This window comes from Ischnura elegans, chromosome X, assembly GCF_921293095.1.
Source record: "Ischnura elegans chromosome X, ioIscEleg1.1, whole genome shotgun sequence".
In the NCBI taxonomy this organism is placed as follows: Eukaryota; Metazoa; Arthropoda; class Insecta; order Odonata; family Coenagrionidae; genus Ischnura; species Ischnura elegans.
In genome coordinates, this window is record NC_060259.1 from 112,054,316 (window position 1) to 112,176,211 (window position 121,896).

Here is a 121,896-nt window from a genome sequence, read left to right on the forward strand (position 1 = left end):
CTCGCGGCTCCCACAGACGGCGGTGGCGCGGCGCGGAGGCGGGTGCAGACGCCCGGACACTCACTCAAGGACGCGGCCGGGATGCGGGCGGCCAAGTGACGGAGCCGGAGAATGTAACGAGGAAGCAGAGGAGCGGGGCTTCATTTCGGGCAGAGGGGGGGAAAGTGGCGTGGGGGAGCATGGGGGGAAGGGGTGGGGAAGAGGGGGAAAGAGACTGCAATGAATCGGGTTGTTGCACGGCTGAGTGCTGGCTATAAATAGGGGGACAAGGGACGAATGCGATATCCACTGGTGGCTAAAAAACAATTTGCCACTCTTTGTCCAACTATTCAATGAGCCGGCCGGTTCCGTTGCACTGCGGAAATGATTCAGTGCATCGCAGTTGGTCGTCTCCATATTTATTTATGGAAGAATATGCAGACATAAATATTTATACTTGCGTATTATTCACCCTTAAAATATGGAGCAGTCCACCACATCGGCCTAAGTGCAAACCTTTAAATATATCCTACGAGAAGGATATCTACGTGTTCTTGTGATTGCATTGGTGACAGTGAAGGGATTACCTTATGGTTCAAGCATTTATTTATTAACTCTACATTTCATTAAAAGCTTTTATTCAGCACAGATGTAGCGCGCTCCAATCATGAGAGAATAATCTTGCGGCAATGCTTCATCAGAAGAGAGGTGAAATTGAAAATAGAGAGACATATTTTTCACTGAGAAGGAGATATTTCACGCCTAAAACTTTGTAATAACAACAGCGCGCTTGCACCTCTGCTGACGATATATTTTGTTGAAGGGCAACGGATGCCATTGAAAAATTCTAGCAAATGAAAGTTTCGTTATTAACCTTACACTTTATAATTACATTAATACGCACAGGTACCTTGTCGGATTCATATACTTTTGAAGAAGTGTGGCAACGGCATGACCAAATAAAACCAATACTCGACAGTATCACGTAGAATTTCGTAAATTCAGCTGTGCCGGCCAAGTAAACATTGGTGCTACTGAAGGCACCAGTCCAAGAAACAACTGTTTCAGGCTGCTCTGCCATCGTGCGGTTATTATACGTCAACTAGCAAGATTGAGAACTCTTTAAAGAAAATTATGATATAATTTAAGTGGGAATTGATAATGATATCTTCTTCCCAAAGAAAAAAGTCTCTTTGCCTAATTGTAACTAAATAACTACAGCACGTAATTTATCAAATATCAGAATCAAATTTTAAGAAATATTGCCTAATGCATTTTAATAATAATAGAAGTATTGTGTATTAACTAACAATAAGCTGAGGACATTTCCCAATATGATTATTTTTTCAAATACTTGGGATACCAATAAGTTCATTCAGAATCATTTACCGGCCGATTTATGGAACACACACTTTAAATGGGTATTCGAAGTCCTTTCCTATCCCATTCGATAAATTACAGAGGAAGTACGAACTCAATATGGGGAAGAGATTTGGTACAGTCTCGCAAACAAAAACCTTACCTCAAAGGAGACGAACTATTCAAAGCCGAAGCGCCAATGCCGCCCAACCACACGCCCTAACAAGAAGTGGAGAATAAAAAAAACGCAGGCAATGAGCTTGGAGCGAGGGCCTTACAAGGGCGACGGCTGATCGGCGAGGAGTTTTAACGTTTGGGGTGCCGCCGGGCAACGCCGTGCACAGCCTCCGCAAAGCAGTCGAACAAAGGTCACTCCTGTGCAAGATAGGAAAGGTACCGCGAAGAGAAAAAGGAAGGAGTCTGCACTATTTCCAAAATTTGGGCTAGATCATCCTTCATAACATTTGGACAGGCTATCTCAATGCCTTCTAATTTATGGTAGTGCAAATACGTATCATGGGAAATTACGCGTAACTGCATTTAAAGGTTTGTAAGTGCCTAAATTGGTAACCCCAGTGGATTAAATATTGCTGAACTATCGATGCAGGGTAAGGAAATAGATTGTGACTTTCACGGGCAATATTCAGGATTTTCCCCCTTGACTTATGGAAGTAAGGCAATATTGTGGCAATAATGGCGGGCAAACATGATACAACTGCTCGTTTTTATCGAAACGTGCAAATAAAAAAAACAGATATGGTCATTGCATGAGAGTCACACCTCATAATTTTGCATTTCAATCATATTTTATAGTCCAATGATTGAAATTTATACAAAATACCAACGCAATCTCGTAGAAAAACGTTGTTTTCATCGATAAAAATCCTATATAGTTTTAAGGAATGACTCACCTTAGAGAGTTGCTATGAGTGAAATTGCGTTCTCTTACAGCATACATTAAATATATTTACCACTGTTGAGGTCAAAGTGCTTCCAAAGTCGTACTACGTGGGGCTAAAATGCTGAGGTGGAAGCATTTCGCAAGATGGACGCTACTACTTATTCCAAGTGATCATTCAAAGAGTCGTTCAAGCAAAATTGGAACATGCTCTAATTCCATTTGCATGATCACGCGAATGACGGAAAATTCACTGAATTGTTCGTTTTACATCTTTCGGTGAATAATGTTCATACGTGTGATCCCTCGAACGATATTTCACATGAACAACGTGTAAAACGCCAATTGATTAAATTATGAAATATTAAGGCAGTTTTTATCGCATAAAAAGGCCTATTTATCTGAAACTCCCTTTTTCTGCTGATATAGCTTATTTGAGGGCATAAAAAGGAAATATTCCTATCGACGCCATGATCTTCATTGCGGAGCTAGTCCACTATTTCAGTTCCTCGTTACCATATTACATTTTAAATAATGCCACTAAACGTGCATACAGAAATATCTCCAATAGAGTTGTTCCATACATGTAGAAAACAACAACAGAAATTTAAAGTGAGGTGGATTTGAGAAGGTCTCAACACTCATTTTTGAAGGCGCCACTTGAACTATCCATGGTACAATTGAGCTGTCGCTGAGTTTAGAGAGACATGACCGCAAGTGAATCTGCAGCCAATCATGACGTTATTGGAAGAATGGTATATTACCGTATCATTATGCGAGCCTATATGCTCTAAAAAAAGGCCTTGATAGATAGATTGTTTTTTAGATAGTTTAGGTTCCTCTCTACATTTGTCATTTTTTGGCGAAATACTGAATCTAAGGTTTATTTACAAATTTTTGAGGCACATTGCAAAATAAGGCAAAATTTAACTTTTGTTCATAAATCGGCATCTCTTGGCACTTATTTTCCGATAACCTATCCAAAAATTAAAGTAAATTACAACTCTCGTGCTCTCATGTTGATTTCTTCGCTTATATAATTAGTTTTAATGACTCGGTCATTGAAAACCCTGCGAAGAAGACACCCATACAAGGGAATCCATACAATTTTATTTTTTGATTCAACGTTTATTTGGAGCAAATCATTGCATGAAATAAGTGACTTTGTGCGGTCGGGTGCAAAATTATATATATCAGCCAATAATGCAGTATAACTTTTACTATTCAGCAGTTATTACTTTTCCTCGTGAATTTCATCCCTGGTGCTTGCACTTAATTTGTCCACTCATACCGTGCATTCACAACGTCTTTTACATGGGATTCATCTTGGTCAATTAACCCACTATCTTAGGTGTTTGCTGTACCAATCACGTTTGAGGAAGTATCACTGTGCAAATATGAGTATAGGAAGTTATCCTAAACCAAGAAGCCTTAATCTATGCATATCTTGGGCAAGGACAGATTTATTTTGTATGAGGAGAGGTTTTTGGAGAATTTGGTGCCTCGCTCTTTAAATGTTTCAGGCCCATATTTCGATATTAAAAATTCAACTCCTCAGTAACGTGCGACAATCTGAAAATAATATTAACTCTCCGTGTACAGAAAAATGGTGCAGAGAAACCTATTTTTCTATGTGCGAATGGAAGTAATCAGCTAATTATTGGTTGGTTATTTATTCCAGCCGTTCATTGGCTTGGACATTACACCAATTATTCAAATTTTCACAATGTCACTTCCTCGGGAGCAGATTGAAAATTATGATGTTTCCAAATCGATACCCGAACGCGGGACAATGTTTTCTATTCGGTGGTTCATGCGCGAGGAGCGATACAAATTTTTGTAACAATGAGGTAGACAACATCGTGCCTAATGCTTCCTTGATGGTTAATTTGCGCAACATGTTATTATCAGTGTGGATCGTAATACCTACATTCGAAGAAATACGACTCTTTCACTGAAAATCTGGGCTCCGTTTGCAAAGATTCATTCATGTCGTACAAGGCTGTGACGAAAGAAAGTTGTTACTTTCAGATTAAGCGTAGTATAATAATGATTCAATTATGAATAACGAGAAATGCTTAATTGCACGCTCGTGGTGCTTATTGAGGCGAAAATCGATTCTTTGCGTGGACCGATACAAAGTGTCAGTTTTCAAGTTTCGATGGAACCTCTAGCTTTGAACGGTTGAACGGCAAAAAAGATGTAACGGAAATAAATATTAGTTAATCCTATGATTTTTTTCTACCGATAGGTCATGTCATAAAAGTGCAATTCATAACCATTAAGGCAAAAAGTGAAACGTTTTTGCCATAATTCCATTCACTTATTCCTCGACGATTGTCTTCATCAAGGCCTCATGACTCAATATATGGCCGTGCAGACATAGTTATGGAAAAGGGAGAGATTGTTCCTTCACGATTCTGAAACGGTTAAACGAGTGGTTTAAATTGTTTCCACCCTAACGATAGCGTCATTCCGCATGGAGCGATAGGTTCGCCGATTGCGTTTTTAAACTAAAGTATTTTTCTAACTACCCCATCAAATATTTACGCATGACGTTAAAACGTCTTTTTCGTCAGAAAAAGTCTCCGCTCTCCAAGAACAGACGAGATAGTCCAAAAATGTCTCCTACAAGAGTTATTAAAAAACGATTAATTTGATGAAATTTGACTAAAACTCAAATGTACTGCACTTTAACAAAATGTATGAATACTTAAATGCGCTCGACTTATCATTAACAGCCTCATGTAAAGTTTTTTCCCTCTTCCGGGACTGAAGTGGAGTCCTCTGGCAGGAGAGAAACGACACCCCACCCTTCACTGTCGAGGAGCAGGCTCTCCTGTTCACCCCCTCCCCCGACTCGTTAACTCCTCCACCCACGCGTGTGACCCATGACAAGTTGTAGATGGCGCATGTGGAATTACTTCAATTTTCCTTCCATGATTTTAGTCCAAAAAGTATCATCTCTGCAAATTGTATGGAAAAGAATCGCGTGAGGGCTCCAGATCAGACAAGTGCAACAGTTTTTCAAGGGAATGTGTGATTGCCGTTGGACCTTAGAATAGCGGCAGCTACTTTCTTATTTCTCCGTCAACCAATCCACAATAAGTGATGGATTTCTTAATAATCACTTCTGAGGGAGACATATTACGACAAGTATAAAAGCACTTCACCACTTATACTCCCTCTTGATTCTGGAATACTGAATCTTTCCCCGTGTGCAATTAGGCCAAATGGATAAACTCTTACTTATATTGCGCGACTAGTTTTGGCGTGCATTTTGTACACCTACCCGAAAATTGAGGCAGTACGACTCTTTAACCTTTCGGACACCCAAATATCACAACGTCGCTGCTGGAGAAAAGAAATAGCTCTATCGCAATTCAGCAGTCGATATCCTGGGAGCAGTGGTCGGTATGGTGGACTCATTTGGAGGAATGTCAATACTGGACTACAGTGGCATCGAAGTATTTTTTTCATGCGCCAATTTCTCAAAGCATCTTCCAACCTGCAGACACGCAAGGAATTTTGAGATGGCAATGCTTTATTGCATTGAAGGAAAACCGAATTCCCAAGAACGGCTGAGAGGGTTTGAGGGAAAGGGAAGGTGAGAGCGGCACGCCACAGCCCATTCTGCCCTCGGTTTTTTCAACAAACGCTCACGCTTCCCTTGATGCCCGCCTAGTGATGACGCGAGACCAAATATAAACCCGGACAATGGAAATAAATCTACATCCATAATACACGATAAAAGCCGCCTCAATTGGCGTGTGGAGGGAGGTATTAAGGAAATTGCTGCAAATCTGTGAGAAAATGCTCAAAAATATCACACTATTACAGGGAGAGAACTACCTGAGGAAAACCTAGAATTAATCGAGGCGTTTGCTGACACAGGGAAGTCACCGCGGTGTAGCGGCCAGCGCACTCGATTCCCAATCCAAATTTCGCACTTCCGAATCCTCCAGGAAATTAAATTCGAATTTTACTTTAAGAATTGAAAAGGACCAGCTCTTGGATTTTTGGGAGGTAGAATACAACATAACAATTATCGCAGGCAATGAGGACGCAATGGCCAAGATTGAAAGAGTATTTCAGAACACAATATGAACATAAATAGAAAGAAAAACCAAAATACTTGTATACACAAGGGAGAAATCTGCTTCCTACATTCGCTTCGAAGGAGAGAGATTGGAGCAATTGGAGTCTCTCAAAAAATAATTAGACGGCTTCCAGACCTGATAGTGTCACTGTACACCCAAGAAGAGCACCGTGAATTGACAACGTAATGTGACACAGGAGTTGCGTGGGAAATATTATGGAAGGAAAAATGTATGGAAAAGTTCCAAGAGGGAGGCCAAGGGACAGATCAAGGAGAGGAGGAGGAAGAAGGGCATAGAAAGGGAGATAAACGAGGGAAAGGGGAAAATGGCAAGGGCTGCAACACACCAATATCACTATAAATACGTATGCAGTGCAATGCCACAAATCTAAGCCTAGCAAGTAGTATCCAAGTCTCTAGGGTTTCCCGAACTAATTCGTATTAAATAATGCGTAGTGTTATTGCTCGCCCATGATGTTTTTCATCGCTCTTCTCTGTATTTTATTCTGCATGCGGATCACATGTGTCGGCGGTGAATCCCTTGCGCTCGCTGCATTTCCGAGCAGGACGACTGCTAAGTGACTCTTTCAATTCTTCGACCTTCCCTAAACACGCTCGACGGTCACATACATTCCGGTGGTGTAGTGGGTCAAGTACCAAGCTACGGACCGAAGGTTCTACGGGTCAAAAATTTGTGACGGATGACTAGGTGTTGCACACAAAATGTGCGCTTTTTTCTGGCCTTGAAAACTTCGTAGACCCTCGTATGAGGTATGGCGGATGTCGCCTTACAATTGAATTCTCATTTGTTGATATTTAACTCCCACCCTGTATAACCAGTTCGGCAGTTGACGGTAGAGTGAATTTTGAACACCTATTTCGCGTCGTCCATCCCCACTTCAGTCTCCCCAACCACTAGCTTCATGCACGATGCATCACGGACTCTGCTTCCTCTCCCGTTGCGAGGACAAATTTCGCGAAGTTTGATAGAACTGAGTGAAAGGAGAACATTGAGCCCCTTAGACCCTGAGTTTTCAATCTTGAAATTCTGGGCGTCCGTATATCTATTTTATCCGAAACATTGAGAAAATGATTGAGTGAACAGGAGTTTTGGGCTTACGCTAAAATTTTCTGACAAAAGTGCATTACACGATAATAGTATTTTGATTATTCTCTTATTGCCAATAAACCAAGGTTATTTCGAATAATAAGATATATTTTACCGTAAGCGTTTTCTGCTGTTTATTTAGTTGCCACTTTGATTGAAATGTTTTTTTGATTGCGCGGGGAGTTTTACGACAAAAATGCAGTTATAAAACAATAATTTTAATTTTCAAACCAATTTATCACAACTTCTTTGTCCTTTTAAGTTCAAAAGACTTACCAACCAAAATTTTGCAAATAAAAATTAGTCACACATTTCCTTTACCTAAAAGTGAAGAGAATCTATTTTTTCAATTTGATGAATGACCTTTATTTGCGACTATTTCTCTGTTTTTAGCTCTATTTCCAATTTCTTCATTCCAATATAGAGGTGCGATAGAGTTTCTCAACTAGCTCGTGAATTGTGTCGTTCAGAATCTTGCCATTGCCTTTGAAAATAATGTATTTTGCAAAAACATTTGCGTCATGCAGAGCTGAATATTTATCCTTCACTAACTTTTGAGTCATTAACTTAAATGATTGGTGCTCAAATTAAATGTGTATTGAAGATGAACTGGTAACCCAGTCTACGTAGAAAGACAATGAAAGCAAATTAGTCGAATTGTTGATGATAGAAGCTTTGCCGTAAATTATTCAGGTACAAGAAAGAAGACACGTATATGACAGTATGGCAAAGCATGTATTCTTTCGGGAAAATAATGGAATAATTCCGGGTTTGAAAAAAAAAACTAAACACCAATGATCAGATTCGATCTAGAAAAAATTCCGCTGGTATAGGAGGAAAATGACCGCGTAATCAAATACTTTCCACCCACTATCTGTGAAGTTATCGTTATCTCACCAAATTGGCTATAGATAAAAATCGTAGATAATACTTTTTCTTATTCTCACTTAATGCCAGGTTATATAAATTATTAGATAGTTAAAATTAAGCTCAAATACATTTATCATCATCAAGCTCTGGTTTTTAAGTATTTTCTTACTCAAACAAGGATAAGCAAGGATCATATGTGATTATAGATCAAGTTTTTTTTAATTATGACGCTCACAAAGGTCTACTTACACCTTTCATTTTAGCATTAGTATTACAAGAATAATCGCCTATAATAATGTCCAAATTGATTAATTGCTTCGGGGACCATAAGAAAAAATTATTGAAGATCAATTTGGGCATCGATATTTTCATGAAACTAAATCATTTCAGCTCCGTTTTTCAATACAGTGGAAGTGTTTTAAGTTATTACAATGTAATACACGGGAAAATATTACTGCAAATAGAATAGTACAGCTGAGCATTTCAATATTGATTTGAAAACAGAAGACGGATTCTTTTGAGGCTTCAGGGTGGCTTAAATATTTGAAAATTGGTGTCCTACTTCAAATTATAACCCAAATATTAGCATCGGAGTCTAATACTTTATTATTAAAAACTCTAATGGATTACTCAGGGGAGGTTAAGTATTCATCAAAATAGACTAGTTATCTACTTGAAACTTTTCCCTGAATTTCTGTAGTTAAACATTAACTCAGATGAAAATACCCAAGCATAAACAAGTATACGCCATGTTTCAGAAGTAGAGGTGAAACCCTTTTCGCATACGACTTCCGCACACGAAAATTTACCATGAAAGAAGAGGGACGAGGAAATCTTCAAATGAGCAAGCATGAAACTGTTTCTGAAGTGAAAAGGCTTATTCAATCACAAGCACTGGGTAAAATTTCAGAATATGAGAGGAAATGAGAAAAATTATCATTCCAGTGGCACTACGTTTGACCACGAATGTCCTTTCATCCCGGTTTTTTAAGCCCTCTCTCGAACCGGCCAGTCATCGGCAGATATGCCTCTCTCCCTCTCTCTCTCTCTCTCTCTCTCTCTCTCTCTCTCTCTCTCTCTCCGCTGTCACAACTTAACACTCCGGATCGATGGCCTTACGTTTTGGATTCCATGCTCAAATTACCGTGGGAACGCTGATGTGACAATGTACAAACTTTAAAATTATTGTTATAAACATATTTCAATTAAAAGTAATTTTTTAACACAAACGTATACCACAGAAGAACTTGTCGAGTTTTATATTTTGTGAGGATATAGATAGTGGACTATGGATATTTTTTAATGTCACTAAAATTTCCTGAAAATGGGTTTAATGTCACAAGAAAAATTAAGAATTTCTAAGTTCGTAAGAAACTAGTCAAATATTTCATCAAAGAAAACTTCCGCTACTTATTCTTATGCTTGAAATGAAGTTGATTAGAGATATCGTAAAACTTAAAACGTTTTTTGATATCGGTCAATCCTGCAATAAAATCTCGTAGCTGATTGTATTAGCATCGAAATGATGGGTGCACAGTGTTGCGGTTGGTTTAGCGAAGCACTCCACCCTAATCTACACCACTTTCCCATACTTTTATTTTTGCGGTATCTTTTCCTATACACCCTTAATACTTGATCATTGTGTCACGTGATATCTTTTCCGATCTTCCCGCAAACTCGTGCCCCGACAACTGCCTTCATCGTCACACGCATTGTCTCTCAGAATAATTTAAGCCGATCCAGCCTTTTATTTCTTCCCTGACTTTCCGGAAGACTCCAATTTCCTTCCACTCGTTAAGTAATTAGTTTTTACTCTACAGATCCGTTTTTTAGTCTTTATACTTTTTGGCGCCTTATTTCCGCTGCTGAATAGAGTATCAAATGGAGTCTTAAAAGGGGATTAGCGAGGGATTCCATTTTCATCGGATGAGAAACATTAGGTGGAATTAGGTGAGCATTGGAAACAATGGATTCGGTTAACACGGCGACCGTAACTACTTCAAATTAATTCCATGAATACTCTCTGCATTCTCTCTGCGTTGGCCTCTCGGAATCCTGCATCAACAGTTTCATCTGAAGACCATAAGACGCATGCAGATGCAGACACTCATTATTAGAAAACTCATTATGTGAAACTATTAAACGAAATCAAGCTACACGTGAGCGCAAAACGTCTCGAAAAGTGATATTTTATTCATCAGAGCCATTATCCAGCTTTGGAAAAGTAAAATTTTACTTTTGAAATTGAAAATAACCTCAATTTCAAGAGTTACTGAGGGGATATTTCCTTTTGATGGGAAAAAATGTTATTTTATCTACTGGTTGCTAGAAAACCCCTAAATCAAAGAACATTGCGGATATGATTGTTTGTAAACATAACGTATACCATTTTTGAGCAGAATGCTTACAATTTCGAGCATAATAAATCAAATACATTGATACAGCACATTATCACTTAATTATTAAGTAAATAACAATATGCTCTTCAAACCTGACCTACAACTTTATCGGTGGGTCTGACAATGTGTATAACTAACATCCTTAGGATAAATAATTGCGATGCCTGGCGAACGTATTTTAAGAATTCGTCTTTGAATTCATAGACTGTCAAGTTTGAAGCAATCTTATTTTGTGCCGAGTGTTACGTGTAAGAGTGAATTCTTCGAGATGCTAAAAGCGAATAAAATATTTTCCATATTTACTCCCTTTCGAGATTATTGGCACTACTAATGAAGTAATATCAATGTAAATTATCGTAAATGGAAGCCATTACGAACAAAAACCATTCTGGTCACCGTTAGTGTCAATTTCCAAAACAATGAAAGGGTTTACGAGAAGTAGTACTCCTTAGATATCGATTCACCCGGTCAAATCACAGCCCACATACAGCTTTAAACCTCCTACAATGTATTCAATTCACGCGCAGGATATGCTTCGGAAAACATGGCCACTCAAAATATAAAGGTTCCAGGCACAAACCTATCGAGTGTATTTTCTCACAAAAATTTTCGCGCGATTCATCGCCATTTTGTCGGTCACAAAAAATTCCTCCTGTTCCTTTGATCCACTGCATTACTGTGACCAGAGGTACTTGACACAGCGGATTAGCATTGAAAATAATGCCCTTGCTTCCTCGTTCAAACATTTCGGGGACGCTCGTAAGCTGTGAGCGTACTTAGGCCAAACGAGAGCGTGTAGGATAAAGCCGAGAGTTCGCAAATGGGTTCTTGGTGCACTGAGACCACGAAATGATGAATGATGATTGAATTCATCCGTGCGACATATATGCCCCGCTTCGCATCCATATGCACCAATGAAAGCATCCACACCATTCCGCCAAACTGCCGTGAAATGACCACATTTCCAAGGAGGCACTGGGAGGAGGAGCCCAGTGCGGCCCCGAGGCGGTGCGGGACATTTTGGCACACACTACGGACGGCGGAATATTCATTTCAATACACATTGGAGTGAGTGACAGTCAACGCGACAAGAGAAACCTCTTCCACCGACGCATCCTCACAGAATAAGAATAACCTAAACTAGAACTGGCAACGAAATATTTTCTGGTTGGGATACTTATTCAGGAACCAGAGAAAGTCATATTAAATGCAAGAAATTATATCCAAAACTTTGACAGATCCCAAACTACTTGCATTAAACAGTCCTAGCATTAAATGGTAAAAGGGCGAAATGGATACATTTATCCGCAAATAAATATCTTCGCCTGATGGGGACCCGAACTGGATGTTTCCAATATTCATTTAGATATTCTACCAATTACATTACCAACTTATCATTAACTAATGCGAATTTCCTCGAGGAATAAATTGACTAATCTGTTAAGTTACCTGTCCATATTGTAGCACAGTACACGCGGTTTTCTGTAAGCCGATTTCAGAGGCATTAATCCTACTTGTCACTCATGAACCATGGACATTAAACTGTTTAAAGAAGTTTCGCAGGGATGCAAAAAATAATCACTCGATTCTCAATAAAGATAACTCCAAAATCGGGTGAATTTCCGCGGTGAAACAAGATCAATGTATCATCCAGGTTTTTAAGAAAAATTATCCGAGTTAAGTAATTGATCGTTGGTGGTAAAACTGCAGTAATAGAGGAAATCCGCAGGGAAATATAATTTGGTTAAATGGAAAAGGAAAATAATCCGAGGGTAGGAGGGACTTGTGAATACTTATGCAGGTGTGACAGATTTGATGTATCTTTAGTCCAACAAGTTTTTTTTACTTTACGTGCCATGACGTTAAGAACAATATGATGTGCAGAATAAAGTATCCAGAAACATAGAAAAATGAAGCCAAAAATAATTCTTCTTTGAATTACGCTAGTTAATGAATACACATTCATAATTATATAAATGAACAAATTTGAACACCGCAAATTAGCACAAGCAGAAAATACCAGTAATTTAACGTCCATAATCACCTAACCACTGTGCTGAACAGTATGAAGCGTTTGTAAACTGACTGGTAAAATGAACAGATTCCTTGTCCACGACATTCAATGGCTTAAACCTTTGGATTTATTACAATGGCACCATCAGGATAAGCTGAGTTAATTCTGATTGTGACACCGCATTAAGACGCTAAAACACGTCAAAATTGAAAAAAATCTATTTATATTATTTATTCTAATACGATTTTTTGCCATAAAATCTATCCAGATTGAATGAACTCTATGATGTCTTAGATTGGAGTTAACTTAAGTAATAATGTAGGAGGTATTAAACGCTAAGTGACCGAGGAGATGACGTAAAGAGGTGACGTTATAATGCTGCCAAGGAATTCGATCGTGTAAGCCGTAAAAACAAGTCGGCCAATCGGTGAAGAGCGTGGGTGGCATTTGGTTTAAGTGGGGTGAGGTAACGGAGGGAGCGATGCGATTCGCCAAAGGTACTTCTGACGGCAATTGTAGCTTTCCAATGAATCCGGGTGGGTGATGAATTTCTGAAATACCTCGTGAGATGGGCACTATTTCAAAGATTATATAATTTTTAGAGTAGAATTCGTTTAAGCAATTAGATAAAAAAATTATTCGCATTATTTACTTATAGGTGAATATAAACATTTCCATGAACTTCGTCCACAATCGCATATCGTCCGCCAATTGTTTTCCATTCTGTTCAAGAACGATTTTTTCGCTACGCAATGGCACCGGGGTTCGGGGGTGGGGGGGGGGGGGTTCGGGTTCGGCTAAAATGATAAACCTTAGAACGTGTAATTGTTTCAATAGAACAGATGTTTTCATTAAAAAATATGAATAACAATGGATTATCTTCCTATACGGAAGTGAGGCATGGACAATGACCGCAGCGGAGAAAGCAAGGATAGAGGCCTTTGAAATGTGGTGCTACAGAAGAATGATGAAAATCAATTGGATCGACCGAGTTAGTAACGAGGAAGTTCTAAGAAGAGTGGTAGAGAAGAGAAGCCTCATGAAAACCTTAATAAGAAGACGGAACAACCTTATAGGCCACATCTTGAGACATGATGGCCTGATGAAGACAATTGTCGAAGGACAAGTGGAAGGCAAGAATGGAAAAGGAAGACCTCGAGCAAAATATATGGAACAAATAAAGAGAGATGTGAAAGAGAAGAAATACGTAGGAGTGAAAAGATTAACTGATAGGAGAACTGAGTGGAGAGCTGCGTCAAACCAATCCTAGGATTGTTGACCAGTGATGATGATATCTGAAAAGTGAAAGGTATTATGAGCTCCCCATTGCAGTGTGCATCAAGCGAAGGGGCAGCGGTCTCCGTTGGTCGGAGGTTTGAATGCCCGGATGATCTTATACCATAGGAAGAGGAATATCAAATGAGCACGCACTATGATAGATTATACTATCATAGTGCGTGCTCATAGAGGCGACCCCTCCCTCTTCCGGCCGGATCTCGTGATCACGGAAGTTCCGTGGGGAGCAATTCACGTGGTGGATGTGACTGTTCCCTTCGATAACCGACGAGAGGCCCTCCGAGCCGCGAGGGCGGCAAAGATCTGCAAATATGCAGAGCTCGCCGAGAGAATGCGGGTTCGTCGAGGCTACAGGGTGCCTGTGCACCTGGACGCTCTGGTCGTTGGAGCCTTGGGCAGCTGGGACCGCGACAACGAGGCTCTACTCCGTCGTCTCCGGATTCATAGGGGCCGGCTGACCAAACTCCGACGTCAGATGGTCTCAGCGGCCATAAAGTGGACGAGAGACATCTACGTAGAGCATGTCTCTGGAAAGCGGCAGTACGGTTCCGACGTCTCTGTGAACGCGGATGTACCCCTCGGTGAAGAAGAGGACAGACTAAGTATCGCGGGGGTGGACGCCGTCAGCTAGACCCCCGGAATTTGATTATGACACTCACTCACTTTGCATTTTTAATAATTTTTCGAAATTGTATCTTAATGTTTATATAATTAATTCTAGTTGTTAGCAAATAGTATGATATTGATGTTTGATAATACTGGACATAAATGCAAAGGGTTGCCTGTGCACCCCCTGCCATCACCTTGTCTGATGCTGCTCTTTCTCCTTCTTCTCTACAGGTGCTCGCATGAGAGAATTGAGGGAGCAGATGAGTGGCGAAGACGTGAAATGTGCAGTGTAAGTGAGTGATGTGTGCAAGTGCCTGTGTGAATTTAAAGTACAATGGCCTGTTTAGTTTGAATTGTATCCATATCATTAGGACGCTGCATTGCCAGTGATATTTAAGTGCATTTTGTGTCTGATTTTACTTAGAGACTCATAGACTCGTTAGGACAGACCTGCCGCCTTCAACGTGCTGCGCACGGAGGGTATGGGCACGGTTTTAGGATAGGCGAAGACCTGCCAATGCTATGTATATATTTTTAATATGTTAATAAACTAAATTAAGTGGAAAAAAGGAAAATAAGTTATCACGTGTGCATGAGTAGGAAATAGGTGGTACGATATCTCTCAGCGCCGGCCGGTACACGTTTTCTTCATTTCGGGAGGGGTGTGGGCCCTGTGGGACCGGACCCGGTAAGTACGTCACCGCCGGGTAGGCTTAAAGCTTCCGAATCAAGTCACCAAGGCGAGATAGACTCGGTCCATGGCATGCACTTCACGCACACACCAATCTTCCCGTTCATTTCAATATCCATTAATACAGTGCTTCCGAATGTTTATTTCGTGGTTTTCTCTTCAAACTTCTGTGATGTAATTTTTTCACGTCAACCTCCTTCTTTCGACGAGACGATAATGATTCGAGGGACGGCGGTGGGAGGCAAGGGGTTCGGGTGCCAGTGGATAGGGGGGAGGGGCAGGGGGGCAGGGCAGTCCCCTCGATCAAACCCTTCGATGCGGCACCGATGTGGATCACCTTCGTCCAATCCCTTCGCCCCCTACTCCTCAAAGCGAAGGTCCTATGACATCATCTCCACATCTACGCGCGCCTTGTTGGCACGAGGCGGCCGTCCGCCTCAACACCTTCGGCAACACCTTCGATTTTTCTTGATTTCAAAAAGGCATTTGATAAAGTACCCCACGGAAAGTTAATAATAAAACTGAAATCTTATGGTCTAGACGAAGATGTCATTTCCTGGATTAGAGAATTTTTGAGCGACCGCGTCCAAAGAGTAGTATTAGACGGTGCAGTCTCCAATGAGGTTAGAGTCACTTCTGGCGTTCCACAGGGTAGTGTCATTGGCCCACTCCTATTCCTTCTTTATATAAACGACATTGGCGAAGTAGTGCAGAGTAAGTTACGATTATTTGCAGACGACGCTGTAGTTTACAGAGAAATCCGTTCCAGCAAAGATATAGATGAACTAACGAATGACCTTGCTGCTATCCAAGCTTGGTGCGATGCTTGGCAGTTAGAAATAAATTTCGAAAAATGCGTCGTAGTGAATTTCTGGAAGAAGAATAACTCCCTACAGCGTAACTATATCATTCGGGGCACCCAGTTAAAGGCAGTTGAATCCGTGAAATATCTAGGGGTTAGACTCAATAATGTTCTATCGTGGAATAAACATATTCGAGAAATAACCGGTCAAGCTAATTGTAAAATGGGTTTCGTTAAAAGAATATTAGGAAAGTGCGACGACAAAGTGAGAGAAATTAGCTACTTTTCCCTCGTTAGACCACATTTGGAATACGCTGCCAGTGTTTGGGACCCTCATGAAAAAGGCTTAATAACAGAGTTAGAACGCGTGCAAAGAAGAGCTGCCAGGTATGTGAAAGGTCGTTACGATAGTCTTGTTAGTGTAACTGACCTCTTAGATAAACTCGGATGGGAATCTCTGTCGGACCGTAGATTGAAAAATAGACTAAACCTTTTAGATAAATTCAAGAGCAGTGTCTTTTCTGACGAAGTTAACCATATCTTGCGGACGCCAACGTACTACGGAAGATCAGATCATATAAATAAAATAAGAGAGATAGATTGCAGAACAGACAGATTCCGAATGTCATTTTTTCCACGATCAATAAGAGATTATAACGGCAGCAATATAACTCGTAAATAGATTGCATGACTTGTAGTGTAGCCTACTAACCTATGTAAAACTTAATGCATGTTTCTGAATTTCTAGTCTATATTCTATTTCTAACAGCATATAGTAGTATAGTTTGTTATTATACGTGACGTTTTTTGGACGGTGTGGTGTGCATGTGGGAGTCCAAATGCATGCTGCATGCTGGTGATTGATCACCCCCTGCCAAACACCCTAGAGGTGGCTCGCAGGGTATTATCGTAGAGTAAGTATTTATAGAGAGCTCACCACACGTACAAAAATCGTATACGTTTTTGGTGTAGTTCTAGAACAATTAACCAGAAGGCTATGAACAATTTTGGCAATTTTTTAAATTTGCTCGTTCCACAAATATAAAAATATATTCTGAAGCAGAAAGGGTTGCTACATTTAGTGGAGACATTAAGTATTCGATTTTGTTTATAACAATTGTTATAAAAAATATTTTCTCGAATTTCGGCTAGTTACTTGACTTTTCCGAGTTTATATTCCTAATCCATTTTTTGGCAGACTGTTATTAGTATAAAGTTGAAACTTGCAGGAAGTGTTTATAGCACATTGTTTTCCATACTGGTAAACTTTAATTTGTTTATAACTCAGTTTCAACGTTGTTATGTGTGTTTATATATCTTTCGGACGAAAAATCTGGAATTTTGCAGGGTAAAAATCAATCGCCTACTAACTTTCGTATCTTACGATATAGGTCCATATATGCTGCGCATGAAATTTGGACAAAACTGTAAATTAATTTTTGGTGAAAGAATTGTAACTTTATCTCGATTACAAGGGGAGTTATGAATTTTTAATGGCCGCACCTCGTTAGGCTTTCCTTACTGGCCTGGGTCTACGCTGAAAGCTCCCGCCTCCCAAGGAGATATTTTTGCCATCAGACAAGTTGGCGAGGTGAGGCTGTTGTTTTGACGAGGAAGAGATTTTCCGTGAGGGAAGATGTTTTCGCTTCAAGAGACATATAAATCTTATTGATGTTCATCGCTTCGTTGAACGATCAACATATCGAATGATATAACTTTCGAGTAGTGTGCTTCAGAACTTCAGTTAGGAAATACCTCACTTTGGTGAAGTGTAAATGTTATTTACAACACCAAGTGCCGGAATATTATAATAAAATAGGAATGCGAGATTGGATCCCTACACTGAAAAGCACTGCACTGTTTGCCTTTCGCCAACGGTCATAGCCTCTTCACCACAGTTGGTAACTAAAGCTTAAAAGTATTTGGTAATGAATCCTTAAGCGCGCAGCAGCAAACGAACACAAAGAGGTATGCATCAGCGGTAGCATTTTTGGGAATAGGGGTGGTTGGTGACCTTGATTTGTTTACTTCATAGCGGGATGAGTAATAGCCCATTCTGTTACCACGTCGAAAATGAAAAGGTTTCTTTCGGCTCCACCAGGTTTCTACTTCTGGTCTTAAGTATGGGGCCGGGGATCATCTAATGTATGGTTTTGTCTTTCCTTGAGACCTTAATTTGATCATTGTTGTGATAATCGTCGTCTCGTCAATAACAAGACGCATTGTCATTTGAGGAAAGTTTTGTTTTAATCGTGAGTCGGTTTACTTTTAGTTGAGGTTCTGAAAAGTAAAACAAATAGCGGCTGCTACTACGCCCGGGTTTACTCATTGCTTGAGTTCTTGCAGTCGGGATATGAATCCCTTCTGCCAGGGGCCGAAATACGAAATATCCAAAGATACATTTTACGCGGTGATCATTTACACATCAATATCAAATGGAACATTTTTAATATGTTCAGAATGTAAGTTGTTGCGGCACCAGAAAAATATGGCAATTCATAGCTTTTGATTGTTAAAAATGTCGTTAAAGAACTAAATTCTGCAGTCGCCAGCCTTGATCTGCACTCTCTTCCGGCCTATTGGACGAATCGTACACTGATGGGCTTCTGTCATGCAAGTGTACCAGCTGTACACTCGTTATATACTTACTCTATGGTAATATGTAGATGTAGATGTAGATGAATGCACTCCTGCCCGTGACCTCACACTACTGACAACAAAATCAATTGAGTATCCACGAGTAGCGTCTTTCTGACCTTATCTTATTGACATAGACAAAATAAAAGAAGCCATTATTTTTAACAGATTATCCAAAGATAGCGCAAATTAAAAGGACTTAGATGCTAGTCCACACCTCTTTTATGATACCACTCATGATAGCATGCTGCGCCGAAACCAAGGTTGGATTCAAACTAAGGGCAGATCGAAGTTGTTTTCATTGATGCGTTATTCATGAAGCAGTACCACAGCGCAACGCAAGAGACGTTGCCCAAAGTTGTAATGTATAATATGATTAAAATGACTGATTTACATGCAATCATTATCAAAGAAAGGCGATATTAAGTTTCTAAGTACTTAAGACATATTTTATAGGTTATTTCACTTACAGTCACGAATAAAAGCTTTCACGCGGTCTTAATTAAAAAATCATTTTTTATACTAGGTAATTACTACAATATATTCCTCAATTATTTTTTAAATGTTATAATTTTAATTAGTCAGGTCAATTACGTACTAGAAAGATAATTAGCGTCAAAATTCCATCGAGACCTAAAATTGGCAAACGCCACACAAATATGGAAGAAAAATGTTCACCAGTATTTTCAGCTGATATCGCTGAATGAATGCTCGCATTGTTAAAAATCTAAAGCCGCTCGACCCAAAAAAATTCCACCGAAGTTAATTTTCACCATTAGGCGTCTCAAAGGAGTCTATACCCGACAGTACTATTCCATTCATGAATTATGTAAGCAGATGGGAGAAGACAGTTTTGGCGGAAAAGTTCTGACACATAACAACACATTGAGAGAAAAACGTTTGTACGTTCCACAGATTTTTATTATTGACCGGATACAACAAATTTGGACATTTTCAAAGTGCTGACATGACGCAGTTTGTCAAAGCGTTTAAGAATAAAAATCTGTTGACTCAAAAACGATTGTTTGTTCTAATTTTACCTATTATACATTCCCACAAAACATCGCTATCTACACCTAGGTTCGTTAAGTTCTTACACATTCAGCAACGCAGAAGTACAATAGAAACAAAAATTGGTGTAAGCTACCGATCACTTAAAAAGGACGTGACCTACAAACAAATCTAGTTCGGCACCAAAGAAACAGGAAAGGTCACACTGAATTGAGATGATTGCCTCGCGCTACACTATTTTTGGTCCGACAGTGATATGCTGCTGACGGTCTCCAGGGCTGCAAATGTTGAGATAGTATGTGGGACGTTGGCAACAAATTTTTATTATTATTAGTATTCTACCGATTAAGGTAGGTTTTCATGGAGTATTCAAGAAGTGAGCTGGGAGCCTCCCTTTCCTTCCAGCACTACCTTCTTTAATTCACTGTAAGGCCTACTCTCTTTCAATCTATCTAAAAATCCTATTCTTTTCCTTCCCCTCCCTCGTTTCCCTAACATTCTACCCTCTAACCCCATTTTCAACATCCACTCACCGCTAAGCACTAACTCCATTCATACCTTCTGTCTCCTCCGTATCTCATCTAAAAGCTGCCTCTCCTCGCCAACCATATCCAGCACTTCGTCATTCCTTTTCCTCTCCGTCCATTTCACCCTCTCCATTCTTCTCCATACCCACATCTCAAATGCCTCCAATCTTCTCTCCTCTTCTTTCCTCCGTGTCCACGTTTCCGCACCGTAGAGAGCTACACTCCAAATCAAACTCTTCACTAACATTTTCTTTAAACTCTTACACAACGATCCTCTCAGAAGCTCCTTCCTGTTCATGAATGCCTCCTTCGCTAATGCGATTCTCTTCCTTATGTCCTTACTACTGTATCCGTTTTCCTCTAACGCACTGCCTAGATATTTGAATTGCTCAACCTGCTCAAGTTTTTCCCCACCCACATTTATCTTGAGTCTCACATTCCTCGCTCGTGATGCTTTACAAAACCGCATTACCTTAGTTTTCTTCTGATTAATCCTCATCTCATACTCCTCGCAACGCTCGTATAAATCATCCACTAGAGCCTGAAGCCCCCTAGCTGACCGGCTAATCAACGCCTGATCATCCGCGAATCTCACTGATTTGAACATCATTCCTCCCACTTTTATTCCAGCTTCTAACTCATCCCACGCTTCCCTTACCATCTCTTCAGCGTACACGTTAAAGAGCAGCGGCAATAGAGGACAGCCTTGCCTCACACCTCGGCCAATGCTTGCCCACCCAGATTCTCCGTCCGCTACCCTCACTTGCGCAGTCTGGGCCATTAACAGATTACGAATCAGTCGTCTATCCCTCCAATCTACACCTATTCTCTTGAGAATATCCATTAACTTTACCCAGTTCACCCTATCAAACGCTTTCTCAAAATCCACGAAACACGCATATACGTCCTGCTCATATTCTAGGTTCCTCTCCACGAGGGACCTTATTACTGCTATTGCATCACGAGTTGACTTCCCTTTTCTGAAACCAAACTGATCTTCGCCCAAATACTCGTTTCCCTTCGCCTCCATTCGTCTGTTCAATATCCTCAGCATCACTTTCGCCGCATGCGATATTAGGCTGATAGTCCTATAATCTCCGCATTCCACAGCTTTCTTCTTTTTGGGAAGCGGAATTAAAACCGTCTTCACGAAATCCTCCGGCCAACATCCCTCCTCATAGATCCTGCGCACTAGTTCGAAAAACCTTTTCTTACCTTCCTTCCCTAGATTCTTCAGAAGCTCACACGGTATATTGTCCACGCCTACTGCTTTCCTAGCCTTCATATCACGGAGTGCTCTCTCTATTTCCGAATCTAATATCTCCGGCCCAAGATTATCCTCCTCCACTGCACTTTCCTCCTCTAGAGTCAAAGTCTCTGGTCTGCTCATTCCGTCATACAGGTCCTCCACGTATTCCTTCCATCAGCAACAATAAAACAAATAAACTCAAAAAATTCATCGATCCAAAACATTGAGAAACCAAAACATTTATACATACTCCAAAGGAATTCTTTAAGAGGAGATAAACTATAACTCGATTAATGTGCGGAAAACATTTTTAATTGTCATGTAGACTATTTCAAACGACTAGTGCAACTTCAAGCAATTAATTCTACGTTAACAAATTTCAAATAATGAATATAATATTAAATATCTTCTACCACTACGTCCATCTCAGCCTTTTCTACTCGGTGATACGTTGATCTTATCTGGATACCCTGCGCCATCGTCGATTCAGAGACACTACAATACTGCTCTCATAGATAGAAATGGGTGCTCTCGCATTTGGTAATTCAGAATAATTGAATTCTTGAACTCTGAACTGCAATAATTGATGTAAGCAACAATAATTTCTGTGGCAATTTGACCACATACGCGATACGTGACTTATTTGCATGACAGTAATTTTAATGCGAAACATCCCATGCCATTTCGTACCCACACGATGAGGCGTAGACGTCTCCACCGCAAGAGAAACGTTGTGGTGCATTCGCTTGCTGACTTCTAAAAATTTTAAATTGGGATCAGCATGCCCATTGTCAATGAACAAAACTCCTCTATTTCTCTCGATTGTGGAGCACCGTGCTTTAATGCAACATGATTGGAAGTTGATTTTTATCAAACAAACAATTTCGATCATTTCCAATACATTGCAAACAAAAAGTTGTAAATTGGTAAATTGCATGTAATTTATTCCTCATTGGGAAGAATTAAATGCTTAAAATGCATGAATGAAAGAAGCTTCGCTACGCTTTCAATTGGTTTAAGGAATATTTGAAAAGGACACAAATATCTTTTGAAATTCGTCATACAAATATGATTCTCACAGCTGCTATATTTTATTTTCACTATTCGATTATTGTTTCTTCCACGAAGCCCTTCTTTCGAACCGCAAAATTCTTGTGTTTTCCTCATCCTCGCCTCTTTTAGAAAACACTTTGATGTAGCCTTGCCGAAATCATACTCATATTGAAGTTGTTGTGAAGGTTTCCACCGTGTTACGTAATGTATGGCAGCTGCTTCTAGGATTTCCAACCGTATACAAGACGGACCACTCGGATCATCACCATTTCGACCTCAAGACGCCTGCTGGAACGAAGGCGAAACTTTTGTCACCATAAAAAACGAACACGGTTGGACACCCCATAGATGCTGCCATCCATACCCATCATGTTCATTATCCATAATCTCCTTCAATTTCATCGCCCTCTTCCTCAGCTCTGATAGCAAACCAGTCATTTGAGACGTCCTTCTAACGTGTTCTGTCACTCATTCATTTGCGAAAGACTTAAGCAAATAACTTCATCGATATATTTTTCGGCCGTTGGAATTATTTTCAAGATAGCGTTGGAATTGGATGGCTTCAGAATAAATCGGAATAATGGGACGGGAAAGGGTTGCAGTGCGATCAGAAGGTATTTTCCGGCGATGATTGGTCTCCGGGCCACACGGGGGAGGGGGGAAGTGGGAGGGGGCTGCAGCGAATTGGTAAAAAGAAAGGTAAAATCAGCTGGGAGCACATGAACTCAGAACTTCTAAAAGAAACTGAGAACTTCTAAGCGCAATTGCCACTCTGGTTAGCGCAATGCTTGCAAATGGATTCACATTTCTTTGGATCTGCTAATGGGTCAACAATGGTTCGAACATCGGTAATTCTGATTTGGGGTGAAATAATTAAGCATTTTACAACCCTATTGCTGTTGAAACGGTTCGTTAAGATAGAAAACGAAAAGGGGAGTTAGACACAGGCACTTTCTCGGTGAAGGACGTTTGGAGGGAATTTTTGATAGTTTGATAAACACAGCGCGTGATCAAAGAAATGCTATTTCTTGAGCTATGCTGAAATGGGAAATGCTATATATGGCTCACCAGTGTTTCAGAGATAAATGGGAAATTGTGATGACGCTGGAGGTGGGGAGAATTGGAGGAAAAAGTGCTGTACTGATCACTGATAAAAGCATACCTATTTGTGAGATGATAATTGGGGATTGGGGTGGAAACACTTGGTCGCTCTCTAGGAGCAAGACGTTTGCTATTTACCTCCGGTGAAATATCGAGGGGAATTTTCCTCAAGTGTGCACATTGGTAGGTTTATCAAGGGCAATCGAAGTTTCTAGGACCAAACCGTTTGGGTGAGCATGAGTCTATCCTTGTGTAAATCTACATAATACACTGCGAGCTACCTCTAGAATGTTTGGCAGGGGGTGACCAATTACCAGCATGCAGCACGCAAGAGTATCCCCCTATGCACACTATACGATCATAAAAATATTACGCATAACAACATGAAAATACGTGCACATTCATGGAAACGCAAAACTTGCTAACGGTTAGAAATTTCTATCGTAAACCCATGCGAGGTTAGAGCAACGGAAAAATAAATCCATGGAATGCGATAGCCGGTGATATTTTTCGAGTGTACTCTTCGTATTTTCTCGGTTTTTGCCGGTCACTTTCATTGAGAATATTCCCAATGAAAAATTGACCAACAGCGGCCAAGAAACATCCAGTAAGAACCGAACGAATACGCGAAGTACACCCGAAAACCATCAGGAACAGCTACAATGACCCGCGTGAACTTCAACCAAGATATGAAATGAGTCGTCTTAGCGAGAGACTCGTCTCCTGATTTACTTAGCAAATTTAGCGCAAATGCTTTGCTCTACGCTCCTGTGAATATTCCCATTCTAATTCGCCTAGCATATTGGAAAAGCTGTACTACTTAACGCAACAACTCATCAAGAATCTCGCTGTACTCTATTGCTTTCAATTATAAGTCCAACTTCAAAGGGTATCACACGCTAGCGTCATATTCAAAGTGAGGCCTTACTAGAATCAGGTAGCTGATCTCTTTCACTATTCTACGGCATTTACCGAGAATTCTTTCTGCGAATTCCAGTATACAGTCAGCTTCCCCGTATGCTTTGCGTATGTGTTCACCCTACGACAAATACCGAGCAATGTAGACAACTAAGTATTATACGGACTCGGCATTTCCGTTAGCGGTGCAACATCATATTAGAGGGATATCCTTTTCTCAAAAATTCATCACCGTACATTCTTCAACGTTTATATTTAACTCCTGAGTACCGCACCTTACCTCATTTATGGTAGCCAGATCCTTACTATTGCTATTCTATCGCGATAGCCATAAATTCCTCTGTACCGAACTACAAACAAGAGAAGAATATTTTGCTCATGAACGCGGTAGTAATGTCATTAATGTAAAGAAGTAACAAAAGATGACCTATAAAATTTCATTAGGGTATACTTCACGCATCATCTTTGATTTAGAGGGCGGCCAATTGTCGCTAATTATGGACCACCTCACTTGATTGATTACCAGAGCACAAGTCACCTGGAAGAACATACCTACTGATACAAAAGGAAAAGACCAGATTAGATCCCTTGCCCTAAATAATGATAGTTGTAACGCCTCATATGTTGGGGAGATAGGAAGATATTTCATGTTTCACACGAAAGAATATTTTAAGTGCTTCATAAACAGGGACCAGACCTCTCTTTTTCCGACTCACCGCCTTGATGCCAGACATAAGTGTGATTTTTTTCCCAGAAAGTTTACCCACAGCATGCAAAGGACTCAAAATAGATTCTCTGAAACAAATAGAGAAGAAAATATTCGTGATAGACCGTAACAATCCCCCGCAACGGCATCTATTTCAACAACCCTCAACTCTTTCCTCCAAATCTCTATATTCACATGAAAACAAAAGTATCAGTAAACGTCTAATGGCCATCCTAATTTCGATCCACACATGCCCCATGCTAAATATTATTTTCTTAAATTAATGTGTATTATGAAATTGTTTTGTAGAACTTCTCCTTACATGTTATTAAACATATATTAAGATAGCATATATCTACCCAGGTCAGCAATGCCTAATAAGAACAATATCGAAATCTTCTCCAGGAAGTATTTTTGCTTCATAGACCCGTTAGGCTACGCATGGCAACACAGCATCCGACTCCTCCGCGGCACGGAAAATTCGTAAAACAATGAAACAAAAGAAATTGATAGAGCAAAGTGTATCGAAATTTATATTTTATAACTTGACGTAAATCCATCGCTATTATATATTTATAGATTATTGTGCACAAAAAATGATGCTATACCATTGAGAAAGGAGAGAGTAATGCGTACTACCAAAGCATTTGTTTGTTTGAGATGCAGTTATTTTGTACAAATGGCCGTGTATTCATTGAGGTGCAAATTTTTTTGCACTTCGGATGTTTATTTTCATTGGTTAATGTGAGAGGAGTATGAAGAAACATAATTAGCAACGTCAGTATCATACACATTCATACTAGTAGTTATAGCAGTAAGTACATCTCAATATCGGAGTAGAAACGAAAAATCTGAACAATTTTACAATGCAGAAAAGAATCGTGAAGAAAATAACGTTAAGGTAAATGTGTGAATGATACACATTTATAACGTTACAAATGCCTAAGTACGAGAAATTAGTAACCAAATTTTACAACTCCTAAAATGTTATAGTTAAGGAAAGACAACAATCTGCCTCGCTACATTTAAATTTTTCAAATATTAACAGCGTAGAGGCGCGGAGACATGGGGAATATGGTTTACTAGAGGTGGTAAATATAAAAAAAACAAAGCATTATTAACCTAATTTGTTGTACTTCTATATTGCTCATCATATCACAAATAGCCCTGCAACGCACATAACATGTCAACATTTCTGCACATTTCAGACCTGTCTTTATGATACTTTTAATCAGTATATTCCAAATCAACTGATTCAATGAAAAATTGGCTCACAATTAATTTAAAACACTATAACGTAACACTAATAAAGCATGATAGTAACTACTTCAAATACGAAACATATCCCCTTCGCAACAATTAGATATCTATGATCAAATATACGGTTGATCAAACCAATATGGAAAAAATAAATAATTATGTCGAAGCTCATGCACTCACAAATCACTTCACTCTTTACTTCATCGCCTATGCAATCCATTCACTTAGGGGTACACTAATTTCACAAATTTTGTTCACTTACACTAAAGGCACGAGTTCCCTGCACGTCGTAGTTTCCTAGCAGCTACAAATAATTTTCAATTCCTTTCAACAGTTACACTACATGCGTTGCCTGCCTGACTAGATTAATTTATTTTCGTGTTCCATTTTGGCACAAATGCGTTAAAAAAATCTAATGTAAATAGAACCGGAGTTCGATCAACCACAACAGTCCGCCATATTTAGTAGCTCCCTTCGTCAAGGTAGGAGGGCGTTTAAGAGTTGGCTATTAAGATAGTAGCATACTAAGCTTAGTAGCCATTAGTAACGATCTAAGAATACCATTTTGAAGTACGCTGCTACTTAGAACGCTACTTGGCGTTAGTAGCTTACTGAGGAAACTATGAATACGGCCGGCCCTTAGACCATTTAAGTAAGTAGACCTGCCATTCGGGCGGAACGCTGTGGCCAACATCGCACGGCGGGGAATTGAGTGGGATGAGGGAGCGTGACGTCACGGTTGGGACTGCAGACGATATTCCGTATGCGCGCTTGAGATATGTTAACGCTCATACGCTGCAAATTCGCTGAAAAGTGACGATATTGGGCACGAAAAATGATTATACACTTAATAAATATATTTTTACGATGAACTAAGGCATTTTATAGCCTTGACTGTGCGCAAAAAGCTAAATAAATCAAGATAAAGCGAGAAGCGATCGTATTAAATAAATTGATTAAGAATGTCATATGTAAACATGGGCGTACCCAGCGAAGGGCAGGGGGAGCAGCTGCCCCCCTGGAAGCAAAAATCGCAAAAGTCTTTAAGCAAAATCAGTACTGAATTGAAAGTAATCAACAAATTTTCTTCAAACCAACGAAAAATGATATGTATTAGTATAAGTTAAGTAACTGAAATAAAACTATTTTTTCAATGAAAAAATCTCATAAACTAATATAGCGCTGTAATAATGTTCTTATAATGTTGGTTTCATTCATCTTTTCCATGCTAAAATGTCACAACTTGGCTTGCCCCCCCCCTCCTAGATCATGGCTTCCCCCCCTAGACCATGGCTTTCCTCCCCCAAGACCATGGCTTCGCCCCCTCTAGGTTAAAAGAAGGGGTCCTGGAAAGTATCACGTAATTTTTTCCGCAAAAACCAGTTTATTGCGATCTCGGTAATCTTCAATAAAAATAAATAAATCGTTTTATTTGAAGCACAATTTTGAACACAATGAAGCCTAGTATTTACACTGAAAATACGCATTTTGAAAAATCCTACGTGAGATTAGAAAGAAGGCGTGGAGCATAATCACGATATCTCACATAGGATGAAGGTAGGGGTCCATAAAAAGATTAGTTTAGAAATATTACTTATTACTAGTAGATTAACCTAACGGTGACATTCCTAGAAAATGAATATTAAGACTGTCCCAACGGTCGTGTGTCATTTTTAACCCGTAATTTTAGTAACTTTGCATCGAGCAATATTCATGAAAATTGGCACACTTATATGGGGAAAAGTCCTAATTTTTGTTGAGTCTAAGCAAAATTTTACAATTTTCACCTTTTGACCTCACAATGTGGGTCCAAACCAAAAATTTTAATTTGCCTTCTGTGGTTTTAATGTAAAAAATCGAGATTGAAAAATGTCTACATTTCATTGGCCAAAGTGTCAATTATTGGGTTTTCGGGCACAAGAAACCCGAAAAAAACACTTTCATTTACGATAATTCAACCGTTGACCGAGTAAGGTCACCGTCAAGGTCATAAGGGTGGCTAAAAGAATAGCATGCCAACAAAGGTGTCGATCCATGGATTTTATAGGGCTCCCAAGTCATTGGTATTGTCCGAATACCCTTATTATTCACTAATTGACCTCCAAGGTTAATACGGAGGTCAAAGGCCATAGAGGTAAACGTCCGGCCATCGTGACACACAGGTTTCGAACCATATGTTTTGAAGGGTGCCAAAGTCGATTTTTCAGTTAATAGATCCGTATTGTTGATTTTTTGACCACCGAGGTCTCAATGGGGGTCAAAGGTCATAGACTTAAATGTCTGGCCATCATGGCAACCAGCGTGTCAAACCATAGGTATTGAAGGGTGCCAAAGTCGGTTACGCAGTTCATTCATCCGTACAACAATTTATTTTGACCTCCGAAAGTCATAATGGGGGTCGAAGTCATAGAGATTTTAGTCGGCCGCTTTGACTTTCTGACCGCTTTTGATTCAGGTATATTAAACTTCATTCGCTACTTCGATTACCAAAATTTTATCACCCTCAATAACTTCAATAGCATTTTAAAAAAAGGTGATTGATTGTGTTTAAACTCTTGCTAAATTTGAGGATTCTTTTTCAAAACTATCTTCTGGGACATTAAGCCTGATTTAGAAAGTAGGAATTCATGGTGTGGTATAATTTAAAAATTCTATCTACAGCTGACGAAAGAGATAACTAGCGCGTTTTACAGTAACCAAGTATTTTCTTATACATGCGACTTCCGCAGTTTCACAAAATTCTTTCAGCATTTGAAGACGCACAGTGTAATGTAGAAATATGTTTTAATGACAATATTTTCCACACCTGTGGGCAACAAAACAGCAGCTGTTTGAACGGCGTTGTGTATCATGTGCGCTGCAAAACCGATTTGATAACTTGTGATGTACAGGCCTTAGATCTGAAGGAATGACTATGAAAAATGGCTTGGAAAGACATTCTTCTGCTGATGCAAGTATCTTTTCTTCGTTTTTATTATAAATTTCTGTATTTTGGAGGAAGATGCAGGAGTATTTAAATATCTTTTATGCTCTTGCGTCTCCAAGTGCTGCGAAATATCATTCCTACTGCCGTGAAAAATAGAAAATTACCCGTTACATTTCACACATTAGACAAAGTAATCTCTCCTGCATTTTTTTTAATAAAATGAGATTCACTTCTTAAATGATCTTTGAATTTGCATCCTCTTTTGTTACGCATTATGACAAAAATCTAAAAAATAAAATCATGTCATAAATAGTTTTAAAAAATTTCATTGAAAACTCGGCAAGTACATACTTACAAAATTACAAGAATATATTTATTAAGTTATTCAATGAATTAAATATAATTGATTGTTTTTAAACAAATTTATCTCTAAAATTATTTTAATCCAATCCTCTCTTTCTTTCATATTATAAATATGTTAAAAGGTATTATTTATTCCCAGAATTTTCCGTAGCGTACGTAAATCGTAGGTGTCACTTGCAAAGCCGGCGCTAGACCTTTTTCCACCATCGCAAAATATAAATAACACGAGAGCTGTCTGCAAGGTAAAAAATTATGCATTTATGAAATAACTAAATTACTTACCTAAATAATATGAATTCTGATTGGTTGACATCCCTTTTTAGTAGCGCTAGCGCGCAGTTCAATTTGCATCGCATAATTGACCGTTTAAAAATTACTATATGCGAAGGCGTTGCCGCGTTACTTCGTGGACGACCGGCAAATTCTTTACACCATGACCCTTTTCCTCTCCAAAATTCCCCCCGTTTACAACTTTTGTGCAAGATTTCATGTTTTTATAACGATGTTCCGAATGATGCTAGATCGCTAACGAGATAAGAAAAAAATCTGCGGAAGTTTACAAAGGGCTTTGTCTTCATTTTACTGCCACAATATTTTTTCCTCGCTGCCAATACCGAAAAATGCCACTGTTCTTTATTTGTAAGTTCACCAATCCAACCATGGCTGAGAGAATACTTGTCGTACATAAAGCAATAAATATTAGTACTTTTAATTGAAAAATCGCGAAGAAAATGGTCAGAATACCGCAGTGATACAGTGAATCCCCATTCGTAGCCATGCGCTACGACGATGAGCGTCCCAACCGTGACGTCACATCACTTTAAAAGTGGGCGGGGAAGGAAGGGAGCGGAGGGGAGATGTTGGCCACACGGCGAGATATGGGTAGGGGTGGGGAATGGCGGGTCTAGTTCTTATATGGTCTAAGGGCCGGCCACATCTATGAAAAATATTTGGCCGGAAAAATATTTCTTAATGCGCCGTTTAATTGAGTATGAATAAATTATGAAATTGTCACGGTTATGGTAAAGATTAGTTTTTAGTAAGAAATTCACATTGATGAGTGAATGGATCAGTCCGTTTCTTGATTACGTAAGAGAATGATGCCCGTGAGTGCTTGATGTACCGTCACAAACACTCCTTGTGAGAGGAAGTTGGTGCACATGTTTACCGACACACGAATAAACCGCAAGCATTTGATATCATGAGCAGAGAGGTAAACAGGTGAAGTTAACGAGTTCAAATGAAAGCAGTGCGATTAAACTAGTTAAAGTGAACATAGATACTTTCACGACTAATAGAAAAATTAGACTGGGGTCAGAGGGGACTCATAGAGACTGCACGCCAGCCTTACATTTATTGCCTTGCATTGTAATAGAAAGGGGAGAGTTGCCTGTATTGCACCGTCTCTAAATTTATACCACCTCGGTAAAACCGAAGGACTTGGAATCTTGAGACTTCTAACGTGCGCAGCTTCAACTAGGTCATACTTGATGCCGAAATACTTAGTGCGTTCGCGAATGGTCTGTGTGTGAAAGAATAAAATATTTTGTAGTTTTTAAGCAATTTCTTCTCCATGTGGCTAAGGGAATAGCAATAATAAGGTAAATGGAAATAAACTGTAGTACGTATTACATTAGTATGAAAATATAAACCTCGGTTTTCGTTAAGATACGACTCTTTATCTCTTATGGCTAGTTTGGAAGGAATTAACGAAGACAAAATGTCGGAGTTGCGTATAATGTACCTCTAGCAGTTTCCTATATTGTACCGATACAATAGGGAAATTGCATACTTTTTATAGACAGTATACTGATATACTACAGTGAACACTTAGGACCGCAATATACGTTTTTCCGCTTAAAATTCAGTTGATACACTAGAAAATGACTCCCAAAAGTTTCCCGAGTTTCGCGGGCTAAAAAATACCGCCCCCACTAATCTTACGCCGTGACGTCATAATTCAGTAGGAGTCCAAGATCCAAGCCCAGTAACGTCGTAGCTGCAGGTTTGGAAGAGCCACGTTGCGTTTAAAGGAGAATATGGCTGAGAAAAGGAAAAATTACAAGTGGTGCATTGTTCCTCTGTGCAATAACACCCCAGAAAAACTTTCGTCTGCATTCCCACGGACGAAATTAGGAGAAAGACTCGATGCACGCCGTCTGTCGGGATGAGCGTTACGGAAAAATAAGAGTACAATAAACGGAATGATAAACCCGTGTGCTATGTGAGAGAAGACAACTTTAATGTAAATAGTATTTCCATATTTCATCGACTGAATAACTTGGAACTGAGATTTATCTATGATTCGGCCGCCGTAGAATAAAAATTCAACTTCTCAACAAAAATCGAGATACTTGTTTCTCGATGGGTACGATGGACTCGAATTATTTATGGCACTTGTTCAATTTCAGTTACGGAAGGATATAGAAAATTCCATGATGTTTAAAATCAAGGGAGGAAATATGAAAATAAAGAGCAACGTTGATCCTCATGCATTCGAGTGCTAGCCAAGAAGACAGCGTTTTCTTCTACTGGCGGCGTCAAAATGATGTGCCGCTTTACTTTGCAAATTTATATCCTGGCTTTACTGAATGCTATAATAATGAACCACACGTCATTTTAAAGGAAATTTTATCCTAAATTCGTATTTGTTTAATTACAAAAAATTCAAAAATGTAGACACACCAGGGCAATAAATGATTGTGCGCACCGTAAAATTAGCCGTTTCGTCAACTTCATGAACTTTGTTACTCAACCTAAGGAAAACTACTACGTCTACAGCATTCATCTTCCACAGTAATTTACACTCATCAGTGCGGATTAATAAAATTGCTTTTGGGTATTTTTAGAGCGCATATTTTGTTATAAATTAAGGAAAATATTTAAACATTATCTTGTCCCATAGTTTACCCCGAAAGATAAAATAAAACTGATAGAAACACTTTCAATTTATTTGTAATTTTTCTATGATCCCTAATCTATAAAAATATTGATATTTGTGAATGTTAATCAGCTATTTAATGCTATGTTGCCAAACGGGGCCGCGCCGGGTAAACAAACAGCTGCTGTGAGAATGCATAGGAGACGCATCATAAAGGAAGTTGTAGATGGAAAAATAATGGAATCTTGAGGTGGTCACAAAAAATGAATAGCAGCATTCTTTGATTTAATTCTACGCCGTTGCTTGCTTTTCAGAAAAAGTTGAGTCACAAGAGGAATTTTCCGCGGCCCTTGATTTGGAAACTGTGGAGATAAGAAGAAGACATGTGTGGATCGAATTTGCAGTTCCCTCATATGTTGCTCTTTCCCCAGTGAAAACCAAATAGAAATTGGATTGGGATGATATTTTCACCACGGGTTCCAGTGATAGTGAGAGTGCAGGTGATGACGGTCATCGTCGAAGGTCATCCCTCTAGGATTTCCGATACGGTATTTTTAAGTGACAACCGATCGCAATGACGATGAGCTCGTCTTTAGAGTAGGTTTAAGATATATCGTGAGAAAAGCTCCCAAAATGCATTAAAGACTCTGTTTGTAAAATATTCACGTTTTAATGTTACTTTAGGAAATCCTTAATTACAACAGTAACTTATTAGCACCTGAAGACGTTGTGTTTATTATATTGATCGAGGTGCGATTGACCGATTCTTTCTGCAGAATAGGAAGTGGCTTCCGGGTTTTTGAGTCACAAGCTGGTAGATTGTGTTGGAAATTCGTGCATATTATCGCTACTAAATTGAAGCAATTAATAGACTGGCTCGCTCAGATTCCAGTCTTAAAGAGCTTCCGGTCGCCTTCCAGGCAAGGTATTTTTAAGTTGAAAGTATCATTGACAGCTTCGAGGTGGAAAATAAGTTCACCATAAGACTCTCTACCGGACTGCCAAAAGAATACACATTTCACATGAGTATACGCTTTCGAAAATATTACACGCAAGTCTCACTTTGTTATGAACTATAAAACATATCAGATGCACATCAACAACCTTTCCATTTCTCAGCATCGACTTTCGGTGCCGACGAAGTCTACAGTTTAACTAAAATACCCTGGTATCATGATGGAATCAGTAACAGGAAGCTTGCTACAATTAACCTAAGAGTAACCATATTCCTTCATCTTAACGCAATCTATCGCTTTCAATGGAGGAGAAATAGATCAAATAATAGCCCTGAAGTCACAATGAACAACTCCGATACGTCTGCACCTCAAGAAATGAATCATAACTACGCCGTCGCTTGTATTCGAGTATGCAACCTCTACTATGGCCGTGCCTCCTCGTACTGAATAATGACGTCACTTTTCTTCCAGCCAATCATCGGGGGTTTTCGATTCTCACTTGTATTTGAAAATTCTCGTGAACTTTGATGTATTAAATATCGCAAACCATGTCATAAAATAGTAAAAAAAACTTTCACCGTGGTATACAAACATATATTTTTATATAATTTTGGGGCTCTTGATTATATCTGAAATATATGCAAGTTCCCTATTGAGGACACCGTCGTACTATTAAATGATGATATAGCTGTTTTTTGTAAAGATATTTTTAGTTGATGTGCTATCGTTAATGTTATTAATTATTGATGAGTTATTTATCGTGAGTATCTAATTTGAGCCACAGTTTTAGCACCAAAAGAAAATATGGAAAGTGGATCTTAGAGGAACTACATTTAGCCGTAGCAGCATATTTACTGCATCTCCAATTCCAAAAATAAAAGCATGAATAGTTTATACTAGAACTCCAAGACCTGGACAGGGAGCCTGTGGGTTGAGGAGTAGTCCATATAAGGAAAAACTCAGAATATCGAAGGAAGAGAAGACCAAACATCCAAAATTACCTTAAAAAGGAATTGTATTGGTGACACTGCAGTGAAATCAACAAAGAAACCAAGGGATGGAGCTGCGATAGAATGGTATCGCGAACTTTGCGTGGAAAATAAAATGAAAGATATGATAAGGTGTATGTAATGCAATATATGGATTCATGCTAAAAGTGTGGATGTGTGAAAAAGAGTGAAAAAGTTTTTCTATAATGTCTATAAAACTCATGTATTGACTAGGAAGTTACAGTACAATGCTTATATTAATAACATTGAAATAAACTGCGATGGATTTATTCAGTTTTGGGCAAATAATTGGTAAGAGTAAAAGTGTAGTCCAATTTAGGAAACCACCATTACAAATTAGGAGACCAGTTTCCTACATTGTACCACTTACAGATATTTATAAATTCAGAAATATTTTGCTTTTAACGGTGTGACTTGAAAAATTTTACTATCAAATTCTATGTATTACATCACACTGAACAAGATGAAATAACACCAATCACCGTGTACCTTATTATTTTAGGTACATGACATAAAATGTAAAAAGTGGTACAATACAGGCAACTCTCCCCTGTGTCTTCAATGATCAGAGTATTCAATTTCAGACATGGCCCACTACATCCGACAGAAACACAAAAATAAGTGAGAAGTAAAAAAATGACTCTTCCGAAAATTCTCCTTACTTTCCCAGGCTTACTAAAATCATTTTTAAACGTTCTCTACATCATCCCCTCTCTCAATGCATACCTGTCCTTGCAATCTAGTGTCACTCGGAGTGTGAGCAGCACCATAATGAGCGCAACATGTGCATCGTTAGAATGTGACGTGGGTGACCACCCCAACCAGTATCATAAAGCTGTTGAAACGCTCTGGCCTAGTAAATGCAATTTTAATTTATTACTTATCATACAAGCAAACTTTGAGTCATATATCATTCGTTTTGTTTCTATTTATTTAAATAATAATTTTTCCAGTATATTGCAAGTTTTGCCATTGTCCATAGTTCTTGACGAACCCACTATACCAACTTTAATTGGGATGCGCTAAACTATCACAAAGAGACTGCCTACTTCCTATATTGCTGAGAAGTGCTCAAGCAGTAAAAAAGCAGATCCCTTCAGGAGACAAGTCTACTTGCTCTCAAAAGTCAGATATGACGTCAAAAGTGAAGGTTGCATGCCATTTTTTCCTCAATAAGGACTAGAATTAGTGGCGAGAAGGAGTGAGGGGGTGAGAGGGTGACGGGGGCGGGGTGAGAAGGACGATCGCTTCCTCAGTGGGCACCTTGAACACCGAGACCACTCTGGCAAGACTCGGAGCGGATTTCCCTTGTAGGGGAGTGGCGGAGAGTGCCCCACGCCGAAAAATCATAAGGCGGGATGGAGTCATTGGGGGCGGGGTGGGGTGGCGCAGGGGGGCTGTGGGAAGGGATCCACGAGGTAGAATCCGTCGCTGGCAGCCGGAACACGGAGATCTGCGAGGCAAGAGATTTATGGGTTTCCTCCATTCGGAGCCGTTTCATAACCGCCCGCTGCCGCCCACTGGCAGCCAAAGGCCCCACCGCGCCCCTCCCTCCGCCCGCGCCTCCCCTCCATCCATACTCCGCGCCTCCGCCAAGTCTCACTCTGCGCCTGGACCGCGAGCTGCCACTTGGGTGCAGAGACAAAAGTTGGCGCCGCACCCGTTGACACGCACAGTCGGCCGCGCTCCGAGCTAGCAGTCGGTCCCTCCACGCCATGTTCTGACACTTCTAGTGGGCGCAGCTTCTCGTTCACCGCAGCAAGTGAAGAGCGCAGAGCGAGGCGAGAGAGAGAGACGACCAGCGCGACAGCTGCGGACCAGGATCACACGCATCAGGTGAGAGTGAGATGAGTGAGAGAGACAGTGAGTCTTCGAGGAAGATCGCGCCGACCGAGTCGCGCGTTTCATTCGATCGTTCGCCTTTTGGCGGGAAAAGCAGGACGGCGCGGCGGGAAAATTTGAACATAATTCGTGGTGCTCCCAGAGAACGGATAGATGCTTCGCCGAAAGGATTCAAACCAACTTCGAGTCACTGCTGTCTCTAGAATTTTTGCTACATGTGCTTCTGCATCGGAAGTCTGATCGATAACTAACAGGCTATCTTCTGGATAGATATGAGCTCCAAAGGCAACCGGGAATAAGCTGGATGATCGCTCATTCAGAGTGCTAGCCAAAGATGCTAGACACCGACATGCGAGGGTATATTAGGTTACATATGATAGGAAATCCGCGGACTGGCTAGCGGTGGTCTCTTTTAGGGTCAACCGCAAGTGCAGGCCAAGTGCGAAACTTTTCATAGAGGATAAATCGCTCATCTTGACCTGGGATGGAACAAGGATCCTCCGTTTACGCACCGAGTGCTTTGACCGATGCTGATAACCGTGTGCTTCAAATATAGGAAATCCACAAATGAAGAGGATGCTAAATTGATTAAAACACGGCAAAATATCGGGGAATCCTTATTCGAGCACGGGTCAAAGGGAATGATTTTGCCTCAGTGAAATATTTTGTACAAAAACGTTTTCACAACACAACGATTCCTTCCAATTGATTTGCTTGGCCTTCAGCACATATCGGTGCATTATATGAAATAAGGGTGACATATGCATTTGTTTTGAATTTTTAGACACGATAAGAGAGCGATCATATTCTTCTCTGTGCATGCCGCTTAACTCGTCGCAGGAATGTTACATGGTTGCAAATAGCCTCATCATCACGTGGAACGAGGCTATTAGCGTGGATGAATTACATATCAGTGCAGGCCGCGGCCCCCTCGTGTGGCCGCGAGGGGATCGCGCTCAACAGTTGTCCTCGCAAGCACTTCGGAATTTCCACGCTCGAAGGCAACAGGGCTGAACAATTGGGTCTGGCCGATGCGAATGTGCTTAATGCGGGGGGAGGAAGGGGAGATGCGGCGAGGGAAGTATCGGGGTCGCAGGGCGTAAAACGAATGATTGGTTGAATGAAAGGAAGGGCTCATGGGATGACATCCACGCCACCCCTCCCCCCCCCCATTCCAACACATCCCACCCACACTGGCGCACTGAACGTATCCCCGAGCCACGCACCACCTCCACTCACCACAATTATCGAACTTATCCCAGTCGCGATACCAGTAGCACACGCACCAATTCAAGCGCATCGTTTGTTTTCCCGGAGCACCGTAAGAAAACCTTGGGCCATCTTTTAATCGAAACTTAGGATAATACTTGGTGTAACTACTGCATGAAGTGACCTCAGAGAATTAAAAATAAAGGATATCGCAGAAATACATGTTGCGCAGTATTCACTAGCTTGGTCAAATTCGCATTAAAAACGACGCAGATTCTGGGATATGAAACCGCATTGGGTTCATCGTCGCCCTACGGCCGCCCTTCACTCTAAACGTGTCGACGCGAAGGGTTGACACATTTCCGCGACGCCGACTGCTGATAACGACGGTGACAAGGAACGACCCAAGTTGCCCGTCCTCTTAACCAAGGGGCGGGGGCGGAGAGGCAAATTGGAGGCGCGCCGAGGAGCGACCCTCCCCGCGAAATAATTTCCAGCGAATCATCTTCCGTCTTCCAGTGAGCCAATGTTTCGCGTGAAACTAGTGCAAAAGCCAGAGCGCACATTTCTCGCGGAACGGAGGACGTGGACCTCGCTCGAGAAACGCTCGAGTTAATGTCCCTCGCTTCCTCTCCCCACCAACATGCCGCAAACTTGGCAATAGGCATTGGAGGATTCCAAAATAAAGAGGAATTAATATTTACATTTGATTCAATGTATCCCGAAAAGTCGTAAGCGATCGAGAGAACTCCCTTACTCTAAAAAGACGACAATTCCGAAAATTCATGCCTAGATCGTCATACGAGAAATTTCGAGCGTTTATTGCTAACCCAGCAAGGGAAAGCACATTCGACGTAGACTCCCCAAAAAAATCAAAAAAATCGTAGCGATTTACCTGTATTTGGTTAAAAATATACCTTTTCAATGTACTTTATGCCAGTGTTATCACTGCTGTAACAACACTTTTTGTAATGACCGTAACATTAATCGCTATTCATACGCACATCAGCCAGGATAGGGCTTATAAAAATAAATGACAAAGATATTATATCACTGTTCGCGATGATTCAATAATAGGTGCAGCCGAAATATGAATGATAAAATTCCCCACGGGAAGGAGCAAAGTGTGACCGAGACACATCTCGCATCGAGCGATGCTTTCCTTATTTCGGAATAGCTGCCATTTGACGCCATTTATGGAAAGAATTGAACGAGGTGATTTCAATAGCCACACGAGAGGAGTTCCCTCAGAAAAACGACAACATTGCCGCATCCATTGCAGTCCGCGCCCTGGCCTCCGCGCTCCGCCCGAAGGAATGCACCGAGACGAGAAAGAGCGGCATTGTTTTGTTTGGAGAGGAGCGGAGTGGCGAGCGGCAATGCCACTGAGGCTTCTAAACACACGCACCATGTTCTAAACAGCCCCCACCCACCTGCGCCCGCTATTTCCGGATGGCCGCGCCCACTCCGCACGTGTGACTTCTCCAACGTCTTCCAGGTTGATGGTGTCGATGCACTCAGCGCCCGCACCGCGAATCGCTCCCTCGCATATAAGAATAGGATGCTATGTGCTAGGGCAGCGGAATCCTTGTCATTCTATGCCGCTCACACCATAATTTCATTTCTTCTCACCCACGTCTGTTCTAGTAGACGGTGGCAGTTAATTCGATGACAGTTTCTTCTTTTTCTATGAAAAAAGAAGAAATCGAAGCGAAATTCCGTTGTGGGTTTACCGACGCGTTTAAAATTGACACAAATCCGTAATGCATTGAAATATTATTAAAATAAATGTGAACCTTCACTGCCTCGGTCCCTATAGCACATCTCTTCTGAGAGTGCAACTCTATATTCACGCCGAGGAGTCATCTCCCGAATTGTGCGCTCCGCCATGGCCGCCGACTTGCTCTGGATAACAGAGTTGGAAGTGGCGCCGGCACTCTCTTGCTCTGGTCTCCATTGCTCTCCGATTCACACCAAGGCATAAGTACTTTGCCTTCTCATCACGAATTAGAATATCTCCCTCCCCCTAGTCGCTGCTACAGTCCAAGGCTGTTTCTTAGTTTAGACCTCAAGTTTTGCGAGAATCCTCGTTATCTTCCCAGATGTTGCTACAGCTTCTGGAAATCTATTGAGGATTCTTGTCCAGCAAAAAACTCCGAAAATCTATCTGCCACCATATTAACAACAGAACTAGATGGTGCGAGCAAAGCATTCGAGCAGATAATCCATAATTACCACTATATTCATCGAGCAATTGTGATCATACTTCAACCCGGTATCACGAACAATGATTCAATGCCAGCAAAACTAGTAATTTTATCCTGAGTGAGGCGTGAAATTTGATGGAAATAGTAGCCAATCAGGTCCAACCCTAGTGAAGAGTTTTATTGATTCCGTACCACAAACAGAGTCGACCCCATAAATCCGAATACATTGTGAAAGTCTTCAGACGAATATTGAGCCGATATGTACCACCGTAGACGCTTTAACCCGGCGAGGTATCAGCGAACAATTCGACGGAACCATATGTCAGAGAAACCTAGGATCATTCTTTATCCCGGGATTGCACCAAAATATCACGCGTCGCCCGCGCGGCGCGTGGAATACAGCGCGGCCCGACGACGATGTCAGAATGGTCATCGACGAATGATCACGGGAAAGAAAAGTAATCAAGTTGAATAAAATAAAGCAGGACTCAAGTAGCACCTGATAATCATTGGCTTACAGGATGCAATTGCAGCGTGCCCCTTGACGGCGTTTTGTTACTTCAGTACGAGTTGTTTCACACCTTGCGGCATCCTCTAGCAAAAGGTGCAGGTAAAGCGCGTCGCACTAAAACGGAAAATGCTGAATAGCAAATCGAAGCAAATAGGGACTTCTATTACGTGCGGGCCGTTAATTGGCTCTCCGAAGGCAGGCCGAAAAGGCGAAATCGGGACTAACAATACCAACGACCCTATATCTAAACTAACTTTGTCCCCAAAAATGCGGAACTTTCCATGAAAAAATTCAGTGGTTCTACTCACACCGTCAGTGACGTAACTATGGGGAGTATGAGGGGATAAATCCCCCCCCCCCCAAAAGCCTAAGAAAATTTTATAGTGTACATACTAATGTTTTCCCTGCTGTGATGATTTACGGCAGACTTACTAGTGAAACGCAAACTTTAAGTGCCAAAATGATTTAAAATGTATCTCCTGTCATGTCAGTTTTCAAAACATTCCTGTTGCCTGGGGAGGTGGGGGTAGGGTGGCCCCCTAGACCCCTCCATCCCCCCCAACCATATTCCTTGTTACGCCACTGGACACCGTAGAACCTCTTGTTCGGGAATCCAATGGAACTCTTGTCACATTTTCCATCTCGATATCGCCCGATCACATGATGCCAAGATTGTTACGGGAGAATAGTCGGGACATCCTCAGTGCTAAGAATGTCGGTAAGTTATTCCAAAGATACGTCTAAGCACAAACATACATTAACCGCATTAGAAACCAAAGACAAATTCACAAGAAACATCTTGTGGGAAAGCCTAGCATTAGCAAAGGCTGTATCCAGTAGTGGATCCAGGATTGAGACAAGGGGGGCTAAGTATGGGGTAAACTCCCAGCAGTAGTGGGGGTCCGAACAAAAATTGCCATTCTATCTAGTGTAAATTGGATATCCAAGTGGGGGCTATAGCCCTCTTAGCCCCTCCATAGATCCGCCACTGGCTGTATCCGTTTATCTCAATAAAAGAAAAAGTAACAGCCATGAAATATCCTGAGAGACCAAAGGAAAAATAATCGGAATCAGCTTAAATTATATTGCCATTTGCTACAACAACTCCCTATTTAAAGAACTATTTCAGTGGCTGTTCAAAATTATATAAGCTTCGGGTATGGAAGAGCATGCTAGTATCAATTCATGAACAGAGATTGCTAATGACATTAGTTGTCGACGCACCCGTAACTCCCAAACAGAGATTCATAAGTAAACGCCGAAATGTCACCACTTAGACGAGTAATATCCAAGAATATGCTTTATATCAGACATATACATATTTATAGGTGAGCAGATCACATTAAAGCTCCTTGCCTCGGACAACTGACTCTCGAAAACAATCGCGGAATATAATCGTCATCAATTGTCTCACACAATTAAACATTGGATGTTTGGCTCAAATCGCCGGCCTCGGTGGCGGCGGGGTAACGTCCTCGCCTGCCAAACAAGGGGTCGCGGGTTCGAGTCCCGCCTGGGTAGGTTTCCCCTGCCCAGGGCATGGTTGTTCGTGTGCGTTTAACTATTAAATTTGTTGAATACCCCGATGTAAAATGGCCAACATGAGCTGTATTCGGTGGTTTGGGAATAAAATAAAATAAAATTATTCCTAGCCCAATTAAATGAAATTGACTTATCCTGGACAAGGAGTTCGATGAATTCGCACAAACGTCTCAAATATAAACCATTGCGTGACGGAAAAAACATTCTACATTGATCAACTCAGAAGAAATGGAGTCGTACCTTTCGGGTAAATTACCCAACAGAGTTTCCCCAATCATAAATAATGAAATGAATCAAAAAATAGAAAATAATTGTTTGTTTTCACACGATAATAGAATATAAAGAAATGAATGCAAAAATGTCAATGATTAAACTCTCTGTATTTATGATTTCCTAAACGAACATGATCCCAATTACGGATCGGTTTTGTGAAGTAGCCAGTGTGTTTACTTCCCACCCAGTGGGTCCAGATTCAAATGGAGACTTCGAAGAAAGGCCGATGTCTGCTTGAGTGCTAAGTGGAGCTTTAGCACAGCGATCCGTCCGTCGGATAGCACGGAGTCACCTCTTGTCAAGAGTGGGCTAACACCGACGCCGGGTTACTCTCCACGCCACCCTCCCCTTCCATCACGGCGCAACTGACCTCAGCTATCGGTTGCCTCCTCTAAATACTATACCATACAATTTCCCAATCATACTGTGATCACGTACTTGAGCTAGATCTCACAAATTAACAACTTAGGATTTCGCTTTATATTTCACCACATTAGGATTAAACATTGCTAAAATATCAATTTTACAAAATTTGTTGCAATGTGGGTTGCAGATACAAATTTTACTTCAAAAACATCAGCCAACAACGGAAATATCTGAAGGCCACATTGGTTTCTAAGCCCTCAAGAAATATTACTTCGTACAATTCCAATTTTGTTTTGGGAAAACTTCCAAGAAAGAGGCAAATAATTATATAGACTAAAGAAAATGCCGAGCGATAGTCGAAGATAACTCATTCTTACACTCATTCATTTATTATTTACAGTTAACTTGACGCAAAAGTCTCTTTATCAATTAGCTTTAACACGCCCAACACGTTTCTCTGGATCACATTGTAGAGGGAGAAGAGCTTTCTTCAACTTCATCTTGCATCTTAAATTATTTAATAAGTTTAAATTAACAGAAAGGTCGTTAATAATATCAAAATATGATGCACCTCTAAAAAATAAGGGCGAACATATGAGTCCTTAACAACGATTACGTTCAATATGTTCAATAAAACGTTCAGATGTCCCAAACACACTATCAATTAGACATTTTATATAGAATTTAATATATTTTAGAAAGAGGAAAGCAATTTCAGCTATAGCAGCTTAGTATATTAATTAATCATCACCAATAATGCGACATCCTCTTAATGCTCTAAGATGTTTTCACCCCTCAATTTAGCACCAGGTGACGACGCTATTATGCTAACATGAGGTGAAGAACATTAGTCTTGCCTTACAGAGAGCCGATTTTTAAATTTAATAATTTTCGGCTAAATTGTTTATAAATATCATATGACGTAATTTTCGGTTTTTTAAATCAACTGATAAATTTTTATTGCAATGCAAATTAAAATGCAATTCTCCAATAGCAAGGTGATACGCCTCTCTGAAACTGCAAAAGTAAATATTGGTACGACATGTTTCTTGAAACATGTCGTACCAAGAAAATAAATCCTTGCCGCGTGGGTGAAAACGAAGTCGTTTTGTCATTTGTGAACTTAACCCTTTTCCAGAAACTTCAAAGGTACCATTGAAGGAGTTCTTGTGATATGCTGTGTTAGTGGAGGGGCCCAAAAGCCATTCAGCAACGCGCGGAAAAATATGCTAGTTTCTTAAGTATTTGGAAACTGTTTGACATGACTTCCGTCCGAATTCGAGGCAAAATTGAATTCAATTGCATTCCGTATGTTTATTAAGTATCGATACGCCTGAGATTCCTTATCAGGTACTCAACTGATCAATCTGAAAGTTCCACTAAATATGGAGGTTACATGCCCGGCCAATCTGGAATGCCTTAGATGTGCGGAATATAACATTGAAACGACATCAGTGATACGAACTTCGATGATTTACCTAGTAATAATTCAATGCGCTCATTTATCACCATTATCGATGCATTACATACTCGATAGCCAAATGGCTTCCAGAGAAAACTGTCTGAACCTACCAACGATGCCGTACCGCACAATCGGTACTAGAGCTTCTTGTTAGCTACTTTTGGTGTAAAGCCATTAAATGTTACAACAAACACAGAGAGGGAAGCAGCATGGCCACCCGATCTGAACTATTCGGTTCCGTCAGAAAACTTGGCCAAACACTTTTTCACTGGCTCATATTTGCGAATCACCTTCCTCCACCGCTCGTTAAGATGCAATTCTGGAAGCCACAATCACAGGAGAGACATACATTCGCGGTAGCCATCCGTGGGTGGTTACTTGGATCCTGAATTCTCCGCAAGGTTTTTTGCTTCAAACGATAGGCGAACAATTGCACATCCCATGAAGCATCGAAGCAAGTGCAACCTGTTATCAGCAGAGATTATAGTATCGTTGATGCTAAGGTCCTATCTTTACGAGTTCAGGAGCTTTCTCCAATGGACGAATAACAATGGCATTGCTGGATGTGATACAGGATACAGCGTAAGTCGCGAGGCGTCGCTAACGTGTCTCAACGGGTAAGAAGAGCAGAGGGGGAGAGGGGACGACTATTGGTTCTGATATGGGGGAAGGGGGGCTTTTTGAACAGGACGCGGCTCGTTAGAAGGGAAAAGCCCTCGCCGCGCCACGCCTCTGCGGCCGACACTCCCGCATCCAGCGCACGGCACCCTCGCGGGCGCCGCAAATGCCTCCGAAACAACCGAATATTCATGCTCCCGCCACATCCTCGGGCGGGCCAAGCGCATTCATTTGTCCTCATTGGGAGCGGCCGTGTCATTTGCCATCTCCATCCCGACCGCCAAATGCAACGCCAACAAAGAACCTTCCATCTCGCTCCAGAATCTCGGTTCCAATACCAATCATTTTCTTCCAGAGAAGTAACGATCAATTGTCGAGAGCACTAAACTTCCAAAACTCGCCGACGGTGCCGCTCGCGAAATGTTTCTCTTGGCATTGTTTCCATCGATGTAACGAAAAAAACGCAAAATTCTCGTGTTATGAAATAATGAAAGCATAAATCTCCACTCGCTGAAATTTGATCTACTACATTTGAACTCACTCCAATCCATAAATTACATACGCATGCACGTATAGTGTAATTGAATCATTTCAATGATGATGAACTCTTCTCGGGAAATAAGCCGGGTCAGGATGGACGTTTCGATAGTGCCAGTTTGCCCTGAGGACGATGGCAGAGAAGGATATCGAAACGTTGGCAGCAATGTCCATCCTAACCTGGCTGATTTTCCGAGAAGAGTTCGCCCCTTAAAAAACTTAAAACAGCCGAGAACGTAATCTTAAAAAGAACCATCGGAGCCGCGTGGTTCATGAGCAACACACAAATAAGGCCCGATCCTTCGAGAACTAAAGGCCAGCATACACAAATTCGCTAAATCCTTTGCAAAAACCGAATATAACCTGCTGACATGTCTTTGGGACTACGACACTGCACCTTACCTGAAAAATAAAACTCCTAAATCTGCCTTTAACCCGTCCCACATCCCTTTCCCTCAATTTTCACTCCTGGAATCGCGCCATGACTCACTAATATTCTTCCCATAGAAATAATAAGTTGCTGCAACACCCGCGAGACAGCTGGCAAGCTGGTTATTGGGACTCCACAAGATTAAATAAATTCGTTGCGTATACTATATTCATGCGAGCGTGCGTTACAGATAAGAAACAAATAGAATGAGCAATGTATCTGTTTATGTTCCACATAATTAGCAAATTCTCAGCAGCTCAGATGCTCACGCACGCACTCGTCTTGACTCGTTTTCAAGTGCACTAGCCAGCAATCAAAGCCATTGCGCTCCAAGCCATGGTTTCTCACGAGCCGACTCGGGACATAGTTGACCAGTGGCAGAGAGAGCGCTTCGGAAGGAGGATTAGCACAGACGGAGAGAAACAACGACGGAGAAAGAAATAAGACTGAGGATTATCCGAAAGCTGCCTTGGCAACTTCATCATTTTTGTTTGCCGCTCTTATGACAGAAGGAAAGCAAAGAAAATTTTTCAAAAATAAGTTTTCATTAAACAGACCTAGATTTCGACTGGTAGCCATAGAGATGACGTAATCACATACTACTTGATCAGAGCCAAAACCTCAGTTGAAGTAATAAAAAATGCATTGGAGGTATACCAGCAAGTTGTATTTTTCACCAACGATAAATACTTCAGTAATTACTGCTCGAAGCTTTAGACTTAATTTCTTTATTTACGCAAATATGGGAGGGCTAAGCGAGCGTAATAGAGCAAGAACGAGTAAAATTATTTTTAAGATGGAAAGGAAATGCTCGGATAACATGTGTTCTTTTAAAAAATAGGACGAAAGAAAAGGAATCCTATCTCACCAACAAACGATACATGTAAAATCACACAGTAGCGGAGACGATAATTTTTCAAATGCCGTGCATCATAACTCATAGCAGCCTGACTGGTTCGAGAAAATATAACAACAATTATTAAATAAATGAATTAATTTTTCAAATTTTTTGTTCAATTTGGAATGAAAAAATATTAAAATAATTAACTTGTCTTGTGGATTAGGAAAATATGTTTTTAATATGCTTCCCCAATCCTAGCGGAAAGAGAATTGCATTGAATATAATAAATTAAACGTTGCATTAGCTTTTCATAGAATTCGATATTTAACCCATAATTTCTATACTGCACACCATCCCTTCAGCGTTTATCTTGACATCGAGTGCTTTCAGCAAGCAACCACAAAATGAATTAATGATGATTCTTACATGATGAATACAATAATGATTCACTAGCATGAATTATCCTTCCAATATAGACATTAATTATGATTAGATCGAGATTTGATTCTTACGAAAATACAAGTAAATAATGAGCAACCAGCTGGGCTGAAAGCTTTTCCTTTCCAAGCTATTTAAAACAAACCAATAACATTTGTGTAAGTGATAAAACTCATTTTATAATAATTATTTGGTATTAAAATGTGTAAATGACGTCCTCAAAGAAGCGCTCCACGTTGAGATTCAATGACGCACCAGCTACTCAGATTCGTCCGAGAAGTCACAGCATGTAGTATCAATGGCACGCACTGATTATCCACGAGAAAGCCTCGAGTAGGTCTCGACTCCTGCAAACGTGGCACAGTTTGGAAAATGTCTCAAGTGGTCCAGACTGATGCCTCGGGAGCAGCTGAAAGGTTTGACTCAAGGCACGCGGCCGCGACCGCTACGACCGGAAGGCCAAGAGGAGCACGGGAGGACAGGTGTAATCCCATTCTGACGTGCCAAGGAATGCCAAAATACCTCCACACTTTTTCCGAGGGCACCCACGCAACAAGTTAGGGCTCAGAAAATAGATCGCCACGAAATCGCACGCGCCCCTCCTGCGCCAACCCCTTTCCACAGTTATCTCCACATCTTCTGGGTTCCACTACGTCTTCACTTGCAAAGCAACCACACTTTCGCTCATCTGCAACCAAAGTCATCACGTCCACTCATCTCAATGCTTTTGATCGCCTTCTACAGTACATTTTGGCCCCCATTCGCAAGCAGAGTATATCGTTGTCTCAAATCTTGCTCAGAAGACTCGTCAAGGAGTTATGAAGAGAGTATTTATCCTCACGGTTCCTTGCTCGGCAATCGGCGAACACAACCCAGAGGAGATGGAGATATCAATAAAACGCCGCGAAAACTAAATATTCAAATTTTAATGCGTTTTTGGCCATGAGTCGTGCCATTTCACGACCGCTGCCCGTAGGGAATCCAAGCACCCAAGAAGCGAATCGCTCAGGCGAAGGCAAGGCGCGGTGAGGATCTTCCCCCAATTTTCTTGGGGGTCTCAGGAACCCCTCGAGTATCGCTCAGACCCCGGACGCGTTTAAAGTCATTTAGCGGTGCTTGTCGGTGGGCTGGAGGAGTGGCGGAGGGCATGTGGTTCGGACACCAATTCACTGAGACCGAACGACAGAGTCGGGGGCGGGGGTGGATTCTTCTTTGAATGGCAAGCGATCAAATTGCCCCCGAGCGGCGGAAGTGGCGCTCTTAAGGCTCTTTGGAGGACCCACATCCTCCTCCCCCGCTGCGATTCAGACACTCTGACCCGTAAAGCCATTTGCCTCGTCGTTTGCCTTTGCACACGCTCCCTCGGAGAGCCCAGCCATTTACTCCAAGGGAGAGCCGTGGCGCGAACCTCCTGCGACAGGCTGCCGGGATACGCGCAGGAAATCAAGCGGTAATCCAACAATGCATGGAGTTGACCGAATGCATGGAATTGACTATAGTCGCCGTCAGTATTTCGGCGAAAATAATGGGCCTGCATATGATAGGATTTTTTTTTCATCTTTCGATCGGTCAAAAAATTAAGAGCAATTACTATTTAAAAAAAGGAACAATGCGAGCCAAACATTACAATCTTTAAATTTATTTTTAATTATTATCATTATTAATTTTACCGAAAAAAGTTGACTCATTCATTAAAATGAATTTGTGAGCATCTCATATGGAGCTACGGGGGTTGAATTTTCATAGTTTAACGCTCGCCTGATGAGTCAAGGCTATTTGGAAATGTTTTCTACTAAGCATTATTTATTTAGAAAGAGCCCTGAAATGCGTTTTGATTTGTTTATAGGAATCAATGTGAGGAACGGAAAATTACTGGATAAAACTTTAAATAAGCAATTATTATATGAAACATCAAATCTTAGACACTGGAAGTACGTGACAATTAAGAAAGAATACTAAGGAAATAACCTATTTACATGTCCATGAAAAACGACGACGCACGTATCATTTTCCTATGACTAAATCAAAAAAAGCCTTGATGATGGGGTGGTTGCATGAAATGGCTTGCTAACAGAGAAATTGCCGCTTTTACAGAAGAGAATGTTCCAAGTACCAAGGCCTGACAAGAATTTGACTAAATAACGCTGACGCTCACCACCGATAAAAATGTAAAATCTTCCCTAAGCAATACACAAGTTTATCCCCAATAATTCAGCAATTTCAGACTATTTAAATTCAATATAAGAACATGAAGTATCTTACAGATATATATTATTTAATGCATATAAAAGCAAAGAGCAAATGGTATTCTAGTACTACGAACTAAAGGTCCGCAGGTCCCACTAAATAAGCAGCCACTGATGTACTAGTAAATAATTCATACTGCATGTATTGCATCCAAATATATGTGCAAGAACCTTCTTCAAATTCACTATTTTCGATACACAACCTTCATGACCGCGCGAGTACTGACAAAGTGTTCCCAGATCGAGTAAACTGAATTTCCGACGGAGGAAATCGATGCCGGACGTCGACTGCCAGTGAGCTGAAATCGCGCATCATCATGCACGAGAGGGCAGTGCAGTTTGAGAAATGAGGGCGGCGCGTGGCATGGAATGGCACGCCACGCGCCAACCTTGATGAGAGGCGCGTGATCAATTCACGGCGAGGCGGGTGTGAAGAGGCGCGGCAGCCCACCCGCGCCAACCCTGCACTCAGGACCGTTTAAGGACCCGTAAGAAGCAGGCGCAGACCCTAAAGTCAATTTCAGTCGGAAAAGGTATCGCGGGTGTCTTCATTGACTTGTGATCGGTGATCGACGGGGACGAGAGTAGGAGTTAGCAGCGCGTGCCTTGTCTCTTCCATTGCCACCCACCGAGCAGCAGTTTTCCCACAGCACATGTTTGCCATGTTAGCCGTGATTCCGGTCTCAGTAATACATATGTTTTCCCACCTCAGTTGGGACCCGGATGTTCCTGTCATCCGATATTTTCACTTACGTCACTTCACTTCAACTAATTATTCTAGGAATGTGAGAAAGCTTTTGGCGACTTGAGCAATTGAAAGATGCCCGCCGACCCAGAGGGCACTACTTGGTCCTCCGTCTCAGTACTCTTGCCCAATATTTCTCATTCAATCACTTGACCACCTACATACACAGCGTAAAATTCACTAGAGGAACTACCTGGGAAAGTTTTCAAATAAAGAGAAGAATGTTGGAATCTATGCTCTGAAAGCATATTCAGAACGCGCCACATTAGTTCCGCATTTTCAAAATTGTTAGCACTATTGTCCACCATGAATTTTGATAGAGAAATGGGAAATTTATCCGCCATGAACCATGAATTTCAATTGAAAATTAATGGAACCCTACCACGACCACTCGCCACGTACTCCGGCACAAAGCTTGAACGCACAACAAATTTAAACGCCGATTTGAACTTTTTAGCGTCGTTTCTTCCTTTACCCGTGGCTCAGGTGTGTTAGGCTGGCATCTGTGTGAATCTGAAAACTAAGTTTCTCCAATCCGCCAATTTTACTATTTAAATGAAGTTCTCTGTCACACATTCCGCACGTCAAGCATAAGCCAAACCATAATTTTGAGGCCCCAAAATCACGAAAAAAATGCGTCTTATAATCCGATAAATATGATATATTATCGATCTGTGGTGTGCAGAGTGTATAAGTTCATCGGGTTAACTTGGGTAGTTTGCTGCTGTGGCAACATTAAGTAGCTGGAGTTGGAGTGTTAGCAGAGCAAAAATAATCTAGGGACCTTAGGAACTGCTCCCGCTCGCCTTGCCCCTCAGCAATAATGACAATGTCTCCTCTCCTCCGTCTCCATCACTGCTACTGCCCCAACGCCAACGAGACGCGCGTGTCTCACGATTTCTCTTCCCAGATTTGTCGATATTACTCAGAGGAAGGAGTGACCAATTCGCATCCCTTCCTCCAATTCTTCAAAGCGATTCAGCCGCTCGAGACAATTATCCTTGCTGACCAATGGGTAAATCCCGGTCCCTATACCGTATCGTAGTATCTTCTTTCCGAAAAATTTTTCCACTCTTTAACAGTATTTCTGTTGATATGTAGAGTGATTAATTATTATCGCTGTGAGCATTGCATCAAATGAAAAGTAAAGGTTCATTTTCCATCATACAAAGCCACGTGCCTTGGTGTAGAAAATTATTCATTCTCAGTTATCAGGGGATCGGGCTGTTCTCCGCGTCTTCGGCGAGACGTCTATGGCTCTTATTTTCGGTGATTTACAAGAAAACCCCCCTTCGTGAAAACGGATTAAAATCCCTGGAAATTTCGCGCAAGAAACGCAGGCCTTAAAAATGGAAAGCCAATAATAGCGTGAGTATCACGCCAAAATGGTCCCTAAGATCCCTGGAACATCCCGCAAAAGGATAAAGATATCAATAGCGATTGCCAGTAGGGATAATTATGTCTTTTAGAGAAAACTCTAGCTAAGACGACACCGCCTCCTTCAATAGAAGACAAAGGATGACGTATTTCAAATCACTCTTTCGAACGTCATTACCTAAAGCAATCTATCATTTGATTCTATTGCAGTCAGAGTGAATGAACACTAGCTACCGCGACCACAAAGTATGACTCTTTTTCTACCTTGAAAGGAAAATCGAATGGATAAGTCCGAAGACAGGATATCCGAATGCCAATTAAAGTTGGCAGGGGAATCTCTTCGAAACAGGTTTTTCGATCATCTTTGGCATATCGAAAAATCTGTTTTAGAGATACTTTCCGACTAACTTAAATGGCATTTGGAATTCCAGTCTCTTGTCTCACTTTGGTATCTCAACTTAGCTATTCCGAAAAATCAAATTATGGAAGCTCTGAAACTAGGGCCTCAAACTAAAGTCACCATAACTACTCACCGATACCTTTTCCTAGTTTCAATCATACTCGCGGGGAATAATAGCTCCATTAATGTATCTTTATGCTATGAAATTCCTAGGCGCCACAAATAGTTATGCCGTATGGTAATTTCAGGATTCTTTGATTGCCTAATTGCTAATAAACATGGACGGCTATAACTTGCGAGCCGTATTCACACTCCTCGAGCGCCTTTCATTTCCAAGTAGCACAAGTAGTGGCCAATTCGCTTGCAAGAAGTACCTGAATGTATTAATTCGGTAATCTGCCCAATCGTAGAAAATATGATGACCATCACTTGGGTTTTTACAGATTCAATTATCTCACCAATTTTTCTAGCATAACCAAGCTTTGTTCGTAATTAGATAATGGAGAGACCATTACGACAAATCGCCGTTAGTGACTCGCAATTCTATGATTCTCCATTTTGCTAAGACACCGCTAATTTTTAGTGTATCTATCCCAGAGAATAAATGTCACCGGTGAATTACTGAACATTACCGCAAATACAACAGTTCAAGTTGAAAATTACGCGTCCTTTAGTCAGTACTAATTCGAGCGTGATGAATCTTGGGCGCTCCCAGAATAAAACAAGGGGGAGCAAAACTAGCCGCGGTTGTTCAAGTTGTAACCTTTTTGCACAGAAAAGGTTAATTAAACCCAAAATTTAAGGAAATTGTGACAGCAATTTATTAGTTTTCATAATTATTAGTTTGAAAAAATAATGATTTTTATTTTAGTCCAATGTCATACACTAATATCATTTTTCTTCAAAAGGAAAATTTGTTCATATTTTTATTTAGAACTAAATTAATTTTCGCTCCTAAGGGGCGGCAGTTGCTCCCCCCTGCCCCCGCTGGGTACGCCCATGTGATGAATTTGAATTTTATGTAACCTCAATTTACGTAGCTGCAGACCCCTCCAGCGTCACTTCAAACTTAAAAAAGCTACTAATTCCTCCATTCTCCTTTGAGCCAATTATTTCCGCTAGCATCTTCAAGCCCATAGATTATCACGTACTCGCCGTCCTAATTGTCGGAAGATTTGAAATGCTCGTAAAAGCGTGCGTGCGTGCGCGTGTCCCAATTGGCTCTCGTGGTGGCCGCGCGCGTCAGCCAATGAATTAGTAGGGTGCATACAGCTCCTCCAATCACTTTCAACTTCCGCGTGACGCATTCACGGAAACTTGCACTCGTGACAACGACTCACACACCCCATGAGGCTCTTCACATTCCTTATTGTCGTTTTCGAGCGCGTAATCATATCAACACAGCTTCGTCCACGGAAAATATCTCAATCCTCCGCGGTAGACAACTCTGGCGTGAGTTTACAGACGACTCTGATGGTGATGTGCACTGTCAGCCCACAATCATTTATGTTCTTCGATTTAGCTTGCGTATATATGGGGTTCCCACCCTTTCTAAGTACCAAAATGTACTAATTTTCACACCTTTTTATGAAAACTTCATAAATTATACTGACTTTTCGAGTATACGTCTACCACTTCACACAAAGTACCCCGTAATGGAATATAAGGTGGGGATCTCCAAGGCTGTTATAATTTTGAGGCTGGTTTGAGGTAAGGTGATTCTCAGCGTAAATCTGTTCTTTCGAGAAATATCTACTCCATTACCGCTCCATGGAGTTTCATGTGACACTGATACTAACAGAACTTTGAATCTGAGAACATTGCGGTGGTGAGGATTGTACACTCATTTTTGGAGTCCACTGTACGAATTCGTTCGAATATAGACCCTTAATTTTATACCAAATGCCAACCACAAAAACGAGGAAGGGAGGTCATAGATGGGAAATACAAAGCAACGCCGACGTTTCACTTTGAATATTTATGTAATAACGAATAGGAAATCGGGAAATATTATAATATGTACATATACTTTATAGCAACCCATAAAATGATACGACCTGAACTATTTTGGTATGTAATTGCTGTTTCATAATGTCTTCTTTTGAATAACCGGTTAAGTGCTTCTAATTCGTATGTCTCGTCGGAGGATTTAAGGAAGCATAATAAAGAGCTGCATGGAGTGAAGTTCGCACCTAACAACCTACATTGGCATGAAAAAAGGAAAATATTACGATCGATGTAAATAGAAGACTGCTGCAAAAAAGCGATAATTTCGTTTTATACCTTGGTAATGAACAGCAATTGCCCATAAAACTCCCATAAAAATATGCTTTCTGTGCAAAGTGCAAAGAAGGTCGTGAGATCTAGCGCCTCGTCTCCATGAACACTGTATCGGTCCAATTACACTGCGATGTCATTCCTCCCACATGAACATCATTTGAAAGTCGCACTAGTGCCATTTTCGAGTACTCGCAACTTAAATAACGCAAGCACATGTCATACTCAAATGCACATTGCTTCGACCCGTCTATTCATGCCACCCGTGTTTCGTAATATAGCTACATCTTCAAGATAATTTAAATAATCAAGATGTGACTATGTTACGAAAACAGAGACGGCTCCATTAAACATGAATAGTGAGCCTTACAATGCGCGATATTATACTTTTACAAAAAGAAAAGACATCACATAAGAAAGACTGTTATATATAAGTTATTGCTATGCTATATAAGTTATTAGTCATACCTTTTTCTTTCCCTGCCCGATAAACTCGAGTTACGGAACAATGTATTACGGGGACTCGTCTTCACCGAAGTTCGCTAGTAAAAATCATCAATCCGCACGCAATAATTATAATGACTCACTAGGCAGGCAGTCAACCAAAGATAATCTAGCTCCCCCACCACATTCAAACCCAGGGACCCTGCCATTCAGCCTCAAAGAGAGTAGATTTTAACAACCAACAGATATGTGCTCAAATTTAGCTTGAGCTATGTGATTATGGTCGCGGGTCTTCGACTGACGCTACTCCCACAAACACCCTACCACCTCGGCGGCACCACTTCCACGCGAATGCGATGCAGCGATGACTGTCGCCGCTCCCCATGACTTCACCCTCGCAGACCTCACCCCCAAGCTCGCAAGTAAAGGACGCCTAGAAGCAAGTGAAACCACGCACGACCACGGATTAACTCGTTGCAACTGTCAGGATCAATGAAGTTTGAAGGGCACACACTGACATTTCTCTCAGTGCTCACCTTATCCTTTCCATTACAACCGCTGTGAAGACACGCCACCGATCGAAAAGGCAGATTTCCCCCATGCATTTGAGTAACTTGAGAGAGCAGGATCAAGGAAAACAAGATAACCTGCAACAAAAAGGGATCTCAAGCATGCCATGGCAATACCTAAAGGAAGGAAGTTAGACTAACAATAAGTGTTCGACACAGATCTGGATTATTCCGACCGGTTATCACGTAGACTCGTCGATTCCGAGTGGTTTTCTACATGATCGAAATTTGGGGAGTTTTAAATTTTTCACTATGACGACGAGATGAGCCCTAAAGTTGAGGAGTCGAAATAAAATTTTCGAACAGCCAAATTCCGATCGCGTTGCCAACTACTCGGAATCAACCACTAACAGTGACAACCCATTGAAATAATTTCAAAATTCACTCTCTCATTTCTAACTGTGTGGTATTCCCTTTTAAGGTTTCTTGGGTGGATAGCCGTTATTTATGCCACTTTTTTAAAAAAGTAGTATAAGTAACTGAAATAATGCCCATCATATTCCAGCCCACAACCTGAAATGGAAAGAGGGAAAGGGGCTCCGGTCTTTCATCTAAACGGTCAATAACACTGCTTTTAATACGCGTAAGTTATCAAATATAATAATGCTAATCTTTATCAAGGCACCGAAATCAAATCCCAATAATTTAACAGAAAATCCATCAAATTAACCTGATAATTTCTCATTTCGCTGTAATCAAAGAATAGCATCACAACAAAACACCATCAGTGACGCGAGTGATTCAACATATGCGTGCACCTCAATGAGACCATAAATTAAATGTAGTCCTATCAGTTCAAGGGGAATAACTCTTACAATTCTAATTATGTTTGCTCATATTATCGATTCGACATGATTCATGTCAAAAATAAGAAGTATTTTTGACATGAATCATGTCATTCACAAAGATAAAAACCAATCGAGTTTCCAACATAATCGTGTACAGTCCCTACACCTCCTCTAAACGTTGGAAATATACAATCATATTGCCAAATGACCGACATGACGAAGACATGAAATGAAGTGGCCACGGATCTATGCCACCGAATCACGTGGATGACCTTTGTTCACTGAACGACTCAATTTCCGGACATAAATAAGCTTCAATGCCGGTCGTACAATTTATTTCAGACCGATGCCACAAAAGCAGAACGAGGGAAATGCCTTTCTTATCCTCATAGCCCGTTTCTTAAACGTTTTTCTTTTTTCTTTACTCTCTGAAGATTTCCTTCGCGTGAGGCCGGAGTGAGCATGAATTGGTTTTCAATGAGCCATACGCCGACATTGAAGTAAATCTACCGTTTTGTCTTTACAATCAATTCCCTCCAAATGTAGGAATACTTACGTAATTAAGTAGGGTTTAAAAAAAGAAAGCAGGTGTTCCATTAGTTATCTTTCTCGTTATTCAATATATAATTTGATACCAAAGTGTACTTTCATGTCTGCTGTCTCACCAACCCACAGTTAAATATATCTTGGAGTTACAGCCACGGCGGTCTACTGAGATATAGCTACACATTTTTTAACATTTCAATATCATCTTATCCACCGGGAAAACCTGAAATATTTTACCGTATAACTTTTCCCAAACAATTCAATCTTCGAAAAAGGCAAATTTAAGCAGCCGATTTGAATTCATAGGCTATCGGTGAACGCGTAGGCTCCCATCGACGCGAATTATTTCCTTGGATTTTTAATTTTCACTTAGAAATTAAAGATGAAGTACTCGCATGATTTTATTCTTTCCATCATTCTATTTCGCATAATTTTCTTCTTTCTATTTTTTAATTAGAAATAAATAATGAGATTCTTAATTTTTATGGATTTATTGTTATATTTCTTATCGGCGCAGGAATCCAAACCATTGAATTTTGTCATATTCTTTGCTAAGAGAACACTTTTCAGAAACAAATTTGAGGACAAGATAGTGTCGTTAGACGTAAAAAAAAGTAGTTCAATATGCAGCTTCGGGATGATACTTAACGATACAAATTTCTGTCCTTCTAGACAATGAACTAGATTCAAATTGAAGGCCTTAGTACCTCATGCAAGAACCAACCGGGAAAAAATATATTTGCTCATGATACGATTTATGAGTACCGTAATTTTTCACACCTTAGCCACAAACAAAGCTTTCAATCCTACTTATCCATATATATCTCTAATTGTCATAAAGCGATGGTATTTCAGCATATTGAAGATAAATCTTTGTCCAAGATATTGATGATCAGTTGAAACGATTTTATACCACGTTTCATTATTAATATCGGTGGTGATGTGATGTGCGCATTTCTCCGACGCGACATGAGTTTGAGAATATTTAAGAAAAGTTATTGAACTGCTTCTCTAAACATTTAAATAGAAAATGCATGGGAAATAGTACGTTTCTAAACGATTAAACACATCCACAATGAGAACTACAAATGGTAATTTCCACTATACTAGGAGTGGTAATTTGTAGTTTTTATCATAGATTGCATTTCCACCAAGTCAAGCCTAAAACGATTTTATATGTTACACGTACCCGAGGTTTCACACAAAGGCTAAAATTTAATATGAGACGTATATATAAATGAGATAAAGAATTTAATATGAGAGATAATTTATGAAAAAGGACAAGAGAGATAGTTAGGAACAGAGACAAACGGATTATTTCGATTAAATGAAAATATTCATTATTTGCCATAATTATTCCGCAGAACCGTACGGATGTGTTGGAAACGTAGCCTTATTACTAATGATGATCAAAATCTGAGACCCAGGGGAAGTATTTTTCATTGCATTGAAGAAGCATGGCCATTATGTACGGCCTCGACTCCCGAATGAGCAGTGAACTTAAGATTACCTGCGAAAGACGACGTCATTTACCGCGAAAGTGGTTCGGAATCGGACTTTGAAACAGTGCCATCTCGGACCAATACCATTTTCATTGCAAGGAATAAGAATGGGTTTATTAATAGATCTCACAAAATTGCTGTTGTACATCTGTGAATTACAATAACTGCAATCCTATCTAGAGGAACACGCACAAAGAGTATTGGCGGCAAAGCCCTTGAATTTTATCCTTCTAATTTTGTTTACTAATTTCTTAGCAAAATTTATGCAAGAGTTTTTACACAAAATTTGAAAAATATATTCTCAAAGGAAAGAGTAAAAATGAGGCTATTCTATTATCACCATCCAAAAAATTCTATAAAAATGCTTCCCAAAATTTACAAACTTGACTCCGACCGGATCGAAGTTTAGGTGCTAATATCGGCCTGCGAACATTTAGAGGTTATGGGAAACTTGTGGTAAGCATTTGGGGTAAGAGGAGTCAATCCACGACCCAAATAAAATGAAGTCATGGCAACTTTATTGAAAACTGATGGTGCCCAGAATAGGGTCATCATAGGATCCCAGGATAATCAGCCCTAATAGACATTTTGCAGCACATCAAAGGAGAATCAGAATGGTGGGTCAGCCTCTGATAGGTTGAAGAACTTAGACAAATTATTCCCCGTGCGACAAAAATCATGAATAATGTATCCATGCTGTACTCTAAGCCAATATAGAAGGAATGAAGTAAAATAGATATATTATTGAACGAATGGCTATTAGATCTCGATATTTCCATGGAAAATAAAATACTATAGCATAAATGTAAGCGATTCTAAGCAGCACCAAAATCGACAGCAAAAATAATTTTCGTATTGGGCTCTAACACCCCCACCACAGGCCCATAGAGACAGCTTGGCGGGTATTATGTAAATTAAGATACATAACACCACAAGCACAACTGCAGGAAGCAATTTAAGAGCCCAAGAAAATAAGAATGTATGTGGGCATTTGTGACATGCCAGTAACCTGACAATGAGCGGTGAGCTTGTAGGATTAGTGGGCATAGTAATTGCAATCTGATGCGTTTGATTTGAAAATGGTATTTAATTCGATAGATTCGATAATTTAATTATCGACATCTCTCATATATACTAAATGTTTGACTGAGATTAGTTATATGAATTCTATTACCACAGAGACCTAAAGGAATGTTTATCAATGTTTACATCAGCTCTTTCTCAATAGGTTTTCGCAGGTTTTTCACGCCCCACTTCTCGTGAGCGCGTTTTCCCGCAGTGTTTTTTGCCAGCCAGGACGAAATTAAATATCCTTAGATTTTTTATCACGTTTATCCACATCTTTTTCCCTAGGTAAATGTAAAATTGCTCACTTTGGATTTTCATGTTGTTTTTAAGAGCATACTTCTTTGTCTCTTTTCTTCTGATTTGATTACATTTAATTTCAAGAGTAACTCGATAATGCATGCATCTGCAAATATTTCATGTATGACGAGGGGTTGGATGGAAGATGGGAATCCTAGCCTCAATCTCGCCCAATAAAGACGAATTATTATATCATTATTATTATTAAAGAAAGGGAGAAACATAGAATGGACTTCATTGCGTTCTTTCATTCGAACGGTCATTGAAATAGGCGTGCAAAATCTTCCCGCGACTTTAATCCCGCCCAATCAAATAACTAATAAGTGTAATTACCAATGGTACCCAGTGCTCTCTTCCTTCTAATTTTGACGGCCACTCGAAGCATTTTGAATGATTGAGTGTTGGTTTTGGCAGTTTCTCCTCCCATGCGAATAGTAGTTGACGAGACCTCCGTCAGCGGCCACATTGATGAACTAGTTCTCACTTACTGGGCTTCTCCAACAGCGTTTTACAAGGCTGTGTTCAAAAATAGGAGTGAAAAGTCGTATTCTTCCCCAAATTATGACAGTCGATACAATCTATCAAACTCGCATTAAACCAATTAATTCCCCAGTGATTACTTCTTCGCTCTCTCTGCCAAGTACGTATTATTAATAGCATGCAATGCTACAAAAAAATTAGGCTGACATGTCAGTTACCATTGTATTACGAGAGGACGTAACCGCTTAATCATATGGGTGAGCGGATTTATTTCTGGAAACCACCCGAAACAATAAATATGTTCTATCCAAATCCTCCAAAAGATATATTTATTCTCAAAATGCAATAATTGTAGCCATTTAGTAGTAGTAAACACATTTTTGTGTTACTTCTTGGCCATGGGACTTCATAGTTTAATAATCCACTAGCAAGAATGGAATTTTAAGAGTATTTATTGAATGTTACTATCGGAATTGAATTAATTAATTAAGTCAGAAGTTACAACAATTCTCCGAGTTGTAAATGAATTGTAGCGAAAACTTTCTAATGGTTGACGTATATGATACATTCATAAAGGCCCCAAAAGTTCCTTCCACTGACGGGAACCTCACCTTCCACTGTCACTCGTGGCCATCTGAAAATTTTGACAAATTGAAAAGAAGCCTATTTATAATTTCTCAGAAACGATTTGGGCTTAGCAAAATAAGTTTCAACGAGCATTGTACACTTGAAATTGGATAAATCGGTCAAAATAAAAAGGGAAAAACCATGAATCGGCCACCCGTGGCTGAGTATTTCCGGCTCGTAAAGATCAAAGCGATTATTTATGACGTAGGTTCCTAATCGCTCGATCCAGATCATTGCATTCGAGACTATTGAAAATTATTCTAACAAGGCCATGTACACCTCCGCCCTTTTCAATGCCGTGTTTTTATGGCATTCGGAATGCCGAACACATCTCGGAACTAGTGGTGGTTCCATAAAATGGGCCTTAGTGTGGATGTAATTAATTAATTTTCATGCAGTACTTTTAACAATCCTGCAGATCGGTCATTTGGTGCAGTGTATAGCGTATTCGACTCATAACCTCTGGGACCAGGGTTTGGGGCATCATCATTGCAATATATTTCGTAGCCTTCATTTGGATCATACAGCGACAAGTTTATAAAAATATTATTTTCAGCACGAGAGGATTTTTTTATCGTCATAATGGCGTTTAGGTATTTACTAAGCAGTGTCATTTCGAACGCGGAGATATGAAGACTACACTTTTTACCCTCCTCGAAAACATACAGAAAAAATTAAAGGGGAGCAATAAAAGTGCCTTTTTTCGAAGAAATGACACTTTTGTAGGTGGTCCTCATATTATTATGCTGGAAGTGCTACGGAAGAGTTTGGGAAGCGGCGAGCACAAGACACATTTGGCGTAATTGTTGATTTTAAATAATCAGCTTTTATTTCATTCAATCTTTTAACTGAAATGATATTTCGGAATGGTTCCTTTACTACATAGGAACTTTGTAAGTAAACTCCCTTTGGAGGAATGTGAATTACTAGTGTTCGAGAGATATGGCAATCCATGTTCATTTTGTACCCTTCTTTATTACATCGGCCTTATTGCCATGTGTTCTCACAAGAAATGGTTTTCGTTTTTAATTTAGAAGTGGTTCAGTATAAGCAATACACAAAATTAGGATTTTAGCGTACACCAACCCTTGTTAGTGCAGTCGTCATATTTACGCGTTCAAAATGATACTGCTTAAATACCTAAACGCCATTATGATGACAAAAATCTTATCCTGCCTTTAATTAATTACAATTACAATATTAATTAATAATTTTTCACCGTGTGATAAAAATGATGACTGCAAAATACACTGTTTTGACGAAACCCCGAACCCTGGCACCGGAGGTTAGAGTCGAAGACGCTAACCACTACACTAACTGATTATCATAAAATGCGCTATTTTGGAATTATAAAAGGCTTGTTGAACGTACCTACCGTATGAAAATAAATTAATTATAGCCAATCCTAATACCATAAAAAATACGGCATTGACAAAGGCGAGGCAAGGCACGTAGGTATATACGTCTCCCCTTGTAAGTTACAGACTTACAAGGGGAGACGTATATTTACAGACTACATGACGCTGTGTTCCACACCTACATAAAAACCTGAAAGCATTCTCAAGAGCACTCGGTGCGGGGTAAAATGTCAGAAACAATCACTACTTCATAATTGACACGCTATGCATAACTTAAGGGTATTAGAACAAAAAATCAATGATAGTGAAGTGAAACGTTTTCTGGTGTAACATTTTTATGCCTACGCACGGATTTCAAACGAGCTATGACCCTGAGAGCAAATAAACATTTCACCACATTTCCAATGCAGCGACAGCAAGAGAATCGACAGCTCTGGGTTGGCTTTTTCTAATTTACATCCATTTCACATCGTGAAATCTGAATGACTGACTAATTAATTGAGGCCTCCCATTACCTTAAATGCGTAACTACGTGAGATTAGTTTGATATTACAGTCAGGTAAAACATGCAACAAAAATGTATTTGTGCCGGGATAAAACTATAACAAATTAAAATTTATTATCAATTTATTGATGTTAGAATTCCATTAGATTTTGCCACTAAACCACGCTCTGTTCTCAAGGTAAAATTATGTTCGTAAGGAGTTCCAAGGGCCTTATATGACCAATCTTTAATTAAATTTGGAAACTTATATTACGAAATACTCTTGTCCTTGCTGAAGCAACATGTTGGATCCGAGACGAACCTGCCTTTATAAATAAGAATGGCATAGTGGGGGCTAACTTTTTTCATTTATGGAACACTCCATGCTAAAAATAATACAATACAACTAATATAAAGACGGATATTAAACACTATCCGAAAAATTATACAAATAACCTGCCTCCGGTGTAAGGAGTAACAACGAAGATTCCAGTAAACAATTAGCTCTGTCATTAAAGGAAAATGAATCGAGAGATATTTGGAAGTGCCCTTCAATTTTGGACTCCAACCTACATTTTTGGCACGTTAGAATTTATCCAATGGACTTGACCGGAGAGGTCCGTGTGAGTGATCGCCGCGTCACTTCACTTCCGATGAGCCCTGTTCACGCAATGGCGCTCACTAGATTATCCCCCCCCCCCAGGCCAACTGAATTGCTCGAGCCGCTTTACGCTTCGCTGGCCGAGCTAACGCGAGCCAGCCACCGCCACGCTCAAATGCTTACGTCAGTCTCAATTGCACGGGAAGATCCAGGAATGCAAAGACCACCAAGGCCAGCAAGCCATTCTTTAATATCTTCGTCGCATGCTTTGCCGTCAGAGCATCGAAAAAAGACCAAAGATACAATTGGAAGATATTCTGACGAATCTGCAAGTCTCGGTCGACCACGATAGATTTTTTTCGCTTACAACGTAAAAATGATAGCCATACATTATTATATATCCATTCCGTTACTGCAGAACGCCAAAGAAACCCGCGTCTTTATATTATGAACATCCAAAAAATTGTGAGTTTTACAACCCCGGTTACGCGACACTAAGGACATTTCTCATACTTTCTAAATTGACGGAGTGTGAAAAGGTAAGTGGGACAATTTTTAAATTTTAGATCCAATTCAACTGAACGATATTGTAAACTAATTTTCTTTGCTAGAGTTCAAACAATTCCTAAGTTAAGGTAACGCCTAAGCAACTTTGAGGTAAATGCGAACCAGACATTAATAAACCGCCCCTAATTCCGTGACTTGCTCATACCCAGATCCGCGTTTCCACCACCAAGCGCACGATGCAATACACCAAGAGCACTTGTTTTTACGGCTGAATGACAACAGTTGTATGCTCCATCATGATACGAAATGAAAACCTACGACGTCTTATCTTTTGCGGTGACCTTTGTAGAATTGACTTCTTCAATGAGCAGAAAACTCTTATCAGCAGACCTCTGTCCCACTCTTATTCCTTCTATATCAACAACTACTCGGGACACATTCTCAAGAGAACAGATTCTTCATACCTTCTTTTCTATGAATAATCTAGCTTCTCAGATATTGAACCGTGTCAATTTTCGTCAAAACGCAATCCAAAGACACGATCTTCAACTCGATAGGAAATAGCTATACACACATTGTCCGATATACTTCGCCTTCCAGCCCTTCATAAAAAGTTCAACGTGAGCAATGAAAATATTCTCCCCTCCTTTGCTCCGAACTCCTGGTTGACAACTCCTAGAAGTCTCAGCACGGTAACTACGGTCGATGACCCTGACAAACAATTTCGTTTATAAGAATAACTTTCAATCGATATCGGACCTCGACGTTACAATTTTAAGGTGAAACTTAAGTCCTCAATGAAGCAGTGGAAACGAGACTCCAGGGCGGGCTCGCGGGGTTACACCCCTGGGGCAGGGACTGTAAGCGCTAGCTTTTCACCTCTGCACCACAGAAGGGGGAGGACATTGCAGGAAAAAGGAGGGAGGCGCCGCCGCGATAGGAGCCCGACGACGCCTCCTGGGACAGGATAGGGAAGAGGATTCCCGCACCGTCACAGAGGCGGGCGGGTACTAATACTAGCGAAACCATAATTTAATGTTTCTACAGAAAGTAAAAAATTCCCTATGAGGAAAGAAATTTCTACGATTTTCGGTAGATGTACTCAAGGTATAGATAAAAGTCGCTGTCTCTATATATCGTTTTTTCCAGTTGAACAGATTGCACTTAAGGGAGAAAGTCTGCTAAGAAAGGGAGAGGCCCCACCATCGATTAGCGGCGGAAATTTGCACAGAGTATAATTCCTATGCTCTTCATCGCCCAAAAGCTAGACGGGTTTCTCGCTCATCCCGATCATGCCTTGTATCTGAAAGGTAGAACTGAGTTCTCTTGAACATGTCGACCGAAACCTGATCGTATTGGATGAATGTCCACTAGGCCGGCCCTTATTTTTCAGAATTGCGAAAAGTTATGTTTTCCTAGTCTCAAAATGATCCAAATGATGTTTATATTCATGTGTTAAAATTTGGTTACTTTAAAATAACGGCAACCCGTGCCCCAAGGGCCCTAAGTATTGAGGACCCTCAATTGAGTTTTTTGGAGCAGAAAAAGTGCTATTTCTATGTGAAACGTGAAAGTAAATTCCTTTATATCCGATTTTCTGCTTGTTTTGACCTATCTCTAAGCGTTTAGGAGATATCGTCCGTCATTATACAATCCACCCCCCAGGGCGCCACCCCGCACCGCGGCGCCGCTGAGGTACCTACGGCCCGCACCACTTACTAGATACTTCTCCTCCACCCCCTCTCCTCCCTTGGCAAAGACTTCCCTCCTGATGACAATATTTGTTAGTGGTACAGAATTGAACAGGTTGTTCCTCTTGTGTAATGATTAATGTTGTTTAAGCCTACAATTTCAAATTTAACCCTTCGGTGCCATCCTATGCACTAGGTACCGACCCCTTAAACCTTAATTTGTTGCCACCATACGGCCGCGAACCATTCCAGCAAGTTTCAAAGTGCTCTTTATGTACAAAATATTATAAGCATGCGATAAAATTGTGTCTGTGAATCATAAAGGAATGAAGGAGATGAGCAGGGCTTCCAAGGCTACAACAGTAGATAGAAATATTCAAGGAAGAAGAAACGAGCCAGTTAGTTCACGGACAGTGGATAGATAGTTCTAGTGTATAGTGTGCAAAGGATAGGAAGTGCTTAGTTTTTTAGGATGCAAAGAGAAAAATGGTGAAATAACTAGTTTATCATGAATACACGTGACGTTCATTTTAAGAATAGGCCAACAAGGAAAGGCATGAAATCAAGAATAAATCAAGGAATTCAACTGGTTGGAAAAGAAAGTGAAGAAAAACTTGGCTGAAAGTTACCTATAGTGAGAATAGTACTGTGTGTTTTCTATATCACCTAATGGGTTCGAAAAGCATGAGACTTAGTGCGAGATAAACCGTAAGAAATTCGTTTCATCCATGGTACAAAACGAGAATTCCTGTTATTACGGAAAAAAGCGATTGCAAAGTTAGAAAAATTACGCAAAGAATGGATGAACGTGCGACGAAATGAAGAGAGAGCGCGAAATACAGTGGATATGAAGAGAAGAGAATCTTTCGTAACAAAACTTGATGATTTTTTTGACATTGCAAGGAGCGGTACTATTGCTGTAATTATTCGGGGCCCTCAAGTGGTAAATGATTGTGCAGAGAGAGGGGTGAAAAAAATTCAAGGTTTAAGTCAATCACGTAGAAGGAAGAGAGCTTTCAAAGTTTATTACTAAGTGTGAATTTTCATCGAAGCACAACCCCTAACGTGCGGAAGGACACTTTAATTGCCAAATATGGGGTATCACTGAAAGATTAGAGGTACTCTGAAAATGTATTTTATTTTGGTTGATATCTACTGAAATTCATGGACACTGTGAAAATAAATTGATCAGTTGCATTGGAAATATTGTTATGGCAATTAAATTATTTATAACGTAAGCACATTTCTTCAGAGGGTAGATCTTGCCAGTGGGAGCAAAGACTTTGTAGAGGAAGGAGAGGGGGTGGAGGGGAAGTGTCTAGTAGTGGTGCGGGCCGTACCTCAGCGGCGCCGTAGTGCGGGGTGGCGCCCTGTGGGGCGGATTGTATAACGACGGACGATATCTCCTAAACGCTTACAGATAGGTCAAAACAAACAGAAAATCGGATCTAAAGGAATTTACTTTCACGTTTCACATAGAAATAGCACTTTTTCTGCTCCAAAAAACTCAATTGAGGGCCCTCAATACTTAGGGCCCTTGGGGCACGGGTTGCCGTTATTTTAAAGTAACCAAATTTTAACACGTGATTATGAACCTCATTTGGATCATTTTGAGACTAGGAAAACATAACTTTTCGCAATTCTGAAAAATAAGGGCCGGCCTAATGTCCACGACATTTTCGGGAAGGCCACAGATGCCTCATCTCTAAGAGATGCTCGATAGTAGGCTTAAAGGAATACGGATTGGAATACAATAGAGTAAACCGCGAAAGTAATTTCTTTCTAGGAAAAATACGTTTAAAATCTCAGTCATCGGCGAGAGGTGCGAGTCGGAATAATTGACGCCGACTTCTTTATCGCTGAAAGTCTAATGGCTTTGAGTAGTAATGCGCATTTTATTGCCGCATAAAACGCTACGGTAGACACGGAAGATGACGAAAGTGCGAGGGGAGGAGATAAAGAGATGCGTCTCGAAATGATGAGACTCGGATCAGTAGCATGTAGACGCATGTTATTAGTACATGATGAAACTTGCATTCAGGGTTTGCAATTTGATTCCTCTTGAAATTATTTTGCACATATTTTAATGAACCATCCGAGGAAAAATATAAAAAAATCAACTTTGAAAATGAGTTTGAACAGTGGGAAAACAGAAGTTATGATTTTCGGGAGAAAATAAATCCCGTGGCGAAAAGCCTTCTTAGTCGAGATTCTACAGACCCTTATTTGCAGAATTAAGAAAATGCAGGAAGCAATGTTGTTTACATCGGTAAGATATCTGCTAAATGGCGACAATATAAACATTTTATAGCATTGGAAGATATGTAAATAGTGTATTCTGACATAATAGTCATTCCTAACTCGTTTTTTAGCTGTAGGTACACATTCGAAGATGGCAGTCTCATTGTACATTGCCGCATTCAAATTTCCATTAACTTATAATATAATACCTCAGTAAATTTCAACAGGAACTGAGCTGATTCGAAATCACTGTTTATGGGGAAAAAGAACGTAACTAGAAACACATTAATTGTGTTTACGAATTAAAAAAGGCGACCAAGGAAATGTGGTATGAGGGACATGGACAGTATCGGTTTGGCACGACTGCCAAATACCATTAGGTATACATTTAATATTTAGGTTTATAATATCGCGAAATCATAGACAATAGAATCGACAATCTCGCAGGGTGCTAAAGGCGGCACAGTTTTCGTCAACACTTTCCTTCCCCCAGAACACCCAAATAGAAGCAAAACAACAAAGCATTTCTAGTGACTCGATCATATACATCAAATGCATGCGAATGTACTCATGGGACGTTTGGATAAAATTTATTCCAATCGTGAATTCGTTCCAATTTACGAAAACTTCAGTTAAGCTCCCTCGTATTCACCGACATAACTCAAACCCCTTCAGAATAGTTCCATACCATTAAATGTGAACTACGAAAATTGGGCTATAAACCACTATCACAAATAGACAGCTAAAATAACTCTCACAACTGATAAACTTCACTAAAAAAAGAATGGGAGGGTGGTAAAGCTTTTTTCCATGACATAATATTAAACGTACGCGTTGCCACGAAAAGCCTTCAAATGAACAGACGAATCACTGGAGCGTCATACCCTTTTTTGTAAGCTGCTGGAATGCACTGACGAAATTGCTGAGAGCACAACCAATGGACGCTCACTCGGTTGAATCGCCGCTGACGGTCGGCGAGAGGGAAGTGACGATGAGCAGGTCGCTCAGAAATCGGAGGGGAGCTCACACAATTCGCTCATGAAACCATGAACCACTGCAGAAGGGTCAAAGCTAAGGACTACATGAGGGTGGACGACTTTTGCAAAGAGTACTCGCCGCCTTAATGCATTTCCCGGCTGGCCTCCTTGCCGCTTTGGGTCCATTTCCTGCTTGCAATCCCAAAGGTCTTGGGCTCATGTCCCGCCTCAATGGACTCGCACCACGCAGGCCATGGTTGATGTTTTTCCAGCGTGTTTAATTTTTGAGAGCACCAATTGGTCCTAAATAATCGTGCTTAAATAAATAGGGACATTACGTGTTGAAAAGCGCTCGTGACACAAGGGCCTCTGCTCTCGCCACTCCACCACCCTCGCCAACGATTGCCATCTCAGACACCAAGAGCGATTTTCTGCTACTGAGCATGCGATCAATGTGGAAAAATCCGAGATCGCGCAAAGGGTCTGATTGGCTAATTCTGACGATAGCGTTTGTTCACATTTTTATTTCGGTTGGAAATTATATTTCCATCTAATTCTTTTTTCTAGATCGCTTTCTCATACGAAACCGAAACATTGCACTCAAGCTAATGGAGTCCCCTCGAACTTTGAATACTGTGAAACATAATTTTTCGTAATTTCCCGCAAACTGCCAACGCAAAAGCTCAGTTTTGATTGCACTACATTTGGTTTGACTAGACTAGGTTTCACTTGAGGCCACAGTAATGGTAGTTCCCTCTTAAATTTAAAACGGAAATAGTGATTTATTGCTATTCTGTCAAGGTATCCATGAAGTGCTTCGAAATGCATGTCTTCAATGCATATTACACATAATTTACACGAAATTTAAGTGTTAATCCTAAGTTTTATTCTTTGCCAATACTTTTTCATTAACATTTCCTTGTTTGACACATTCGATAAAAGCTCCAAAATATAACCATGAGTAATCAAAGACACAAGCAGCGGAGAAATGACGCAACAAATCGTAATGGCGTTTTTTTAACGTAAATGAGACATTTTCCCACGGTGAATGGTACGGCGCACAGTGGGATAGAATAAACAAAAAAGACGAACAAAACTAGAAAACGCAGTTTTTCGAGTTAGCTTCCTGAAACTCAACAACAAACCTCAAAAATGGTCGGCAGTCAATGGAAGATGTGCTATTTACCATTGAAATGCGCCGTTGTATACTTACAGGCATGCAAGCATATCAACACTTTCTAAGGAATGATAGTATACAGTTTTTTTTTGGAAAATCTTACATATGAAGGACATGCCTACGCTTGGAAAATTTTGATGAGCTACGGAATGGTATCCTGTATTAACGTGATACTTTTTCTTTGTTTAAAGTCAGTCATAGAGATCTTGAAGTGATTTTGGGAGCCCTTACGTGACAAAATGGTGGAGTCTTCCTTTTTGCGATTTTTGGTACAAAATGGATAAATACTAGCGTTTTAAAAATCGATACGCCGGAAAATTCAATTTTGGGTATTATTGAAGTGCTGTGACGAAAAATGAAAAACTTTAGAGGCGACGAGAGTAACATTGACTTCTTGTATGTGGCGGGGCCTATGCGCGCTACGAGTTGAAAAACCGCGACTAATTTAACTTATTCGGGTGACGACGACGTTTAATTCATTACGTTTTTCATATTTTGAGCTGTTTAAGTAATCATCGATATGGACAGGAAATTGAGGAGACATGGTTTTTTGGTGTCATTCTTCACTTCCCTCGCCTATGCGCGCTACGAGTTGAAAAACCGCGACTAATTTAACTTATTCGGGTGTCGACGACGTTTAATTCATTACGTTTTTCATATTTTGAGCTGTTTAAGTAATCATCGATATTGACAGGAAATTGAGGAGACATGGTTTTTTGGTGTCATTCTTCACTTTCCTCGCAGTTGGAGTGAAACTTCATGATGCTCCGCATGTACCCGTAATATTATCCAAGTAAGCGAACTCTTTGCGATCATATTTCCTCGTAAATACAAATCAGTATAACTTAACGATGTTTCTTTTAGTGTTTTTACACCGAACATTTTCTTCAGAGTGAGCACCATCTTACGTTCATTTACCTTTATTCTGAATATGGACATTAGATTAAGTCCTTAATCTAGACCATAGGGCACCAGCAGTTACCGCCCATATCATCCCAAGGTCAAATTCATTTCTTGAAGCGACATCACTGAGCAAAAATTGCTAAATAGGGTTCACATTCAATAGAGACTGCTCTATGTGTTTTCACAAATACCACTTAATTACTTCCTGATTATTTCGTTAAATAATGAAATAAAAACACAGAAATACCTAATTCAATCCCTAATCGACTGTATTTCTTCGGTTTTGAAAAAACCCACAGAATTTTCAAAAGAAAAAGGGAAATTTTAATGCAAATGCTGCAGCAAAGAAGGTATGTTCTTCAGTGCACGATTCCCGAACATTGTATTGCGTCGCGATCCGTATGACCCTGAATGCAACTATTGTTTACCATACGCACCACTTTTTGCGAAAAATTGGATTAGAAATGGTGGATGATGAAATGAAAGTCGAAATAATCCAAGGAGATGACGTCACGCACTTCCACGGCCTCCATTCCCATGAGAAAAAGCCGAAATCAATCACCATTATTCACTACATTGAACAAAGCTTAGAGTGGTTGAAATCGCAAAGGATACAAACACACATGGAAATTATATCGACCAGAACAGAGTACGAATGAATGCTGCCTTACAACAAGCAAATAAGTCTTCTTTTTCCTGCCCCGCCTTCCCGAAAGGGCGTACACCGAGGGCTATTTCTCTCAAAGCGGCTAACCACCAGAGAACTTAAGTCGGCGGTGAAAAACTCTTCATTTAAATTATCGGATACGTACAAATTGAGCCGGCACCAGAATCAGGGAAATGTCTCCATTCTGCAACTCATCCGTTTCTCTTCTCCTACAGGCATAAATAACCGTTACGTGCAATTCCTAATCATTAAATGATGAAACGAAAACTTAATCGTGAAGAAGAAAACATGCATTGAATAAGGCAGCCAAATAAATCGTCTTATTTCAAACGAATCACTACCAATGAATCCTAGACATACTTATGAAATTCAAATTATTTATACTCCATTAATGGATTTTCAATAATTTAAATAATGAAAATTTTATACTAGTACTACGGGTAAACACTGAAATAAGAGTGGAGTTAATATTTTCTTTCATTACGAATATTAACAACTTCCAAAACGCATTGCCGAATTCATATATTCGCAATGACCATTTAACCCCTCACTGCATTTTTCATCATCTAGGTATGATGCACTACACTAATTGCCAGTTATTTCTGAAGTGCACAATTCTTCCTCTCCAACGCATTATGTATCAGATATGCTACACTCCTCCGTGGTTCTCAAAGCAGTCAGCAGGTTTAAAGGTGATTAGCCTCTCATTATGTAGAAGGAAGTCCGCTCTCCGCATGACTTCCAAGCTATCTCTAGTGTAATCAGCATATCTATCATGAAAGAACACTTATGGTAATTCCCACACTTTTTAATTCCAACACTCGGCAACCGACCCAGGTTGCACATATTGTGTCATTTTCAAGGGAATTCACTTTGACAGTGACACAACGGGTTGACAACAGGTCGGTGGTTGAGTTTTGGAGTAAAAAAGTGTGGAAATTACCATTTGCCTTCTTTCATCATGGACATATCGAACTTCCACCAAATCAAGCCAGAACGATTTTATACGTAATCAGCGTAATTATGTTATCATTATAAGAAAGTAATTAGTAAAGACACGGACGCCAATGAGAATTTTTCAATGAGTATGTGTATCATATGTGATTCATATACATTTAATGTAAAAGCTGTCCTTTACCATGTATCATATCTGTTACATATTCAAATTTTCCTTAAAAATTAAAAAAATAACAGAAAAAGTTAATAAAATGCAGTAATTGAAGCGATTCTGGATATATTTTATAAGGAATAATTTTTTGGCTCGTATTTAGAAATTCATGCAGTTAGGCGTTTAAAAAAATCCGAAGTGCAAATAATCTTTGTTACAATAAGGAAAGTCAAATTGCATACGAATACTTATTTCAAAGAGAGCCAAAGATTCATCAATTACACACTCTTATAGAACACTAGCAATCGTAAGCACCGCTGTTATTTATGTAACCTTTAAAAAGCCCTATTTCCGGCGATAATGGACAGCTGTCATACTCTTCGTGTAACTCAGTAGCGAATACAGAAAAAAAACTCAAGGGGGGGGGCGCAAAAGATATCTTGAGCTAATTTACTTATATCGTAATAAAAAAAATAAGTCACACGCAAAGTTTAAGCAAGTTTCGTTTAAACTGATTATATCTACACACATACAAGACAATTCCATCTTATGATATAAAAAAGTTACAATTGTGGTTCTGCAATGCTAGACAATGCGGACGGCCCCGAAAGGGGGGGTCGCGAGCCCCCGCCACTGGTATAACTATAACTAACCAGAGATAGAAATGGTCCTACCACCCCTTATCTTCCGCGGCATCATCCTACGGTTCTATGGGTATCTCCTTGGTATAACCAGCCTCACCACTATTCTAGCTGGAATAAAGGTATAAAGAACACAACAGGGGCTCGAAATATGTAGGTTGATATCTCGGTCACATTAAGTGATTGCTTTTGAAAAGCTAATTAAACACAACGCTATTGATTCTAGTTGTAAAATGCAAGCAATTCAACGCGATCCCACACGTTTCAAGGAAATCGTATTACTTCTCCGGGAGTAGTCACTACTACTTGAACTCCAGTATTTATTACCTTTGCGATGATTGCCCCGATGGAGAATTCAACTTCTTTACAATTTTACCTTCGATGGAGAGCCATCTGAACCGAAGGAGGTCGGCAGTAACATTGCTACAATTGAGTAAAATAATATTTACAGCTATGCAGTCGTCCAAAAATGCCGTTTAACTCTGCCAGACCAATAGAAACAGAAACGTGTTATTGAATTGATTATACTTATTTTCATGACGAAAGGACTCTCCCGCCGCCGTCAAAGAAAAGCTGTCTACGGCTTTAAAAATTGGAAACCACTATCCACTTTCACCTTAAAAAATACAATTCCATATTGGTTCCAATATCTGTTGTTAATGAGACTTCAGTTATCATATTACATCAGCATGTCAGTTTTCCACTAATATATGCTATCGGATCGATTATCCACATGCAAATTCAACCATTTGTCCTAAAAATATTCAAATTGTAAAGAAATTTTTTTGTCTCCAAGCGGCATACGTTATTTTTTATGCCAAAAAGGTTAAGTTATGTCGCATTTACGAAGTGAAAATTTATTTATTTTCGATTCATCAAAGATATACCAGATCTAGTTGAACGGGGACATCTGGTTAACTTTGATAAATGTAACATAAGAGAGCAATATTGTATACAATGAGTCATTATTTATTTGCTGATTGTACTTGATATGGACTGAAAATTGCCAAATGGGAAACTAAGGAGCCGCTCGGCGGTTGCACGGTCGCTGTATCACAGCATAGCCGGACAGAGCACAAGGATCAAGAAATCGATTCCATTAATGACGACTCAAACGGTCGCGGTGGATTTCCTTGGATTCACGCATTTAAAACTTCACTTCATATGAAAATATGCATGTACAAAAAATATTTGAGACTCGGATGAAACACTTTGAATGACGATCGAGGCGTGGGCAATGCATAGAAGAGCTGCGCCCACGCAAACTACCTCAAGAAGAAATCGTGGATCACTTGAACAAAGCGGAGAAGGACGACTGTGCCCTAGGGAAACTAAGAAGTGGATTCAGGAGAGGGACAATAGATGTGAAGAAGAAAATGTGTCCGGGAGTGATAATGCCAGCGAGGAGGCAATCAAACCACAAAGAAAAAAGTGAAACAAACACTATATGTAATTATTCAAGATGACTACCAATCAGGAAAGGTACCAGAAGATTTCCAGAGACACAAAATAGTGCCCTTAATGTGGAGGGCAAGAGAAGAGAAACGCGAAGAGCTTCAAATCAAGGGCCTGGTGTCACACACCTACCCCAGAATTATATACGAGGATGACAGGCATAAAAATCGAACGATTCAAGAAACCTGCGAAAAAATTAGGGCTATTAAGACAAACAGGAGAGAAATATTCTTAGGCCATGCTATGCCGTAGAGTATTGGTACAGCCAATTATCCACGTGAGAAAAATATTACATCCATAACCCTCGTGGATGTTGAGAAAGTTTTGGATAACTTGGAAAGGAATAATGCGGAGTTACATGTAAAGGGATACGGCATAGAAAAACTTGGCTTTAAAATAACCACCAGCTATTCGAGGAACGGATATGATATGTATCTCAGATGGAATTATAACAGACGAAAACATTATAAAAGGAGTCGACAAGGACCGATATCCAACATTCATAAACATATATCTACATGAAGAAAGCGACGAAATAAAAACAAGAACAACGAGACGGAGGAATCATGGTAAATGCAGAAAAAATCAACTTGATGCTCTTCTCCGATGAAATCACTCTCGCAGCAGAAAACGAGGTAAACCGCAGTGAACGCAATTCAAAGTTTTTTCAGGCATTTTTACGTGTACTCGGAATAGATACATCAGCCGAAGTCCACGTCAAAAGGAGGCGACACTTGGGGCGTAAGAAACGCGACAGCGTGGAATAGCCTTGATGGCAAAAAGCCCGTGACTCCGCTCGAAGAGCACATGACTTCAGACAAGGAATCCATAAAAAAAATGCATATCGTAGGCAGAAGAAGTCTATGAATCAGATCCTTGAAATTAGCTCATCATAAAAATAGAAGCATTCGAGATGTGGCGCTGGAAACTGACATTCAATTGGGAAGCGAGGAAGTGCTCAAAAGACAAGGGAAAGGGAAGATAATCAAAGGGGGCATCATATGGCAAACAACACCGAGGGCCAAAGATGAGACGTGGCAACTGCGTGGGAAGCAAAATCAAGAGTCAAATTGAAGGAAGATTCCCGAGAAAGACTGAGACACTAGTAATTTAGATAAGTCAAGAAGGATACGGGGAGGAAGAGCGAAATGAAAAAAAAATTGATCAGACAAGGCTTCCTATAATCTGCTTTGTATTATGTACTATAAAATATGGAATTCATATTTTTTAAACTCTTTGCTAAAGCATCAAAACGCGTCGTGTCGTGTATTGAATATTTTTTTTCCATGGAACTTGCAACATCGCTTTCATTTCTAATGAAACGGTCCATCAACATCTCGCCCAAGACAACCAGTCCCTTTCCTTCATGCACATAAAATAATTTTTTAATGGTAACAGCTAGGTGAGGTCTCTAGAAGAACTATCTTGCTATCTAAGCACGTATGCTTGGCAATGGTAATACAGGCACAAGCAAATTATGTTAATTGCAGAATAATTTGTACGCTTAAAACGAAGGTGCTGTAGAAGGGCTAATTACTAACATACAAAGTGGTAATTATCTTCTGTTGTATTATTTAAAACTATCGGCTCAGTTCCAACGTTTTCCGAATGTTTCTCCTCTAACGGCATTATATGGCATTTTGTAAGCTTTCTGCAATATTATATAATTGATATCCATTATTATACTTGAGTGTTTTTATTTTATTAAAGTTGGAAAGTTGCCGAGGTGTTCTTGGTGAACGCTTAGTTTAAGTTAAAGTACTCAAGGTTTTCAGTGCCTATTAACTGCAATTAGTTACAAAAATATCTTTATACTCTTTCCGATGCCAAACTTTCCGATGATGCAAGTATTAATTTTGCCAAAACGAATATGAATTCAACTTTTACGGACAAATCCTCCAAATAACCACTGATCAAAGTCTTCCGACTTGTACATCATTGCAGTAATACGTAACCTACGTCACTTTTCACGCAACTCGTTCATTTAATTTGTGATAGCGATAGTAGGTGAGTGCCAAAGAATGGAAATGTCGAAATGACTAGGCAGAAATATACAATGCGTCGAAAGGTCGAGTTCCGGGAGTTGATGAGCAAGCGCGATGTCGAGTGAAGCCCCGAATCTAAAAGCAATTTGCAGTCAATTCTTCTCGGGATTTCAACCGGGTCATCTCCTCAAATTCCATCGCTACCGACGTTTCGACGAAATCCTTTTCCATCATCATCAGGGCCGATGAAGTCCTACTAAAATAAAATGACAAGCAGACATGAAGAATGTGTCCATGAGGCTTCAATTCTCGCAATTCAAGGCACGCGAAGTGGCGACGCATTGCGGGGAACGTGTGATGGCGTGGGCGAGTGAGAAGAATTCCTCACTATCAGATTTCATTCAATGTCAGCCCTGCCGCGTGCTCCCACCACGACAACTCAGGCCTCTTTGACGCGAGCCACCATTCTCATATCCATCCATCTCCTCTGCACGCTCAATGCCACCACTTCCAAATGACACTGCGCTCCCCCCACAAGCATGCCTTCCGCTTACGAGCGGATGCTCTGACTTGGGCAAAATGCGACCACTGAATTTTTTTACGACACCAAATATTCCCATCTTTCATCTCTATCTTCCTCCGCATAAGCCATTCCAATTATTAAATGAAATGAGGCGTTCTACGAGTGGCTCACAATTACCGTTATCCTCACTATATTTTAATTGATCTTAATTGGTGTGTCCCCTCGTCCATTTCCTTACGCTGGGTTGATGTCATGCCCATACAAGCCGCATACCACGAGCACGTTTGGACCCTTCCATCCCAGTCTCTAAATTTGCATCTCACTGTCAAGGTACTCCATGGTGTTCCAGACATTTATCGTTTATCCAGTGAAAATAAGACAGAGAATCAATCATATAATTTCAATATTACTTTTCAACTCTCCACTATTTCTCCTGTTTCAAACGACGGATTACATTAAATGGAAAATGTCTATTCAATTCGAAAATTAAAAAGTTGAAAATAATTCCCACTCCATTATAGAGATACTTTTCACCCTTAGAATGTGAGCCAACTCATTGCATTTCCTGAGGTAAATTTGACCAATCATAGAGGTGCATTACACTGGACGGCAAAAAATAATTTTTTCTCGAGCCCTGGTACCATCCCTGCTCATTATTTTGTAAAATGACCTCCTAAATCCAAATATGACATCCGTTTTCCTCCATCACTCACCATTTTCGGGGGAAGCCCCCCCTCTTATTTTCATCACTTTTGCAATAATTTGGAGAGATGAAAAGGATTATATCAGCATTTATATTTCTAATTAGGTTTTTGATAGGTGAAAAGTTCTAAAACATGATAATAAATGGTAAGGATGTAGATTTTGGGGATTAGTTTCCGTTAATGATTAAAAAAACGCATTAAAAATTATCATCCTTTCCTTTTTTCGCAATTTTTTCACCTATTTTTTTATTTTTCAGCTCCCATTCTTCCCCTACCCGGAATATCCCAAAATGATGGAAATATATATCAACAGCTCATATTAGCAATAATGAAAATATTTAAGAACACGGTATAGAAAAAATAATGAAAATTTGTGCCAACAGTTCAGAAGGTACGCTATCACGCTGGCGCCCTCAATACCACACGTGCGTCAACAAAGAGAAAAATAACAAATGCGAAGAACGATGAATAACAAAAGTAATTTGATTTGATTTCCCTTTATACACTGAGGTAGAAGTTTCTCATACAAAAACCAGCAGTGGGCCTAATATACATACCAACATGCCCGCATTCAACTTCTCTGAAAATCTCCTCCCCTTTGGTGATACCTTCATGGAACCGTTCCCAATGTTAATTTGAAACTGCTCCAAAATATTCTATGAAAAGGTCCAGGTGTGAATGAAGGAAATGCATTTTTAGTGATATGTTAAACCCCATGGCCTAATACGCTGACAGCAATTCCTTGACATGGGCGACATAATCATCACTTCATTGTAGTGATGGGTCGATCATGAACGATTCGATCAAAAAGATTGAATCACTAGGTGAATCAAATGACTCATGATTCATTTCGTTAAACAAGTCGATCGTCAATCATCAATCACTCCGACTTCCGGTTTCATATCAATCATCCCGGTTTCCGGTTTATTTCAAAATTTGGAACGATCGATGCTTGATCTCTTTTCGACAGGGCAGAAATAGTTGTGATAAAATTTAATACTATGTTATAAAGAACTGAATACTTTTGTAATCTTTTTCTTATAAGTTTTCCAGCGGTTATCAGTATTAATAACACCAATAAACGTAAAAGGAAAATATTAAGATGACTCTTGTAGGAGAACGTTAAGAAGTAGAAGTTGCAGCTGCTAACATTTTATTGTGCCGTTCATAAGATTATCCTGCAAATCAGATTCATGCATAGTGTGTGGTGTATTTTTTGTTATATTTTGAGATATATAGTTAGAAATTATTCTATCAGTGTTAAGAAACTGAGGCAGTTTTGCCTGCCCATATTTTCATGACACTACTTCCTTAATTTTGCAATCTAATTTACTCATCTAGGAATTCACAATCAAAATAGTATATGAAATGATAATATGGATAGCAGTCAGCGTTACCAATGCTCTTCGCAGATGAGGCAGTATTTATTCGATTATTCAAAGTGATTTATTACATCCATTGATTGAGTCTTTTCAATCATGACTCCTTTGAGTCTTTTCGATCTTGATTCCTTTGAGTCTTTTCGATCTTGATTCATTTGAGTCTTTTCGATCATAATGATTGAATCAATCGATTGAATCAATTGATTGAATCATTTATGTGATTCGAGTCAAAATGATTGAATCACTAAAATGATCGACTTTGCCCATCACTACTTCATTGTCACCCAAAAAGTTCTAACACACGTTTCAGAATCTAAGGTAAGCTCAATTCTATTCTTGATTAAGGTGTTTCATAAACGTCGAATCTTGGAACGTTTCCTATTCTGGGGGTCCACGACTTTCGTCCTTTATTTTAGCCTCACTAAAACGAAGACTTTTAAGTAAAAAATGGAAATTCAGCTCCTGTCTTGTCGATTGCTTTCACAAAATATTTCATCTGCCCTTGTTTGATGTGCAATGGTTGCAAGTGAACATTTTCTGTCGGAACTAGGGGAACATGAGCGACATTTTCATAACCATTTGTGAAGCCTTCTCGCAGAGGCCAGTTCCGTAAGATGTAATTTTTTCTCAGGCGCGGCTGTTTTATTCACAAAGGAAGCAATACTAGTTTGACCAAGTATTTCGTCAAATTACTGTAACAAGTGGTACAGCAAACATTTGGAGCTTAATCCTAGCCCTGACGGCCAATTTGGCAGCCAGAGTAAAATTTATATCCAGTTTTAAGAATTAAAGAAAGAGGTTATTGTTGCGATGTCTAAGTCAATTCACCGCATACATAGCTGAAGCGATGAGGATGATTTTTACACACGCGTAATATAATCTGACATTAAATCACGGTAATAATCACAACTCAAGCCCACATACTGACATATACTCGGAAAAAGCTGCAGTACAACAACTTTTATTGTTTTGCACAATTTAAACTACTTTGAAAAAAGGACCTTTATCCAGAACACCGAAAGAGTTGACTCTGCGATCATTAGAGGTATACTGAGGGAAGGTGACGACAACTTCAATGTACATAATTCATTTGAGAGGCTGATACTTTGTGGAACTCCATGATTAAGGATAAAGAATACTTTCTAACTCCAATGAGAGTATAAAAATCTCAATCTTATATTATTCGTATAATAAGAAAGTATTACACTTCCTTTTTTTAGCTGCGAAAGCAAGAGAATTGCCGTCCAAGCCTGATCGGGACAGGCGGGAGAGGCCATCGTAGTAAAGTGAATCTTCCGAGCCATTGCTGTACTTTTTAATTGTTGTTGCTATGCTATGCAGAAAAATATTTTTATTATTACTGATGTTTCTAGTTGTTATATATTTTTATCATTCGGGGGAGGATGATGTGAAATGGAAGCTGGAAATTTTTTTAAATACGTGAAAATTTGCGAAAAAAAATGCAAAATTGATCATTTTCAATGCGCTTTTAAACAATTTACAGAGACTATTTCCCCCCAAATCAACCTCTTTACCATAAATATTAATTTTTTAGGATTTTTCTCCCCTCAAAACCCCTAGAAAAAATTTAAATGCTAAAATAATCCTTTCAATTCCTCCAAATGACCGAAAAGTGACAAAAATTGGAGGGGGGGAGCTCCCCCGAAAATGGTGGGTGATGGAAAAAAACGGAGTTCATATTCGGATTTAGGAGGTCATTTTACATAAGCATCAGCAGGAATGGTGTCAGGGCCGATTTTCATGCAATGCAATAATTATTAGAGAAAGGTATTTTTCTTTCATGCCGTGCATTCTCCGTTAATACTGCACCCACAGTCATAAACGAGGTATCATTTTGACCCTTTCTAACCCTGCTTCTGCGAGAAATTATAATTCATGACTTCTCATTTTTAAAAAGTGAAAATTTTCTACTCAATCATAATAGGGTGGTTTCCTATTATTTTTTTATTGCCTAAATCGAAAGATTATTACTCCTGGAGTACGTATTTCACGCAGTTAGATTTTTAAATGACGATATCTATTTTCCGCGATTAAATAAAAAGTGAAAATTTTCAAGAGCGCGAAAACGCGACGGGTAAGTATGAATGCCGGGAAATATCTCCGTGTGACGTATTTCTCGCTCCCGCTGCCGCCCTGTGAGGTGACCTTGAGGGAGGCTTGAGCGCTGATACGACGCAGGCTGCTAGCGGGTAGCTGAGTACCCTGCTAGCTGGTAGCGCTTGGCTTAAATAAGGATTATTAATACCTTATCAAACGAAGAAAACTTTCCGACCTTAGCCAGTTTTAATAAGTGATTATTAAGACATGTTTCCCTGAGCTCTGCGCCTCATGCATGCATTGGTAATCTCAGATGATGTATAGCTCCTATCTACTCGTATAGAAACTAGGTCCCTGTGACGTCACGTGGAGTGGCATCGCGTGGGCGCCAATCTGGCCGTTTTCAAATGAGGATAAAAATGGACCATTGCCATTCGTCTAAACCGGTATTTCTAAAACGATATAATTTGTATATTATGAATACACTAATGGTGGGTAACGAATCGCAATCAATGCCTTTCGTTTTCTTTGATGAAGGACACTACCCTATTATTGTGGAAGCTACATTTTTCACCATTAAACTTTTCTGCACATACAAGCACGTAGTTTAAATATTAATTGAATTAGGCAGAAAATTTATGCATTTTTGATGTCACTTAGAAGCAACATTGGGCTATAATGGTTCAAGCGTTAAATCATCGGCTTCTGACGAAAAATATAATCTCAATCTCAAATTTACTATTTACCGATAAATTTGACCTAAAAGTTTGTTTTTCCATGTCGATAAATTGCTTGAGGTATGTCGACTCCGCACATTTTTTTATTTTAAACTTGAAAAAAGGTTTAAAACCCGTTAAACCCATAACTAAACTAAAAAACGTAAAATAATCTACCAAAAATATTTTTTTTAATCTAAGGAGTAGAAAGAGCGTTAAACGTTCTCTAAAAGAGACATCGTGTGTAAGAAACTTAAATGATAGCGTGTACCACAAATAAATAAAAATATCGTGTTGAAAGTCTTCAAGTACTATTATCAACGGAAATTGACAACAAAAAAAGAAAATAGCACGAAATGCATTTTCTAGAGTTCGCACTTTCCATAATATATATGTTTATGTAAAAGAAACTAAAAACCAAAAAGCTACAGATACAGATAACATTGTTACTAATACTGTCTTTATAGAAGTTTTGTAAATTCCGTGCCATTGCTCAGTAACAGACGTCATGATTGTGCCTACTGGTACCAGATTCTCTTGCCTGTATTTTATTCATAAGATTTGTAATTTTTTGCAAGAAAACAAATCGAAAGAAAGTACTTTATGATACCACTTCTTCTCTATTTAAAACCCAATCGCATCGTTTCCTTTACATACTTATTCCCTGGTAGCGTTAAATTACGAATTTTTCACACGGGATACCTAGTGTATAATTAATAATAATATGTAATCATTCCAAAAGTAATGATTACTTCATGCGGCAGAGATTTTTTCTTCGTGGAAGCTCCTTTCTCGAATAAATTAAGAAATTATATATTACGTACAATAAAACAATAGCATTGAGCTAATAGCACGTAAATATTTTATGCAATATGAGGAAGCAAGTTCATGTAATTCTGTAATATACAGTGCTCGTTTTCTTATGAAACCGCCGATAAAAATGCCATCTATGACTGTTCCAATCGAAATTAAATTTATAAATATCTACAAAACCCACATTAATAAAGCACATATTGATTACTTTATCAATATTTTACACGCACTGCCCATAGTCTTCGAATAAAAAAATAATTAGCTTAAAGCTCTAATCAAGTATCGATCAATTCCTGCTAGGTAAGTTAAGGAAGAAGTAGAACTTTTTACGCAAAAGCGTTTCCATAAGCTCCATGCAAAAATTATTAATATCAAATAAAAATCATTAATTAATTAAAAATAAACCTTACAATAAAAAACATACGCCAACTAAATGGCGGATTAATTTTCCATGATCAATGTCTTACAATCTAAACTCTGGAAACTGGACGGAATTAGTTCATAAGATACACGACAGCTTACTTTTCATCAACTCGCGCCAAATTTCTCCACTAATTTCGATGAAAAATATATCGAAAATTGCTTTTTTCTGATGGAGCCATAAGGCGAGGTAGAGTCATTCGAAGAGGGCCTCTCGTTTCAAGTACCTCCATTGTAAAAACTGTGACGATATTATGAAACAGGTACTTGGATTCTTATCATTCCAGGCCCATTCTTATCTGCCAAATATATCCATTTATCTTCACAGCACGCCACGGTGACCGTCATCAAGGGTTTCCTCACGAGTAAGAGTACCCTCTGTTTAATACACGAGACCGGTACGGCACAATGCCATGATGGACAGTCAACCATTGTTTCCCTTCGGCAAAACAGCGCTCCTCCCCTGGGCTACACATGACATGAGCCAAACACGAGCACTGTATATTACAGAAACGTCGACCGTGATGGAGTTGGAGAACCTGACCCGATGGAATTCCCGAATAACTTTCCACGATGAATGAGCCATTAACCCACTTTCCCCCATACGTCGGTTTGCGAATTCCTTAAATCCTCGTAACCCTTGCTGCCTCTATTCTAGACACTGGTACGCTAAAACCGTTTGCGTATCCAGAGACCCTCTTCGAGCAGACAGTATTTAGCGCAACACCACATCATGTCCGGAGTACTCTTCTCCCCTCTCTCCCACCCACTCCAACTCCTGTTTGTTCCGATTGCGTTTTTTTATTTCCATGTGCAAACTCATTTCATTCCCATACGATTGTAAATATAGCCTTTCATACCCAACATCGCATACTGGCAAACTAATAAGTGGGAGATAGAAATAAATCGATTAGAGAAAATTTCCATTCCATCACCACGGCTCCGTTTGTACAGCGCGAAATAATTTTTATTGCTTCTGAGAGTTCGGTGTTTCCATGTGAGAGCGGAAAAGGAAAAACGTTGCAATTCTCGTTCCACTTCAATTAGACAAATTGACGTGTTACAACCGTGTAGCCGTATTTCGTACTGAAAAGGACAGTTTCCACAAGGTTGAAATCACCTGCTATTAGCCTTTACGACGAAGTACCATCACATCGCAAATTGCGAGCTAAACATGGATAGATTTAGTTTTGCAATTCGGAAGTCTTAAGAGGAGTACCAGATCATTCTTTTGAAAATCTAGAGAATATGGCGGAACAAATTAATCGTCCGCAATATGACACCCGGAAGTCTGATAAAAAACAATTAAGTTAGATCTAAGGTTTCCGCGGTATTCTCCATTTTAGTCTCGGCTTTCGGGCGTTCCTCCGCGTTGAGCTGTCCATAGGTGACGGCAGTTTCTTCAGCCATCCTGCCGGCGTCTTCAGGTCAGAAGTGCTTCTTCTCAACTTCACTTCCGACCTGAAGACGCCAGTAGGAATGCTGGAGAAAGTGTCGTCACCTGTGGACAACTCAACGAGGAGAAACGCCCGAGAGCCGAGACTAATATAAGAAACAAATCGTCCAAGGACATGTGGGAAGGATGAAGGGCAAGGAATAGCCCCGAATGAAATGCATGTAGCAGGAGAAAAAATTGGTACAACAAAAGAGCTAATTACGTATTAAGAGATTAGCTGATGGAATAAGTGACTGGAGAGCTGCGTCATCGCAATGTTCGGATTTTTGACTGTGATTGATCATGAATGAATTATGAATACGCCTTGAAACACGAAATCGTACCACGAGCATTGTTTACTAAAAAAAATACTCCCAAGATCCAAGAGGTTTCACCCAGTGACGTCTTGGCAAAATTAGCAGTGCCAAAACGCACTTCCCTTAACTTTTTTTGGAATTGAAATATTACTCTGTGCGTTTTTATTACAAGTTATTATTTGCATTTCATTACATTTTTTTGTATTGGTTACGAATATATATTACATATTTTGGGTCACCAAAATTGATAAAACTGTTATTTGACTATTACAATTTGTGTTAACCAGTGCCGGAACGGCGTTGCGGCGGTTCCGGCACCATGACGCCCCTGGTTTCAGCGTCAATTTGAACCCATCTTACCGAGGCTTCAGCGGAAAAGATTTGAGCCACGCGAGCAAGTTTCCCCAACGCATGACCACCAAATGAGTCTGAAGTTGGGGCTGCCTTTTGGGCGCTTTGACAAGGCTTTCTTTGGAATGAACCACCAACGATAGTCATTTCGTCCATGAAAATTCCACACACAGACAGTGCCTTGTTTCGCTACGAAAATGCCGAACTTCGACGATTGTGCGCAGATTGTTGGGGGTTTCCAACCCCTATCGGAAATCCCTACCCCGATATTTTTGGTCGATAGTCTTCCTGATATCGCCTCCAAAGTAATGCCACCAATTGCCTTAGACACACGAAATCCCCCCAGAAAGTCAGATCTTTTTTGTGACGGCCATATTCCCCATGGACCAAGGGCGTACTCAGCATCATAACTAGGGGGGGCAAGCCATGATCTAGGGGGGGCAAGGCAAGTTGTGACATTAGTTTATGAGATTATTTCCTTGAAAAAATAGTTTTATTTTAGTTACATATCTTATACTAATACATATCATTTTTCGTGGGTTTAAAGAACATGTGTTGAATACTTTCGTTTCAGTTCAGTACTGATTTTTCTTAAAGACTTTTGCAATTTTTGCTTCTAGGAGGGGGGGGGGCAGCTGCCCCTTGCTGGGTACGCACATGCCATGGACATGTTCCCGCCGCAAGAAGTGGCGAATGACGCACATAACGTAGGAAATCCTACCATGATTACCTTTTAAAAGTGCTTCCATAACTACCATCGCACTGGTGAATTCGTGGAATTAGCCAATCAGCGTCATTGAAATTCTATAATCTTTCAAATTCACATAAATTTACATTTGCATTTCATCGACATGATTTGTAGCTGGTGATGACGTGCTACGTCGAAACCAGGGTTTGATGAATAAATGTGTGTGTAATAACAAAGTTTTTGGTTTTGTATCACAATACAGCAACGCTGATTGAAATTTAGCATGGTAAGGTGGAGGGCATGACTTTTGATGACTAATGAATGTGGCTTGTTTTGACAGGGAGGAGGAGGGCGGGAGTGATCGGAAGCAAGCGCAGGGCATGAGCGAGTGAGCCGGAGACACAGAGAATGGCCGAAACAAGGGAAACGTCGCTGGGGGTGAACGAGAAGCAGCTGCGGCCCATGGAGCTCAACGAGTGCGGCGGCGGCGGCGGGGAGGTGGCCGAGGGGGGCGGGAAGGCCGCGCTCCCCGAACGAGGAACCTGGGGCTCCAAGCTCGACTTCATCCTCTCGGTGGTCGGCCTGGCCATCGGCCTCGGCAACGTCTGGAGATTCCCCTACCTGTGCTACAGGAATGGCGGCGGTGAGTCTCCAAAGTCCAGGCTCATACATTTAATGTCCCTGCTGTTGCCTAAAACTGGTTCCTAAGTCACTGAGTCGTCACCAAGTGCTGTGGTTGATGACGACATGACCGTTTTATGATGGCGCAGTGACGTTGAAGCTAGTTGCAACGATTCCATCAACTTTTCCAGTGTAGAGTTCACTAAGGGTATAAATAAAAAATATCGCTTTGAGGGGTTCTTTAAAAATGGCGCCTTTCGCAAACAAGAAGTTTCCGTTGCCACAGTTTACGGGAAGGATCAACGTTAGATGACGTTAAGTGACTTACTTTTACATTTTGATTCATTAATCCGTAAATAAGAACAAAATATGGGTTGAATTGTTTTATCAACTAATAGTTGGCCTTTAATTTTTTAACATTTTAATGATTGTCATTAATTATATTTTTATTTTTTACCCTTAATAATTATCAGTGACCAAACTTACTATCAAATGTTCGATATAACATTAATAATAATCTAATTAATGTTATATTGAAAAAACTGAGAGAAGTTTTTTTCAGCTATGACAGCAAAACATTAGAATATCTTCGAATAATGCCCACTTTTAGTCTCTTTATGTAGAAACTCCTAATTTTCCTCGTTTTTCAGCTCTTCACTTCTTAATTTCTATACCCACCAAACAGTTGGAATCAATTATTACATTCATAGAATTATAACCATAGCCTATTGTATGTATTTCTAATGGATGAGCCGAAGCACCGTACGAGAAAAAAATTGAAAATAACTTACCCGATCCATGCTAAAAGAAGGTATTTCATGCTCCGCTGATTCTTATCCAACCGATGAGCTACGCCTGAGTTACGTCTGAAGTGCAAATTTATGTAGTTAGGGTGAGTAACTCTTTCGAGCTAAAAGCGTGAAGGTGCGACGAAATATTTCGATTCCTACACAGCTGCCGTGATTTGGAGTTTTTAACGTTCAAAATAAGAGATGACGGTATCAATTTAGAGCAATGGTATAAGTAACACCGGGGAATAGCCATTTTGTTTTCTTACGACTTGTTTTTGACTAACTTTAGGCCTCTGCATAAAAAAATTACCTCAGTTTTTATCCACCACGTCAACTTTTCAAGTTGTTTCATACGCAATACAAAATTTGAAAATGAAGGAATTTAAAGGGTTACTTACTTTATGTACTGTACATACAAAATTATTTAATTTTTACAAAGGTACAGATGCGCATGAATTGACAAAAAAATCCATGTCGGCAACCCGCACAACAGGCAAAATTTCGGGCTGCGTGCCTGTGTTTCACTATAGTATCTCCTACGCAAGGAATTTTTAAACATGCTGACCACTGGTCCCGAGCGTTGAGCGCAGTGTGGCAGGAATGGGGGTGCTTGGGTAGGATAGCCACGCCCACTTTGACACCAAAACATTGATAATCCCATAAGAGTCAATGCTAACTGTTTGGTGAAATATTTGGTCATGATCGTAGTTTCGTTAAAATAAAATCTCGCAAACAAACAAGGTATACCTTTTTTCTATCAGTATGAGAAGACTTTGTGAAAATATGCCTCGAATATCTTTTCCCAAGGAAAAATTATCGTCAATCACCACGGTTCCGCTGTGCAACTAGCTTAGCCGAAAATAACATTTTTACAAGTGTTAAATATCCATTCCCCTGCACTTCTACTGGCAATTAATAAAATTACAGCCAATAGAAATCTTACGACAGCGGACCGGTCGTAAAAATAGTACGGAAGTATATTCACGACGATGTAGTGCCACCACGATATGACTATATGGACAGTTTAATATACACACAATAGTATGACTAACGATCGGAAAACTTCGACGACAATCAGGAAGTAATTGTTGCATTTTCATTTTATAAATCAGAGGCGATATAAGCAAGTATAGAAGCGTTATAAGGAATAGAATACTTGATTATATAAGTACACTGTTTGAGACTAAGTCCGAAAATTTTCAAACCAAGATGACGTAATTCTGACCACACTTAAAATTCGAATACAGCGCCTCCGTATATTTCCAACCTCGTTGCTCCTCCGTAACTAGACTGCCATGCACCTGTCGCTGCTCTCCAATGGCGTCAGTCACCAACAACAGTCAATGGCAACAGTCGGATAAGGTGAATATCAGCCAATTGGAGAGCAATGATGCCTCCTGTAATCGACGCTCAATATAGCAGTGTGTGGTCACAATTACACAAGGAATAGTGAAAAACTTGACGTAGTAGAAGAAAACTAACTACAATTTTTTAAATATGCATGCCAATTTTCCCTAAACCAGCTCAAAAATTGAATTCGATAGGAAATAAGTTAAATATTTTTTCCTTGTTTTATCGATGGCTAAAATCTCCAGCATTTAAATTTAGAGCATATTGAAACGAACGATCACTTCACTGAGCACACGCTCCGTTCGTTCTATGAATCTGGATACCCCAACAGCCATCTCCTTTAATCATAATTTAGACAAATAAATACTATGGAATCAAAACATAATCCATATTATATAAGAAATCGAAAGGAAAAATATTGCCACGCTGAAATAATGGCTGTCATGGCACGTTTGTCCGGCGCTCGATCCTTCATCAGGATCGTATCTGTATTTCACACTCGTCGAAGAGTTTCGTAGCTCTTAAGATGAATATTCTTCACGAGTGATTGCTAGGAACAAGTTTCCATCATCATTTGGGACGTTGTATCGGTACCCCAATCTGCTCTGGGGCCGTATTCTGTATTTCGTCGGTGCCGCACCGGTCGGTTTCCCTTTCAAGCCCACCGACTGGACATCAAACCGTACCGACAACGGATTCCGCACCGACGACGACACTTTCAGCGATTCTGTAAGGTCGTCGGTTTCAAACCAGTCGGTACGGTTCCCCTTCCTTCCCAAACAGGGAAAATCCGAATATATCCGAAGTTTCACGTGTCTCCACCAATGAAAGAAGGGTAAAAACAAGTGAAGACTCATTGGCACAGTTTGTTGTCATCATTCTCAATCTTTTTATTTGCGGAAATTACGACTTATTGCTAGATTAAGATAAACGATATTGGGTAAGTTGTTAACAATGCTTATATAATGTGTGGTAGTAATGCTGTACCTACAGAATCGAAGGAAACAATATTACAACATCACAATAAAGTTTGTATGTGATGGAGATTGTTGTTGCTGGAATGAATTATTGAAACTATCCTTGAGATCGTAGTTTCTTTTTTTAAATATTGGTTCCGTATAATGCTATTTATTCATGATTTGGTAATATAGTTGTCATTAAGTAAGTTCCGTATAAATGTTATCAACGGAAGATTATGCCATTGGCACCGTAGCAGACGAAAATAGCATACCATGGAACGTGAACGTAGGATTCAAATGCAAATGTAATATTAGAGGAACAAGTTAGGAAATTGTTATAAAAATATGGAGCTGGGTGCAATTAAAAGAAGTGTAATGACGAGGAAGTAAATAAATTGTGATTGGGTGAAATACATATGTATAAGTTGCGCATTCCAAGTGAGAGAAAATGATAATATTGCGGTAAACCTCATACTTATTAACAAATATCTTCTTTTATCGTCAAGGGAATCAATGGCTGACGATGAAATGAAATATAGTTGCCCGTTACAAATGAAAGAAACTGATACCGTTGTGGCAAACTTCATACTTAAATAAAAAGATCTTATTTCTATGCCGAGAGAAACGCCAAATGATGATTGAGTGAAATAATAGTTGCCTATTCAGAGTGAGATAAAGTGATAACATGGCGGCAAAACTCATATTTAATCAAAAATATCTTTTTTATGTCAAAGGAGCAAGTAAATGATGATAGAGAGAAATAAAGCCTATTACAAGCGAGTGAAAGTGCGGTAACATAAATGAGAGAGTCATTATATGTTAGCAAACCTCATTTTTATTAACCATTATCTTATATTTCTGTCAAGGTAATTAATATAGATGATGACACAGTGAATTATAGAGGCGTATTCGAAGGGGCAGAAAAAGATAACATTGGAGAAAACCTCATTATTTACTCGGTGATGAGGTAAAAACAAAATAAAACGTACAATGCGCACCGGGGAATTCATGAAACCCACTAGTCGGTGGCCGTACCGACACCTCTTTGCTGTCGGTACGGCTACCGACGATCTCCCGTCCTCTCGTCGGTGCCGCACCGACCGGGTTCGTACAGAATCACACGACTTCTTACCGGGAGTCGGTGTGACGTCGCACCCGACGAATCGGTGCCGCACCGATCGGTTCGGAGTTACAGAATACGGCCCCTGTTCAGCCACAGAGAAGTATGTGATACATCTGCTTTCCAGCTCCCTCCAATGTTCTTCCGCCCGAGTAACTCTCAATATTTCAGATACGATTGGTGCATTGCACGCTCAACCCCCTTATTAAACCCTTAATCCCTTTGGGATAAGCCCTTTAATCTCGGAGAGGAAGTGAGTGTCTCTCCCACAGCTGAGAATCTGATTATTACATTGTGATGAATGTTTCTAATAAATGGAAGAATCCAAAACACAATTTAAGTAGGAAAGAAAATCTGTTTCTTTGGGGGGGGGGGGAAACGGGTTGGCTTCCCCCCCTGAGGGTTCCGGTTGCAACCCTGGCGGTGGCAAAGATTTTTCATAGATTGCTAGATCCCTGCTTTAGTGTTTTCTGATGGGCTATTCAGGTACAGCAATCCGTCAGTCGAGTAGGGCATAGGAGTAAGTCATGGTCCCCTTGACGAGCCGGCGGGGGCGCGCTCCCTCGTCCAGCCTTGCAGCGATTTGACGCGACCCCACAAACAACTTCCCCGGATCCTCATGCTGACGCGCATCACGTAACCACGGACGGTTGGCCCATGGGAACCATTGATAACCATCGAGGTGCGCTTTTACTTTCAATCCAGCCGAGTCAAATTGGAACGACAGTCAAATAAAAATTAAGCAGCTGTGAATCCATGCATAGGACGTATCCGATATGATCTTAGGAGGCAAGAAAAAAATGCGATTGCAACCATGTCTTCGACGCACCCAATTTTTAACAGACTTTTCCCGAAAGAAATGTCTCGCTACTACATAAGTAAATTAAGGTAAATGCAAAGAAACCGGTTAAATTTCCAACTGTTGGAAATAGATTGACTGAATGATTGTCTATATTGATAGATTTTTGATTGATTGACCATATTGATAGTCCACCAGTGGAAGCCTGTAATGATTAATTTTATCAATAGACGAATTGAACTTCAGGGCCATGAAAGTTAATGAAACAACTTGCCAGCAGGACATAATGGCGCGCGGGGCAAAGCAAAATATCATGTTAAAGTTCAGATGCATGCATATAGCTCATGAAAGATGCTCGGTTAGAGTTTCACTACTTTCATGACATTTAAATTATTTAAATGTAACAGTTATCAATAGGTCGTGAAGGGCCCACATTCAAAGTATTTATGGGCGAAATTTAAGCAATAGAACGACCTCAATCACATATGAGAAACAAATTTATCCTGATATGTTATTTCACTTTCCTAACAGGTGCATTCTTAATTCCTTACTTCCTTACACTCATTTTGGCCGGCATCCCTATGTTCTTCATGGAGCTTGCCCTGGGGCAAATGTTAACCATTGGAGGGTTGGGAGTGTTTAAAATTGCACCAATATTTAAAGGTAAGTACAGGCGAGCCTCAAATGAACTATAATTACATTATTTCAGTGAGTGGATTAATTTTTCTTCTTCATTTCTCCCATTATAGGCATAGGCTACGCGGCAGCCGTCATGTCATGCTGGATGAACATCTATTATATTGTCATCCTAGCGTGGGCTATCTTCTATTTATTTATGTCCATTAGAGCAGGTGAGTGACGCCCAAATTTGTCTCAATTGTATATTAAATGACCATCCGCATTAAAGTGCACATGTTTAAGACACTATGTAGTCAAGTATAAAATATTAGAAAGCAAAGCAAACTATACCATTGAAAAGCTGTGCAAACTTATGATTCTTAGGATCCTGTGCGATATACAGCTTCCTCGGCGACAGATGTTGGTCACTACACCTGGGCGCCAAGTGGGGTGCTTCAAGGTTTAGTCACTAATGTAATTCTAAGCGTACTAAATATGTGAATTTCTATTTACGCTCGAAGGTAACTCAAAAGAGCAAATCTTTAAAAAAATATATTCTACTCAAAAGCATATTCGAGTCGCTTATAAAAAAGATCAAGGGGACATCAATATAAATACGCACTAGATGTAAATTAAAAAGAAATTACGGAAACTATAATGAACAGTGAATCACAAGAAGATATTTTTAGCAAAGCGAAAATATAGAACAAACTTAATTACGGCTCTCAATATAGCGATAGAATGACTGTAGGGATGGAGATGTTTTTACATTTCATGCTAGAGAACTCCAAAATCGAGAGGTTGTAATTTCAAAGAAGTTATAAAGTTTGATTAAAATATTAAATTTTGTTGGGGATTTCAAAGGAGGTTGGGATTGTGTCGGACATCAAAGTGACCCGCTTGCCCGAGGGGATGATAGATATAGATGGCACAGACATGTTAGAGAGTCCGGTTTAAGACGAGGGAAAAAATCAAGGAGAAATTTCCCTCGCGAATGTTGGGGGATAGAGAAGCAGTTAGTTCCGATCGACACAGCACTGTGCTCATTTGCATCCGTGTCGCATGAGTTGCAGGAGCACCCAATTCATACTCGCCCTTAAGTCTCCCGCAGCGGCCTTCTCTCTCCACGACTCATCGTGGTGCTCTCCGCTGCATCACCCCAGATCATTTTAGACCCTTCAAATCCTCACATGCTTGAGAAGGCATCGAAAAGGACGCGGAATGCTCTGGTGGCACACACCGATGACTGCTCATCGCTATGAATTGATTCCGACCATGAGTTTTACTCCACGCTTCCTCCATTGTGAAAATAATCCACTCCCTACCCACTCCAAAGGTAGCAAAGATACTTTTTTTTATCAACGAATGGCAATGGTTGACTGATTACCTTTCTTCCAATGGTTATGATATGGATATTACAGTGAATGCAAAAAGTATTCGGATGGCTCTTGTTTCCAGCTAAAATTTACATTTTCCCTATGTTGCACGTTTGTTACTGGCTTGAAGTGATTATCAGTGTGTTCCATACACTTTCTTTATTCATGCATACACTGACACTGCAGCAACACAATATAAAATTTCGAAACATAAAAAAGAAAAACCACTTCAACTGTGTCTCACAAAAAGTATTCGGACACCTGAAATTTTCATATTAAATTAATTCATAAGACACAATTCACGCAATACTCAGTACTTATTGTTAGAGGAATTCCCTTCGACTTCCAGGACTGCCTGAAGGCGATTTAGCATTGAATGGGCCAATCTTGATGTGACTCAAGAGGGTATTTCTTTTCCTTTCTTCTAACTTAGCAGTCTTGAGGTCATTCTTGTTTTAAATGTGTATTTACCTTATTTGTGTCTCCAAAATACTCCATAGATGTTCTATCGGATTGAGGTCTGGTGATTGTGGAGACGTGTTGAACTGTTTGGGTGTATTATACACGATCCACAGCTTTGTATTATTTGCCGTTTGTTGGGGATCATTGTCTTATTGAAATATAAATTTGTTTCACACTCCCATTTTTCTCAGCTTTAACTAACAAATTCTGCTTATGTATGTTGATGGACATATTGTGGTCCATGATCCCTTCCATAGGGTGAAAACAACTTGTAGGTCTGTAGGTCAGCAGTTACCTTGGGAGCGCTAGTTTTAGGGTCCTTGATCTCCCGCACGATGAATCGGTTGTCACTGTCAGTCAATTTCCGTAAACGTCCGCTTCGGCGCTTGTTTAGAATAGTCTTGGTCTTCCCGAACAGAATTACAACGTCGTTCATAATTGACTATGACTATGGCATTCGTCCGACAAGTTTAGCTATTTGATTTGTAATTTGCATGAAGCCTAAAAATGAACTTTCGCTCATTTTCAGTCAAAGATGCGTCTCGTCTTCATCAGTTGCCTTTCGTCTCATGTTTGTCAACACTCACTTCGCAGCTCGGTCAAAGATGCGTCTCGTCTCGCCACAGCCAAGAGGAGGCGTGGGGCCCCTACAGCGACACTGGCGCACTCCTAGAATCGCGCGCAAATCCACGTGCACCGTGTGTCCGAATACTTCTTTCGCGCGATAGTTTTGCGTATTCATCTATTGGACTAAATTTATAGCAAAGTAGTGCCAGTTTTTCGTTCTTTAATTTGTGAACCTTTACGGGAGCAGTCAATGATAATACTAGAGTCATACTGAGTCAGAAGAATAAGTGCAACTGAGTCAAAACAGCAATAGAGGTTGGAAACAAGAGCTGCCCGAATATTTTTTGCACTCACTGTACCTTTGTCCAAACCACCAAGAAATCCCTGATCGAAAGGACCCTCACTAATCCCTAGGCTGATCCTTATTGTAGCCAACGGCCTACGAAGTACCCCATTGGGCTAAAAACGTCCACACATCATCTTAACCTAATTATTGTTTTATCTAAATAACAGAAAAGTTAATAATCTAATTTTTATAATGAGGCCGAAAATGACGTCATTCAAGTGTAGGTATTTTAAGCCTGGTTGTTATTCTTAATTATACTTCTGTTAACATACTCAAAAACAAAAATATGTCACTGCTGGGTTCATTCTTAGTCAGGTACTCAAAATAATGAGTAGATATGTTACCAGTCGTATATAAACGGAGTAAAATATAAAAGCAAAATTTTCATATTTTGGCAAAGTTAAAGACAGTGTTTTCACCCACTTTCGAGGTCAATTGACTACAATCAAGAATAATTAGGTGATACTACGCCAGGTAAGTGGCTCGTGAGAGCCCAAGGGTGGACGGGAATAGGGGACTCTAATCCGTCAGGTCATACCAAGTAATGACCTTGATTAAACAAGAACAAAATTTATCATTGCGTATGGGCTTCGGGTATCTCAGAAAGGTTATAACCTTGAACGTTCGTTGACCATAATCCAAATTCCCATCACAAATCCATCTCATGATCGTGTTATTGACTCCAAGAGTGAATTATTTCTCCACATGACATTTGCAGATTTGCCATGGCGGACGTGCACCAATTACTGGAACACGCACACCTGCGTGAGCGCGTACGAGCGTGGCAACTTGACGTGCTGGGAGTCGCAGTTCAACTCGACGGCCTTCGACCGCGTTTGCTCCGTCAACGAGAACAACGTGTCGGTCCGCGAGCTCACAGACCCCGTGAAGGAGTTCTGGGAGTAAGTACCTCCCTGCCCATAGGGATCTGGGGGGGCACGTCGCCCCCCCCCTTCCCCTTCAAAAATATGCAAGATTTTTAATACGGTCCCATTATCATTGCGCTCATTTTGTATCACGAAGTATCCTTGTGCCCCCCCTTAACAAAATCCTGAATACGGCCTTGCTTGTGCACCCCCCAGAAATAAATCCTGGATCCGCCCCTGTGCCTGCACGCTCGCCGTGCACCACTCAGCTCACTACACCAATCAAACGCAGAAATTCAACAAGAGCACTCGCATGCATTACGTAATTTTCATTGAGATCATCTATCATTTCGGAAAAAAATTTGCAAGATGTGAATTTCTCCCTAGGAAGAATAACGTTGAAGAGGACGCACGTCGTCGTCTTTTGTCTTTTTCCGTTACGCATTACCCTTTTAAAACTCACTCGCATATCTAACAAGGGGAGTGTCACAAAACTGGGTATATGGGGTAATATAACCAATGATTTAAACAAAAAACGCGATTAAGCATTTATAGGCATACTATATTCCCTTAGAAACAAAATTAACCATTTTTATGCGTAAATCATATAGCTACGCGGTTATCATTCTCCTTTACTAATGCGTGTAGTGCTGAAATGTCACGTAATAAAGCAATTCAATTCCAAAAATTAGGCTTAAATTGGAAGAATGTGAGTCCATATTGCAAATTAAAAGGAGCCAAATGCAGGTTCAAAGTAAAAACACTTCATGTTGTGACACGGTAATAACATTATTGAAGGTAGGCATCCGTGTGAAAACAAGGAAAAACAGCAGGCACTGCCGCATTGCAGAAAAAGATTTCCACGCAGAAAAAAATTTTTTCAGTGAAAATCGTGCAAATAATGCTGAATAGCAGGCTTCTGTAAAATGAAAAGCAAAAACAAATTATGGAAAAAAAGTCGACGACAATCAATCCTAGGACTTCAGGTTAAGAGTCTTACCCCGTAACCTTCGAGCTACATTTCATCCTCGCATAAGGTATGTTTCTAAGGGAATAAATTAGGCCTATCATTGTTTAACCGCGTTTTTGTTTAAACTATTGGTTATATAACCCCACATGGGAATGATTCGTGGACAGCTCCCGAAGGACAACAGCACTACTAAGTTTGATTGAAATCTAAGACTCAGTTTTGTGACACTCTCCTTGTAAGTTATAAGAATTGTTTATGTAACTCTGATGACGCGAGCAGACATTGAAATGATCACGAAAACTCATGTTTTAACAATTTGAAAGGGAAAAACGAAGGAGAGAGTACCGCTATGGTGGATGTATAATAGAGGTTGCCAGATCCCAGCTCGAGTGCTGTACTTACGTGAAACTGAAGTTCAGCTCTCCATCCGTCGGGTGAGGCGTTAGGCTCAGCTCCGCTTTTCACATTTGGTTGAGAGTGCGCTAATGTCGACGCCGTGTTTCTCTCCGCCCTTGCTTCCCGCATGGCACAAATAACCTAAGCTGCCTGTTCCCCTCCAACTACCAACCTAAGTATAACGAACCATGCTTCCAGATTCTAAATCAGAACTGATTACCTCCAAAACACCATATCTTTATATCCCATTGCCACTAGTCCTGAGAGATAAATCCCAATTCCCTTCATATTCTAACACTCCTACCCGTCTTCAATGCACCCGCACTGCCACCTCGAAAAGCTTCAAGCCTCGACTGAATTTCTTCACTGAACAATCTAAAACCGACGATGAGGTCGTTCCCTCGTCACAACCTTCCTGCCTTGCCACTCGACGAAGGACGTCTCATATTCGTCATATTCGAATGCTTGAAACTAAATGACAGCTTCAATTACCTAGACGCAACACACACTTTCGGCCGAGTGTGGTATCGTTCAAATTCATCCGATTAAGTTTCTTTCGTGCAATGCCGACTCCTTGAAACAATACCTAACTAACTGAGAAATGGGACCTTTCCTTCATCGAACGGAACAGTTCACACGACCAAAGTCCTTCCGGTAACTGACCTTCCAACTCTTCCACGATAGTGTTCTGGCCTCACATACTTGACTCGATCCACAGTGAAACTTGGTGCTCACTATCGCAGCTATTAGGGGAAATGCCGAACGAACACATGGAATACTCGAATCTGTGTTTTCAAACAGGCCGTAAAAATATTTACGGGGAGTGAGTTCACTTGAGGAATCGAACCTGCTGGAGGGGAGTGAAACTTGGCGTAGGAAGAACCTTTCCTCAAACATTTCGGGGGAACGGGGAGGAGTTACAACTCTGCCTCCTTCCCCGCTAGCTACGACCTTGGGTTGGGACGTGTTTCTCACATGCTACTCGCTTTCCCCATCGGAGCAAGCGCACACGCTTTAACTTCTCATCAGGTGAAATCGGGCAATTGTAAGATTTGAAAACACAGCGCGGTGTCCGGTCAAAACTCGTTGGATGCGAGTGGAGGGAAGGTGGGTGTGGTGAGGCGAAGTCAAGTCGAATGGAGCCGAACGCCGAGCAAAAATGGCCATTTTGACCTAGATCCATGTGTATCGATGCTTCTCCAAAATACTCCATGCCCAAAACCGAAGGCTGGGCACATATACCTAGTTTTAAACGGACTGTAGCAGCAGTAGCGCTTATGGTTGAGCGACCAGTGTCGGAGCACTTCGGGTTTCCTCACGATCGTCATGTAGGATTGACCACTCCAAATGCTCATCCCCATGGTGCACAGAACTCGTGAGTTACGATTATTCTTCTCCTTATTATAATCATCTAGCCTCATCCCGTAGTCAGCAATTTGCCTTGCTGTCGCTTCTTCCATTAAAAGCATGTTAGCCATCAATGTAAACTTTCGAGCGTGAATTAGCCATCGTGGGATGGAAGGGGGGCGAGAGCGAAAGTGTGAAAGCCATTCTCTCCCCTTCCTCCCACGCTATCATTAAAATACATGCTGTCAAGAAACTTTATAGTTTTGTATTGATTTTGCCAGAGGGCTATTTCCAATATCTAGGAATCGCAATTTTATGAAACCGTAGAAATATTTCTCAAAATAGTGCTTCTCATACACCAGCGCAATATTTTTAATCATTCCCACATTGGAAAATTTATGGCTAGGGCACTGGGAAATTGTAATTATAAAAATTTTCAGACAAGAAGTGCACATTCCTCATGCATTAAAATGATAAAAAGGGATTAAATAGGAAATGCTGAGGTCACAGTTCAAAAACTCCATGTTTTGGTCAAAAAATCAAGGGCTATCTTCCCAAGCTTGTATCCATTGCAGGGACATCAATCAAGGGATACTCAAGCATCAACAAACCCTATATAAACCTACAGTCAATACATACATGGACAGGAACATAGAAATTCATACTTTAGCCTATATAATCACAAATATGCAATTTTCCCACAAAGGCATGTACACGACAAACTCAGAATGCCAAGAGTATCTTCCAACAAGTTCCAGTTTATGCATTTAGATAATAACTGACCAGCCAAGCCCAGCCCTGCTAATGTACTCAAAAAGCCACTGCCATTCAGCAAGCCATCACTGGATTATCCTCCTCATCCTCTCCATTGTCCCTCCATCCACCTTTTGTTCATCCCAAGCACTGACATGTCGTAATTAATGTGAATAGGTAGTAACCATTTTCCCTGTCCTGCTGTCTTCATTAAACATAATTGCAATTTCTCAAGAAGTCATCATAAATTAAAATATTTTCAAAATAAAACCTTCACATGCTATTTTGCCCATAAAAATTTATCCATATAAGAAATATCCCCTCTGTCTACACTTGCCCTCCATAACTGCATTCATTCAACACCTAGTTCAGAATTTCACACCCAAACTAGTATTTTTTTAACTGTTACATTTAAAACTCCTATCTCTGAGCCTTCACCACAAATACATTGCGTCCAAAAATAACCCGCAACGCCTTTCATGATAATTTCTATATCCTTCCCTATGCTTGCAAGGTAATATTCCCTCCTAGCTTTATTAAGCTCTAATTATTTTTGGAGGCAGAAAGAAACAATAATTATAATTACCATAAGAAAATGTTAACACAAAAAATTTATATTTTCAAAATATTATTTCTCAAGATAACATTAAAAATTGAAATAACATGCATGTGCACAATGAAAAAATATTTTTTGAAAACTCATTTTAATCTAAATGTATACATATAAATGTAACAAATAAAAACGTCCATTGCCCTAAAAATGTGTCACATGTTAATAGATTTAAGCTTCTTATTCTTGCAGATATAATACTCAGAATGATATCAAATTTTTTAAAATCAGTATCTAAAGTAAACTGACCAGGTAAGGTTAAATGTGGGCCTTTTCAGAAAGGCTGATATCATGCCTTCAATGGAGTGGTTAAAAAGACCAATGTAACCCTTAGCACTTAAGAGCATTTATGCTTGAAAAGGAATAGTTGTAATGTCATTGGTAAAGCCATAAAATGCATGGCATTATAATGTTTCAGACGGAGGGCCCTTCAAATCACGGAAGGCGTGGAGCATGTTGGTGGCCTTCGGTGGGAGTTGGTGGGCACTCTCCTCCTGGTCTGGGTCATGTGCTACTTCTGCATTTGGAAAGGAGTGCGCTGGACTGGAAAGGTTCTCCCTTTCATCTTTTCCTTATCTTACTTATTAAAACAAACTGCCACAGATCAACACTGACTCAATATTTCTACACAAATTTCAGGTGGTTTACTTCACTGCCCTTTTCCCGTACTTCCTTCTGACAGTACTGCTCATTCGAGGAGTGACTCTGCCTGGTGCAGCAGAGGGGATCCGATTCTATATTTTACCAGATATGTCACGACTTGGTGACTCTGACGTAAGTACCCTACAAATTATCAGGGATGCCGACTTACAAAAAATATTGGGGGGCCCAAACCGGGGATCTTGCCCCGGGAAATTTTATAAGTAGTGAGTTTTAATTTCTTTAAGCATTTTATAAGAGTCATATGATAAACATTAGAACCCTGATAAGTCGAATCTCGATATCTGGACACTCCGGGGAAAATCGACAAGCCTGACACAGTTTTTCCTCACACCCATAACGAATTTTTGAGGGGGCTTGGGCCCCCTCGGGCCCCATGGAGTGGGCACCTCTGGAGTTATCTGTTTCTTATGGCTTTCTTATGGAAGAAAATGATATGCAGCTTATTGTGTGCTAAGGAACTTCTGTAAGGGAAGGATAAGATTTTAGGGAAGAATAGGTGAGGTATGCAGACAATTATTCTCACATTAACATAATTTGCTTATGTTGGATGAACACCAAAGGCGCGTACCCGACCGTTTTCCCGAATTGTTTTTTCCGACGACCTTTTTCCCGAAAGAATTTTTTCCCGAAAGAATTTTTTCCCGAATCGTAACGCGTCCTCTTTCCCGAAAGCTTTTTTCCCGAAACCCTTTTCTCCGAAACATTTTTTACCGAACACCTAATTTCCCGATTGTATGAAAATGAGTTCATATTTTTCATAACCAAATATATATTCATACACAAGATACATAATTTTTTTTAGAAAATTATATTGTGCGCGATAGCTCAAAGAAATTCAAGAAAATTCCTATCGTTCTTGTAATCTTCATATTCTTCTACAACCGATTTCAGCCTCTCGTGCACGTCGTACCATTTCTTTTTTGGCTTGCCCTTGATACTTTTCCCAACACTTAATTCAATCAAGGCAATCTCTGTGTCAGCTTGTTCTTTCTGCAGCTCTTTTACAGAGTATAAATCCGGGGGGTTTTTCCCGACTAGTAACCTAAAGCTGTTATTCCAACCTTCAGATGCATTATTTGTTGTTGCATAACCTGCTTTTGTAGCTTCATGTTGATTCCATAGACTAGGAGGATATCGAGGAGGAACAGCGCGTCGTCTGCCAACAGCTTTTACACCAATAACGTATGTTTCTTGAAAATATTTCATAATTGGCTCAAGTCGGAATATTTTTATCCGCGTATTTTCTTAGAAGGTCGAAAGTTGTTTCAACGTCTTCAACTGGAACAAACGCTATAGCTGCCATCATATGAACTGTCGTTTTGAGGGTTCTATCTGTTGGGTCAATGTAAGGGACTTGGAGTCCCACTTGTTGAATTTTACGATAAATAGCTTGTTTTTTATACAATCGGGAAATAAGGTGTTCGGTAAAAAATGTTTCGGAGAAAAGGGTTTCGGGAAAAAAGCTTTCGGGAAAAAGGTTATTCGGGAAAAATGGATTCGGAAAAAAAATCGGGAAAAAGGTCGTCGGAAAAAACGATTCGGGAAAAGGGTAGGGAATCCCAAAGGCGGCATAACAGCGTAAGGGTTATGGGCTATAATTTGTATAGGGCATAAGGGGCTATTAACATGAACTTGTGCACCACTGCTTAGTCAAACTTTGACGGCAATGACTATATCTTGATCTTAATAAATTTCAACAAAGATTTTCTGTATAAATCAAAAAACGCCTATGAGAACTGTGAAGAAAAATAATTCAATAGCTTAAATGTCTGCATGGGTGTGTTTCTTTCATTCCAAGGTCTTAAATCCGAAATTATTATTAGGTAAATACCCTTTTTTATTCCAGGGTCTTAAAGTAGAGAAACATGTGAGCAAATTATCAGTAAATGTTATAATAAAATTACATTTTCTTTTTATGCACTTCTGCTAAGTTATATTGCTAAATCAATCATCTTTAAAAATGTGCTGGCTCCATTTCCTGACTTTAAAAATATTGTCAAATGCAAGCAATAATACATACTTCACTATCCAACTTGACAACTATCCCACAGCATCGCTTCCCTGATAAAAATAAACTCCTCCATTAAGGAGTCGAGGTTTACCCTCCATTGAGGGTACAGGAAGGATAGGTGTACCCTTCCTGTGCCCTTCAGCAAGGGTACACGAAGGGTATTTTAGAACATCGGTGGGTACGCCCTCTCCTTCCTGGAGGGTACGGGAAGGTTTTGGCCAGCCTCGATGAAGGGTACAGGAAGGATAAGTGTACCCTTCAGCAAGGGTACAGGAAGGATAGGTGTACCCTTTCTGTACCCATCAGCAAGGGTGCACGAAGGGTATTTTAGAACATTGGTGGGTAAGCCCTCTCCTTCCTGGAGGGTACGGGAAGGGTTTGGCCAGCCTCAATGGAGGGTACAGGAAGGGTAGGATTAATATAAAAACTAAAAATCCATAAATTAACATAAAAATTTAAAAAATCGCTAATAAACTAAATTAAACGAATGGGGATGAGTTGCAACAGTGATTTCTAAAGTTATAGGGCAGAAAAAAAATTAGCCTGCACATGGTCTAGAACCCAGGACCTACACATTAGAGGATCATGAACGAGTGATGTAATAACCTCGGCTATCGAGGTACTTGACAGAGATGGCTTCTCAACGGAACTTAAGCTACAAAATCTTAAGATGAAAATCGCACCCGGGCCTATGAGGAAGAAAGCTGTGACTTTTTTCTACGACACCTATTTCGTTTCAGAAAATAAGATCGGCATTCAAATACTGAACATCACTCTAGCAATGTCTCATTGTCAGCCACACAAATAGGTTACATCCTAAAACGTGAATGGAAGAACTTCAAAATGAGCTTTTTTCACACAATTATAGAAACTATTGTGTACAGTGGCGTAGTCAGGAATTTCGTTTGGGGGGGGGGGTCCAAAACCAGGTGGGGAAAGTTTTGAAAAACAGGATAGTAAGATTTGGGATTCAACTTATTCAAACACTTTTCATAATCGAAAAAACTTCAATAGTCAAAGAAATATTTTTTTAAATGCATTATTTTTCAATATTTTGATTTCTTTTATGAAGGAAAACGATTGTGTTTTTATACTTCGGGGGGGCGGAGGGTCCGAACCCTCCGGACCCCACCCCTGGCTACGCCACTGAATATGTATATTATTGTTTTCCTTAAGGAAATTTTAAAGATTAGTTGTGTAGCCCGTCTATCTTTGCTTTCAAAGACTGCTTACGTTCTTTTACGGAACTCAATACTCTTTAGAAGGTGAAAGTAGCTGAGGAGACACTCTCACGATATGTTTTCTTCAGTTATAAATGCTAAGTCCCAAGGAAGGGTAGACTAAGGATTTTTCTCTCCTTCCCTTACCCTTAATGGTGGGTAGAGGAAGGGTTGACGGATGGTAAGGGAAGGAGTTCCAAGGAAGGGTACACGAAGGATTTTTCTCTCCTTCCCTTACCCTTAATGGTGGGTAGAGGAAGGGTACACGGATGGTAAGGGAAGGAGTTCCAAGGAAGGGTACACGGATGGTAAGGAAAGGAGTTCCAAGGAAGGGTACACGAAGGATTTTTCTCTCCTTCCCTTACCCTTAATGGTGGGTATAGGAAGGGTACACGGATGGTAAGGGAAGGAGTTCCAAGGAAGGGTACACGAAGGATTTTTCTCTCCTTCCCTTACCCTTAATGGTGGGTAGAGGAAGGGTACACGGATGGTAAGGGAAGGAGTTCCAAGGAAGGGTACACGGATGGTAAGGAAAGGAGTTCCAAGGAAGGGTACACGAAGGATTTTTCTCTCCTTCCCTTACCCTTAATGGTGGGTATAGGAAGGGTAGATGGATGGTAAGGGAAGGAGTTCCAAGGAAGGGTACACAAAGGATTTTTCTCTCCTTCCCTTACCCTTAATGGTGGGTAGAGGAAGGGTACACGGATGGTAAGGGAAGGAGTTCCAAGGAAGGGTACACGAAGGGTTTTTCTATCCTTCCCTTACCCTTAATGGTGGGTAGAGGAAGGGTACACGGATGGTAAGGGAAGGAGTTCCAAGGAAGGGTACACAAAGGATTTTTCTCTCCTTCCCTTACCCTTAATGGTGGGTAGAGGAAGGGTACACGGATGGTAAGGGAAGGAGTTCCAAGGAAGGGTACACGAAGGATTTTTCTATCCTTCCCTTACCCTTAATGGTGGATAGGGCGTGGGTCGTGCAAGGGTAACTACCCACCATGAAGGATGCTACCCTTCCTGTACCCACCATGGTGGAGTTTATTTTTATCAGGGTTCCGTGAAGTAAAAAAGTAAAGAAATCAAATGTGGATGAGACTGAGGTCAGCTAAGAGACATAGCCAACATTGCCAACCCTCCCACATTTTCCAAGAGCATTTTATTCATAAAACTAATTATTTAGCGTGTACGAGATATCAGCAACTAACAATAAGATATTCATGAACTTAGAGAGTCTTTGAGTCCAATCAGATTGAAAGACAATTCCAAAAATATAAGTTTCCATGGTAAATCTCTGTCTGGAGGGTCTCATCCACCATTTGTTTCCATAAAAGTCTGCAGACTTCAGACCCTAGAGTCATTGTCAGGATATGCCACTATAGTGACAAGCCCGATATTGGGTGGCTACTTGGGTATCTATCCTAAATTCAGCCACATTATATTTTTTGCTTGATCATTCATAAGGGCCCACTCAGAATCTCCCAGCATTCCCTCAGGGGAAAACGGATGAGATGAGCAGCCTTGTATGACCTACTCTCACATCATTTTCCATCATTACAAAAAGTACTATGTAGCTATATAGATGGATGACATGTTACCTGTACATATACAGAAGCGATCTGTCATTGCAATAGAAAAAAACCAAAAGAAATACTTAATATTCAGGAGCGAACACAAGGTCCTACAAGGAAATGCAATGCAAGGTATCAGTGCCAGTACTTCAATGACATAAGCTTCTCTACTTGCCACCCACAACATGCTTGCATAGATTTTGCATCACCTTCTTACCCCTTTATGCAGTCAACATGTCACGCATCCATAGGCATTTACCTGGTAGGTGAGCCATAGCAAGGGAATATAAGGTGGATTCAAGGTGAAATGAAGTGAAAACAGGCCATTCAAGGCAGCCTATATCAGCGTTTCACTATAATATGAGAAGTGCCTTTGCCTCACGGATAATTTACCTAACCATATCAAAATTATTATCTGGTCACAAATATACACAAGAGTGTATAGCTTTTGTGCTGCAAATCTCAAACAACTCCCATCCATGCCACCATGTGAAAACACCAAAATACCAATCTTATCCATAGTAATTTCTTCCATATAAAAATATCTGGAGGAAAATAGCAAGTAATGACTCACTATACTAGATAGCCCAACAAGGGCATACATCAATAGAAGACATTTCAGCAAGTGGTTCAGAGTATTAAACAATGTATTTATCGCCCATGGATGGACAACATGTATGATTGGGGAAATTTATATTAGAATTTTTGGCCGCCGTCAACCATTGTTTAGTAAAGTACATTATAATTGTAAAAATCAAAATCAATATTACTTCATATCTGCTGTAACAGATCCATACTGTATAGACATAGAATTAAAATAGAAAAACCAATTTATTAGTAAAAAATAGTGCTTAAATCATGCAAATATGCCTCATCTTTTTAGGTCTGGATTGATGCTGTCACACAAATATTCTTCTCTTATGGGCTTGGCCTGGGAACATTAGTAGCCCTTGGGAGTTACAACAAATTCAACAATAACGTTTACAAGTAAGAAAGCATCCTCATTAGAAGCAAACTTCCTTTCATCTTAAACAATGTCAAACCCCTCCATTTTCTGCTCTGATACCAATAGTTCTGTAATTTCAACAAATAGCTTATAGATTGCATTTCAGCTCCAACTGCTGACTGGAAATATTTAAATTTAACTCTTTTATTTCAGGGATGCTCTGATAGTTTGTTCCATAAACTCCAGTACAAGTGTATTTTCTGGATTTGTCATCTTCTCAGTTGTTGGTTTCATGGCGCACGAACAGCAAAAGCCTGTCGCTGAAGTGGCCGCCTCAGGTATTTACCAATTGCCATTGTATGAATAATTTTCATGAGACTGAATGACACTTAGTGATAAACAAATAGCTCCAACTCCTTACTTCCAAGTTATGTGCACAGGAAATAAGGATGTTAGGAACCACAAATATCTCATATAATAAGGAATCGTCAAAGCAATGCAACTTTTACAGTGTGCACATGGAAAATGCTACATCTGACAGAAATCTATGATGACTATTGCACTAAACACTAGGTTTGACTTGCGAAATATTAATAAACTTTGAATTCCGTGTTCTCTTCTTCCACCAGAAATTATTATGGTAGTCTAGAATGAATGACCGTGGAAGAAAAACTGCCAGTACCCTTTAACATCAATAGCATGCATAACTACGCAATAATGACATATTTTCACCCATATGGAAAAAAATCTTGCAGGAAAAAACATTAAAACATGGGTGAACAGTAAGAGCAATAAATAATTTTTCACCTGGATTAGTATTTTCCTAAATGAATACTGACTAACAAATTTTTTTTACAATAAATGGCTTTTTTCCTAAATTTTCTCGACTACTATAGTGTTTTCAGACTCAATAGAATCCTTACAATTTTGTCATTTCAGGTCCTGGTCTTGCATTCCTAGCGTATCCATCAGCAGTACTTCAATTGCCAGGCTCACCACTTTGGGCCTGTTTGTTTTTCCTCATGCTATTATTCATTGGCCTCGACAGCCAGGTATATTTCACATTAATTCCTTACGTTTAAGTGCTTCCTTTGTTCTCTATGGTATTTCAAAACAAATATGACCTTTTGAGCCAGATAGTAAAGCAACATTTCTCATGTCCTCTTTTTCCAGTTTTGTACCATGGAAGGTTTCATCACAGCCATGGTAGATGAATGGCCTCATCTTCTACGACGTCGCAAGGAAATATTCATTGCTATTGTCTGCTTCCTCTCATATCTCATAGGTCTTTCATGTGTATCCCAGGTAAATTTTGGAGTAACCCTCATTTCTTGAATAAGTGCCCTTATAAAACAAGAGTAGCTATTTTCAAATGGATAAAGATGCAATGCTGAGGGAAGGTATCACAAGTCAGAGTGATGTTTCAGGCAGAGCTGACACTCCTGATTGCCAAAGTCATAGGAGAGCTCCTTGAAAACAAAGAAACCCTCCCCGTGATCAACCTTCAGTTACGACCAAGGGGAATAGAATATACTATATGTATCATGCAAAAGGCAAGAGGGAACACATGGAGAATATTTCAATCTCACTGCAAATATTTTGAATGAGATATTCATGGAGTAAGGGGAATAATAATATATAAATCAAAATAACAACTAAATTAATGCAAGCACATTATTGGACATCCATGAAAGATTTTAACCCTTAAACAGCGGAGTTTTTTTTCGGAGTTTTATTTTTTTTCCGTTAAAAACTGCTTAATTACCTCCCAAGGATTCAGATAAACACTTTGTTTTAAAATTCTGTCGATTCGTTCTTGCTAGAGGGGGTGTGCCCATATGGGCACGCTAGCCATTCCGGCCACCGGTCTGCATTCTGCAGAAGAATCGCTCGAACCATTATAATTCTTATTTTTACTGCGTGACATGCCATATATTTTCGCATTTACCTATAATACTTCTTTTATTTGGCAATTAGAAGTAATTTCAAATCATTATACTATATTTTTTCGGTTTAAACATTTTTTGGCTGTCCAAAGATCTTAACAGTTTAAAACTCAGATTTGAAAACAGTTATTGAATAAAAAAACACATTATCGATGAGTTTATTTACAAAATTAGTCCTATATTGCTGGTAGAGTCTTTGAATACTATATATTGGGTTTTTAATTGCCGAGTATGATAGTTAGAATTTCATTGAAGGCAAAGACCTGGGCACTTAGCCTGAGTCTGAGCGCGCGCGGGAAGAATATTCTTCATAAGAACATTGGCGTCTAATGAAACGGGACAAATTGGTTATCCCTGCCATCATACCTTATGTCATCAGACTTTCTATGATTAGTTGCACTTGATAGGGAATATTAAATACGACCACCAGGTCTGGGAAAGGTACATCTTCGTTACAAAAACACTTGTGCAATCTCTCGCCTAAAGGTTTACTGTGGTATATTTGAACCAGAATTTTCCGTATAGATCCAGGCATTTACAATGACGGCATCAAGGAAATAGCTTCATGTGGACCATCACCATTTTTTCCTCTGATAAAATGCCTGTAACTGTTGATATTTTGATCCGTGAGATCAGTTCCGCCCATCTAAATATTGTAGCTAGAGACCACTGCTGGCTGCCTAACTTGTACCATTTTTGAGGTAACACGCGGGAATCTCGTGACCTTATTGAGTGGGTGTACACATTGGTAAGGTGACTTGACAGTCACTACCGAAAAGTCATTCTATCTAACAACAACAATATTCCCTTTTTCCTCCCGTGCAAAAGCATGGGAGCAGCGGGGCTGCTTAGCTAGCTGATTTTTCGACCTTTGAGTATCCTTTTTCTCAGAACTGTTCCAGTACTCTCACATCCTTGAGATTTTAACTGACTTATAAGAGGAAAGCTAGTAAACCAATTGTCAAAATAAATGGAAAAGATTTATCGCTTGCTCTAGTAAATTGTCCAACATGATAAGCAAATACAAAGAGCATTTACCTACGAATTTATGGTAGTTATTTTTTTCTTCAGCACTCAGTCCCTGCTATATGCTGAATTCCACCAAGTAATCTTGAGGAGCATTCAAGCACTATATTTTAAAGCCGAAACTTATAGGTTCACCCCGTATGAACTGTTGGCAGCCATGATTGCCAAAATATTTTATCATGGATTCATCAAGTTTTAGCTTTCTCATCCACCCTTCCACCATGCCCTTGATTGTTGGGTATGTATACCAGTGGTAGAAAATAGCCGTATCATTCTTCATACTAGATAGTTGAGCAAAGTATAATGCAAGCACCATGAATAAAAGTGTTGAATAGTATAAAATGTATTTTTTGTACTAAAAATTAATGGAAATATTACAAAAAAATACAGCAAAAAATATTGAAGTCGTTAAAATCGAGTGACATAAGAAAAAAATGAAAGATTGACAGCAACTTAGCGTTTTACATCAAAATTATTTGATAACAGACCCAATAATGACGTTTGTAGCGAAGGACACCAGCCAAAAAAGACACCCCCGGCTACCGGCTAGCGTGCCCATATGGGATCACCCTAAAATAAATTCAAATTCCTTGTTTCATACGAAAGAAATCACAATGCTGGCAAAAGAAACCGAAGTTGACAGCATTCATTATGAGGATAAGATTAAATACTTAGCCGAGTATAAAAAATAAAAAGGGAAAAAATCGCATTTACTGAAGACACTTCGCCATTTTTCCTCTTTTGCCACCTCGAACAGAGTGAGTAAGAATACTTGTAATGCCACAGTCAACTGCTGGTATAAATGCTGGCCGTAAGCACACGAACCGAATAAAGTGATACATTGTAATCATTTTTGGCGAAAACAGCATGCTCTATAATGTTTGGGTCAGAATTTATACGAAATTATTTAGACCACTGCAGCTGTGCCCATATGGGCACGCTAGCCGTTCAAGGGTTAAGACAAGAGATTCATCAACTAACCAAAGAAACCCATGCCAAATTTTTATTTTTTGTTCAAAAATTAATTATTGCTAAATAAAGACTCATAAATTCCTGCATATCGGAATAAATTGAACAATAGGGTAGTTTCCTTCATCAAAGAAAACGAAAGGCATTGATTGCGATTCGTTGCCCACCATTACTGTATTCATAATACACAAATTATTTGGTTTTTGAAATACCGGTTTAGACGAATGGCAAGGGTCAAATTTTATCCTCATTTGAAAAAGGCCAGATTGGCGCCCATGCGATTCCACTCCACGTGACGTCACAGGGACCTAGTTTCTACACGAGAGGATAGGAGTTACACATCGTTGAGGTACATGCATGCATGAGGCACAGAGCTCAGGGAAACATGTCTTAATAATCACCTATTAAAACTGGCTAAGGTCGGAGAGTTTTCTTCGTTTGATAAGGTATTAATAAACCTTTTTTAAGCAAAGCGCTACCAGCCAGCAAGGTACTCAGCTACCCGCTAGCATCCTGCGTCCTATCAGCGCTCAGAGCTTTGATCAAGGTCACCTCACAAGGCGGGAGGGGGAACCAGAAATGCGTCGCACGGACTTTTTCCCATCATTCCTACTTACGCGTCACGTTTTCGCGTGCTTGAAATTTTTCACTTTTCGTTTAATCGCGAAAAATAGATATCGTCATTTAAAAATCTAAAAGCGTGAAATACGTACTCCAGGAGTAATAATCTTTCGATTTAGGCAATAAAAAAATAATAGGAAACCACCCTATTGTTAAAATGCACAAAATAAATGCAAAAAATAGAGTAAGTATTACTGATCATCATCAGCTATTTAATAACCAGAATAAGATGAAAAACGCACTTTTAGCATGACAAAATAATTCTGTGCCCTTTTAATTCTATGAGAGAAAAAAACTCAGGAAGTAGGTACTAGTACCACTAACGGAAATCTGATATCAAATCATTGGATGAACACACACAATAAATTAAAAAACAATTGAATTATAAATTAAAAGAACAAAAAGCAAAATGCACTTTCAGTGGATTGCAATTGAATTTGTCACTTGCTTCCACTGCATGAAAAATTCAATTGAGGTTAAGTTAAAATTTTGGTTAACTATGTACACACCTCTAATCATTAGACATGAAAAAATCACTTTCATTCTATCCTATTGGCATAAAGTAGGGCTCAGTGACGGCGCTAGCAGGTGCGGGGCTAGGGGCGAACCTTCAGTGCGGGGCCCTTCACTTAAAATATTAAACTCTATACCCCATCTACAAACTCGAGCATTTTGAATCCCTACCACTCTCTGGCTAAGTATGTGTTCCCCTACCAAATTCAGACTTCGTAATTACGCCGTTATGATACCATCACGCCTTTGAGTTCAAAATAGTATAATACAAATCAAATTTTTAATTACATTTATTCATAAAATTATAACGTAAAATAAATATAAAAAGCGCGCTTTTTACTTTAAATTACTGCATTATTATTCCTTTTTCATAATATTATTTTTTGTCTTGCACGGACTTAACAATACAGTAATAGTTGAAATTGCGTTTTCAAACTATCGTATATTTTAATTTTTTTTCACGAACGCGGGGCCCCCCAAAGCGCGGGGCCCGGGGCAGTCGCCCCGGTCGCCCCGCCCTAAGGCCGGCTCTGGTAGGGCTTTCCAGACATTACTCAAGGTCATTGTTCAAAGGTAATTCAGCCCACTACATTTTATTTTCATTTTCAGAAATATTGCATCTCTTTTTCATCCACACTAATGGTTCAGATAAACCTATTTAAGTTTCAATTACTACCTCTAGTGCACCCTCAATCTTATTAGCGTGTCATTTTCCTAACATAAATTTGGGAAGACTCGAAAAAAAAATCAAATGAGAGCTAAAAATGCCAGCTCAAATTTTGAAAAAAATATTTAGTGAACACTAGGCAGTAATTTATGTGGTGCATTACAAATATGTAGTCTGTTCTTCATGATGACCATTAAATCTTTTGGGTACAGGGGGAGGAAAATAAATGTGATGGTAGGTTAAGTAATTAAATGAGGACACCCCATAATATTTTTTACTTTAACTAAAGTTGACATTAAAATTTTGTTGGCACAATATTGCTTGTATATGCATTGGGAGTACTACAATGGCTATGAATCTCAAATGGGCACAGTATCCAGCTTAAAAAACAAAGACAATCATTTTCCTATAAGCCCCTAGCTTTATTCACCCCCATGTTCCAACACTGATCTTAAACATCAGTAGGAGAAGAATTTTCCTTAACTCCACTCTTAAAACCCTAAAAAAATTCACTCAATGCTAATGTCTATTTCATTCTATTGTGAACAAGTTAAGGAAAAAATTAAGAGCAAAATTGTCATTGAGATGTGCATATGGTCACATTACTTCTTCAGGAATCTGAATGAAATGCCCATTAATAAATTCAAATGCTCTCTTTTTCTTTTAGGGTGGTATGTATGTGTTCCAAATACTGGATTCGTATGCTGTGAGTGGTTTCTGCTTACTTTTCCTCATATTTTTTGAGTGCATTGCCATTTCCTGGGCATATGGAGTAAATCGCTTCTATGATGGAATCAAAGACATGATTGGATACTACCCATTCATGTGGTGGAAATTCTGTTGGACCATTGCAACACCTCTGATTTGCTTTGTGAGTATAGAATTCTGCATCAATTTCAAAGTTCCTGAACAAAGACAGTGACACTCTTATTTAAAGTGCCCACAGTATTTTAGTAAAATGCAATAGAATAAAAGTATAAAAGATGCGAAAGGACCTACACTTACTCACTAACATTGGGATCTTAACTTAATTTTCAAGAAATCATTATTGTGAATGCAAAAAGTGAAAGAAAGATTCAAAAGATGAAGAGCAATCTGATTAGTGTCATAAAGTGCAGGTTCAATGTCTCTTTTTTGCGATATTATCAGTGGTATGTAGTATTCACTCAATTACCAACCATAAAGAGTCACTGGGCAATCATTTTATGCCCTCAATTAGTAAGGTGAAATAAAATATTTATGATAAATGTTGAAATCATGATCTGACTAATCTTACCAGTACCTACACTATTTTTTCCTAGGGAGTGTTCATCTTCAATCTAGTGCAGTGGAAGCCCATCAAATACTTAGATTATGAGTATCCCTGGTGGAGTCACTTCTTAGGATGGGTGACAGCTCTGTCATCCATGTTGTGCATACCTGGATATATGATCTACCTCTGGATGAAGACACCTGGAGACTTCCAAACAGTAAGGGCCCATATCTCAAGCAAAATAACAAAAATATATATGATATATCAATTGTATAAAAATGGCAAAAAAAACTTTCTATATTTTATTTCCACTTCTAAATGGTAGTGTTTTTCACCTTGCTACATTATAGATTACTGTGAAAGATATTCATGTACATGCAACAGGAAGTAAAAGGAAGGTGTTAAATGCACCAAGTACACAAATAAATTTCATCCTGTTGTTATATTTGGTTGACGTTCAACCGTTGTTCCCACGTGATGATAAAGGTGAGCTTGTTGAGGCAACCCAAGTACATATACCCTATTGGACTATTCTTATAAGAAAATTTCTTATAAATATCAAATAAAAAATGTTATTTATAAGAAATTTTCTGATGGAAATATTTATTATAAACACCACATCATCATGCTTAAAACACTCGTGCAAATTTATATAAAAAGCTACATAAGATATACATCCCACCTGAGAGTACAAAGTTAGCATTACACCTACTTTAATCCAAATGTAGACGCCTATATCTGGTATACAGCAAACCAAATGATTTCCCATGAACCAAATGTAGATGTCTATCATTAGTGTACATCAAGCAAGGAAATTCAAGCTCTGTAAAGTTCACCTGACTGGCCAGACAAGGCAAGATACCATAGAGGTCCTTCAGGTCATGGGTTCTGCATAGGGTTAATGTCCCCACATGCTAACAGAAACTAAAATCAATGAAACCAATGATAGCCTACAATGATGGACTGATAATAGAATATGACTTGGGCAATCACTATGCAATGAAAGATACAGGAATTGCAACTTGAAATATGATTTAACCTGTAAAATTGATGAAGCAAATGAAATAAAATTCAAGTTCGACTTGGAATACTTCAAGAAATTATACGGGAAGGAAAAGGAAATTTTGATAAATCAAATGTATATCAGCAATGTTTATTTGAGATACCAGAGAGAATGACCTCTACATGCAATTTTGGATAGTTAATGAAAGAAATAGACAAATTAAAATGGAATTTGATGCCATTTGGAGAAAAGGATACGTAGAAAATGGCTAACAATAAGTGCAAGATTTAGGGAAATTAATAGGAATCACAGAAACACTGATTAAGAATAATAGTTTATGTATTTTCCATAAAATAATAATTGTGCAGATGTTATTTAGGTTTACTCATACAAAATCCATTCTCATTCTCTTCAGAGACGACTAAAACATTCACTTTGTCCATTGGGACACTATTTTCATTAAAATTTCCACTTATATTACATATGCCACAATCTGAAAAAATATACATATCTATCTAAATTAATGATGAAAAGTTTAAAATTCAACGAAACTGTCTGTTTAAGGTAACATAATTTTAGGAATGCCAGTTTTGTAATACTTACCAAATGAGGTCAATGCCTTATTTTGGTTAGAAGCACACAACTTATTTTATTAAACTGCTATCAAAAAGACATAGTGAATGATTAACATATAAAAGCAATCCCTAGCAACCTAACAAGGTTTGGTTGTTAGGTTGCTAGGGAACCATGTTAACTGTATCCTGCAACGTATGCAATCGTAGTATACATCGTGGTTATTCGTGGCCCATATCGAACTTCCATCGGTTAAGTTATCTGTAGACTCGAAACAGACAGATCTTATAAGTCTACAATTTTTCATGAGCCCTCAGGGATATATATATGCTAACAAGTCGCAATAAAGAAGCCTCCACTTCTTGGGACCATTTATGTCAAATACCATGCTGAAAACACCAGAAAATTAGCAGAACATTACTTAAAAAAGAGTTATATATAATTTACAAAAATTATCTTATGTAGAATTCCTTAAATAATTATCAATTGCCAACATAAGTTATGGTGACACGCCTGCTGGATAAAAACCTGAAAGTTATGCGACCCGCGCAACATTCTTGTAGAATTCTATAAGAAATGCAGAGTTCTCATAAGAATTTTTGTAAGACTTATAGAATCCTATAAGAATTCTGTAAGACTTATAAGAAATTTCCAATAGGGTATAGCTAAACAGACAGAAATCACAAATGCATTTCTAATGCCTCTATTTTGACCAACTTTTGGCTTCAACAGTCATTCACAAATACATTTTTGGAAATGGAAAAGAGAAGGTAAATATTAAATTAAACGATCACTACAAAAATGAGTATGCCCCAATATGTATTTATAAATTCACTCAACATTCATGCATAAATTCATAAAAAATCATTCCTCCATAATTCCAAAATAACGAACATGCAATCTCCAGACTAGATTTAATTTTTTAAAACATGAATCATCGGAATCCAAAATTTCTTTCATTTTTCAGAAAATGAAGCTGCTTGTGCGAATAGAAGACGATGTTGCGACTCTTCGTGGGAAAATGACGGCAGAAGCAGCAGAAATTACAGCACTTTAAGTGGATAATGAGTCCACATGTGCATCAGTACAAGGAGGTAGAAAAAAGTATGTTTTGTACATACTGTGAACCATTCATAAGAACTTTCGACAAAATAATTCATTCTCCTTAACAAAGATTTCATGTGGTGTGTTTTGATTAACAATGTGTTTCAAGAAATAATAAAACTTAAGTATTGTATTTTAAGTTTAAAAAATAATTACTACAAATGATTTTGAAAATTTTCGTTTCTAATCCATCCAACAAATCACAGTTTAGTAATACATCTACAGCAAATACCCCTCAGAAAGAGAGTCATGATGATTGGACATGACAAAGTTGCTTTTTTTAATGTACACTATTTGCAGAACTGTCATTTGGTTATAGAACAGAGAATTCAAATCAAACACACTGTATTGTGAGACTTAGAATTAAAATGTTTTCTTAAGTAGTTAATAACAGGTTCTCCTATCACTGCAGGTACATACATAATAGATTGATGTTTAAATAGATTAGTCTTTACAGAGTCTAAGAGAAATTTGCAAGTAACATAAATTCATGAAGTTCAGTTCTGGACTGAATAAAAGAATTTATATTAACTACAGTTTGGATAGGTGCCTCAATGGAGACCAATACTATTCCATGATATCTCTCAACCAAAATATAAATTTATTCAAATAATACATGAATCAATTTCGCCATAAAATTAATTCTACTATTATATTTCTGAATTGCCTCTGTAAACAACACTGAATCTCAGCACTCCATAATACATTTAAGCGTCTGATGTTCAAATACTTTCATCACTCATTCCTACAGCATTACCACTAACAGAGATGACAAATGAAGGATGCAGATTCTCAAGACTTACCAAAGAGTAATTTAGATTTACCAAAGATTTACAAAGATTTCCCAAATGAGTAATTTACTTAATAATTCATTTGCCTTTTTTCTTACCAATGAGGTTTTTTGCTGAACTGAGCAGTAAATAATAGCATAAATTGGCTTCCTTTAAATAATATTTTGAAGAGGGACTATGAAGGTTATTTCCAAGGTATTGATAAATTCACTCAAAGCAATCACTAAACACATCACAATTTGATCACCAACATACAGGGTTGATAATCTAAGGCCACATTCCCAATGTGATAGAAAAAACACCACAGCTACACAAAAAAATCATGAGCATAGTAGCCAGCCTAAATTCACAAAAACCAATTCCATTATCTCTCTTGATATATTTCAAAATTAAGAAAGAATTCAAAATGTAGAATACAATAATCAATGAAAAATAAAAAATTTAATTGACAGCCTATTATTTGTAAATAATTACCCCCTTTAGTATACAAAATGATCATCCCTCAAAGATATTATGAATCACTGTCATCACAAGGTCCACCCAGATGAAATTTACTTTACACTGCATGTGCATTACAAATTGAATCCCACCTGGTTGTAAATAAAATATAAATGCCCTATGCCCTATAATGAAAAATCTCTCAGAATATATATTTCCCATGTCTTAAAAAAGAGGAATAAATCAGTGAATATCATTCATCGATTTCATTATTTATCTACCAAGCATAAAATTGATTTTAAATGTTTTCAAAGATACCAAACTTAAAGCAGCACAGTATTGTGTGGTGTAAAGCCACTTCATTATTTTTCAATCTATACAGATAAATTTGAAGGCATTCAAAAAATGACAAAATCACGAAAGTCTTCCAGTCAAACTTTAGGTATCCTAATTGAAAGGTCTAGTTTTGGATAATACTGCAGCCATCATTTAATCCATGCATTTATAGTGAATATTTATATCACTAAATAATATGTTTTTAAGAAAATAGGTCTCTTTAGATGCTGTTAATAAAAATATTTGAGTGTGTTTAATTTAATATTCACAAAATGTGGGCGTGAGGCAATCATTCTAACATGACTTCATTAATGTGCCTTCTGCATTTTCATCGACTTCATCAAATTTCTATGCTGGCAAATGATGAATAAATTGTCATAAAACGCTCTAGCTTGGAGCGAATTAGAAAGCTAGTTAATTTTTTAACTATTAGACTACCTAATAATCTCTAAATATGACAGCCAACCAGAAATAGAATTCCCAAAAATATGCTTTCACCATTTCAGATTACATGTATCATCATCATACCAACAAGCACTTACAGAAACATTTCATTCAAATTATGGTTAGTGAGAGGATTGCAAAAGTTGAACATAACCTCATTCCACACCAGTCATAAAATATGGTTCAAAATGCAGAGCATTCAATTAAGGCTTAATTGCTGCCTGATGACATTTACGTACTTTACAGATTAAAATATAACAAAACTTAGGTCCAATGCTCATTATGGAGACACTTTGATTGCACCACATGGTCAACCTTTGGTTTTTTGACACACAAAAAGATAAAAAAATAGAGCTTGATGAAAGCTGGAAGAAACTCATGTTTGAAAAGAGATCAATGAAATTCAAACAGTATTGAAAGTAAATAGCTTGGAATACATGTTGAGTTGGACATTAAATGGAATTTCAACCCATGCTACCACTGAACCAAGCTTTAAACTAGCCTCATGTATTGCCATCATATTCCAATTATTAATGTGTAAATATAGCTAACTATTTTTTTTAATCATCAAACTACTGCCTATAAGAAATGATTATCATGTATGTAACAGAGAGTGTGTGCACTATCAATATTAATGGTAAAATGATTCAGTGTTTTTTTCAAGTCATAAGTTTTCATTGAAGTATCTTTTGTGACACTATGTTGTACCTTGATACTCCATTACATGCTGGGTTAGACTCACTTAAATACAAGACCAAGTGCATGACTGCTGAAGCCAGCCTCAGTACAAAGAATGCTTAAATTAGCCATGGTTTTGGTTCTCTATGTATTAATACCCTATGAAACATTGGGTCTTCTGTATCTTTAGGCTTTTTGACTAAAATATGCTGTGTATACTTTTGAATCAAAGCCTCTTCATTGGAGGGGATTAAAAATCTTAACTCTAACCTTTTATTATAATTAAATTCCATCCAACATCTCAATTGATAACGTAACAATAAAATCATAACAACTGATGTAAAAAGAATAAAATACTACAGCTAGAGTATAGCTCCGTACTCAAGGAATTCTCTAGCTAATGCATAATGCACGACTTGGCTAAAATTGTTACCATAAGTTTAACATTTTTCTCAATAGAGAATACTTATAGCCAAAGAGAAATTTAAGCACTGTGCTACGCATAGAAATATGAGGTTTTTATTGTCAATATAAAGCCAATTAATGTAGTAAATACTACTTGGGCTCAATAAAATAAATTATTACAAAAAGTAATTTATATAAACAAAGGCTTTTATTTCTTTCCCAACACTTATTTCTAATACTCGCATTTCGAAAGTTCTTAGTACCTAGGTATTGCAGAGAAAAAAATTCTTGAAAATAGTCAACACATGGAGCAAACGATTGGCAGCTGGAGTTCACACTGGTTGCTCTTGCAAACTTTTCTGTGATGAACTTGTAAATCTTAATGGGAAGCCACATATAGAGCTACCAAAATGAAACGTATTTGAAATAAGTTTCCAATGGGACAACCGTGCGTGCAATTTGAAATCAATTCAAGAGAAGAAATCAAGACTAGCATTGAAATAGAGCAAAGCAAAAACTGGAAGAGACGAATGAATACTGCTTTTCGGGAAGCTGGATAACTAGCGATGGGAGATGCAAGAAAGGAATTGTCAGCAAAATAGCCCAGGGGAAGACAGCATTCTAGAAAAAAATAAAGATCCACTAATAGTTGAAATTAAAGCATTTAAGTAAGGAAACTATTGCACTTAGAGTATGCTTCTGTAATGAAGTGAGGCATGGACAATGGCAGCAGTGGAGATAGCAAGGGTGTAGGCCAGTAACCGATACAGAAAAAACCTAAGGGGGACACAAAAGATATTTGAGCTACCTATATTTTTATCTGTTAGAACATAGGTTTCCGCGGCGATGGTTTGATCTCTGCATTTCTTCAGGGTTTCCTTCCGCGTCAGCTTGTTCGTAGACAACAGTTTCGCTGGCTATCCTGCCAGCGTCTTCAGGTCGGCTGTCGGTTTCTGCCTCGCTTATATCCCGTAGGCTGGATGGGAGCTGCACTGTGATTGGCTGTCTGAATGGGCGCTTCTCTCTGATTGGCTCTCTCTTGGATTACTCTTTTCCATGCGCTGTGAAGGAAGTATCCATCTTCTCTATTGAAATTCAATGGTGTTTTTTGAATTTCTATTGCTTCCCTGATTTGTCTTGGGAAGTATCGGCACTCCTTAACTAAAAGTTTCTTTTCCTCAAATTTGATGTCGTGGCCAGGTTCCGACCATGCATGTTCGGCAATGGCAGAGAGCTGACATTGTTTGTTCTTGGTCGCCCTTTGATCCTCACATGCATGGAGCGGCAAGTTTCCCCTATGTAGGATTTCCCGCAGGAGCAAGGCACCTTGTATACCCCCTCGTACAGTTCTTGAGGAATGATGTCCTTGGGCCCGGGGAGGAAGTCTCTTATCTTGGTCACACAGTTATATCTGGTGACCACGTCATGCTTTTTTAATATTCTGGCGATCCTTTCTGACGTTCTAGCAATGAAAGGGATGGTGACATATAGCTTCCTTGACGATTCTGCCTCTCCATCGTCATCACTCTGGTTTTCTATGGTGGCCTTGCGTCGCTTTTTTATTTATATCGTATTATATTATTATTGTAGCCGTATCGTATTATATTATTACCGTATTATATTTTTGTCGTAATTAAAAATAATCAAGTAATATGTAAAATTTGAGATAGTTTTATGATAGACTGATTAAAAACATATTCAAGAAATGCTATCCCTGCAATGTTCAGCAATGTGGGCAGTCCCACAAGGGGGGGGGGGTGCACACCCCCTGTGCTCCCCAAATGTATCTGCCACAGGTGTAGGCTTTCATTTGTTACAGAGGAATGATGAGGATCAAATAGATCGACTGAGTAAGAAATGAGGAAGTCCTAAGAAGAGTAGGAGAGAAAATAAGCGTGATGAAAACTTTGATAAGAAGAAGAAATAGCCTAATTGGCCATTTCTTGAGTAGTGATCGCCTTATGAAGACAATTGTCCAGGGACAAGTGGATGAAAAGAAAGAAAAAGGAAAATAAAGAATAAAATATATGTAACAGGTATAGAAGGATGAGGAAGAGAAGAAATACATAGGTGTGAAAAGATGACCTGACAGGAGAACTTACAATGAGTGGATAGCTGTGTCAAAGCAATATTAGGATTGTTGACCATTGATAATGAATCTCAAAGCACCACGCAAAAATTACTATTTATGCACATATTAGGATGTTTGCCAACAGAATTATTATGGATAAAAGTTGACAGGGGCAGTAAGAAAGAAAAGTGTTCGCTCCTGCTTTTCTTCAAAATAAATCTAACTTGGAAGATTGAAATTTTTAGTTTAACAAAGAATACTTCATTTGCTTATTTTTCCCTAACAAATAGAAGAGTAACACTTATCAATAATTCATCACTAGGATGAAATTCATGAAAGAGGGAAACCAAAAATAGTCACTTACTTTAAGGCCTATTTACACGATAAATTAACACATATGAGTAAATGCCAATATGTATGAACACCAAAATGCACTGTGTAACCATCCGACAAGTGCGAATGCATGAGCAGAATATAGATCCTGTTCTAACTTGATGCATACATTTGCACATTTTATGTTCCGGTCCACAAAAATCGTTCATGCAATCATAAATTCACTCGTACGAGTTAATGCATCATGTAAACAGGCCTTAAGTGGTGTCCAGAGCCCCAAGGGTCAACAGCTCATCCCTTCCCCATTTCTAGTGACTGAAATACCCTCCACAATAACATGAGACTCATTTCCCCGCTACAAATTTTTCATTACTCCTCGGCTAAGGGCACCAAATCCTTAGCCCCGATATCTTAAGGTGCCAAGGGTCCTCTTCTGGTCTTCCTCCAGGCAGTGCTACCTTTCGATAGAAGCACACATTAAATAAATGCTACGCATTCTGCTGCCACAAACATCAACTTCGCAACCCCTTTCGACCAAATTTTAATAGTACAAAAAGATGTTGAACACCACCACACACTGGATAGACTATGAAATAAATAAAATATGTAAATTCATTTGTTATTCTCGGATTCTCAAATCCTTTAAAACATGTTGTGTGTTGACAATGGGCAGAGAGGTAAAAAAGGAATCATGCAACAATATGAAAAAACTGAATTTCTCCCTCTATCACTAAATGAACATTAAACACATCCATAAATAAAGAAATTAACTCAGCTGACAATAGGGGTAACAAAAGAATCATAC

At 39.5% G+C, this 121,896-nt stretch overlaps 1 protein-coding gene across 1 annotated transcript; it reads left to right on the forward strand.

The window, feature by feature from the left end:
- The first annotated feature begins 36,317 nt into the window (after positions 1-36,317).
- On the forward strand, positions 36,318-118,876 carry LOC124170485 (sodium- and chloride-dependent GABA transporter 1). Its single transcript, XM_046549225.1, has 14 exons — positions 36,318-36,558; positions 85,907-86,209; positions 91,738-91,869; positions 91,956-92,057; positions 95,294-95,477; positions 99,936-100,068; positions 100,157-100,291; positions 105,859-105,962; positions 106,135-106,259; positions 106,861-106,973; positions 107,095-107,226; positions 112,331-112,534; positions 112,965-113,132; positions 115,459-118,876. The coding sequence occupies exons 2-14, from the start codon at positions 85,975-85,977 to the stop codon at positions 115,546-115,548; spliced, it is 1,857 nt and encodes a 618-aa protein (XP_046405181.1). The 5' UTR covers positions 36,318-36,558; positions 85,907-85,974; the 3' UTR covers positions 115,549-118,876.
- The last annotated feature ends 3,020 nt before the right edge of the window (positions 118,877-121,896 follow it).

Excerpts from the sequence above, each read along its gene's own strand:
- LOC124170485 (XM_046549225.1), top strand. The coding sequence starts at position 85,975 with ATGGCCGAAACAAGGGAAACGTCGCTGGGGGTGAACGAGAAGCAGCTG. Across the intron at positions 100,069-100,156 it reads GAGTGCGCTGGACTGGAAAG|GTGGTTTACTTCACTGCCCT; the intron begins GTTCTCCCTTTC and ends CACAAATTTCAG. Across the intron at positions 105,963-106,134 it reads TTCAACAATAACGTTTACAA|GGATGCTCTGATAGTTTGTT; the intron begins GTAAGAAAGCAT and ends CTTTTATTTCAG.